Source organism: Marmota monax, unplaced genomic scaffold (assembly GCF_021218885.2).
Source record: "Marmota monax isolate L192 unplaced genomic scaffold, Marmota_monax_Labrador192_F-V1.1 WCK01_AAM20220418_F8-fsc00012, whole genome shotgun sequence".
Classification (NCBI taxonomy): domain Eukaryota; kingdom Metazoa; phylum Chordata; class Mammalia; order Rodentia; family Sciuridae; genus Marmota; species Marmota monax.
In genome coordinates this window covers 29235635-29360818 of record NW_026695227.1, presented here as the reverse complement: position 1 = coordinate 29360818, position 125184 = coordinate 29235635, and the positions used below count along the sequence as shown (strand labels likewise).

The following is a 125184-nucleotide window of genomic DNA, read 5'->3' as shown; positions in this document are numbered from 1 at the left end:
GCTGTAATATGGGACCTAAAGTCTAAGGAAGAATGGTAATGGTCAACAGAGATATAAGAGAAGGAAAATCTGGGAAAAACATTGATTTTTAACTCTGAGTCAAACGGCATTATTCCCCACTTCCATATGTGAGGGAAAGATACAAGATGAAGCAATTAGGTGAGATTTCTAAAGAGCTTGACAGTGATGGACATGTGAGAGGAAGGAGCCTGAATCTCCCGTCCAGGAGATTTTGAGAACCAAGAAAGAGTCTCATCTGAGTTTAGCTTGGGAAGAAACAGATTTATTTACCTCTGAGCCCAACTCTGTGGTTTTCAGTAATCCCACTGCCCACATTTTAACCACAAACCGAAAGCTGAATAAGTCTTGAAGCAATTGTATGTTTTTCAAGATAGGAAGATTACCACAGTCTCTAATTACCCAGACACTTCTCTAATCCATTTCCTCCTCCCCATTTCCACAAGCAATACTGTACCTTTTGCTGTCTGGTGCCTGGAGGACTCTTCCTCTTTCATAGTCCCTCACCCTTCCCACACTTCCCTTGCTGTCTTTCTCCTCTCTGTGCTTTCATCTCCTCCCAACAGTCAGAAGATTCTACCTGAAGTTCAGACTTGCGCTTCTCCACAGCTCAGCGTGCTGTGTTCTGAAGACTTCCATAGCCTTCAGCCTCACCTGTCTGACTGTTGCCACAGATCTTCCTGTATACACCCAACACACTCTTTTGTGACTATCCCTTCTTTCATGCTTGTCTCTAATTTTAAAATGCCTTTCTCACCTCTTCATTTGCCTTTTCTTTTGGACATTTATTAATTGTGAAATACAATACAAATACATAAAAGTCAATAAGCATACATGCACATTTTAATGAGCAAAGAAAAAACCTGATTATCACTACCCAGGTCAGCATTGCATTCCCTTCACCCTGAAGTCCCCACTCCTGCCCTAGAGTCAAATCTTTCCCTCCCATGGGTGACTACTATCATGATTTTCACAATAATAATTTCCTTGCTTTTCTTTATACTTGAGAACAGTTATTTCTAAGAAATTCCTAAAAAAAAAATAATGTGATTTTGCTTCGTTTTGAATAACACATGAGTAGAATCACAATGATTTTTTTACTTAAACTTTACATGAATGGAATCACACATTTTTATCTGGCTTCTTTTGTATAACATTATATTTGTAAAAGTCATCAATGTCTTTTGGGCACCTGTGTTTTGTTCATTTTTATTGTTCTTTATTCAGTTGTATGAATATATCTTGTTGTATTTATCTGCATTCTACTGTGGATGGGCACTTGCTATTTTCCAGATTAGGTTATCACTGATATCCAATTTAAACATTCAGCAATGCTATTCTAATACATCATGCACATAGTAGCAGTTTTTCTGAACTTTATATACAGGGATGGATTTGATAAATCATGGTCTATGCTTATCTTCAGTTCTGCTATAGAATACCAAATCATTTTCAATGTTGTTGTAATCATTTACAATCCACCAACAGAATAAAAGTTCTCAATATTTTATAATCTCTCTAATACTTGGTATTATCAGAATTAATTATTGATTTGCTTTCTTATATGATTCCAAATTCCCGGAATAGTGTTTGGCTCATAGTAGGTACATATTAAATGTTGAATAAATGAATATTTCTTCATTTCCAAACTGGAGAATTTTCTGGTTGTTATTTTGTTATTGATTAATAGCTTAATTTCATTGTAATTTAAAAACACTTCCTGTTCACTTTTAACCTTTTGAAATTTGTTGAGACATGCATAATAAACAAGTTTTGTTTATAATACATACATATGCATCATGAAAAAAATGTGTATTGCATTTTGTGGATACAAGACTTAGATATGTCTATTAGGAAAAATGTTTAAACAAATTTTGTTTTTAAATTTTTTCTATGTCCTAAGTGATTTTTCCTACTTATAAGAAAGGATTATGATTTTCCACTAAATTTGTAAGCTTATACTTATAGTTCTGATAATTTTTGCTTCATATATTCTGGATCTACATTTTTAGCAAATTGAAATCTTTTATCTGTCATATTTTTCTGATGGATTGAAACTTTTTCATTAAAGGTGTTTTGCCATTTACTAATGTTTTCTGCCTTAAAGTCAATTTTTGTCTGGTTTTAACACAGATGCACTAAGATTTATTTATTTATTATGTAGATGCACGATCTATCCTTTTCCATTCCTTTACTCTCAACCTCTGTTTCCTTAAGTTTTGAGTGTGTAGCCAACAGACAACTTATGATAGAATTTTGTTTAGTTTTGCTTTTTATCCATAGTGACCTTCTTTGTCTTTAACAAAAGTATTTAGTCCATTTATTTATTATAATATTAATATAATTGACATTTGAATTCAAAATATATTTGTGGGTTTTTCTATTTCTCATTTCTTTTAGGCTTTGCTTCCTATATTTTGAAACTCTTTTATTAGGTGCTCAGCAGTTTGGGATTATTTTATCCTTTTGCTGAATTGATCCTTTTATCATTATGAAATTACCCTGGTAATAGTCATAGCTGTGAAGTTTATTAGTTTGCTTTCAACAAAGCCATTTCATCACTTTTTATTAGTGTTTGCATGGAATATCTTTTCCATTTGTTGTATTGTGCCTTTATATTTTAAATAGGTTTCCTACGTGTAGTATATACTTGACTCTTTGTATCCAACCCAACCATTTCCATTCTTTAATAGAATGTTTATATCATTTACATTTATTTCAATTATTGGTAAGATTAAGCTTCACTGTATCATATTGCTATTTGTTTTCTATTTGTCCCACCTGTCCTTTGTTTCCTTTTTTTTATTTTCACCCACTGTTTGGATTAATTGTATTTTAAAATGATTCCTTTTTAACTCCTCTATTGGCTTACTAGCTGTTTTCTTTTCTTTGATTTTTTTGTTCTGTTGCTTTTACTCTATAGCAGTTCTTTCCAGAAAAATTTTTTTGTGATGATAGAATTGTTTTATACTTGTGTTGTCCTATATTTTTACCTATATTTTAGCCACTAGCCAGATGTGGTTATTGAATACTGAAATACGATTACTGTGACAAAGGAAATGAATGTTTAACTTTCTCCAATTTTAATTCATTTTACTTTAAATTTAAATAAAGTATGCACTGTATGTATAAAATAGGTACATGACTCAAATAATTGACAGTCAACCATCAGGAAAATATAAGGTGCAACTAATATTCATTAAAATGAACAAAGGAAGTAAATTATTCTGGCTTGTTTCCGTTTGCTTTAGTCATTAATAACTTTTGCTCTTTCATTTGAAATATTAAGTGTGTATGAGTTATCAGTGCATTTTTGATAAAAGCCATCCAATCCTTAACTAAATAAATAAGTAGCCCAAAGCAGCTAGTGGCTGGCATAGCGGACAGCACAGCTCCAAAGTTTATGGTAGTCACTTTTAATTTCTATAGTCTACTTTCAAATGCTGTAAGAATCTTATAACAATAAACTTTCCATTCCTTCCTTATATTCTTTGTTTTTTGTTCTCATACATACTTTTTTTACATGCATAAAAACCATAAGTACTTCAAAATATTAAAGAGTAAGAAAATATTTATTTATTTATTTAGGTATCAAGAATTAAAGCCAGGGACACTTAACCACAGAGATATATTCCCAGCTTTTTTTTATGTTGAGACAAGTTCTCACTAAGTTGCTTAAGGCCTTAAGTTACTGAGGCTGGCTTTGAACTTGTGATTCTCCTGCCTCAACCTCCGAAGTCACTGGGTTTAAAGATGCGCACCACAACATCCAACAAAAAAGAAATTTATATTTTACCTATATTTGTCACTTTCATTCCTTATGTTGATCCAAATTTTGTTATAATCTTTATTCTGCCTGAGGAATTTCCCTTAATATTTAACTTTTTGTTTGTCTAAAGAAATCTTTATTTCACCTTCATTTTGAAAGATGTTTCTGCTGGATAAAAAATTGGGCTGAGCTGACCTTGTTCTCTGCCTTGTATGGCTTTTATAAGAAATCTGCTACATTTTTGTTATTGTTGTTGAGGTTCTAAATCAGAGGGTGGCAAACTTTTCTGTAAAGAGTCATATAATAATCTTTTAGGCTCTGCAGGCATGTGGTCTTTGTTGGAGCTATTCAATTCTGCCATTGTAAAATAGAAACGGCCATAACAAATACATAAATAAGCATGTGTGGCTGTGTCCCAATAAAACTATTAACAGAAACAAGAGGTGATCCAGATTTGAACACTATGGGCCACAGTTTGTCAGCCCTGCTCTTTACTGTATAATGTGTCCATTTTATCTAACTGCTTTTAGATTTTTTGTTTACCTTTGGATTTTGTTAATTTGATTATGATGTACCTTAACATGATTTTCTTTAAATTTATTCTACCTGGATTTCATTGAGCTTTCAAATTTGGAAACTTTTTAGCCATTATTTCTTCAAATACTTTTTCAGCCCATGACTCTTCTGAAATTTCAGATGCACGCATATTAAACTGTTCAATATGTCACACAGATCACTTCTACTCTTATCCCTTCTTTCTTATCTATATCTAGAAGTTCTATGATCTTGTCATCCATAGTCCATAATTTATAATCAATTCTTCCTGTGAAAATTTTAAACTGTATTCATTTTTTAAATTTGGTAACCCTGACATTATTTAGTATTAAACTTTAAAATTTGTGCTACATTGTCAAAATATTACTTTGACTTGCAGTAATAGTATGTATATTTAAATTCAACACAATTATAAAATTGGTTACTTAAGATAATTCTATGTATATTTAAACTCAACACAATTATAAAATTGGTTACTTAAGATAATTCTTCCCTTATGATATTATGATAACAGCTTTATATAAAAAGTTTGGCTTCATTCTGTCAGTGATATTTTTCACTGAATGAAATTCTCTTTGGCATCCATTGTCCATAAATAGGCTTATTTTAGCTCTTTTTAAAATTAATAATCTGCAGTAAGTTCCCAAATTTTCCCATTCTTTTACACTTGTGAATTCCTTCCAAATGCATTAAATAATTGTCGTGACACACGACTAAACCAGTCAGGGTCACTCCAGGAGAACTGGGATGGCAGGAAATAATCACACAAAGAGAAATACCTTTTTCTGTGTGTTCTGTGACAACCTCTCTGACCCAGCTCCTACAAAGGAGGCAAGGCAGGCAAGAAAGAGACGTAGCCCACCTCAGATTTTATTGGGGGAGGCTGTTCAAAAGAACATTCCATCCATATAAGGCCAAGAGGTAATGTTACAAGGGGCAGTCCACTCCCACTGACTCCCAAAGCTGTGCTCCTCTGCTGAGCGGAAATGGGGATCCACCCACCTCCTGGTAAGAGAAGCCAGTCTCCACATTTCCATCACTCAAAGCTAGGAGGTGCTCAGCTCTTATGTGGCAACTCCCAACAAACAATTATACTATTTTTTGTCTGGTTGGATGTAATTCAGATATTCCTACTGTCTAACATACTTGCTATCAATTTTTCTGAAAACATGGTTTTCAGAGCAGTGTTCAAACCAAGTCTGAAGATTTACCCAGAGTCAACATTTAAACCAACCTACATAATACATCACTTTGAATCATTTCTATAATGCAGCCTAAAATCTGCCTTAATTTGCCTTTTGTTCTGTTCCAAGCCAAATAAAACAAACCAAAAGAATTTTACCAAAATTCTAAAGAAATTATTTGATTCCATAAATATTTGCAGAAGCAACTTATTTTCTGAATTTTTTAAATAAATATTTATTTATTTTTGCAGTAGATTTTTATTGGTTCTTTTTAGTTAAACATAACATTAGGATTCTTTTTTACATAATTATAAAGCATAGAACATAATTTGCTCCACTCAGTCCCCAGTACTTCCCCTTTCCCTTCCTCTATTCTAGAGATCTTTTTGATATTATAGTTTTTTTAATTAGTGTCTTGTGGATACACATGATGATGGAATTTATTGTGGTATAGTCATATAAATACTTAGGAAAGTTAGGTCAGATTTATTCCACAGCTTTTGCCTTATCCTGTCTCTCCTCCCTCACCCTCAATCCCTTGATTAGTCCACAGATCTTGCCTCTATTTTGATGGAATTCTGGGTAGTCACAGAATGATTGAATTTTAGATAAAAGTTCTCAATTCTATTAAGTAGTCAAAATTCCATCAAACCATTGACAAAATTCTGTAAAATGTATTTCCATTTCTTTCCTAGTCAGGCATCCTGTAAAAGTTATCTTGCATTCAAATGCACATTGATCCTTGAATATAATCCAGATGTAAGTCTGTAGAATGTTCTTATTATATGCAGAGACCTTTTGACCAACCATGAATAGTGTTCTTTCACATGCCCCTGTGACTTGAAAGTTTCCTTGGAATGATGATATTTTATACTTTTAAAGCATCTAGTGCCATATCACCAATATAATGCTCAGGATCAAGAAGCCATCTGCATATTTGGCTTCAGGTAGTCTATACCATCAGCTTCACTGAGAAATAATCACACTTGGTCCCCTGAAGAATAGTCTTCTGTGTTCTTCTCTCTTAGAGATTTATCCACAGCTCCAGGTTGCCCAATTCGTTCATCTCTTCTCTGAGATTGTTAGCATCTTCAGTTTACTTTAGTTGATGATTTGATTTAAACATTAAATTTGTATGTTTTCAGATTGGTGCCTAGACTTTCTATTGTGTTCCATTATTGTGTCTGTATGAAACAATTCCATACTAGCTTATTTATGAAGTCCTTATAGTAGTTTAAATGTTGGGTAAGAGAGTTCTCTCATTGCTCTTTTTTCAGGGCTTTCTTGTATGTTTATTTTTACCCTATTTTTGAATTGAAGAATCAATTTGTGTAACCAAAAATCAAAACAAAACCAAAAATACTTGTTGGCATTTTTATTGGAATTATGTTAAATTTACAAATTCACTTAGGGTATGTCTTTATTTGTGTCTGCTTTGGTGTCTTTGAGGAAATATTATAGTTTTTCTCATAGGTTTTACATATTTCTCTTCAACTTTATGCCTGGGAATTTTGTAATTTTTTATAGTTGTTATTATAAATTGGATCTTCATGTCCTTTTTTTATCTTTTAACTAGTTCCTCTTTATATACATGAAGCCCATTGACATCTGGTGATGACTTTTATATCCTGCTACCATACTGAACTATCTTTTTGTTGCAGTAATGTTTGCATTGTCTTGCTGTCCTTTTCAAGGCACACCATCATATCATCTGCAATTCTCATGTACCTAGTTGCTTGCTTTTATAAAAATACATTGTCAAATACCTCCAATACTATATTAAGTGTTATAATATTGATGAACATCCTTGCCTTGTTTCAGACATTAGCAGGAATGTTTCCAGTGTTTTCCCATAAAAATGGTTAGGAAGTTGTGGGTAGACAAGATCTATTATGATATTATGAAAATACTTATATTCCTCTTTTGAAAGTTATTTTTATTAAGAATACATCTTAAATTTTTCAAATGCTTTTCTAGCATCCATGGAGATAATCAAGTCTTTTCTTTTAGACATAATTAATGAATTTCTTAATGTTGAACCATATTTATTTATCTAGTTAGTTTGGTACTAGGGATTGAACCCCAGGGCACTTTATCACTGAGCCATATCCCCAGCCCTCTCTGACTTTTTTAAAAATTTGAGACAGAGTCTTGCTAACTTGCCTAGGGCCTGTCTAAATTGCTAAGGCTGGCTTTGAACTCAGAATCCTCCTGCCTTAGCCTCCAGAGTTGCTGGGATTATAGCTGTGCGCCACCACGACCAGCCATCTTTACATTCTTAAAACAATTCCTACTTAGTGATGACATATTGTGGTGTTTGATTCTATTTGTTAATATTTTATTTAGAATTTTTGCCTTAATATACACAAATTAGACTGGTCTATAGTGTTCTTTTTTGCATAAACTTCATCAGATTTTAGTTTCAGTGTTATATTTATTTCACTGAAATTTTTTGAAGTTGCCCTTTTTATACTTTGTAGTAAAGTTGAGGTAGGAGTCTTAAAAGTCCCATTTCAAACCATCTTGGACACTACAAGAAATATTTTTAAAAACATGCACTATCCAGCATTTTAATTGCTTTCACCAGGATGACAGAACTAAATAAACTATTCCTTAAATTTCCTGTGAATCAAAAAACAACTCCTTTCTTTACTTGATTTGTTCGTCTAAGCTTCCAAGACTTTGCTCAGTTATCAGTTATCATCTCTTCTAAAAATTATTCTCTGAACTCCCCAGGTTGTGCTAAGTGCCTTTTTTCAGGGCTTCTACTGGATGTTGTTCAATCTTGTGTAACTGCATCACGATGGGAATAACCCATTAATAGTATCATTATCTTCCATTAGCCAAAAGTTTCTTGAGGATAAGGATCCTGTATTGCCTTCACTTTTTCATTTCCAGTGTCTAGTGCCAACACAGTACCCACATATAGTGGGAGTCTCAATAAATATCTAATGAAATGATCTTGGATCAGACTCCCCAACACACACACACACACACACACACACACACACACCTATTTCTTCTTCAGTTCCTAACTTTGTAAGTGGCTCCTCATTTCATCCAGAATCTCACACTAAAAATGTGGGACTCATTTTTGTACTACTTTATACTTCATTTTCAGCTTGTAACAATCACCAAGTCTTACCAATTCTGACATTAAACTATTTCAAATTCACCCACATCTTCCCGTTTCTGTGGCCATCACCCTAGTCCAAGTCCCTATCATTTCTTGCCCAAATCACTTAGGCTGCTGTTTCCTCATTTAAATTTTCCCCTGTCCCTCTGTCATTCATTCTTCCTCAGAAAGTTAAAGTGATCCTTCAAAACAGATGTGATCATTCATTTTGCATCAACCCTGTCAGTAGGTTTCCATCCTTTTAGGATTCCATTCAGAATCACTAACACATCCATTCCTTGAGGCCCTGCCCAATCTGGAACCTCACTGCATCCCCAGCCTCAGTGTGTACTCCTTGTTTCCTTTCCATTCTGGCCTTTTTCTTCTCTTCCAACTTCCTGAGCTCTTTCCCTCTCAGGGTCTTTGCATACCTCGCTCCATTTGCTGGAAGACCCACTCCTTGAACCTTCAATCTTTTTCTTTTTTTCTTTTTTCTTTTTTTACCCATCTTCCAGGTCTGTGCTCAGGTAAGCTCTTTTTGATCTCCCATCCTGATGGAGTTTCTTTGTTGAAAAGTCATATTACCATACACACTTTCTCTCTTGGTCTGCAAGGGCTACTATAACAAAATAACATATACCGGGTGGTCTACAAACAAGTGAGATTTATTTCTTGCATTTCTGGAGATTATTAGTCCAAGTTCAAGGTGCCAATTCAGTGTCTCGTAAGGGCTCACTTTCTCACAGATCGTCATTTTCTTACTGTAGAGTCACATGTCAAGAGTGAGGGGATATCTTTTATAAGGACACTAATCTCTTTTATGAGTCTTCATGACCTAATGACTTCCTAGAGGCCTCACCTCCTAAAACCATCATCTTGGGGTTTAGGATTTCAAAATATGAATGGGAAGGGGCATAAACATTCAGTCCAATGCACTTTTCCTTTATAGAACTTATCAGCATTGTGATTATTTAGATATTTAGGTAATTATTTTTCTAATATTTGTTTCTTACACTAAACTGTAATTTCCCTGGAGGCAGGGATAATGTTTATCTTATTCTCAGCTGGACCTTCAGCATCTATCACAATGAACAGAACAGTAATAGGATTTAGTAAGTATTTGTTGAATGAATTGTTGGATGAATGAATCAATCAATCAAAACAGAAGAATCAAATAGTCTATGAATTGGTGAATGAACAAAAGAATTCATTATTGAACTTTAGGCAAGAAGCCTAAAGGAGCAATGTTTCATTTTCCCTCTAGGGGGAGACATACTCCTACTAGAAATAGCATGAGCAGCTGAGAAGAAAATTCTGAGATCAGAATTTTAAAATCTTTCCTGCTAGAGTTTGTTCACTTCATTCATGGTTTGCTATGTAATTAATCTACAAGTGCCTACATTCTTGGAAAGAGAATGAATGTGTCACTTCAATATTATCATTAATATTATTATTTGTTTTTTTTTTCAAAATTCCTCAACAATATTTCTCTATAAAGATTCAAAATGTTTTAAACTTCTTCCGATAGTTAAAAAAAAATAGTGGGATTCTGTAGGACCAAAAAATAATAAGTGTCAATAAAAAGAAAAATTTTTTTAATGTTTTTTCAAAATTCACAAATTTCTACCAACTGGGAAAAGTTAAAAGCAAAGACCAAAAAAGTAGAACTTGAACACTGAGAGCCTGTCTGCCTCTGAGCAGTTTCTGAAAGAAGCCCTTGTTTAATCCTGATGGCATGCTTTGGGAGGCTATCCCTGCTGCACATTAATACTGTTCTCTTCTTTGCTGAATTACTTTCTCTTGTATAGGCATAAGCATATGAAAAGTTTCATGAAGCTTGCATTATATTTCTTTTGAACTTTTGTTTTATTCATTCTAGTTCCAAGGCTTCCTTTTCAATTTTTTTTTCTATGCCCAGCTCAGGAACCAGGACATATAGGCAACTACTATTCTTGTCTTTGAAAGATCAGTTTAGTTCAGTTTGGTTGGCATTTAACCTAGACCTACTGCATGTTTGGGACTGTGCGTGCTATGGAGGAGAAGATGAATGCAGGAAATTTAAATTTCTGCTCCAATGGTGCTTGCCATATAAGTGAGAGGATTTTTAGCAATCTCTTTGAACAAATACAGACTAATGTAAAGATGATATAGATAATAACCAACAATTGTGTAGGTGAAAAAAACAAACCACTTTTCACAAATGCAGTCTAGGTTTTATAAATTAAATATTGGGATAGGTGTTGTTATTCTCATCTCATTGTACAGATCAGTAAACTTAGACTTAGGTAATGTAATTTATTTAGACAGGTTAAGAAAAAAACTAATGCTACTATCAGAACTGGACTCTTGGTCTCTATGGTGTTTGCATAACATCATTTCTAAATACAAAGAATGTACTGTTAAGTGATAATCCTAAAGAAATTCAAAAATAAAGGAATATACATTATTCTATTAACAAGGGAAAGCTATTTTTTTCCTCACTAGTCAACAAGTCTGACACTTAAATCTTATTTTTTCACCTTACTCTGTTAATTTTTGCAGATTCCCTCTCTCTCTTTCACTCTTGGAATCTCTCAAACTCCTTTTGGTCCCCTTCCTGCCCCCCTGCTCCTTCTCCTCCTCCTCCTCCTTCTTCTGTAATGGGAGAGTTTTATTTGGAGAGAGTGTTTCCTTCTTAAGTCACCTTTCTCTAAGAAAGGCATCGGAGAAACTTTTCCATCAAATTAGCCAAGTGGCCCTTGAAGAAGGTAGAGGTTTGAGATAGCAGAGAATTTGATGACTTCTGGCCAGAGGCCAGAAAACTGTTGTGAAAGGCTTCACATTACCACTTAAATGTTTACAAAGCAGAATTCCTCTCCTTCAGCACACTGTCACTCAAAATCAGGAAAGGGTTTGGAGCTAGTAGAAGAAGAAAGGAGTTTTTCACTCTAAGAAGGAATTCCCACAAAGCTCAAAGAGCAAGATCCACCAGATCTGTAAACTGGAATACCTCTATGGCATCCACCTATGGGGTCTGGATACTAAAACATGTTGAGGAGTGACAGCAGCAATCATTACAACCATAACATCATTACCAAATTACCAGATACAGGTTTATGCCAAGGTCATAAAATAGGAGCATTAGTAATACTGTCCATTAAAAACATCTATGTCTTGAGTTCAAAACTGGAATTAGTAGAAAAGAGATGAAAACAAAAGGATCTGAAAGTTTTCTGGGAGACACAGCATACAAAAAAAAAAAAAAAAACCTCATGTAATCACTAATAAACAAAATATGGAGAATAGAGGTAACCAACTAAGATAGTTGGTTTTATAGAAATATGAGAGAGAGAGAGAAAGAGAGAGAGAGAGAGAGAGAGAGAGAGAGAGAGAGATGCAAAATTGAATGTGACCAAAATACAACTTTTATTTTTTCAACTTGTACCATCTTTTAAAAACTTTCTATTAGGGAGAGCAGTAGTCTCTTGCCTCTGAATGGAAAATTGGGCAAATCCCTGACTTTTTTGTTCACCCTTTGATATTCTATAAGTAACAGTCACTTTAAATTTAAAAAGACAGTCTACATTTAGTAATTAGAATGTTTCCAGTCTAAAATGGTAACCAATACTTCAGTCTTTATTCTAAGGCACTTGGTCATTCTAAGGCTACTCTCCGCCTCCCTCTCATAGGGCTTGTGGAAGGTGGCTGCCTGCCTTCAGCTTTCTCCTCACCTTACTCCCCCATACTAGCTAACTGTTATTTGATCCACTGGTGTAAAAGTGGGAGGAGGCAGGACAGCTGAGGAAGAGCCCAATTCTCTGCTAAGTCTGTATCAAGCCCATGGTTAAAGCTGATTGACTATTCCTCCCTCCCTCCCTTCTTCCCTCCCTTCCTTCCTTCTTTCCTTCCTTTCCTTGCAGTACTAAGCATTGAACCCAAGGGCACTTTATCCCTGAGCTACATCCCTAGTCCTTTTTATTTTTTATGTTGCTTAGGGCCTCAATAATTTGCTGAGCTGGCCTTGAACCTATGATACTCCTGCCTCAGACTTTCAAGTCACTGGGATTATAAGGCATGTGCCACCATACCCAGCTGACTCTTCTTTCTTTTTTTTCCGGGGTGGGGGGTTCTGATAATTTAATCCAAGGATGCTTTACCATTGAGCTATATTCCCAGACCTTTCTTATTTTTTGAGACAGGATCTCACTGAATGTTGCTTAGGGCCTCGATAAATTGCTAAGGTTGGCCTTGAATTTGAGATCCTTCTGTTTCAGCCTCTCAATTTCTGAGATTACAGGCATGTACATGCCTTGATTCTTCTTTCTTGAAGGAGGCTTTTAAAGGTTCTTTGAAGATTCCCATCATCAAAGACCTTTTACTTGAATCCCTTTGGCCTAGACAGGTGCAAGCGGTGACCTGTGACAGACTGTGGATTCTAGGATTACCATGTTCACCTCTAGCTTCTGGCAACTGGACCCTTTCATACCTCTAGACAGCACTTTTGAATAGACCCAAGGCAATCCCATGTTGTCTGCCTTCTATGTGACCCACGTTTTGTCCAGAGAAATACTTACAAATTCATTGACCCTGCTGATCTGGGTATAAAAGCAAATCCCACCTCTACTCTGTGACTAAAGCCTTTTTTTTTTTTAGCTTATAGGCAAGAGTCACTGTAGATCTCTATTTTACAAATACAGAGAACAATTTCTAAGTTCTCTGATCCCACAAACGTCCCTCTTAGGCTGGAGGAGAAGGAGGTAGCTCTAGCAATTCCTCTCCCTTGGGCTGGGAGGTGGGGAGTGGGATGGGGAGCCAGAAGCACAAACAAGTTTCTACCCAAGAAAACCTCTTCACCATTTTCCCTCCCTACAGTCTCCTGATCTCATCATGAAGTACAATTCAACAATGACTTTGTGCATAAAAACCTTTTTTGAAGTAATCATCTTTAATTGTAATTGACAATGTTCTTATTTGTTTCCCAAAACTTGATAATGGAACTGTGGGCTGGTTGATGTGGCACATGTCTGTAATCCTAGTAACCTGGAAGGCAGAGGCAGGAGAATTTCAAGTTCAAGGCCAACCTGGCATTAACAAGACACTGTCTCAAAATAAAATAAAAATGGAAGGGTCTATCACAGTGGTAGAGAACTTGCCCAGCATGCATGAAGCCCTGGGTTCAATCCCTAGTACAAAAAAAAAAAATCCTGTCATCAAGTCTCTCCATCTCCGTCTTACCTACCCACTTGAGCAGAGAGCCTGGAACAAAGAAGATGCTCAGTAAATGTTTGGTGGATTGGATGAATGAAACTGCAACCAACTTTAATTGTGCAGTGGATTCTCAAAGACACTTTAAAATAACCTGTGTGGAGAGCCTATTTTATCACTTCCTGGAAGACAGACTATGGTCATTCTTACATCTATAAGATACTTTTATGGTTTCTCAGAATTTGTATGCTTTAGCATTTATCAACCAAGACAGGCTCTCATAATTAAACACAGTCCCCATTAATATAATATACAGCCCTATTAATATAGTATTGACCTACAGGTATTTGTATTTAGATTAGAGAGTAAATGTTTTGAAAGCAAGAAATTTTGCTTTGAAATTAGGTAAAAATAGAATTTATAGAAATTTATAGAAGAATATTTAGAGATAATTTCAGCCAACATTCTCATTTGACAAATGAGAAAATTAATATCCAGAAAAATGGAATAAAATAACTAACCAATCTTAGAGCTGATCTCTGGGGTCATATCCTTTCTACCACTCTGGTTGGCATATGCCATTGAACAAGAGTTGTCAAGACACACAACCTTAGAAGAGGGATGAATGCCAGCTTCAGGTGCAGTACTTCCATCTACTGAATATTTTGACTCTATCATCTCTTCTGTGTATAGGTTGAGACCTCCTTTTGTTTCACAGTGGATTCTCAGAGACAGAGCACTGGCCTCACTAAAGCTAGACTTAATATGATAACGACCATCAAACTTTCAATATATCAATTTTGTGCTGCTTGTGCTCCACTTTGGGAGACTGATGGGTGGTGCCAAGCAGAGCATTACCTTAGTAGACCTGAAGAAAAGGTATCATGGCAGGCTTGGACCTGTAGCATCATGGGGTAGAATTTATTATATTCTTTCCAGTCAAAAAGGATACAAGTGGGGGCGGTCAGGAGAAAACATATCATTGGGCTATTCATGTGAGTCACAGAGATCTAGACACACTTTGAAAGGTACTGACTGAAGTGAGGTTAGACCTGGATAAAACCTAAGTGGCTTCAATTTTCCTGTGACTTTCCCTGCTACTGGTCAGAAAGGACTTAGGTTCCCAGAATGCATTTTCTCATTTGGATCAGAACCCATTCAAGTATATCTAGTCCCCCTGTTTGGAGGTTTAATGTTCTTTTGGACTCTAATGTAGATTCATATCTTAGAAACAAAGTGCATAATCAAACTGTTCGCCATACATTGTATTCAAACAAATGACTTAGAATGACTTGTGGAAAGGGGTAGGGAGCTCTAACCTCTGTAATTTCATTAGGGTTTCTCCAAGATTACCCAAAAATCTACGAATTAAATTAAAAGAGTGCAGTTAATATGTAACTACAAGTCAACTCTCCAGACCCCTTTCATTCTGAGGGCTACACTACACCCTTTAAGTAACAAGAGTTGCCAATGAACAAAACAGTCTTTAATTCAGAGTCTGGAAGAAGTGACTTGAAAGCTGAATATTGCCTTCTTTAAAAAATAATTCTTTTTTTCCAATTTTTTAATTGGTGAATTATAATTATATATAATGGTGGGGCTTGTTGTTACATATTCATATGTGCACACACTATAACAATATAATTTGGTCAATATGGTTACCCGATATTTCCCCTTTCCCTCTCCCAAAAAAAAATTACTCTTAAAAAAAAAAGTCACCACCATTTGAAATTTGGGAGAATTCACTTTTCTTTATAAAAATCTGGATTTGGGCTGGTTTCAAAAATTGGACAATCTCAACATGGGATGGTGATAGGAAGTTAGGGACACATTATTGCGTGGCAAAAATCCCTTCGAGTTGGAACTCAAAGGAGTTGCACTCAAGACGGATCCTGAGTTTTCAGTTCACTATTCCCTCACTGATATACGTGAACCACTTGCGATCTGCTTTAATCTCTACTGGTTAGATTTTGTGCGTGGAGCAAGTTTGGAGAGTAGGTGCTGGGCACTCTGTTAAATGGGCTGTCTAGGGGTTGGGGATTCAGCTCTGTGGCAGAGCCAAGGCCCGGAGTTCAGACCTCAGCCCTGAAGAAAGAAAACAAAACAAAACAAGGAAACAGGCTGTCTGTGAGGTCTATTTCACTTTGTTCAGGCACCACCATATACTCCTGATTTCAAAATGTTGGTGCTTGTACTGTACAAAAGGTTACCTCTGAAAGGTTACCTCTGAAAGGGTTATTTATGGTCGGGTTTTGCTTTTACAGCTTTTTGGTTCTCAACATTAGGAATACTACACCTCTTGGGTAGTTGACTTTGTCTTCGGTATAGTTCAGTTTGAAAGACGGTGAACGAGATCCACCAGGGCTCTATGCAGCACTGAGTCATTCCAACATCTTGAATAATACTGCAAGATCTTCTGTTTCCTAAAGACACTCCTATCAGTTTAGTCTCCCAAGCAACTGAACCAGTACAGACTTAGTGGGCAAAAGCAGTTTTTAGTTTAGTGAGATAGAGAATAATGAGGAGACCAAGTGCCCAGGCCGGATCTCAGAGGCAGACAGTGGAAGGATCGGGTGGTGGGGCGGACCACTGTTGGCCTGGTCCACGCAAGCGCAATTAGACAGAATCGGCCTGAGCGCCAAGATTAGTAGCTTCTTTCCCACCGTAGGTCCAAGACCCAAGACCCCGGGCTGTGCCCGACACCGCGAGATTGAATTCATGCACTAAGCCTCTGGGCGAAGGTAGAAAGTAACTTCGCCTGGGTAGGACAGTAGCAGCTTCACGAGTCTGCGCAGGCGCATCCGGCTTCCTGACACGGCCAGCGCGCAGGCGCCCTCCCACTTGGTCTTCCTGTCCTGTAAACCCAGGGGCCGCTGCCGACAGCTTCTGCTTCCGGGTCACGCCTTGACAGCGGCTTTTCAGACCCAACTCAGACCCGCGGTTCGGTGAGTGCGGTTGTCGGTGCGGGAAGGTCTGCAGCCAGGTCCCCTAGTCCGGGATACCACTCCTAGTAACGCTTCCTCCATTCCCCGCTCGAGGTCCGTGAGCCTTCGCGGCTGAGCCATAGTTCCGGGCCTTGGGGGAAGATCGGGGCGGAGGTTGGTCAGTGTTTGGGGCGCCCGGCACACAGATTGCGCGACTGTGGTTTAGTGCCTTCACCAGGAAGCCTGCGAAGATTGCTGGGATCTGTTGGGAGCCCGTGCAGAAAGTGACACCACATGTCCTTGCATTTCGCGCCTTTGTTCTTAGCTCCCTAGCCTCTGCGAGACGAAGCTGCCGCGAGCCCTCCTGCAGCAGGTGCGGTGGGGTTGGGGGCGCCTCCCTCCCCTCCCAGAGTCTCCGCGAGGGACGGAGGCCCAGGCCTCCCTAGCACCAGAGCTGTTGAGGCTGTTGAGTGTCTTCTCTGTTCCACTTTGCTTTTAGCTTTGCAATTAAATAACTAAACACACAAATCCTTTGGTGTTTTTTCCAGATCCCATAGCAAAGAAGACAGGGAGGCGAGGGGTAGGAGTCCTTTTAGCCCCATCAGAGAATAAGGCCTAGAGCTCAAACCGTGCACCGGAGAGGGTGGGTTTAGACAGAGAATGTTATCAATCTGCCCTAAAGTTTCTCTCTTATACCTGGAGCTTCGAGGCGGCAAGGGAACCTTTAATTTGATTCAACCAATACACACACACACACACACTCTTTTAGTTGTAGGTGGCACAATACCTTTATTTTATTATTTATATTATTATGTGCCTCACACATGCTAGGCAAGTGCTCTATCACTGAACTACAACCCCAGCCCCTGGACCTATTCAGCTTAGAGGAGTTCATAGCATGGAGTCCAAGAGCACCCTGAAAATGAGTGCAGGGTTTTCTTTCATCAGCTCTCATGGCCCACAAATTTTAAAGAGAATAATTTCTGTCCAAACCCTCCTCTTTAGATGCTGTCTTTTGCCCTGTTCTTGAAATCTCCGACTCAAATGCACCTCTGTCCCTTTCTCCCCTCTTCTTTGCTTCAAAGAAGTATAAGATACAGACCCTTGTCTCTGAGGAGTTGTGTGTGTATGTACACATGCACACATGTATTCTGGGGATTGAACCCAGGGCCTTGCAAATGATAAACATGTGCTCTACCAACTGAGCTATACTCCCAGCTCTGTGTTTTTTAACAGCTACAAATGGCTACTGATTCACAGAAAGAAACTAGTAGAATTTGTAATGTATTGTATAAAGCGATGCTCCATCACCAAAAACAATAATTTAACTTATTATGAAATGACCAAAAAATTTCAGAATTTTCATTTAATAGTCATCATATACATTAATATGCTTAATTACTGAATTTATTAGGATCTGGAGTAATAACCTTTACCTTGATTCAACAAGTATTTATTGAGGCTTTTCCATGTGCCAGGCACTGTTGGGGGAAAAAAAAAAAACTATCCTAAGGAGCTTATATTTTAATAAAAATATGGATTCCTAAGCAGTTACACCAAGAGTTTATATTGCATATTACAGTTTATCTACAGTTTTTGATATGTACTTTTGCATAGAAATGCATCGCCTTATTGTATAATTTTAAATGTTCTCTAGCTGTCACCTCATATATAGTCAAAACTTTTATCATAGTTGAATTTGTGTATATTGCTTTGTTTTCATCTTTCATCTTGGAATTCTGTGCCATATTGTAGTTTCAACATATATTTGCCCAAGTCTATTTCTCAGTTCTCTATGATAGCAAATTTCTTAAATGTTTAATTTATTTTAAATCTCCTCGTTTTGCTAAAACTGAAAGTATATTTTATTGGTGTGAAATTTGTTTTTTTAATTTTATATCGATGACTCCAGAGTAGTTATATTTTTGCTTTCTTCGATGTTTTAGAATGTTACCTCAATTATTTACTTTTTTCTCTGCTAAAGACATTTGAAAATATTTCACAAATGCTTTATCATTGTTAACAGAAGTATTTGTTCCATAGCCTTCTCCTTCTCTTCTCATAGGTAGAAAGTACTTATACCCTTTAGTCAGTCAACCAATCAATATTTATAAAACACCTACATTTTGTGAGATTCTGTGAATCCCTTACACAGCCAAAAAAAAAAAAAAGAGAGAGAGAGAGAGAGAGGACAAGGTCCTTACCTTCCAGTTGTTTATAGTTTAAATTTAGATGGAGAAACAATATGTACATAACTACACCGCAAAGCAAATGTAATAAATAACATAAGATGTGCTGATAATAAATTTAAAATAACAATTAAAAATAACAATAATTCAGCCTTTAGAAAATCCCATTCCTTAACTAGTCTTGTTTGTAAACCACAGAGCTTCATGGGGGTCATAGTACAGAACCTCTTAAGGAAATCTTGTATTATAGTAGGTCAGAGACTAGAACGGAGGTCTTAAGGGTTACAGCATTTCATATAGGTTTACTCAGTATCCTAGCACTTGTTGTAAATCTAATTCACTCTCATTACCAAAAAAATGGTCTTAATCACTTATCTCCTTGACATCTGCTTTTAGCATTGGGAAGGCCTCAGAGAACACTTAACCCTAAGGACAGGTGTACTCAGTGATATTGTATATGCCTAAAACTTCTTTGTTTCAGGCAGTTTGGAGCATGTGAACACACTCTGAGTCTTGATGAGTTCCAGTATGTGGTATATTATGCAGAGCATTCAGAGCAAATACTCTCTCTCAGAGCGCTTAATCCGAACAATCGCTGCCATCCGTTCCTTCCCACACGATAATGTAGAGGACCTCATCAGAGGGGTGAGTGTGCTGTTGTTGACATGGCAGACCTTTGGGAGGTGAAGTGGAAGTTTTCTGACAAATCAAATTTGCAGCCTTGATTTAGCACAAGATCACAAGGATTTCTTACAGTCTTAAATGTATTAACTTAATCATTAAAATGCATTTTCCCTGTGTTTTGCTTTTCTTGCCTTCTCCCTTTCACTTTTTCTGGTATTTTTCTTCATGAAATGTGTTCTAGATAACCCTAGTCTCATGTTTTCTGTCAAATCTGTCTGGATATGGTACATACAGAAGCCTTCAAGCTTGAAGTCTTCTAACATGTTTTAATGAGAGTGGTAGGAGGTGAGCAAAATAGAGGTGGTTTTCAAATCTTTGTGACCTTTTCTCCATACTTGGGCTATTATAATTACATAGAGAGGTTTCACTTGTCTCCTATCTTAATCACAGCTACTAGTTCTAGTTCTGAAGAGGACACAAGCCCTTAAAATGCATGGTAATTACAGATTAAGAAAATACTTTATCTGATATCTAACTACTGCCATTCAGTAATTCTGCTAAATGACTGTTATCCTAGAAGGGCTTTAATACCCTTTTTGTATATTATTCCTGTTGCATTATATACATTATAATTTTGAGAATTTGAAGTAAAAAAATTATAGGTGATCTTTTCAGCAGGCTAGCTGTTGGAGTTTTGTTTTTCTTTTAACCCTGTTGAAGAGAAGTTACAGATTTTTTTTTTTTTTTTTTGTCACTGGAAAATGCATCCAATTACTTCAGAACAATTCTAACAATGTCAGGATCCTCCTTTATAGCCCAGGGCTCTGTAGCTGCTTCCGAGTTATATGGTACAGCTACAGAAGGAAGGCTTACATACAGTGTTAGCTTGTTCTCTGCAAAAGTGAGATCAGAAGACTCAGCAGCAGGACCTTTATCACATTCTAATTCTAGCTCAGCTGCTGAGTCATTCAGTGACTTTGGTCTGACTGGCATCTCCATCTCATCAGATTTGGAATAGAAGCACCAGATTTGGAATATGTAGCAGGGAATGTTGAGTTGAAGAGTCCACCTTGAAGATTATAAAACAAAAGTAACATTAAGATACAATTTGTGGAATGGCAAAGAGAGCATGGGAGTTTTGGTCTCATTCTGACAGATTCACTTTTCTTTTATCAGAGCATGGTAGCCATAGACTTTCTGCCTGACAATAAGATTCCCACAGCTTTTACACATAAGGTTATGTCTTCAGTGATGTCCAAATGACTTTCTTGGCTGGCTATCTTGTGGAGAGGCTAGCTAACTTGATCTAAAGAATTCATGGTTCCTTTCTTTTCTCTTTAGTAGATTTGTTTGGTTTGGATATTGGCATTATGATAGTATTTGTCTAATAAACAGACATGAAATCTAGAACCCATAGTACTTTTACCATTTACTGTAGAGTCAGGGATATGACTCTTTTCCCCCAGACTAAGTTTTGAGGCTTGGCCTACTGGGTGAGCCAGAGCTGAGCATACTGACTCAAGTTTCCTCCTTCCTACAGGGAGCAGATGTGAACTGTACCCATGGCACACTGAAGCCCCTGCATTGTGCCTGTATGGTGTCCGATGCTGACTGTGTGGAGTTACTCCTGGAAAAAGGAGCTGAGGTAATGTTTTCAACACTTTACATTAATGATTCACCAAAACTGGAGCTTCACATTTTCTTAGACTTTCTCTTTGCACTTGCAGTCTGATCTTCTTATAGTAGCATAGCCAATATTAAAGCAAAATATGACAGTGAATCTATAAAATGATCCCAAGGATTTCATTCCTTTGCTTTTTTTTCTCCTTAATTTAAGCTGTTCATGGCTCCAAGAAGGTATCTTATCTGCCTCTTCTCTCCTAACTTACCTCCTAAGGGTTGTTTATATTTCCATTGAATCCTCTCCTTGCCTGTTGACTGTCCAGGAGCTGTAAGTGCAGAGGCCTCTCAATTCTGGTTAAATCTAACCATTTGAGCTCTACCATCTATCAGATGTATGCAATTCTGAGATATAATTCTGAAAGGCAGTCCCTTCCTTAGGATTGAGCCACTTGTGTGGTTTTTGCTCGCTAATTATTTTTATTTAGTATAGCTTGTTCTTGTCTTCTAATATATCTGAAGATAAAAATGAAAAATTAATTTTTGAAAACAGACCCTTGGCATTAGCATGAAGCAGCATAGTATAATGAATAATTAAAATAGACTCTGGAGCCATATTTAATGGGTTCAGATTTCAACTCGATCAATTCCAGCTAGAATGAATTCCTTTAACTTTTGTCTCAGTTTCCCCATCTGTAAAAAGGGAATAATATCTTCTTTATAAGGTTGTAAAGTGTTTGTTACACCAGAAGTAATTACTAAGTGCATGTTAAATGAATAAGACAGGCAGTTTTGACTCTTTGTGAGCAGTCTTGAAAATGTATATGCTGAGGGTGCCGATCTGAATCAGTCAAAACATGGAGCCACTGTGCAGTCTGATACTAGACCCAAGAGGCAGGCCTACCATCCTCATCTCCACACAATCATGATCCACTTCTTGTTATGCTATAATTTTTGTGACCAAGCCTGTTTCTTTGTGAGTAACCCTAAAGTGTTTAATACAGAAGGAAGGCTTACATACAGTGTTAGCTTGTTCTCTGCAAAAGTGAGATCAGAAGACTCAGCAGCAGGAACTTTATCACATTCTAATTCTAGCTCAGCTGCTGAGTCATTCAGTGACTTTGGGGGGATTAGGTTTAACCAAATAAAAAGTTTTTCTTTATTGCATTTTATGATGGAAGATAATATGCATTATAATTTTGAGAATTTGAAGTAAAAAATTATAGGTAATCCTGACTTTCAGCAGGCTAGCTGTTGGGGTTTTCTTTTTCTTTTAACCCAAAGGTGCTTTAACACTGATTTCCATCCCCAGCCCTTTTTATTTTTGAGACAGGGTCTCACTAAATTGCTAAGGCTGGCTTTGAGCTTATGATCCTCCTACCTCAGCCTCCCAAGTCACTGGTGTTATAGGCAACACCACCACTTGGCTTAGGTTAGCTGCTTTTTCAGCATTAGAAGATTTGTGTTCTTCCTTCCACATGCATTTTTCTGGACTCTCTTGTTAGCCCACAGCATGTTTTTGCAAAGGGCTGACTTAATTTAATATTTTGAGCTTCTCTCTGTGGTTAAAGAACATGGCAAAGCTATCGGATTGCCATTAGCCACAGGAAGAGTCAGGATAAGTAAAATCCAGGACTCTAACTGTATATTCAAGCAACTTTCCAGTGAATTTCTTCCAGAGCAGTTTGAAGGTTTTAGATTTCTTTTCCTATTTAACTCCTTACTCTACAGTAGAGATTCTAGTAAATAGAGACATGAACATTGCAGCAGGGTCCTAAATAATGCAGACGAGCTAGTTAATACAAATAGTGTTGTCTTGGGACAGTTCCCTTCCTTTTTCTTCTTTAGCTTCTGTCATCTCTCCATCGTGATCACCAAGACTCCCTAGGAATTGCTCATTGACTCCTTCCTCAGAGCATTGTATAGCAAAGGCAGTGGGGCAGTGGGTATGCAGGATTCTATTGCTGCACTCCTTCCTCTCCCCAGTAGGCTAGCTACTGTAATACAGTTCCTCCCTTTTTACAGGTTAATGCCCTTGATGGTTACAACCGAACAGCCCTTCACTATGCAGCAGAGAAAGATGAGGCTTGTGTGGAGGTCCTATTGGAGTATGGTGCAAACCCCAACGCATTGGATGGCAACAGAGACACTCCACTTCATTGGGCAGCCTTTAAGAACAATGCTGAGTGTGTGCGGGCTCTCCTAGAGAGTGGGGCCTCAGTCAATGCCCTGGATTACAACAATGATACGCCACTCAGCTGGGCTGCCATGAAGGGAAATCTTGAGAGCATCAGCATCCTTCTTGATTATGGTGCAGAGGTCAGAGTCATCAACCTAAAAGGCCAGACACCCATCTCCCGCCTGGTGGCTCTATTAGTCAGGGGACTTGGAACAGAGAAAGAGGACTCCTGCTTTGAGCTCCTCCACAGAGCTGTTGGACACTTTGAATTAAGGAAAAATGGCATCATGCCACGAGAGGTGGCCAAAGACCAACAGCTATGTGAAAAACTGACTGTGCTGTGCTCAGCCCCAGGAACTCTAAAAACACTCTCTCGCTATGCTGTGCGCCGTAGCCTGGGACTCCAGTATCTGCCAGATGCAGTGAAGGGCCTCCCACTGCCGGCTTCTTTGAAGGAATACTTGCTACTTGTAGAATAACCTGGAGGAGATCTGTGCACCATCATGCAAGTGACTAACTCCGGGTGAGGTACTGCAGTACTCTTTGTCGTGGAAAACAGAAAAGCACTTGTCCCTGTTGTGTGGTTATTAGATTTTGAGGCAACATGTCACAACAGTAATCTCCATAGCCCCTCCTCCCCATACCAAGCAACCAGCCAAAAAAAAAAAAAATTCCTCACTTTTGTTTGCTGTTTATTGCTTACTTGGCTTTTTAAAGGAGAGGTTCTCCTTGCCACCCTCCCTTTTAGAAAATGAAATCAACTAAATTTCTCTAGGAAGATGGAAAGTATTTAAATGGTATACATGTGGTTTTCCTTTGGGGGCATGACATCTGTGAAGAAGGTTAAGAAAATCACAATTCTAGCTAACAATAGTTGTATCCTAAGGATGAAGATATTCCATATGGTGTGAGACATTCAGAAAGCCTGGCCCCCTTTCCTTTTACTAAAGAAAACAGCAGTTTTTGCTTCTTTTCCATGGATATGCCCCAGGGTTATAGTAATTCAGCAATGTTATTTCAGAAAGCTATCTTACTGCTTTCCACATAGAAGAGAGAGCATGTTCCAAGCAGTCCTAAGAACTCCTGAGAGTCTTGTACCATTTTTCTAATGCAGCACTTCTCTTCCTGAAAGTCAGTTTGTTCTAATGGGCTTAGCAGGCATTTTCTGCACCTCAAAGACATTTCCTCTAGCAAAAGGATGGGCTGGGCTGCCTTCCCCCTGAGACTTCTTCATTCCCTATGGAAAGCTTGTGCTGCTAAAAACCTTTTTGAGTTATTTTTCTTTCCATTGTCTTAGAACCTATATTTTTTTATTGATCTATAGAAGACATTGGTTGAAAGTAGAGTTGAGAAGGGAATGGGGAAAGAATATAGAAGAGCTGCTTTTGAGATGGGGGTACCAAAAAAAAACCACAAAAACCTGTTTTAGCGAACTATACTTAGTCAACAATACTCTTCATGTTCCTAAACTAGATCAAGTTGTTATTGATCTTTGATGATCTGTGTGTGAATCTGAAAACCTTTTTTTAAGCTATTTGGGAACTACAAACAAAATGAATGGGATATGCTGACACAGCTAATTTGGAGTATGCTTGCTTTTGTCCATTTGCTGTTGGTGATTATTGCCCATTAAAAAAAGAAATAAATAGTTATAAACGCAAGTTTGGTGATTCCCACCATTTTTCTCCTCTCCCTCCTCCTATTTATGGAAAATTCTTTACTGCCTGGCTATGAGACATAACCTTTCCATGTCAACCTCTTTCCCCTCAACAACAGTGTTTCTGGACATGGGTAGAGTGAATGGGGGGCTTGGGCAGAGTATTTAAAAAGCTTCCCCTTCCTTTATACCTCCCCCCAACCCCAAATTGAAAATCATTGCTTTTGTTCTCTACCGCAACAGCAGGGTGTGCCTCGGTGGTAGAGTGCTTTGCCTGTCTCACAAACAAAAAGACCTCAGCTGCACATTAACACATTAAATCGCTAAAGAAGCTTTTAAAAAACATTGATGCCAAGATTTCACTCCATACCAGTCGTTTAGAATTTCCTGGGGTAGGTCTGGATTAGGTTTTGTCAGATGCTTCTAGTATGTTGCCAGGAATGAGAACCACTGCTTTAGACAGTGGTTCTGCAGCCTACCTATTAATTAGAACCACCTAGGAAAACATTGTAAATACTAAGGCCCATGCTCCACCCCCAGAGACTAACTTAATTGGTCCAAAATGGGCCCCAAGTCTCAATTTTTAAAGGCAACACCAGGTGATTTTACTATTCAGTTTAGGTATGAACCACTGCTTTAGATGTTATTTATTTAGTTACTGTACCAGGAATTGAACCCAGGGGCACTTAACCATTAAGCCACATCCCCAGCCCTTTTTATATTTTATTTTGAGACAGGGTCTCCCTACATTGCTTAGGCCCTCACTAAGTTGCTGAGGCTAGCCTTGAACTTACAATCCTCCTGCCTCTGTCTCCCAAGTCTCTGGGGTTATAGGCATGCACCACTGTGCGGAGCTAGATGCTATTTATTTCACATCATAAACACTGTTGATATTCTGGAAAGGGAATATACTTTGTCCATGTGATAAAAGACGTCACCTGTTTTATTACTTTATAATCACTATGTAGTTGGTGGCTAATAACTTCTGTTTCAGCTCAAAGACAACTTCATACATCTTTTTAGCTTTTGGGGAAGTGGCATGTATTTAATAGGTTTTGGTTTTTGTTTTTAAGTGGTTTTTACTACCTTTTCGGTTTTTTCAGATCATATTATGATCCTATTTTTTCTCCTCTTTACAAAGTGACATTTTTCTTCTTTAATTACCTTTCTACCTAAACACCGCTACCCTCCGTAATTTTTCTCAAAAAAGCAATTCTAGGATTAAAGACGAGAAAAAGAAGCTATAAATTAATGGCAGTTAGCATTTAAAATGTTCTGATGAATGCTGGAACTTTTACTTCACTTTCATAGCGCTGATTGTTTCCTGAATTTGAGGTAGCACGGTAAGGAAGAAGAGGCATTGAGAATGGGGATGGGCTTTGAAAACAATTGAGTTTGAGTACCACTTTTGCTGAACTGTAAGACCTGGGAGACATTACTTAATCACCTTTAGGTAGTATCCTTGCCACCACTCCCTATAAAAAGCTATTTTTAGGATTCAGTGATAGCATGTAAAATACCTACCAGAGATTAATGTTTACTGTTAATTTCTCTTCCCCTTCAAGAACTGGAGAGAGTATTTGGCTGCTTTAATTTCTGACTCTGAAAACAAGACTTCTCAGTCACTATTTGGAACTGTTTTAAAGAGTATGGCAGTTTAGACAGCCAGCAAAAGTGATATATTAAAGAGAATTCCCTATAACACAGTGAGCATCTTCCCTGCTTCATCAGGCGAGTGAGTAAACCACATGGGTTGGAAGGAAGGTTCACACCTGTTCTGAGAGCTATAATCTGGTTATTGGAAGCTAATCTTAATCTGGCATTAAGACAGGGCACTCTCCTGTCAATGGCAGTACTGCCTCTAGTCCAATCTTCAGGACCAACTGCATTATGTGGACACTTGAGTAATGAGGAAGAAGCAGCTATTATAGAATAGAAAAACTGGGCTGGGGATGTGGCTCAAGCGGTAGCGTGCTCGCCTGGCATGCGTGCGGCCCGGGTTCGATCCTCAGCGCCACATACAAACAAAGATGTTGTGTCCGCCAATAACTAAAACAATGAATATTAAAAAAAATTCTCTCTCACTCTCTCTTTAAAAAAAAGAACAGAAAAACTGCAACTGAGTAAGAACTAACATCTTTCTAAAGAAGTATTCCAACCAACTCCCAAACAGGTCCAGGACTGGTGTCTCTGTTTTCCAGGATTTCAAAATGTACATGTCTTTTCCATGAAGATTCTGTCAAATGGAGCCTGGCTTTCATCCAGGAAGGAGTATAAAAGAAAAGTTGAGAAGGAAGAATGCTTGGTTAGAGGAGCAGAGATTGTGGGATGGCTGGAAAAATGCAGTCCTGGATCATGGGTATATGGTGAGAGGTGAAAAACAATTTTGTACATATGAGAGATGAAGGTGTCCTCTTGGCTACAGGAGATGCAGGAAAGACTAGTGCGGAATGAGAGTCAGTGTCCTGTGTTCTGGGACTTTGTGTACAGAACCAAGAAATGCTGCAGGAAAATAATCCAAAAGGAAGAAAAAAGTGTACATGATAATTCATATGGGTAGGTCTGGTGGATGAGGCTGATGACATTCCACTTGTGAAGATGATAACAGGAGAACCAAAAGCACAGTGACCAGTTGGCATTTATTAGTGTAGTTATAGTTGCCACTGTAGTAAAAGTAGTAAAGGAACTAAGGCTCTTTGTTATCACAAAGAAATAAATAGAGCTTATTTTTAGGAAAATTCTGAGTGGCTGAAAGCTAGCAGTAGCACTAGAGGAACCTGGCCTGTGTGACAGATGAAGCTGGGGTAGAAGTAATGATCAAGTCTACCTAGATTCTACTCACTGCCCCCTTCCCAACTCCTGGCCAGAGCTGATCATGGTTACAGGTACAGAATAAAAGGAAACCTAATGAAAAAAGAGCTGAAACAAGGAGAAAACATGGACTTAGATCTAGTAAGAGGAGAGCTGACCATGATCAGAAAAATCTGTTCCCCTTACTCCAAAGAAATCTAGACTGTAGCTTCTCCAGACCGCTTCCGAGAGATGTGCTCCAAGTGGGCGTGGTCTGAGGTGTCCAAGTCAATCTCGTACTTGGCTAGGATTTTGAGGATGGGCCTCAGCTTCAGCCACCACTGTTCCTTGGGTATTCGGTGCCTACAGAAGAATGAGGTAAATGATGATACAGTTCTTTAGCACCCCAATCAACTTCTACTAAGGGCTTATATAGGCATGTGCTTAAAGTGAGCAGAGACTGCATTTAGGACATGGACATCAGATCTAAAGTGGGTAAGGCTACAAGTATTATTTTTAAAAGAAAAGCAATGCAGACAGTGAACAGATTGGGGAGAGTAGAACTTGAAATTCCCAGGGAGAGAACCACTCTAGAAAGTAGATGTACTCACTCAAAATCTGTCTGGTCCTTCAGTTCAGTCACTGGTTGAAAGACCAGGGCCCTCTTGCGCATCCCTAGAACACAGCCAGAGTCTGGAGTGTTGGCAAAGATCCGCCCTGTAATAAGGGATGGTCAGTCAGCTTTTATACTGGGGAACCAACCTCTACAGAGGGGGCTTAACCTCTATCCCACCTACCATTACGGTAACTGTCTTTGATTTTCCCAGACATCCAGTTCATAGCCTTAGCTCCCATCTTAGTGGCAAAATTCCTGTCAAAGGGAGTTGGACTCCCACCCTGGAAAAAGAATTAAAAATTAGAGGGAAGGACTCTAATGGAGTGGCAGACATAACTAGATACACAGATAAAAAGGAAAGAATGGGCCCTGAGTTTATAGGAATTCATAAGTCTGTGAAAGGATACCTTGAAATAGTGTGGAGTTTCAAAGTGAATCACCTATTTATCAACAGTAATTAAAGAAGAGGATTAATCCCACAACTTTCTTTTTTAGTCCTATTTCCCCACCCATCTTTAGCAGCTTTTGTCAGTCACCATCACCGGTGGTCAGAAGTGTTCTTCGAGGCCCAATCTAGCTGCCCTTGGTAGAACTTCAGAATAATATAAAACACCATATAGATTTTCTTTGAACTAAGAGAAAGTATGTGGAAAAGTGAAAAGGGGAAGGAAGAACAGAAAATGGTTTCATATTTATCTAATAACACCCCATCCTTCAGGGGCTGGTAAGTTCATTCAAAGTGAGACACATAATTCATTTTTGGGTAGAAAAAGGTTCAAGGCTTAACAGGCATCAGCTGAGGGCATTTGGGATAGAAGAGAGTCTCAGAACACTGCACCACCTGTGAGTGTCACTAGTAGAAAGGAAGTTGTTTCCCTGAAGCCCCACTTAGTAGAAATGGAGCCCAATACCATCAAATGCCAATACTCATTCAACAGGTTGCTCATGAGAGGCAGGATGGTAATGTGGGAAAAACACTAACTAGGTTCATTCTAGCTCTATGAGTGGCCCTGAAAAAATTACTTCTCTTTGGATCTCATTTTCTTCATCTCAATGATTCACTCTCAACTAGAGATGATTTTGCCCCTTAGGGGACATTCAGCAGCATTTGGAGGCATTTTTGTTAAAATTGAGGGTAAGGGGAAAGTGCTACTGGCATCTCCTGGGTAGAGTCCAGGAATGCTGCCCAACCATCCTACAATGTATAAACAGCCACCCATGACAAAGAATTATTCCAAATGGCAATGATGCAAAGGTTAAGGAATGCTATCCTAAATGAAGATGATGGACCACATCATCTCTAAGGTCATTTCTTGATAAAGATGTTTTGATTCTGTGGCTGTAAGAGATTGGCAGGCCCATGCTCTGTGGTGGCACTGGGCCTCCAACAGATTAGAGGTCAGTAGAAGCCTCTGTAGGTGTTGGGGGTGATGGCTTTCTGGCAAAGGGCATGGCTGGGGTATCTTCCCTACCTGCTGCATGTGGCCAAGCACATTCTTCCTGCTATCGAAGATGCCCTTCCCCTCCTCAGAGTACAGGTTGAAGATGAAGTCAGTGGTATAGTTCTCATTGCACTTCTCATTCCTGCCAGGTGGACATCAAAAGCTTGTGACTCCTCTTATCTTTCCATCCCTGCTTTCTGACTTTATAGGCTCTGGTTCTTCCCTTTTCTACCCCCTCCCAGGGGATATACGGATCCCACCTTTTGTATCTATGAATTCCTCAGGGTATCCTAACCATGGATCCATTCTGTGGGTTAGGGCCTAAGCCTGACTAATTCTTCCTTCACTTAAGAACAGATTGTAAATGAGGTACCTGAGCACCAAGCCTCTTTTCACAGTTGTTTTCATCTTTTGCACCAGATGTTCAACATTTGCCTGAAAATAAAATAGTAAATCCTAAGCCTAGCTGAGAGTGGATAAGGTTGGGCAAGCCACATGAATCTCTTTTCTTCTACACCGGGCCTCTACCAAGAAGGGAGAGAGACATGGAAGAAAGTTATTTATAATCCTGGGCCTGAACTGTGCCTACGTCCTTAAGGAAGTTTTGTGTAGACTAAAATTTCCACAAAGACCTGAAATGAGACAGAACTTGGGAGTAGGCACATTAAAAACTGTCAGTTTTCAGCCCTCACCCTTACTGGTCTCCCTGTCCAGGGTTTTGGATTCCCTTTCCCTTAGAGGACAGATTCTGCTCATAGTATTGGTCTTTACATGGGTTGCTTGTAGTAAAGTGGTGACTCATCTGGACAGAATATGCTCCTTCACTTGAGCTTTGAGTTGGGCATGAAGGAGGCAGAGTCCTTTCCCTCATTCCTGGCTGGGATTGGCTGGGATCCTGGATTAGGGAGTTCCCTCAGCTTGCTGCTAAACCTCCACTCTGTGGCTCTCTTCTCCTCCAGTAAATTGGAATCTGGGAAAATAAGATCATATGGCCCTTCTGTGAAATACAAATCAGAGCCCTACCCTAGAGGTGAAATAATATCTCCCTCAAAAAATGGATTGGTGCCAGGTGTGGTGGCACACGCCTGTAATCCCAGAGGCATGGGAGGCTGAGACAGGAGGATCATGAATTTAAAGCCAGCTTCAGCAAAAGCGAGGCACTGTCTCTAAAGTGAAACCCTATCTCTAAATAAAATATAAAATAAGACTGGGAATGTGGCTTAGTAGTCGAGTGCCCCTGAGTTTGATTCCCAGTATCCCCCCACAAAAAAGTGAATTGGTAATGAGAGAAATCTGGAGGGTGGCATGATATAAGAGAAAGGTCACTGACTTTCTTAAGCAGTTAAACTACCTGCTCACATAGGAGTTTAGAAAAGGGTTTTAACCCTTCTAAACCTTTCTCATCTGTAATATAGAGAAAATACCTTCTTTACAAGTTTGTTACAATGATAAAATGCAAAAAGCACACATAAAGGGCTTATCTACATGCCACCTGTCTCAAAATGTGCACTCCAGAAACACAAGCTAAGGTCAAGTATATGAGGCTGCACTGGAGAATGGCTGTACAGAGATCCTTCTAGTCTTTTTCCTCCTTTTATTTTTTTGTACTGGGGACTGAACCCAGAGGTACTTTCCCACTAAACTACCTCCCCAGCCCTTTTTTATCTTATTTTGAGACAGGGTCTCAGTAAACTGCTTATGGCCTCACTAAGTGCCCAGGCTGGCCTCAATTTTGTGATCTTCCTGCCTCAGGCTCCCAACTCACTGGGACTATAGGTATGTGCCATGGCACCCCACTCCTTATATTCTTCATAGGGCTCCACAGACCAATCAACTCCATCCTCATCTTGAAATCCCATTGCTCCAATCACTGTGGGGACTGTTGGGGGACAGATTTGGGCAGGAGAGAGATACCTAGCAGGCTCTGGATGGCCATCTACCTGCAGGTCTCGAATGGTAAAGGGCTCCTCAAAGATGTAGGCAGCATCAGCCCCAGCTGCCAGTCCTGCCATGGTGGCCAGGTAGCCACAGTAGCCACCCATAGTCTCAATGATAAACACCCGACGTTTGGTGCCTGCTGCTGACTGCTTGATGCGATCACATGTCTGCAAAGATAGAAAGTCATAGAAAGACAGGGTCAGGAACCTGATTCTTGTCATTTCTTTGGCCCTTGCTATTATCTTAACTCCAGAACAATATCCGCCCAGGCTGGCAGGGCCTCTGGACCCCATCAGACTTGCATTCAGGGAGGGCACACATTAGTCAACTACACTGCACAACTTGTCTCCTGGGAAGGAAGCTCTATCATCCTTCACATTGCTGAGATTAGGGTAATTAAGCTGTGTGACCTGAGAAAATGAAAAAAAAAATTGGTAATATTTGATGCATTTCTCAGTGAGGAAAATGGATGCCATTAAAATCCATATGAATGCCTGGGTTTGAAGAAGCATTTTTCAAACATTGCCACTTGTTTAGTACCAAAAAATAGCTCCTTTTCCAGGACTACATTCATTCTGGAGATTATAACCCTAGCCAAAAGGGAAGTAGTGATGGACTCTCACCGTACAAATGGTATTTAGTGCTGTGTCAGCCCCAATGCTGAAGTCTGAGCCAGGGACATTGTTGGAGACAGTAGCAGGAATGACCACAAATGGGATGCAGAGTTCATCAAATTGCTTCCTGCCCTCCATCAGCTCCAGGCCCCCTGTGTATGCCTGAGAAGACAGCAGAAAGGGCAGGAATGAAAAGAGAGGGGAAGTGGGAAGGAGAGGGAAAGAATGGTGGGGAGCACTCACCTCAAAGCCCCCAATGATGACAAGACCCTGAATGTTAAACTTAGTTATGTTGGCACTGATCTGTTCAAAGTTCTTCTTGGGTAGAGTCCTAGTTTGATCAGTAACAGGCAAGATCAAAGGAGAGAAAGTCAGAGTTACAATGGTGCTTTATTTATAATCTCTTGATTTGTATCCCTTCTTTCCCCACCCTCTTATCCGGATCTAAGGACACACACTGGGCTCTAAATTGTCTGAGCTGCTACATGAGGTGGGGATGGCCCTGTCTGCCTTCACTGAAGCCACTATGAGCTTTAAGGGAAATGACCTGGATTAAAGGAAATGACCTGGACCACAGGTGGTGGAAGCAGGCCCTGACCTAATGAACTGATGCACATGTTCAAGGGATATCTTAAAGAGGTGACTGGGAAGAGGTGCTCTACAATGCCCCTTACCTTTTAGTCCCAAGTTTGGAACCACCTTGGCCAGTCCAGCCCCCAACATAGCTCCAGCCAGCTTCCTCAATCTGCAGGAAAAAGTAACATGTTTTTGCATTGCAGCTAGAATACCATGAGGAATGTGTAGGTCTGATGCCACTTATTGAGCTCTGATCCCTCTCATTGAGTCTTCCTTCATTGTAAGAGGAACACCAGACATTGGCTTTCCCTGCAATGCATGGAACTTCTTCCACCTTTTTGCTCATCTAGATAACAAGTACCTTCTTATGCCAGGTACCATGCTGAGCTTTGGGATAGAGAATTAAACAAGATGATATTTGCAAAGGCTCATCCCATTTGTTCCTGCCTGTTATCACTGCCCTAAAATTAAATATTTACTTCTGATTGAACCCAAGAAAAGGAGAGGGAAGTAGTATGGAACAGAGAGGCACACATGAACCTGTCACCCTTGCTACACTGATCTTCCCTGTGACTGTCCCTTGTCCCCCAAAATGTGCCCTCCTTCCGTTGAGTCCCCATACCTGACCCTTGGCCAGGCCCTCAAAGCCATCATGTACAACCAGCACACGGTTGCCCTGGATAAGGGCAATCCTCACAGTGGAGCGAACAGCAGCATTCATGCCAGCAGCTGGAGCCCCCACATTCATCACAGCCACTGTATGCGAACCGCTCTGTACAGGAGGAAGCAGGGGACAGAAAGCCCCACAGTGAGGAGGAGGTTATTAAGAGAAGCAGAGCCTTAATCCTTTATTGTCCTGAGATCAGGGTGTGTGCTTATGATAATACACATCCCTCTCCCAGGGAATGCTAGTATAGACTACTACTTCATACTACAGAAGCAAAATTCTTTACCATAAACAAATAAATAAAGATTGTTTTTCCTGATCCCAGATATCATCATTATGTAACAAATAAGGATTCTTCTGAGCAGTGTTTCCCAAAGTGTGATCCTTGGACTATCTGTATCACCATCCAACTGGAGCTTATTAACCCTGCACATTACTGCTCCTGCCTTAGATATGAACCCCATCCGGGGGAAGGGCCTAGGAATCTGCATTTTTAATGAGCAACCCAGATAATTCTGATACACAGTTAAGTATTGAGAACCACTATTCCAATGGAAAGGTGGCTTAGATTTATGTGATTATTTCCAGAGGATAAAATACATAAGCCCTCTTTCTTATTCTTTGCATACTACAAAATAGCCCTGAATTTGGTATAGTTCTTGGGTTAGAGACATCTAAGATATACTAAGATCACAGAGCCAGTAAGTAGTAATGGCTAACAGAAAATCATCATAGTAGGGTCAGGTACCCAGCGTGGAAGATTAGAGTGGGGCAAGGAAAATGGCAAGACTCAGGTTGCATGGATTAAGGGTAGCACCTCATAAAGAGAGACTGAAGGAGGGAGAGGGTCAAGGAAAAAGGCAAGTCATCAGTACCTTAGAGACCGGGGGTCTGACATGAGCTAGAAGCTTGTATACCTCCCAGTTGTTCATGAAGCTCCTATAAAAAGTACAAAGGGACAGGGCTGTCTTTAGGCCATTCCTTATGGCCAGAGCCATGGAAATTCAGCCCTGAAGTTTTGGTCCCAGAGTGAAGTTCCATAGGACAAACCTCTAGGGACACAACCAGGGCAGAGCAAGGACTGTGCAGGGGCTGCAAAGGGCCCACTCATTCACCAAACACTCCCTGCACACTCTTCTCCCAGGTGTTGTGCTCACCACCACAGGAGACTGTCCCTTGCCTAGGGAAACTTAAGGTCTAGCCAGGACCCACACAGAGTTAAAAGGTCAATCATGGGGAAAGCATCTAGGATGAAATGAGCCTCTTAGTCACCTCACAGCTAATTTTCTTGTGAAAGAAACTGTTGCAGAGACAATAAAAAGAAGAAGCAGAAGCTCAAATTTTGTTCTTAGGCCTATGTAGAGTTTTGGGTTCATTCTGGTATCTAATTTCTGTAGTTAGGAAACTTCTAGTCATTTCCTCACCGGCCTCTCAGCTTCATGGCTTCATCAAATCTCTTCTCATCCATGGCCTTGGTCACATCTTTGGTCTGAGGGAGGAATACAGCAATAATTACAACTCCAGCGCAGCAATCTGCACAGTTGGATTTCCATTTGTACTCATCCTGCCTATTTCTGGGCATGGGACTGAATCCTGCTTACCGTGCACCCCACATTTTCTATGGTCCTTCAAACTCTCACAGAAAAATAATCTTTATTTCTCCTTAATTTTCTGAATAATGAACAGCAAAAGAAAAGGGCCACACCAATGTTTTATTTATTAGAATTATGGAGACAGTGGAAGAGTATTCACAGACTAATAGCATCTTCCTCCACTCTACACCCACCTCCCCAGCCTCTAAACTACTGAGTAAATGAAGAATATCCCCAGAAATAAGAAAGAGTGAAACCTGCCATGTGTTTCTCCACCACTGCTTTCTGCTCTGAGTCAGAGCTTTAACTTTTGAGGTTTTGGAGATGCATATCCTGAAGTAAAGCTTTAAGTCATGGGGACTCCTGAGTCTGAGAGAAGCAAGCTAGCAAACAGGGAGCATTTAGACCAGCCCCGATAATCAGGTGTGACACCTTCATTCCCAGCCACAATGGTTACTCTGGTATCAAAGGATGATTTCCCTACAATAAAAGCTGCCATCTCCTGAGCATTCAACATTTTCCAGGTACTGCATCAGATCCTTTAGATTTCTTTTCTCCAGTCCTTAGAATAAACCTCAAGGTGAGTACCTGTACCCCAGGAGGATCTAAACCCATGTTGGTTTACAGAAACAAATTCAAGGTAGCTATCATGTAAAGACAAAGTTACCCAACAGAACTTAATAATGCTACTCTGTTTTTAATGACTCTAGGAGGGATATTGTATTTCTCTTCCAATAAAAACATAAGAGGGTTTAAGGTCAGATATTAGGAGATATTGGGGCTTATTACTAGGAAGGATGTAGAGTCTCCCATCTTCCTTAGGAATGTTTTACAGGTGGGAAAACTGAGACTTAGAGATATTACGGCTCCTACATCTAGAGGGGTTACAGCTCACTGTGTTCTTTCCCCCATGAATCTCTTACTATACCATCCTGCCTTTCCATTGACTCTTGTACCAGTGGCCTTAGAAGTTGGTCTCATACACTCTGAGCTCCCAGGCAGGGACTTGGGACTATTAAAAAGGGGTTGGGGGCTGGGGTTCTGGCTCAGTGGTACAGCTCTTGCTTAGCATGTGTGAGGCAGTGGGTTTGATTCTCAGCACCGCATATAAATAAACATAAAGTCCATTGACAACTAAAAGATATTAAAAAAAAAAGAAGAAGAAGAAGGGGTTGGGCCAGGCACAGTGGCAAATGCCTGTAATCCCAATGGCTCAGGAAGCTGAGATAAGAGGATCGCATGTTCAAAGCCAGCCTCAGTACAAAAAAAATGAAGGGTGAGAAGGGTGTTAGGATCAGTACTTACCACCTGGACACACTCCATTAGGGGCAGGCGCACAGCCTGGTTACCAGAGAGGCTCACCACACAGGCCGGGGTGTCTGGAGTCCCCTCCAAGAGTGCCATCACTGCTTCCACACCCATCCTGCTTCCCTGCAGGACCCCAAGCAGCAAAGACAGTCTGGTTCAGGCCTCTTCATATTGGATTAGTGTAGATAGTCAGAATATATGGGTACTTTCCAAATCACAGGGTTGAGTTCCACATTTAAGAACTGCAGCCAAGAACTTACTGGGCTTTTCTTCCCCACCCAGATTTCATCTAAAGTTTGATGACTTTTTCCTCTTGCCATCAGGACCCCAGGGATTCTATTTGGTTCCAGAGAAACAGTTCCACTACAGTAATTGACAGAATTACTGGGGCTTAAAATTGATTCCCTTCTTAATTGATATAACAAGGAAATTAACTGCATTTCTTCAAATTAAAATAGAGGGTTCAAACTGACTGTCTGAAGTTAGATCTCAATATTTCACGGATGCCTAGATCTCTAAGATATTGGTCCTCAACTTATAGGGGAGCTATAGGCTGTTATAATATTAACAGATGAGAAATCTCAGCATATGGGAATGTGTCAAGGGCCACTGTAAGCTAGAGGCTGGTAGAGGGCAACATGAGCAATGGTGTAAGCCCTATAGGAATAGGAGAGCAGGGCTCTAACCCATGAGGACCACAAGGCCCTGTGACTTACCAGGATCCGGTCAAAGGCTGATGGTGTTCCACCCCGCTGTACATGCCCCAAAACAGTCACACGAGTATCATATCCCAGACGCTTCACCACCAGCTGAAAGGACACACAAAGTCAAGGGGAGAAAGGGTGCAGGGACCAAGGTAAAAAAGTGCAAGACCTTTTCTTTTGTCTTGTAATGGTTCCTAGTGCGAGGAAAATAGGGACAGGGACCTGGAGAGAGATATACAGAAGAACCAAGGGGACATGCAGTGTCAGCAGACTCGGAAACCATTAAGGGAATGGGTTGGGGTGGCTATGGTGCTGAGCCCCTCTAGTTTCACTTGTACGAACATTCTTGATGTCTTCTGAGGTGATTGGTTTCCCATTCTTGTCAATTGCACCCTCAGCCACAATGATGATGTTGAGACGAGAACCACGGGTCCTTGTCTAGTCAAGAACAGAAGGAGAAGTGGTCAATGGAATGAAACTGATGGATGGCAAATGGACCATCCATGGAATAGGGTGAAGGATTTTTTTTAAGAGAAAAATAAAGTGCCAGTACCTCGGAAAGCCGGCGACAAAGGTGTTCCTCCCAGTCATCATCAGGTGGACATTCAGGAATAAAAACCCAGTCAGCCCCACAGGAGAGAGAGGTGACAAGGGCCAGATATCTGAGATGAGAGCCAGAAGCATGGCACTAGGAACTATACTCCACAAATAACCTCCCCTTACCCAACAAGGTCTCCTAATCCCCATAGCTGGTGAAAGGTCTGGGGATCCTGCATTCCATTCTTGGGATAAGGTAAGAGCACAGGGCCTATCAATGAGAAGCTGTCCCTGAAGAGCACCTTCTATTCATGCTTGATGCCCCAGTGGCTTCCTATTCAGAGATCGTCCATCCTTTCCCACTGAGTGTGTACCTGAGCCTGTGCACACATGCATATCTAGGTAAGTAATGGAGCCAGAGCAAAGGCAGGGCCAGGGTTCCCAAGGAGCTTGTAACCTCCAGATATGCTACTACTGAGAGACCTCACTGGACTCTCTAGGAAGAGGAAAGGTACATTTCTGGGTTCTTGGAATAAGCAGTTTAGGATGAGGATCTTACCCACAGTGGCGACCCATCACTTCTAACACAAATGTCCTCTGGTGGCTGAAAGACAGACACAGGATTTATAGAGCCCATGTTTCCCTATAGCCATGATCAAGTTGCCACCCACATCTAGGTTAATTAACCTCTGGGAAATGCATTTATGCTGCAGAGACCAGGAAGACCTAGGGAAAACATTTTAGCTACAAGGTATCCTCCCATGTCTTTCTATTCCAAAAAGAGATGGGTCAGAAAAGAGAGAGAGAAAGAGGGAGAAAGGAAGGAAGGAAGGAGGTACTAGACTAAACTGGAGTCCTGCAGGATTACCCTGAGGCAAACTGTATTCTTTAGTTCTAAACACATCCTTCTATCCTGCCTTACCCTCACTTCCATCAGCTTATCTCCGAGCAGTGGTGCTTATGGCATCTACAATCTTGAGGTTAGCTCAGGTTTTGGGGCCCCTGGATTTGTTTCAGCCTGGGCAGCAGACATTTAGGAGACAGCCACAGGTATGATCAAGACCTCAGAGCTATGTTTGGATAATAGATTGAAGAGTGGCAAAAGGCAAATCTTGGAGCATTTAGGAAGCAATGTAACTCCAGTGTTCTAAGGGGTAATTCTTTGTTAAAACAGTGTTCTAGCCCCCAGAAAACTGGCCATAACCCAAACACTTTCATTTTTACTAGCCTCTAACCCTTGTCTGTCCCAACCACCATACTCCTTTACCTCTGAGCAGTAGTAGTGATGGCATCTACAATCTCTACAATTCGGTGCAGGGCAGAATCAGTGCCAATGGTCATATCAGTACCACAGAAGTCATTGTCAATTGAGCCAACCAGGCCCACGATATTCAGGTAGCTGGACTTTGTAGCCTCTTCAGGTGTGATCTTACCTACAGTAGGAAGCAAACCAGGAACCCCTGGCTAAAATACTTGGCATGCCCACAGAGTAGAACACTGGAGAGAAAAAACTATGGCCACTGGGAATTATAAGCAATGGCAAAAGAGAAGAAAGCAAAGATTGCCTATTTGTGTCTGGTTAACTTTTACTCCAATGGGGGTTAAGGGTACTTCCCCTTACATGTACATGCATGCCGCGCGCGCGCACACACACACACACACACACACACACACACACTCACACAAACAGTAATGCTGATATAAATAATTCTCACCAGCTTTCTGGAGGTCACTCAATAAATCACTCCACTCGGAACGGAAAGTGTCAGCGCCAGTGAGGCTGCCATCACCCCCAATGACACACAGATTGGTGATCCCACGCTTCACCAGGTTGAGGGCAGCTCTGAGTCGTCCTTCTCGGTCCCGAAAATCCTTGCACCGGGCACTTCCAATCACTGTGCCTCCCTTGAGGAGAAAGGTAGAAGTCAGCTCCCCAGATGACAGCCAAGTTTAGACTCAAAATACTAAGATTTTCTGCACTCCAACGCTGTGTTGTGCTGACACAACTATGTGACTCCCTAGGAAGTTCCCTAATATCACTAAGTCATCTGTCCCTTCCAAAGAATAGGGAAATGATGCTGAGACATAAAGGGACTATTCCTATATTCTGCCACACACCTTAGAAGACTGCTAAGATTAACCCATTTTACTGAAGACTTTATCATCAAAGTATCTATCTTCATAGAGAATAAGGGAATGCATACATCTGGTGACTTCTAGACCACTGAGCTACATCCCAGCCCTTTTTAATATTTTATTTTGAGGCAGGGTCTTGATGAGTTGCTTTGGGCTGCTAAATTGCTGAGGCTGGCTTTGAATACACGATCCTCCTCTCTCAGTCTCCTGAGCCACTGGGATTACAAGTGTGTACTACCATGCTCAGCTGGCTTTGGAAATTTTCAACAATGACCTGACATTATTGGATCGTGTCCAAATTATTATTAGGAATCCATTCCAGTATTTTTTTTTTCCTCTCTATCACACTGATTTCTAACTGACATTAGAAATGTCATTCCTCTTAGCAAATTGGGATCTATGGTGCTAGTGCCAGGAGCTATAATACTCAGGTATTCACAAAAAAAAATAGGTCTGGGTACAGAAAGTCATAAGTTACCAGACACTTACAGATTCACCAAGATAGGTAAGTAGACTTAGCATTTTCATGAATCATATATATGCTCCCAGGCATCCATGACTTTGGTGTAATGGGTGGAGAATTCTGGCTCATTCTCAGGCCACCATATGACAGGCACTATTGCCTATACAGAGCCTTCACCAGGCACTGAACATTAAATTTCTTCCTGTGGGTTTTTATGGGATTTAGGTGAAGAATAGGAATACAAATGTAATTTGTCAATTTTTTAGTAAATGGTTATATTTCTACTGGGCTAGCCCACAGTGGATGACAGATTAAAAGAAGTCTAAAATGACTAGAAGTAAATAGCATAAAGGGCTATGGATATAAAAACATGGTATGTTTCTAGACTTTTTATTTTTATTTTTTTTTATTTATTTATTTTTAAGGCTCCAAGAGGCTCTTGCCCTCTTAAACCTGGTTTCAGGTTACCTCTTCATCTCATGAGGACTGGCAGATTTCAGCTCTGCTTCTGGCTCCAGTCCTCTAGTAAGGTTATTTTCAGGGCCAGACCTTCCCCGTGACCCCACAGTAGAACTTGTTTATGTGCCAGTTCCAAGTCTTGCTTGTGACCTTTCCTTAAAGAGCAAACTGTCCTGTGATCATTCTCCCACCCCTTTCTACCCCACGAAACCAGAGTGATGTTTTCAAATGCAAGGAGTAAAGGGCAAATGTAAGCCCTCTCTTGTCACTGAATCCCTTCACATCAAACCACATGTCAGGAAATTTGGGAGACTAGAAAAAGACAAATAAGGACAGGAGTTCTTTAGAACATACCAGCTGAAGCATCATGGAAACACTTTCCCAGGTGGCCTCCCTGATGTGATCTCCACCATCCACCAGGCCTTGGTAACCCTGTGGAGCACATTACAGCCATTCAGTCTCTATGTGACTTCCCCCTAAATTTTTAGGACCAAGACAAGACCCTTGGGAAGAGATCTATGGGAATCAAGTCATCTTACCCCATTAGTGATCCTTGATGTATAAGATGCTATCATATTTAACACAGACCAAGGAAGGAGTCGTACATTTTTTTCAATAATCTGTTCTAGTTTCTCCCATTTTAAAACATCAGAATGTCCTTCCTAATATTGAATCTTAGTTTATTTTATTTTGGGCTCAACCTATTTCTTCAAATCTGCTTCCCAAGGGGAATTAGATAATGGATTGTTTGAATAACAGTAGAGGAAAAGAAAAAGGGGATAGTGGCAGTAGGGAAGGAAGAAATATGACTTATTACAAGACCATACAGTTTGAGAGAAGAAGGGGAGATAGACTTTATAGGAAAGAAGGGTGGTTGAAGCACAAGAGGGAACTGAGAGAAGGGGATGAAGGAGGAGCGAGAACGTCAGAAAATCAAGCAAATTCAGAAACATAGTAAAACCTCCCCCCTTCTGGGGCTTTGCCCCTGGAGACACTAAATTTCCCATAAATACTACCCATTTCGGTTTTTCTTAGTGTTTGGGAAGACATCCTTCTTCCTTTAAATTGAATAGGCAACATGAGGACCCAGTTTGCAGAAGTCTGGGTCCCTGCATCATTATTTGAGCCAAGAGTGGGAAGGAGTGACTCATGAAGGTAGAGAGCCAAGGAAAAGAAAAATAGCAATGTAACTGGGAGGTAAAGAAAAATAAAGTGGGAAGGCAGTGGGAGGCAGATTAAGCAAGGAACAGAGAAATAAAAATAAGAGTACAAAGTAGGGAACGGAGAAAGAAAAACAGGATACAAAGTAGAAAACCAACCTCATGGACAAAGAAGACACGGGCACCAGTAAAGATACCAACTCGAACCACAGCCCTGACAGCAGCATTCATTCCTGCAAGGAGGGAAGACAAGTCAGAGAGAGGTTACTCCTAAGACAAGCAGCCCTGGAATCCAAAGACACTACAATTGGCTAAAGAATAGAGTAAGCCCTTTTCTCTAAAGCTAAGGTACATTACTTATCCAAGTCTTTTGGTCTCCTTGCCTTCAATTATTGCATTTAATGTGGATGAAGCTCCAGATATTCTATTGCCTTTCCCCCTAAAAATCCTGTCTTTCCCAAGACTTTTCTATGCCAGGGCAATCTGAGGGATAAAAACAGCAATAAGCAAGCACTTTCTTGAATGCATATTATAGGTTAGACACTACTAAGAAATGGTCAAATATTATCTCGTTTAATCCTATCCACAACCCTGGAGTTGTCCCCATTTTACAGATTTGGAAACTGAAGCTCTAACAGTTCAAGGTCATAGAACTAATACTATATAAAGTTCACATTTGAGTCCAAGTCCTAAATAGTATCTTCTTGACTACAATGCCATGCCCTACTAATTTCAATAGTTAGACTAGGCTTCTCCTTGCTCTCTGAACTGAATTGAGACATCCATCCAGCTGTAGTAGGCTTTTCAGGGAAAGACATGACTTTCTGTGGTTCACGACTTGATGCATCAAATCTGTTCAGGAGTATGTCTATTATTGGATGGTGGATTCTTTCAATCTAGATACACACACACACACACACACACACACAAACAGAGCTGTTTAGTGTCATCTGAGTTGGTCTACGTTTCAATATGTGCACACAGTTGTGATCCTCTGGCTCACACACTGCCGGAAGATGTTTGTGACCAAATGTACAGAATCCGTGGGGAACTCATTCTTTCATGGCCTTCTTCTGGTATTCACTCAATTAGTCAACAGAGACTTGCTGACCTTCTTCTGTGGCCCTGTACATTAAGATGTGTGTGGGGAACTTAAAAATATTCTGCAATTTACACTCTCTGTTTCCACTTATAATGGAGAGGAGAGTTTTTTCCCTTTTCACAGATGAGGAGCATCCCTTTCCTAGAGCTGCTCAATGATAAAAACTTTTTTCTAGAAGCACTGTAGAGTAGTAAACCCGTACCAATACACAACATGCAGTGGGTGTCCCATATGTGTGTTCCATATCTGGAACAATGCTATTGAATACTGGACCGTGCTGAACACAGTTTTATTGGTAAGAAATGGGAGACATCCCTGTCCTACCTTGCCATATGAGGAGGGGTTCCAGAAGATGCTAAAGTATCTTAGAGATATGATGGATCAACTTTGCATGAACCATTTTAGCTGCCCTCTCTCAGATATCCTAGTACATTTTTTTTTTTCAATCTAAAATCTATCCAAATGGTCCTCAAACCCTGTCTGAAGAAATATACTATTAAGCAACAGGGTGTACAACCAGAGATATGAAAAATTGTGCTTTATATGTAATATGAATTATAATGCATTCTGTTGTCATATATAACAAATTAATTTTTTTAAAAAAAAGCACCAGGGAAGCAGCAATTGGAAAAATCTGCAGCTCTAGACTGTATTACAAACTATTGAATAATCCAAAGTCATTATAAACTATTGAATAACCCAAGCTATCCAGGACAGAATAAAAAGGACAAGATTATTTTTTTCTTCTCTCTCTCTCTTTCTCTCTTCAGGCTGACATATTATTACATGGCTATTAGCTCCAAATCAAATTGAGGATGCATTTGCTCAATGAACAAATATTAACTGAATTGGCACCATGCTAGGCACTGGGGATACGGCAATGAGCAATACAGCCTCTGGGAAAACAAAAATAAAGGATCTGATGATGGTCCTCAACATGTGAAGAATTATAATATGGCATACTGATCCTGAAAAAAAGAGATATTTACAAAGTGCAGTGGGAACAAGAACAAAGAGCATCTACACCTGCCAGGAGGAAGTCAGAAAATATAACATTTGTCCAGAGATGTATGGGACAATTTCCCTTTAAATCTTTTTCTCAGGTAGACAGTTTGAGGAAAAGTGTTCTAGGCATAAACAAAGGTCAGAGTCAAGAAATAACCTGAGGTAATTCAGTAATTAAAGAGTAAAATGTAAGATATGAAGCAAGAATTAAAGCTACACAGGTGGATAGACCCCAAATAACACATGGAGAAGTATGGCTTTTTATTCTGTGGGCCAGGGCTTGAGGATCCCTGAATGAGGAGTTTCAGGGAATCTGTGAACCCCACAAAACTAGATGAAAAGTTTTGTAAGCATGGACATTTCTTTTAGGAGAAGGTTCATAGTTTTCATTTAATTCTTAAAGTGAAGTCTGTGGCCCCTCCTCTCCCACACACAAAAAAAGTTGCAGACAATGAATTTCTGAAGAATTTTGAGAGCAGAGGGACATGATGAGATCTACATTATCAGAAAGATAACTCTGGCAGCAGTGTGACAGGCAGCTTGAGAGAGGTGTCATTAGGATTAGAGGCTCTCTGGCATCCTACAGAAGACATGAGGAGGAACTGCACTAGAACAGAGTTTGGACAAAACAGATACTGGGACGGAAGCCAACTAGGAAACAGAAACAACAGGAAGGACTCTATCTAATCAGCAACGTGATTAAACTTCAAGGTGTTGGAGACCAAGGAGGAACTTCCCCACATTGACTTAGGCAAAGGGTCAAGCTGTGGTACCACTATCTGTGCTGAGCCAGGGTTTGTTTGGGGAAAGTAGGAGTGGGGATGATGCATTCATATTGGAATATGCAAGTTTGATGTTCTTATGGGACATCCCCGTGGACTTTGAAGAGATGGTCTCAAGAGAATATACAGAATCAGAAGGAAAAGGGCAAGGAATTGAACCCTGAGGAAAATCAACCATATGGGATTCCATAAAGAAAACAAAGACAAAAGGAGAACCCGGGCTTAGCAATGTCTTGAAAGTCAAGTGGGAGCAGTTTTAAGAAGTGAGAACAATGACAAATGCTTCTGATAATTGATCTCAGATATGGACTGGATGGTTGGGCTTATCAACAAGAGGCACTGGTGAGCCCGGATGTCACAGCATACTTATGACATCACTAAGGCAAAGCCCTATGAAATTTAGACATCTGAGTTCATATACTTAGTTTGAATGAAAAACAAAAAAGTCTGTGGAGGGAGGAGAGGGCTTCTGAAAAGCTTTAGAAAAACCCTGTGTGTGTGAAAGGAACAAAGAGTCAACACAAAGCCACTGATACTTTAGGAGAGATGAATAAAGTCAGTTCATTAAGATTAGAACACATATGAAACTACTGTTTGCTTTAGAACCCATCACAAGGCCTATGAGATTCTCCATTGGATACCTGGAGTTCTGGAATGTGAATCTGTAATTTTAGGAAATAGGGAATAAATGTTAATCTGAAATGTATAGGATGGAATATAGTTTTCTTCTCCCAAGATGAGTAGAAGGGTGGGGAGGGGAGTGGCTAAAGAGAAACAAATGACTTAAAGGTTTTCAGTGTAAAGCAAACAATACATAATGGGCAAAAATATCGAAATCTGTTGGGCATAAGAAAAATCCCACAATAAGGAGGATTCTTTCTCTTCTCTCCCTCCTCTACCTTCTTTTTACCTCAAACTTACAACCTCCAGATGTCATCCTTCCTGCCTCTATATTGAATGAGAGTTTTCTTAGAAATAGTTTTAAGACTCACTTTTCACTCCTGTATCTGCCTCAAACCTCTGTATCCTTAAAAATCAGACTGGGTTGTATAGATAGTTTATATCAAGGAACTCAGCAATTCTTTGGTCTCTTCTATCCAACCTTACTGGCCTAGTCTGGCCCCAAGTCATCCTAGCCAAACTCTCCTTGGCTGTTCCATGTTGCCCTAAATAACTCTCTATGAGCAGCTGCCTGACTTATTAGAAGTAAGACGAAGGATAAGATTACAGGCACCAAACAGAAGGCATCCTGGGTACAGCCAGGAAAGGCTCTGGAGAACATTATAAGCACGTAGTTTGGAGTCTCCAATTACAGCCTATTGGGAAGAAGTTTGGGGGAGAAGAGCTATGGGTGATGGGTCTTTATGCAACTAGATAAAGAAAAACCAATAAAGGATTTCATCATAACTTTTTTGAAAGTTGATGTTAAAGAAGTTTCTTTCTACCTGCACTCTGAATAAAATTTTCTAAATTACTAGGAATAAATGTTTGTTAGATGTGAATTGCACTTTCTAGTAAATATGTGACTAAAAATTATAACTCTAGAATAGCAATCCAGAGAGGTAATGGAATCCCTGTTCCTGTGAACCTTTAAAAGTAGGATAATCATGCATTTGGAATGACTGCCTATCTGGAGACAGAGGGCTACAGCAGATGACTGGGGTCCTTTCCAGGGGCAGGATATGCTGATGTGAGACTACGACTGGTACAAGGGATTGAATCCAAGGACACTGAGCTAGATCCTCAGCTCTACACCACCCCTGCCTCCACTTTTTTTTTTTTCTTTCTCTCTCTCTCTTTTTTCAAATAGAGTCTCACCAAATTGTCTGGGCTGACCTGGAACTTGTAATCCTCCTGCCTCAGGCTGGGATTACAGGCATGTGCCAATGTACCTGAGGATATGCTGATTTCATTAGGCTAAAAGTGGCCCGGTTTAGGGAGGCTGGAACCTTTCTCTTTCCTGAGTTGGAAAGAATTAGGATTTGGCATTTAATCAGCCCAGCATCCTAGAAATCTTGCTTTTTGAGCTTAGGATGTCTGATTATTTCTCTACTTCTAGTTTGCTGAGCTCAGAGTTGTGGCCTCTATGGATTTTATAGAATCAATCTCACTTTCCCAGGTGGCACAGAGTCTCTAGGGGAAAAAAACACATTTCTGTGCTTTTTCCCTGGGATAACTAGTGCCCATCAAATTTATCTCTGTACAGGCCACTTCTACAGTGGAGCTGTGCCTTCAGTGGGGACCTCTAGCTGTTTTCTACCTTGCCTCCTTGCCATCCTAGAATTTCATTTTCAACATCTCTCAGTCCCTGTGGACATGTTCCTGTGATGTTATGTGGATTCACAGATGAGATATTTCCTACACTGTATTATCTATTACAGAATCTTACAAACTTCAGCTCAGCTAAGCCCTCTGGAAATGAGCTTATTTACAGCCCCTGCTTCACTGAAAGATGACTCCTCCCTTATAGCAGGCAAGTCATAAGAGATTTTTCACTGCTTGGGATCAGAGGCTGAGTCTGTGCTTAGATTCAAGGTAAATTCTAGGCTTCTATTTTGTTTCTTCTTCCATTTTGTTTCTTCCATTTTTTCTCTCTTTCCCTCTCCAAAGAGCTCTTTTCCTTCATCATTTCATACTGTGTGTGTCACATAAATTTTTTAGCAGGCTCTCTTGTCCTGATCTGACTACCTAACAAACCTGGACCTAGCTACCATAGGTCCAGCATCAGCATTCAAGAGTTTATATTGAAGATCTCAGTACTGGCATGGGGTTCTGCCAGTGGAGAAGAGAGAAGTGACAGAAACCAGGCCAGCAGTCTCTTCAGCTCCACTGCATTTCTAATCTGGTCACTTTCTAAACTCAGGCCACTGCCCTCCCCGCTCAGTTTGTTTGTTTGATAATTCTCTGCTTCACAACATATAACTAAATAAACATTAGCTTAAAATATATTCAAAGTCTAGCTTTACTAATTTACTAATAAGAAATATCTTAAGAGCAAAGATTGTCTTTTTCATTGATGCATCCTTAGTGCCTATCATCCTGCTTGATGCATAGTAGATGCTCAAAAATTCATTTCTATTAACAGAACATTTTTGATGTGGCAGCCACTCTTCTAAACATTGTATTTGAATGAAGGAATCAGTTTCTTGAAACTATCTTTTCCATGAAGTTTCCCCTGATTAATCCAGCCAGGGTCCAATCATTTCCTCATATAAGTGGATTCCATTTGGCTAAGGCACACTCATTTGTTCTTTCTTATGTGCCTTTACATAAGAATTGCAATAATATATAACATCTTTTCTCATTAAACTATAGTTCTCAAAGGAAACCCACTTCTTCACAATAGACTGTATACAAAGTGGGCACTTAACACACCAGGAAAGCTTAGGTTCAGTGGCATCAAGGAGGATAGACTGGCTGAAATCTCTTTCTTTATTCCATCACTGTCTCCATGTCCTGTAACCCTTTCAAAGAGATTCTGCCCCTCTTCTATGTATCATAAACTAGAATATATAAGAAAATCAAACTGGAAAGGATTTTTTAAAAAATCACACCACCTCTGATAAATATCTGATTTTTATAATACCTAGGTTGCTTAGACTCAACCCAGAGAAAGATTCACTCTGGCTGTTTACTACCCCTCCATCCCCCCAGTGGATTGGTACTTATTAACTGCTGCTGTTCCTATTTGATTAAGGACTAAATGTATGCAAATGGAGGAAAAGCCAGGGAAAGCAGTGCTGACTGGCTCTGGTTAGTGCAGGAACTCTCCAGACACCAGAGTTAATACCTGAGGGTCTATCTGGGGCCCAGGAAATACCAACTCTGGGTCTCCTCCCTTTCCCACTCTTTCCCAAGTTCTTGAAATGAATCTACTTTTTGCCTTCCCAACAATTTTATTTCTTAAGTCTCTTTCCAATGTTGCTTGAGAAAACACCAATTTTAGGTACCAGAAGATCAAAATGTCCCTAAATCTTCAGAGAAACTTTGAAAGAAATTTTTTGAATATTTGAATAAATAAAAGTACAGCAAATAAAATCCAAATATACTTGGGGACTTAGATATGACAAATTTTTAGGAAAACCCAGAATTCCATGAACTCACAGTTCTATTCTACAAGTTAAGGGGATCAAGAAATTCCAAGGGGCCATATTTTGCCCCCTCTTCCTTACCTTGGGCATCTCCACCAGAGGTTAACACGGCAATGGCTTTGCCAATCCCCAGGGTTTTGGCAGCATGGTGCTCTTCGTGGGTCATGATCCACTCTAGAATTTAAGATAATGGTCAGTTAAAACACAGTTGAATCAAGGTGCTGGTCACTCAAGAAGTGTCTCTATTAGATTGCCTAGAGCTACCAAGTCAGGCTCTCCCACTACACTAACGCTGTGCCGTGCAGCCTGGGAGCTTTGGACTTCTTCCAGAGGAGAGCCACACCCTTACAGAGAGAGTGACAAGCTGAAATGTCACAGTAATCAAGCCCAAGACTGCAGAAGTCCTGGCTAATCCCTCCTTTTTCCCTCCCACCCCATTTGGAACCTATTTGGAGAATAAGATAAGGCCAGGGAAAAGGTCAGTAAACTGAACAGAAATGAGAAAGGAGGGGAAAAAGCTGAGTTGGCCTCGAGAAAAGGATTCCTAAATATGATTTCTCGCTTTATCAAAAGAAGAATTATAGCAAAGGGTAGGAATCAGATGAAGTTTGGGTTGCAGACTGAGAATCAGCAATGTAGAAACAGAAAAGCAAGGGTAAATTGACTTAAGGTTAGGGTTGAATGTTATGGAACTGACTGACTGGAGCAGGCCTGGATGATATGGAATTGACAGCAGACTTTGAGGTTATTCAAGTCACATTAGAATTTCTACAAATTAATGGTGTCAGTCTCAGGAATACTTAGGGACTTTGTATGGTTCTTCCCATCCTTCTCAGGCTCAGCCTCCTGAGCATCTCTTGATCTTTCACTTTCATCTTCAGGTTTTGACCCTCTACCTGCACACTATCAAATGGGAAAGCTAACACAAAAATCACTGCCACATACACACAGATATGTACATGTGTCATGGAGATGCCTTCATAGTTTTATTTTTAGGAATTGTGTCTTTCAAAGGAACACATAAGATATACTTTTCTATCTGTAAGATGACAATAGAATCATCACTTTTAGTTATGCAGGCTAAAAGCTGTTATTTTAAAAACATATCTTCTGCTGGATGCTGTGGCACATGCCTATAATCCCAGGAGCTCAGGAGGTTGAGGCAGAAGGACTGTAAGTTCAAAGCCAGCCTCAGCAACTTGGCAAGGCCCCAAGCCACTTAGCAAGACCTTGCTTCAAAATTAAAATTAAAAAGGACTAGGAATGTGGCTCAGTGGTTAAATGTCCCTGGGTTCAATCCCTGGAATCAAACAAACAAACAAACAAAAAACATCTCCTCTTTGCCTCTCAGAATCAAAACAGACACCAAATCTTATTCTCCCTTCTTATTATCTTCATACCCATTCCCTCTTTTCTATTCTCACTGCCTCTTTCTGCCTGAATTGCTTACTACAACAGCTGGTCTCCCTCTGCCTGTGTTTCCTTCTTCATTTTATCAGAGACACCTTTCATCAGAAGGTCACAGGCCCCTAAGGCTTCAGTAGAGAGGGGATTCAAGTATAGGAAGAAGAGCTAGCAATAAGGGCAACTCATGTTTCTGTCCTGTGCCTGGGGAAATCAGGGTAGTTGTTTTTAGAGACATAGGTCACAGACCACAGATGTCAATAAAATACATGCAGTGACCACATATGAAGATAGACATAAACACACATAGTATTATGAGACACAAATTAATAAACATGCTACATAATCAGCACTGACAAGTCAAGTCCAAACTTGAGTAATGTTGCATTACTTGTCCCCACTCTTGTCCTTGTCCAGTATACCCTGGTCCTTTCCACAGATCCATATTCCACTCCATCACTTAAGACCAGTCTTAGTTGCACTCTTACTAACCTGCTAAACCTTACTGATTACCAAAGATCCAGGAAGGCTTCTCTTTGTACTCCTCTAGATCACATACTGTATACTGTCCAGAACTGGATTACTGTTTTGCACTTAAATACACCACTTTAGTGGCATTTTAATTGCTTCTTCTGCACTAAAAAATGATTGGACTAGATCAAGGGACAGCAAACTGCAGCCTGCAGCTAAATATAGCCATTCTCTTGTTTTTGAATGGCAACAAGCTATGAATGGTTTTTTACGGTTTTAAATGGTTGCAAAAAGTATTTCACGACAAGTGAAAAATATAAGAAATTCAAATTTCAGTGTTGCTGTGTGCAGTGGTGCACACCTATAGGCCTAGCTGCTAGGGAGGCTGAGACAGGAGAATCCCTTGAACCCAAGAGGTCAAGGCCAACCTAGGTGACATATAGAGACCCTGTATGGAAAAAAGAAATAATAAATTCAGTGTCCATACTATCCTCATTCATTCACATATTATCTATAGCTGTTTCTTTGCTGTAACCACAGTGTAGATATTGCAGCAGAGACCCACTAGCCTATAAAACCTAAAATACTATATAGCTTTAACAGAAAAAGCTTGCTGACCACTGGACTAGATGACAGCTAAAGTCTCTTTCCCTAACTAGTCTGAAAATTGCTCCAGAACAGGGATCACATACATTTTTTAAAACCCTCCCACAACCTACCAAAGTCTAGTGAAATCTGTGCAAACGAAAGGAGCTCAAGAAATACATGTTGAAAGCATTAATGAGCTGATGCACTACAAGAAATACAACCATATGAAAAATTACAAGTAACCCTGGATACAGGTACACCTCCATATTCTCTCTACTCCTAAAAACACACTCACACACAACTATATGAAATCATATAGTACAAATGGTGAAAGGTACATAAACATACATGAATATAGGCACTATCTTATTTAGCTAGAATGTTAACATCAAAATTTCTGCTGATCTTAAAAAAGATTGAGTGGCTGCAGCAAATAGAAACCCCCAAATTTAGAAAGGAATAGAAGACATCTGAATGTGCTCATCTCTCTTACGGAATGTTTTCTTCTAATTCATTCTTAGAGCGCATCACAGGGACAGAAGGCTCATCACAGGTAAAAGAAACCCATACGAGGATCTTCCACACAAGGAGGTGACAGTAAGGGAGAGAATTCACCCTAACTAGAAGATGAGGAGCTCTGACCTGTAAATAGCTCACATTTTCTCCTGAATCTCTGAGACAATTAAGAGAGGCACAGGACACAAAAATACATGCATACTCATACATAAGCATCCTTTATAGATCCAAAGTGACACCCATGTAGAGACAGTCACAGATATTATGCATGTGTGTGTGTGTATATATACAAAATACACGCACACACACATGCATGTGTGTATATAAGCACTGTGAGGGGCAGGAATACAGAGAGGCAGCATCATAGGTACCCCGATTTGAGTTGGATGAATGCCAGGGAAGGGATCAGGCAGCCAAGGGCAACGCAGTCGGACACTCCTCGCCTGACCAGCCATCCCCATTCCCACGGAACCGAGCTGAGATTAACCAAGAGGCTGGAATTCTTCACCACTACCCGCTACCCATCCCCCTCTCGACTCCGGCATCTGATGCCTATCCCTTCTTCTTGCCCCTCTGCTCCCTTCAGTTCTCCCCACCGCCTCCTCCCAGCACGTTCACTCTCACCTCAACTCGGCTTTTTCCTTTGCTCTTCACCCAAGGCCTCCCTCTTGCCTTTTAGTCTTAGCTTTCCTCCGTCTCTGCTTTCTTGCAGATTGTCCTTGGGGAAAGGGGGAGGGGAACTTGGCGAACACGGGGAGGAGCCAGGTGGAGGCAGCAGGGCGGGGGAAAGAGGGGAGAGTTCCCAACCTCCACTAACAGATGCTGACAAGGAGGCTCCGCCTCCCCTTGCTCTCCTTTCTCCTCCTCTTCCTCCTCCCTTTAAGAACTGTGCTCAGAAATGGCAGCGGCTTAGTTTCTTCACTCCCGAAAGAAATCCTGGGGACCTCATATAAATCTTGGGAGCCATCGGCTCCTGTGCCTAACGAGAATCAGAAAGTATTTAATTGCTTCTCTTGTTTTCAGCAGAGTTAACTTTTTCCTACCCACACTGCCTGAGACTCTGCATTCAAACATCTTCAGCAACTTATAATAAAACCTCCCCTCTGGCCCTATCCTACCTCTATCACTCTTTCAGCAAACATTTATTTGGAGTCTGTGAGCCTTGAAGTTTTGTCTTGAGTGCTGAAAAATGAAAAGATAAATGGAATAGAGTCCCTACCTTTGAGAAACACTGACTACTGGTATTTTCTACAGACAAACCTTAAAACTTTCTCAATATTTGCATTATCTTTCTCATAGAAAATATGAAAATTTCAGCTAGCTAACTCAGAAGGAAGTGCCAAGACAAGAACGCTGCTGTGATAGCCCCTTTCAAAACCTGCAGTAGGAGGAGTGCAGGATTCTGGCAGTCTGTAAGTAAAGCATGTCTGTGGGACTCAGCAAACAGGATCCACACTGGGAACATGGGTCACATACATGCTCTAGGAGCAAGAAGTGCATTCCTCACACAGATCTCCTTCTCTCCATCCCTTGTTCTACTCAATGTTTGGTCCAGTGCCTCTCTATCTGTTCTTGCTTTTTCTACAATCCTTCCTTGTGCTTACTTTTGTTTCTGCCCCTATACATTCCAGCCTCAAGCAATAAGAATGAAAGTGAATAGGAGATAAAACCATTTTACTACAAAAAGTAAAAACTTTTGTGTTAAAAATAATACCATCAAGAAAATGAAAAGGCAGGGTGTGGTGGTACCTGTAATCCCAATGATTTGGGAAGCTCTCTCAGGAGGATTACAAATTCAAGGCCAGCTTCAGTGGCTTAGTAAGACCCTATCTCAATAATTAATTAATTAATAAATTAATAGAAAGGACTGGGGATGTAGCTTGGTACCTCTGGGTTCAATCCCCAGTGTGTATGTGTGTTAAGGGGTAAAAAGACTTCTCAAGAAAATAAGACTTTTTTTTTTCCCCAGAATGGAAGGGAATATTTGCAAAGCATGTATGTGATAAAGATCTGATATCCAGAATCTATAAAGAACTCTTGCAACTCAATAATGAAAAGATAATAACCCAAAAAGGACAAAAAGATCTGGATACCTCACCAAAGAAGATACACAGAGGGCTAGGGTTGTAGCTCAGTGGTGGAGTGTGCTTGCCTAGCACATATGAGGCACTGGGTTCAATCCTCAGCATCACATAAAAATAAATTAATAAAATAAAGTTATTGTGTCCATTTACAACTAAAAAATTAAAATAAAAAAAGGTGTACAGATGGCAAATAAGCATACAAAAAGATGTTCAACATAATTTGTCATTAGGGAATGGCCAATTAAAACAGTGAGATACTCTTACACACCTATTAGAATGGCTAAAATTTAAAATAATAAAGTCTAACGATATCAAATGCTGATGAGAATGCAAAGCTACAAGAACTCTCATTTATTGTCAGTGGAATGAACAATGATACAGTCACTTTAGAAGACAGCTTGACAAACTTTTGACAGTTTCTTACAAAACGAAACATAATATTACCACATGATCAAGTAATAGGTTTTTTTAATTTTTTTTTTTTTAGTTGTAGATGAACAGAATGCCTTTGTTTATTTTTATGTGGTGCTGATGATCAAACCTAGTGCCTCACGCATGTTAGGCAAGCGCTCTGCCACTGAGCTACATCCAGCTCCTGTTTTTATTTCTTGATACTAAGGATTGAACCCAGAAGTACTCTACCACTGAGCTAACATCCCCAGCCCTTTTTATTTTACTTTTTAATTTTGAGACAGGGTCTCACTAAGTTGCCAGGCTGGCCAAATTTATCATCTTCCCCATTTACTCTCCCAATCAACTTGAATTACAGGAGAGCCACTACACCCAGCTACAATAATATCCTTATTTTACCTAATAAGTTGAAAATTATGTCCACACAAAAACCTGCACACAAATGTTTATAGCAGCTTTATTCATAATTGCCAAAACTGGAAGAAATCAAGATGTCCCTCAAAGGGTGAATGAATAAAGAAACCATGGTACATCTATACAATGAACTATTATTCAACAATTTAAAAATGATCTATCAAGCCATGAAGACATGGAAGGACCTTAAGTGCATATTGCTTAGTGAAACATGCAGTTTAAAAAAGCTGCATACTGTTTGATTCCAATTATCTGACATTCTGAAAAAGGTAAAACTATGGAGACAATAAAAAGACCAGTGGTATCTAGGGCTTTCGATAGAAAAAGCAGGATGAATAGGTAGAACAAAGGATATTTTTAGGACAGTAAAACATTTATATAATGCTGTGATTGTAGCTACATGACATTATACATTTGAAAACTCAGAACCACACAATATAAAGGATGAAACCTAATATAAACTACTGACCTTAATGAATAATAATGTATCAATATTGGTTCATCAATTGTAACAAATGTACCAAACCAATGCAAAATATGAATAATAGAGGAAACTGAGCAGCATAGAGAGACGGCAAATGGGAATCCTCTCTTCTGTATGATACTTTTCTGTGAGCCTAAAATTGTTCTAAAAAATAAAGTTTATAAAGCTAAAAACAGATATATTCTGATCAGTAAAGTATCAAATTAAATTGTGATATTAAAAAAGACCCCCCCAAAATGGGCAAAGGTTTATATTGATATTTTTCTAAAGAAGATATACAGTGGCCAATAAGCACATGAAAAACCGTTCAATATAATTAGCCATTAGAGAAGTACAAATCAAACCCTCTTCATCTGAAGTGATGATACTACTATTTCACATCCATTAAGATGGCTGTTATTGGGGGCTGGGAATATAGTTCAGTTTGTACAGTGCCTGCCTTGCATACACAAGTCCCTGGGTTCAATCCCCAGCTCTGCCCACCCCCTAGAAAAAGAAAAGAAAAGGAAAGAAAGAAAGAAAGATGGCTATTATTAAAAAAAAAAAAAGGGGAAGACAAAAACCATTTTAATTGGGAGTAGGAATATTAGAAAAGGAGAATTTTCTTAGGAAAACTTAGGCCTTTTTTATGGTCATCTCAGTGTAGTTCCCAAACTTGAAGATGTTAGTTTATGAAAATTAAACTTATAAAAAAATAAATAAAAAATAGAGTAGCTGACAAAAGAAAACCTTCATACTAAGAAATGGCTGTAAATACTTTTCTGATAAGAATCTTACAAAATTCTTATTATTAATTCATTTATACATTCAACAAATATTTATTGAAAATTAACTAGATGTCAGCCACTGTGCAGGGTACTGAGCTTTCACAGAGTATATACTCTAGAGGGACTATCGTTTCATGGCAAGCTTATATTTAATTGGACCTGGAATATAATTGAAGAAATCAGTGAACCCACTAACATCTGTAATATATCAAATTCTTAAGACAGGAACACATTAGTTAGCATAAATGAAGTAAAAAGAAAAAGCAAAAAAGGATATGAATAGTAAGAATGTGTCTTTTCCTTAAATATCATATATTATTTAAGGAAAAGACACAAATGGATACAAATATTTCAGCTTTAGAGAAATGGATATGATGAAATAGGGATAGCTCATTACAAAATGGATTTTCCTTCCTTTTAATCCTAAACTCCTTTTTCCTAATTTTTTTGTTCATCAAACAACTTTTAAATTAATTTTTTCTACATTTTTATTGGTGCCTTAAAGTTGTATACATGATGGGATTTGTTGTTACATATTTGTACATGCACACAATATAACAATATAATTTAGCCAATATCAGTCCCCAGAACTGTCCCCCTCCCTCCCTGACAACTTTTAAATTTTAAATATAATTTCCCAGGAATCTTAAAAACTTGAAAGAAGCACTTTAGCTAGCTATGGTTGATTTATCAATCAAAATTTAGATTTATAATTTGATGGTAGATAGATGATGGAGAGAATGTTTGATATCTGGGCAGTTCTAAAAAATATGTTGTATGTCCAGTCCCCTTTAACCGAGAGGCTAAGAAGTATTCTTTAGGACAGGGTGTTTGAGCATGAAGCCAACCGGTAAACATAGAGTAATGACCAATGAAAAATGTGCTAAAGAAGATACCTAAACATTGTCATACAGCTAAGATGACTTTAAAAAGTGTCAGGAGAAAGTACACAGCTCAGCAGACTTAGAAGACCACAGATCACAAGAGCAAAGCAGTAAGTTAGATAGACAAACAGATGGTGTTAACAATTTCTCAAGGCAACCAACTGAGCCAATAGCTAGAATAAATGATCCCGAGATTATTTTCATTGCAGATATGGTTTAATAGGGCTAGAAAAAGATGCCCTGGACCCTTCCTCCAGATGAAAAAGCTGAAAGTTCCTGGATTTGTACTGAAGATGAGCCTAGGGCCTTCTGATAGGCTTTTCAAGAGGGCATGTGACTGAAGCACAGGAATTAGCCATAATATTGCTAGAGAGCTAGGACTTTGTCCAAAATATATTCATCTTTCTTCAGTTGTTAAGGCTGGTAGCCAGATTCAGGATTTAGGGGAGATGGACCTGGCAGGGAGTAAGAGGAAAAAACAAAAGGGTTGAATGAATAATTGAACATGTAAGATGGTGGTCAGTTGAAGCCAGAGGTCATGAGACCAAAGTGTCACAGTAGATTGGGTAGAGAGAGGTGATTGGAGGGGAAAGAAGGGGAGGGGGGGATAGGAAGGGCAGCAGAATACAAAAGACACTAGTATTGCTGTATGTATAAATGTGGCGTATAACCAATGTGATCCTGCAATCTGTACACGTGGAAAAATAAGAATTCATACCCTTTTGAATCAAATGTATGTCAAGATCATTGTATTGCCTTGAGCAACTAATTAAAAAAAAAGAAAGAAAGAAATGGTGTGCCAGGACATTTCAGAATAAGTATGATAGTCACCCAGATATGATTCTAATCCAAGAAAGAAAACACATAAGGTATTACAATTTATATGGTGGTTTTTTTGTTTGTTTGTTTATTTGTTTTTGGTGGTGGGGGTAGTACTGAGGATTGAACCCAGGGCTTTGTGTATTCAAGGTAAGCACTCTATCAACTGAGTCATATCCCCAGCCCTTATGTTTCTCTTTAATAAATACTGAATGCCTATTATATGTTAGGCACTATTCTAGGCTCAAGTGGATTCCAAATTGGAAAAAAAGAATAAATAAACAAAAAGAAACTTTGTATGTCTTCAGGAAACTTACATAGAAGTGAGCAAAGCACATAATAAACAAAGTAGTGGTGAGTGCTATGAAGAAAACCAAATTAGGGCAAAGAAGCAGAATGACAGGATACTATCTTAAGCAGAGTGGTCAGAAAAATTTTGCTGAAGAAATGACATTTAAGAAGAGTTCTAAGAGCTAGGCATGGTGGCACACACCTATAATCCCAGTAGCTCAGGAAGCTGAGGTGAGAGGATCATAAATTCAAAGCCAGCCTCAGCAATTTAGTGAGACGCTAAGCAACTCAGTGAGACCCTGTCTTTAAATAAAATACAAAATAGAGCTGAGGACATGGCTCAGTGGTTAAGTGCCTCTGAGTTCAATTCCTAGTGCCAAAAATAATAAATAAATAAAATTTTTTAAAAATAAAGAATTCTAATAATGAAGGGGGGAAAACCATGCCAGGAAGATCTAGGGGTACAGCTTTAAGGAAGAATAACAAATGCAAAGATCTGAGGCAGTGACCACCAAGATTCTCTGGCTTAGAATCACATTTGTAAATGGACTACAGTAATTTGGTGGGTTGTTGTGAAACAATTGTAGCAATTAGGCACAGGCCTCTTTCTGGATTGAAACAAATATCTATTTGGCTCTCTCTTTCCAAATACAGCCCCAGATCTCATGGGTGTGCAGTACCTCCTTCCCCAACTAGAATGTAAATTACATCGGGACAGACCCCAGGGATAGGCATAAAAGCACTGTCTATGTTGGAGAGTCACCTTCAGTTCTAGCTGAGATAGGGTAATCCCTGGAGACAGAGCAGCTTCCACTAATAGTTAGTCACTAATAGTAAAGTTTTTGACATAGTACCTTAATTGATTTAACACAATGGTTCTCAGCTCCAGTCTAGCAGAATCAGCATGGTCTGAAAACTGATTGGAAATTCAGGTTCTTGGGCCTTACCTGAGTCTTGCTGAACCAAAAATCCTGGAGTGGAATGCCACAATGTGTTTGAAAAATCTCCCTTAAGGTGATTCTGACACAAGATAAAGTTTCAAAGTCATTTTCTAGCCAGATGTGGTGGTTCATTGCCTCTAATTCCAGCTACTCAAGAGGCTGATGCACAAGTTTGAGGCCAATTTGGGCAATTAAATGAGAGCTTGTCTTAAAATAAAAATTTAAAAAGGGATTGGGGATATGTAGCTCAGTGGTAGAGCACTTGCCTAGCATGTGAGAGCCCAGTACCAAAAACAAAATCAAAAGTATTGTTCTAAGCTGTGGAAGTCCAAGAACACCATCACTGAAGAATGAATCTATAAGCCTTGAAAACTTGGCTGGTCTCTATAGGTTTATTTATACTAACTAGGATCAACTTGGGAAACAGAGTTCAGGAAAGCAGTTATGGGCAGCAAGATGACTTCATAGTATATTGAAGTCACCACTTTCCAATCTTACTTAAGACAGAGGAAAACAAACCAATCAGCAGAAATATGTAGTCTCAATTTAGGACCAGATAAACTTTTTCTTTCCTTAAAAAATAAGATTTTAGGGCTATCAGCTTGAGAAGATAATCACCATATAATAATCTTGGAACCCTTCCACTTCAGATCTGCTAACACCTCATCAAGTATAATATGGAAGCCTTAGCTGTTTAGTACCTGACCAAGGAATATTCCTCTAAGCTCTTAACCACATTTCTCTGGCTAACTGAGAGGTGATTTGATTTGTAACTACTCAGAGTAGGGTTAGCCAATATATCAATCATACATCCCTTAGTAATGAGGATATATTTTGGGAAATGTATTGTTAGGGGAGTTTGTCATTGTGCAAACATCATAAACTACACTTACTTTAACCTGGATGATATAACCTATAACCCACGTAGGTTATGTGGTACAGCCTATTACTCCTATGCCACAAACCTGTACAGCATGTTACTCTACTGTATATTGCAGACAACTGTAACCATGTTAAGTATTGGTGTATGTAAACATATCCAAACATAGAAAAGGCACAGTAAAAATAGGAAGTGATATAACTAGGTCTTAGGGGCTGCTTTTACTAAAAATACTGCTCTTCACTTGGACCTACAAATGTAAAAAAAAAATGTAGCATCTCCACATCCATTTTGCTCTGAGGCACCTTGGATTCCAGGAATAACAAAAGTGACTGATAAACATCTTCCAATGAGTTGATACTATCCTGTGGCTTGGGAGGCTGAGACAGGAGAATTGTGGATTTAAAGCCAGCCTCAACAACTTTGGGCACTAAGCAACTCAGTGAGACCCTGTCTCTAAATAAAATACAAATAGGGCTAGATATGTGGCTCAGTGGTTGAGAGGCCCTGAGTTCAATCCCTAGTACCAAAAAAAAAAAAAAAAAAAAAAAAAAGGAAAAGAAACTACCCCTGAAGGCAAAAGCATTTTTTTTAACCACTACCTGATCAATTCTGAGATAATTATCAACCAGACCACAGTTTGACCAAGACTGTTTGACTGTACATATTTCTGGGCCTCCTTGCCTATGCAATCTGGAAGCTTATGTCAGTAACCCTTGTTAGGTCGGTGGCAGCGACTTGGTGGCGACTTAGTGGCAACTTAGAACAAAGCAGCCCGCGCCGAAAAAGAACATCAATCAGATGCCGGCGGAAACACCTGTCAATCAGCCACATCTCCTGACTAACGCCTGTCAATCAACAGGACCCCCTGGCCAATCCTGGAGTTCAGCCAACTCCCCTGACCAACTTCAAGGGGGCAAGGGACCCTAGAAACACCTTTTCCTGTCCCAAGCCCTTCCCTTCCTGCTGTAAGCCCCATTAAAGTCCAGTCCGGTCGAGCTTCCACATGGTTTCTCCTCAGACCCTTCCCCTGTCCCCTCTGTGGGTCTGATCGAGTTCTGCCCGGGAGTGATATCTCAATAAAGCCTGTTCAGCGGTCCTTTTAAATCTGCCTCCTTTGGCCATTGCCTGCCCCAACTGATCTGACACCCCTAAAGACAGGGCTAGAAATACTGATCTTCTCAGCATAGCTATACTGATTAGAAGTTTCCTTTGCACCATTATTTTTTCCCATTTGTTTTTTTGGGAGCAAGTGGCCAAATCTGATTTGTTGGAATCACAGAGTCAGGCCTCTGGCCTAGGACTTGGTTAAGAGTGAGAGTAATTTTTTAGCTCCTTTATAATCTTATGTAACCATCATCATAATATGTGGTTTATCATTGACCAAAACATCAATGTGGTGCATAGTTTCATTTTTTAAAACACTTTATAATTCACTTTTTTTTTTTTTTGGTACTGGGAATTGAATCCAGGGCCTTTAACCACTGAGCTAAATCCCCAGCCCTTTTTTATTTTTTTATGTTCAGACAGGGTCTTGCTAAATTTCTTAGGACTTCATTAAGTTGCTGAGGCTGGCTTTGAACTTGTGATATTCCTGCCTCAGTCTCCCAAGCCACTGGGATTACAGGTGTGTATTACCATGCCTGCCTTGGTGTGTGATTTTATATATATAAAAGCTCATCTCTATGAATCAGTGAAAGAAGGCCTACTCATATCCTTGCATATTTGATCAGAAGAAGAGTACTTGTAATTGGGTATTTTCCCAATGACCTTCCAATTCAGTTGACATTATAACAGCTCTAACAGTTTTAGTTCCATGAAGATTTAAGTTCTGTGAAACAGATCCTGTAACTCTGATACTAAGATGTCAATATTAAATGGTGACTCGCTGAGATTAAGGCAATCTTCATAGAGGCAGAACTGCCTCTTGCTGATTTTTCTTCAGCAAGAGTCCAGGTTCTTGTCTCTACAACATAGAATATATATGGAAAGTCTTGTCTCTAAGGCAGAAAGCAAGTATACTTGCTTGGAAGGAACTTGGGCAATATGTAACAGTCATCAGTTGCATTGGCAATATTATGATAACTTTGCGTTCTGGGCTGCATAAACCACCCATGTGTGAGTATAATTGTCAAAGGATCAGAAGGGCAGCAGTTGGTATGGGTAATGCTGGTGACAGGTGATCTAGATGAAGTGAAGAACACAATATTAGGTTCTTATCTTCCAGGGAGAAGCAGTGGCACCTAGGGCTGATGGGTGAAGCACTAATCCTTTGGAATGCTTTCCCATTTGCAGCTCAATAAGGAAGAGTCTTGGAGTCACTGGTTACCAAGGTAGGTTGCCTATCAGTGAAGTCCTCATGCACAGGGAAGGCTTCAGTTTTAGTGGGTAGTTGGACCTGCTGGACCAGAGCCTGACCAAAAGCTGCCTGCCTCCTCTTGAGTTTTGGTCCTGGAGGTTATTGTCCTATGGTCTCAGCTATCTTGGCATTTTGTTTTGTTCTTAGTTTTTGCAGCTTAAATGAATACTGAAGTTTATTTTTTTTCAGTAATAGGAAATCTGGAAGTAACAAATCCAATACTAGTGCAGACACTCAAAGAAGCCATAAGGGAAGCCAAGATCATTGTGACTTTTCTGCAGTGTCCTCTGTAGACTGTCCTCATGGTCATAAAATGTGGTGTGTTTTTTTGTTTTTTTTAGTTGTAGATGGACATGATACCTTTATTTTATTTATTTATTTTTTTAATGTGGTGCTGGGGATCAAACCCAGGGCTTTACGCATGCTAGGCAAACACTCTAAAACTGAGTCACAACCCCAGCTCCACAAAATGGATCTTTTAACATGAGGTAACTGGATCTCCTTGCAAGGTGAGAAATAGGGGAAAGGGCAAAGAATAAAACATGTAGAGAAGAATTCAGGTAAGGAAGACCCTTTTCCAAGATGGTCAAGAGGGTTTTCTCAGAAACGAACACAGTAAAATCTGCTTATTTGTCAATGATCAGGGTTTTGGGACATAGACTATACCAGGCAAGAATATCTTTAAGAGATTGTTTAAAAAGTATACCTTACTAATCTGACAGATCTGGATTCTTTATATATTGGAGAAGATGCGAGTAGATGCTGGGAAAGCAACTAGAAGTATAAACCACTCTTTATTGATCACAAACATAACAAAAGATCCATGTAATGAAGACATTCTGCTCTGATCACAATGTATTTGAATTAGACACCAGTAACAAACAAGTACTAAGAAATATCATGCTTCCTGGGTACGTAAATTCTATTCTAAATATGCCATTGGTCAAACAAATTATCTAAAGGAAATTAAAACATTTCAAGAATGAAACTATAACTGGGGGCAGTGGCACACACCGGTAATCCCAGTGGCTTGGGGGGCTGAGACAGGAGAATCATGAGTTCAAAGTCAGCCTCAGCAACTGCAAGGTGCTAAGCAACTCAGTGAGACACTGTCTCTAAATAAAATACAAAACAGGGCTGGGGATGTGGTTCAGTAGTTGAGTACCCCTGAGTTCAATCCCTGATACCAAAAAAAAAAAAAGAATGAAGCCATAATAAAAATATTATATACAAACCTTTTATGATAAGGCATATGATTTATTTATAGAAGTATAACCTTAAAAATAAAGACTAAAAATTAATGAGCTGGGACCTGCTTTCAGGACAAATACAGTCTTTTATTTATTGGACAGTCCCATTGAAGTTTTATAAAAACTCATAGTATGAATTTTCATGGGCACAAGTGAGAGAACTGTGGCTGAAGTCATTTCATATTATAGGGATTACTTGCAGTATAACTTCTCATGTTTCCCAAAAGAACAGGTTGATTTTATGAGTTCTAAAAAGAAAATTCTCTCAGTGTGACTCCTCACAAGATTCATAAAAACTGAGGGATTACTGTAGAAAACAACTGAGGAATAACCAAGATTACTCTCATCCTCAGCAATATTGATATTTTGGGGGCACATAATTGTTTGATGTCAGGGACTCCTATGCATTGCAGAATATAAGGCAGCATTTCAGATATCCTGGAATGCCAGGCACTTTTCTTTACAAAGGCTTGGGGCCAGGACAAAAGAATAAAGGGTGAGGCCTTGGTGGCTCATTTCTTTGCTCTTCCCCACTGCAGGACGAGATAGCTTATGTTAGTAGTTTTGACTATACAGTCATAACCCAAACACACAGCTTGCCTCAATCACTGATGGGCAAGGAGTTGAAGAAAGCAGCAGCTGCAGATGCTTCCCTGACAGGCATGAAACAAGAAAGAACACATGTTCCATTTTTCTTGAGGACTAGAGCTCAGCATCTGCATATAGAGCAAGGAGCAGGACACCCTGGAGAGAGTCCCTATGAATTTTTCAAGAAGGCAGAAGCATCAGAGGGGCATCAGACCAGGATTTTTGCATGTTTTGGTATCAGTACCTCTATGCTCACCTCTTCTAACCATGTTATTTGACCACATCAGTTGCTCATGATGCCCTGTAGGTTTCATTGCCTAGAAGCAAGGTAGTGCCATCTACCTCATCAGAGTAGCTCACCACTCTTGTTCTCCTCTAATTCGTCCTCTACCCAGGAGCCAGAAAGATTATTTTAAAATAGAAACAGTATCCTGACACTCTTCAGTGATTTTTCTATAATGAAAAAGTGTTAACAAGACCTAAAAGACATACCACTATTTGGTTCTTATACTTACTTTCTTTATAGTTTACTCTTCAGCTATTTTTCCCAGCACTTAAGTCTTACCAGTACACTCTACTTTTCCAATGAGTCAAATTCTTTCCTGTTTCAGAGTCTATGGTCTCCTTTATCTGGAATTATCTTCTTTCCCCTTTATCTGGCCAGTGAATACTCATCCCCTCAGGTCTTCCTGAGAGTTTTTCTGATTTCTAATTATATAATGTGTGATTATGTGGTTACTATTTTACTTCCCCAAGAATATAAACTCCATGAGGGCAATGTATCTGTTTTGTTTACTATTTATTCCCAGTATTTTTTTAAGCTTTTTTTAAAAATTTTTTTTGTAGTTTTAGATGGACAGAATGCCTTTATTTTATTTATTTTTACATGGTGCTCAGGATGGAACCCAGTGCCTCAGGCATGCTAGGCAAGCACTCTGCCTCTGAGCTATAGCCCCAGCCCTATTCCCAGTATTAAATAGAGTAATCAACATATATTTGCTCAACAATTTTTTTGCAAGGACAGAAAAGAGGTATTCAGGACTAAAAAGGTTTTCCTCAAGAAGTTAACAATTTGCCAGATGTGGTAGTGCATGCTTATAGTTTCAGCAATTGAGGAGAGTGAGGCAGGAGGATAGCAAGTTCAAGGCCAGCCTGGGCAAATTAGCAAGACCCTGTCTTGCTAATTAAAAATAAAACAGGGGAGCTGGGGATGTAGCTCAGTGGTAGGGAACCTCTGAGTTCAATCCCCATAAAATACACACACACAACACACACACACACACACACGAAGAAATTAATTACTCTGAAATAAATAGCAGTATTTATTCATACTTTTTTGAGCACTTACTATTTGAAGTCATTGTACAAGACTCAGTAGGAGATGAGAAAATGAACTAGATACTTCCCATGTTCCCCAGGAGCTTATGATCAAGGAGAGGAGGGGAGATAACATAAGACAATGTAAGTAAGAACTTGATAACTTTGGTTCAAAATGTTGAATTTCAGCTCAGCACGGTGGCACATACCTATAATTCCAGCAACTTGGGAGGCTGAAGCAGGATGATAGCAAGTTCAAGGCCAGCCTGGGCAACTTAGAGAAACCCTCAGCAGCTTAGCAAGATCCTGCCTCAAAATGAAAAAAAGGGCTGGGGATTGAACCTGGTGATTCTCTACTACTGACCTATATTCCTAGATACCGGGTTTTATTTTTTATTTGGAGACAGGATCTTGCTGATCTTCCCGAGAAGTCCTGGAAATTGCTATCCTCCTGCCTCACCCTCCTGGGTTGATGGAATTACAAGCATGAACCACCAGTCTGGCAAACTTAACTTCTTGAGGAAAACCTTTTTGGTCTTTAATTCCTCCTGAAAGTATAAGGGAATTGGGATAAATAATCTCTAAAGCATTTTTGAACTGTAAGGTACTGGGTCAATGATAAGGATATAAATTAAACATAAGTTTTATAACATCTCTATTATTTCCAGTATATTACTGGGCACATGGTGGAATTCAAGGTGTGTTTTCAGGGCACTGATTCCAATATAGATGCATTTAAGTTGAGAAGAAATGTATAGATTTTTTTCTGAAAGTTTATATAAATTATGTGTGAATTGGGTAGGTATTGGGCTCAGTGGTACAGCACTTGCCTAGCATGTGTGAGAAACTGGGTTTGATTCTCAGCACCTCATATATTGAAAAAAATAAAGTCTAAAAAAATTTACTTGTGAATTGAACATTATTTAAAATACACAAGAGATACTTCTTTTTTTTAAAGAGAGAGAGAGTGAGAGAGAGAGAGAGAGAGAGAGAGAGAGAGAATTTTTAATATTTATTTTTCAGTTTTTGGCAGACACAACATCTTTGTTTGTATGTGGTGCTGAGGATCGAACCCGGGCCGAACGCATGCCAGGCAAGCGCGCTACCGCTGGAGCCACATCCCCAGCCCCAAGAGATACTTCTTATTAAATGGATTCCTAAGGTAATTTTTAACAGTATTTAGAATCATTTTATAATATCATAACTCACTAGTTGATCAATTTTTAAGTTAAGTTCCACATTTTTCAATACCAAGGTTGTTGATAATAGGGTAAGCCACATTAGAAGCTTACAGTAATAAGGGAGCCAACTGATTTAAATAGCTATGGTTTAGATATGGTTTGTGTGTGTCTCCCAAGGATTGGAAGTTTAGTTCTCAGTGTGGGAATTTTAAGAGGTGGTGAAATCTTTAAGAGGTAGAGCCCAGTGATTAGGTCACTAGAAGCACTGCCCTGGTTCAACTGTAGGTTCTTACAGGACCACAGTTAGTTCCCATGGCAGAATGTTGTTATAAAATAGCCAGAATGGCCCTTCCCCACTCTCTGGTTTCCTGTTTCACCTTGTGCTCTCTCCCTCTCACACACATGCTGCCATGATATCATCTCCATGATGTGATGCAGCAAAGGGAGCCCTCACTGTAGGTTGAACAAATGATGCTGCCCAATCTTCAGCATTCAGTCTCCAAAACTGTGAGGTAAATAAACTTCTTTATACATTATCCAGCTTTAGGTATTTTGTTAGGGCAATAGAAAAATTACAAATATTGAGTAAAGCAACCTATTCTTCATAGAAGTGTTCCTCTTTCTGAAGTTTCTGAAATTATTTTCTTCTCTCTCTCTCTCTCTCTCTCACACACACACACACACACACACACACACACTTTCTCATTTGTGTCTTAACTCATACTTCACTCTTACAGATCTACTCTAATTTATAACACTATGTGTAAACTTTTCATCTTCCAATATTCCTTTCCACACTCCTCCCCCTTATTGACCCACATGCCTCACCATATTTCATAATAGGTATGCTTCCCACGGTGTCTGGATTTTCCACAGTGTCTAGATTCTTCAAGCTATCTGTCTTTGCTGGTGGCTTTGGGAAGAGCATGCTGGAGGTTGAAGCTTCCCCAGCTGAGAAGCAAAAGCTCTAGGTTACCATCAAGGTGGGATTCAGAGAAGGGAGTGCTTCTTACTTCCTTTCATCTTCTCTATGACTCTCATCTGTCCATAGCCTTCTTTCCAATAAATATAGTGGAAAATAAGAGAAGTGAAGGCTATTCTCAACAACTATTTCACTTCAAAAAGATTCTATTCCTTTGACATAAGCAAGGGCAAATCTGAACACATTACTACTATCTTGGGGCCACGGTAGAAGAGAAGGTCATTTTGAGGAAGGATGAGTTTGATTTAGCCTACAGGTTTTGAAGTTTCATTTATAACGGCAATCATGACTTCCACAGATAAGCCCAGTCAAGTTGGAATATTTTACAAAGGACATAGAAATCAAAACCCACTTCATCAGCTATAATGTTTCCCTCAACTTCCAAGTCCTTCTTTTCTACCTGAGCCCTATCTCTCATACAGGTCAACTTCTTTCCTATCCTTTAATGAGTTGGTGACAAATATCATAATTGGAAGGGAATAAACAAGGGCATCTGACCCCTTAAATCTGTAAAGTTCATATCCTGTATCGAGGCTCCTTGTGAGAGAACCCAATTCCTGTCACTGAAGTATGATCAGGAAACAATGATACCTGTTTCCTCAGAAGTCCTGACTATTCGGCGAGATTGAATCACACACATGAAAAATTTCAGTTGAAATTCTTCTTTATGCATGATTATTTCCTAGAAATAAATACAGAGTTTAATCCAAATGAATAGATCTGTGGAAGGATTAAGGTGTCCATAACTAATATGGACTAGGTATGTTCAATATACTAGGTCTTAAGATTTGACATAGAAAAATATCAGCAGATAGCCAAGTGTGGTGGACCGTACTGAAACTCCAACTACTCAGAAGGCTGAGGTAGGAGGATCACAAATTTATGCCCAGGCTGGGCAACCTGGAGAGACCCTGCCTCAAAATAAAAATGTAAAAAGGGCTGGGGGGTGTAGCTTGGTGTGAGGTACTCCTGTCCCCATAACTGTCCCTCAAATTAGCCTATGAGGTGATACAGATAGTGTACTTTTATACATTTGATAGGGCAGGATCCTCTGAACTCAGCAAGTTTCCTATTTCCCAGCTGTTGAGAATGGAAAGGCTGGGAGTTTCCAAAGCCTTCCCTTCAAGATTGGGCTAAAATTGTTGGCTGTCTTCTGGGTCTAGAGTGCCTACCGAGAGTGTTTCTTCAAGACTTATTACACATGGCCTCCATTAGAGGCCAAACAAATTGAGGGGCTTGGTAAACAGACTAAATGAACATTTTTCTTCCATCATTTTCTCCAAAAATATGGCACAGACTACAGGTTAATCATTAGGGTCCCTGTAATAGTGAAAGGAACACTTCAGAAGTCAAGACTCTTGGGTCCTTTCTTATCTCTATCTAGAAAAGTATATCTTTCTGTTGGGTCCAGAAATCACTGTGGGTCTAGAGATCATGCCTGTGTTTCAAACTCCTCCAAAGTGCAGGAAGGGTTTACGTGTTGTCAAAGTCTAACCTAAATTGTCCCCAAGTTGTTTTTTTTTTCTCTCTCTCTGAATTGTCAGTCAAGCAAGATATGATGCAGGGTACAAGGCTGCAAGTTAAGAAACTTGTTTCCTAGTCCTAGATCTGCCACACAGTTTCTAGCTTTGAGAAATGACTTCATTCCACTAAACTGTTAGACTAAATTATCTCCAATAACCTCTACATACACTAACGTTCTGTGATTCTCAGTAAGCTATAATATAGCCTGAGATCAACTTAAATCTCATATAAAAATATGAGCAGATAGCTGATATCTCTCAGGAAGCCACAGGTTCTCAAACATCTAGGGCCACAACAAAAAGCTACCACAGAAACTTAAGCTTAAGCAAAAATCGACATGCGGAACCAGAAGGCAGCGGGTACGTGGGCCGAGGGAACAGGGAAAAGCAAAGGACGAAGGACGCACTAACGGTATTCCGAGTACGAGAAAGAGAAAAAGCTCAGACTGAAAGGGGAACAGGGAAATTATGACTACAGCCTTAAACGCTCCCTCGGTGTCTCCAGCCTGCCCACACCGCGCAGGCGTTCCACGGGTCCTCAGCTCTGCTCTTTGACCTCTGCCCCACCCCCTCCTCGGCAGCCACCCAGCGCTCTTCCGGTGTTGTGAAGGCGGTTCCGGTTCGCGGCGGTTCCCGGGTTTTGCGTTCCGCGGCTGGCCGGAAACCCCTTTGCAAAGCAGCCGGTTCCGGTTCGGTGAGTGGCGGCGGGAAGCTGGGGGAGGGGAGAGGATGGAGGGAGCCTGGGCCCGGAGGCTGTGTCGGACCGGGCACGCTAGTCTAGGCTGGGCTGGGCGGAAGCGAGGACCGCTGTGGGGACGGCGCTTTTTCCTCTGCCCCGCCCCCTGGGACCACCTCCCCTCCCCCCGGCTGTCCGGCGGCCGCGGTCTGGCGGGTCTCCGTTAGTTAGGCTTCCTGAGGCCGTTCTTTCAGGCCTGTTTCTCCTGAGCTGCGGAGAGGCAGTCTATCTGCCGTTAGAGCAGGCCGCATCTTAACGCTCAGCTCTACTCGTGGGGAAAAGGCCGGCTGGGATTCCGGGACTTTCCCGCCAGAGCAGGGTCTTCTCTCAAGGGAGAGCTGTTTCCACCGGGAAGCTCAGCTTTCTATCACACCTGCTTCACCTCTCGCCTTCCTTGAGACCTGAATGGTATTTCTCGGCTACTTCTGCATCTCACGTAAACAATTCTCCAACTCTTTTTTACTCTGTGGTATCTCCCTGAGATGTGATATCGCTAGTGCCACCACCAGAAAGAACGTCTGGACCCTCCTGCCCAGGTTATGAAAATCCCCTTAATTGCCACAGTTTGCTTACCTGGCTCATCGCCTCCCGGTAATTCCCTTGAACCGTCTCTTTTTTGGTATACCCTAACGTGATCTCTCTGGATATATGCACAGTTTCTCTTGTCTTGAGCTTGGTGATTTCTGTTTATCAGTGCCTCTGCAGTATTTCCACTATCTTGTTGGCAATAACTTGCTCCTTTATCACTTTCAAGTCAGACTTGTTAAAGTTATTTCAGTTCACCTTTGGTACACTTATTGTATTTGGAGTGGTGGTGATTCTTGTAAAATTTATATGAAGCCTTCTATAGACTACCAACTGCCTGACTGACTTAAGGTCTTTGTTGTAATTGGATATTCAGAATGAAATACGTTACATCTCTCCTAAAACTTTATTCTTCATAAAAATTTGTGCTAGGGACTTGGGCTGAAATATAGATCATACTGACTTTGAAATTACAGTGAAACCTCAAGCATCTCACTAAGCACAATCCCTTAACCTTTCAGTTTCAGGGTTTCTCCCCCATCCCCACCCAGTCCTTTTTAGGAAACTTCATTCATTTTTACGCGATTTCAGTTAAATAGTACAACTGCAAAGATGGTCTTATCACCCATCTGATGAATTAAGTTGGAGTGGATGGATACAAAAACAGGTTCTGCTACTTGTGGCTAAAGTGTTGTAACTCGACTGCTGCTTTGGCAGTCCTTTTTGTCCCACTGACTTCCACATCTTTTACCAGTTGTACCAGTTTTACGGTCTTATTGAATATGTTTATGGGTTTGGCTTCCCTTACTAGACAGTGAGCTTCTCAGTGGTAGGGACCAGTTATTATTCATCTTTGTGTCTCCAGTACCCTGCACTTAAGTGCATAATAAATGTATGTGTGTGAAAGAAGTTAAATATTTGCTGTTTAAGATAGATTATTAAGATGCTTAATATTTTAGAGTCTAATTGGGAAAGATTACATATATAAATACTAAGGGGAAAAACCTGAAATGCATAATATATAATACAAAATGTATCATTAATTATTTTCCAGAGCTCAGGTTGGTTCACATGGTTACTTCTATAGGCTCCTCATATCACAAACTGTTCTAACTCCATTGTACAATGCCTCTCTCAATATAAATTTTCTGGTAACTTCATCATAGCCCTAAACATTTTATTTTATAATCACCTCTTTGCAGGTAAGCTTATAAATGTTTTGCCACACATTAATTTTTTGTTTTAAAGTCAGGACTTTTTCATCTATTTTTCCTTTCAGATTTCCCATTACCTTGAGTTCAGCCACTAACTCTATTCACCTTAATAACTATAATTGCTTATGTTCTTTCAGTAAACTGAATGAGCAGTGTATACTAGGAAATGAGTTATTAAATTAATTTATTAAAAGAAAAAATTATTATCCTTGCAAGAATTTGGTGGCATCAAAGGTTCCTGATCCAGCATTTCATGCAGAATCTTAGGATAAAATATCTTTTCTTCTAATGTAATTGCTAAAGAAAATATTGTAAGCACATTGAAGAAGCTGGTTATATTTGTATTAAAATGTAAATGTGATGCTTTAACTATTAAATTATGTCATTGTAGAGTCCCCAGAACTAGCTAGAGATTCTTTGAATGAAGATATGTTAATATATATAAAGTCATGTTATTTTTGAAGTGTGCATTTGCTGGGGAGTCAAGGATTTTGGATTCTTGTTTTCCCTTTACCCCCTCTGTGTCTTCAGGCAAGTCATTTAACCTTTCTGGACATAATCTCAACAATTCTTTGAATGTTTTAGCTTGTTTCCCTCTTTCTCAGAAAAATGCAAAGGAAATTAACATGGAGTTGTTCTACTGGGCATTAGACTTTTCAATTGTCATTCTTCTTTTAAAAAAAGCTAGTGATGGCAATTAGGAAGTGACCTGAAAGAGTGAAATGTGAAAAAAGCATGCTGATTTATTGGTTGATATAGTTTTTTCTCCCTTAATCTAGAACCTAGGAAATTCTCTCTTAGAGAATCTGGAGAAAATCCAGATAGAAAACCTTTGTTGAGCATTTGGAAATCAATTTGAATATTTGAAAGCTAAATCTAAGGCCTAAACTATTCCTCCCTGGCAAGCCTAGGTAATCAGTTGATTACTCTGCCTAGTCTGAAAGCTCTGCCAAGAAAAACCGAAGCAGCCTTACTCTGCATATGCACTTCTTCTTGTGACCACAAAGAATCCCTACTATCAGCCAGTCTTCAAAATACATTGAAGCTCTAGTATTGTTGTGTACTTGATGAAGTGATCAATCTTTTTTAAAATAAGGTGATAAAGATTATGAATATATATAGGTATGAGTATTACTATCCCTAGTTTCCTCCTCTGGAGAGTCTGCCAAAAAATCATATGTGCCAAGGATGTTTATTAACCTAGTTCCAAGTACTTAGACTCTTAAATTCCCCCCCCCCCTTTTTTTTTTCCTGGAAAAAGTAGATATATAAGAGAAGACAGTGAGAAAAGTCTCCTCTTATCTGTGGTTTCACTTTCTATAGTCACCCATAGTCAACTGTGTTTCAAAATAATTAAATGAACAGTTCATATTTTGAGAGAAACACTGCATTCATGTAACTTTTATTATAGCTTGTTGTTATTAACTATTTTATTGTTGTTGCTAATCTATTACTATTCCCAATAACACAATTTATAAATTTCAGTATATATGTGATTAATTATGAATTTTATATATATATATATATATATATATACACACACAGTTTTTTTGCATACATATATAGATGTATATATACAGGGTTCAATACTGTCTACAACTTCAGGCATCTACTGGGGGCCTTGGAACATACTCTCTGCTGATAAGGGGGACTATGATATGGGTATAGGGGCTTTGGTTTGTAGCAGTTTTTTTTTTTCTTAGCTGCTCTGGGGATTGAACCTAGGATTTCACACATGCTAGGCGAGCACTCTGCTCTGAGCTATATCCCCAATCCTAGTTTTTAGCAGTTTGATGGATAATTCTGTGAAAGGAGTACTTTATAGGATCCTAAAGTATTCCTTCATTGTCCTCAACAAATCGGCAGCTTTATATTTGGTCACTGAATGAGATGTATGGAAAGAGAAACCTTAATAGGATCATTTTAAGGCCTGTCTTTTGTAAAATGGTTTAGTTTGAGGTAATAGAAAAAGCAATGGATTGGGGAGAATTTCTAGATTAGAATTTCAATGTAGTCACAGACTTTATGCAAATTACTGAATCTCCTGAGGGCTGGCTGCCCAACTTACTTTTGCTTTAATATTCTATGATTCTTTGGGTTCTAATTGCTGTTGATTGTAGCAGTTTCCACAAATGTTTGGAAGCACCTAGGGCCAATTTTATTTTCCACTCTCTTCCCATCAAGTCAACTCTCTCAACCACTTTAGATTTTTCTCCACTAAAAAACACAAATTGTCACTTCTAATGACTTCCTGTTTTATAAATATATGTTTCACTATGTAATGTTTCTGTTTTGTCTTTTTTTTTTTTTTCAAATAGGACTTTGTATCTTTGCTAAAGTCAGTGATGTGAAAAGACCTGACATGGGTAAGAGTAACCATAAAGTACTCATTCAGTTGTTTTAGTTATTCTGATGAGTTAAGCTGGACTGAAACAATGAGTTTTCCTGATATTTTCAATAGTTGTATCTTTGTGTGTAATAATAATTTTAAGGGAAAACTTAATATATTAATTATGAAATGCTATATACCACTCATAATTTTTTCTTGGATAGGATATTGTTTAGAGTCCTTTAAGAGCATTCATATTCATTGTATTGAAAAAAACAATCATACACTAGTAAATATTTGCTGTGCTTACTATGTGCCTGTCCAATTATTTAAAATGTTAATCTAATTATTTTGGCCACCTTACAAGGATACTTAATAATACCTACAACAGAAATACTGCCATTTTCCCTGTAAATAAGGAAAATAAGACACATAGATTAAGAAACTTGCTTAGGGTCATGTACCATATAGGGTAGAGCCAGGATTTAAATAATTCTGGTTCTTGAGACCCTATTCTTTAATACTATGTTAAAATGCTTCTATGTGATAAATAATTTGATTAAGATAAATGTTTCATTTAACTAGTGGTATTGAGAATTCATTGTGACTAGGACATTTTCCACTATTTCATTTATAGTACTTCATGTCTGTAAAAGAAATCCATATAAGTTCAGAAGTAATAACCCATATAGGAATAAACTGAAAAAGCTATACAGTAAGATCTTATAACATTACATATATTTCTTTTAAATTCACATTGGCCTTTTATCTCCTCCTTTCTTTTTTTTTTTTGTTATCTGCATTTTTTATTAATTTATTTATATAAATTAGGTATATATGACAGTAGAATGCATTTTGATTCATCATACATAATTGCAGCACACCTTTTCATTTCTCTGGTTGTCATGATATAGCGTCTCACCATATGTGTAGTCATACATATACCTAGAGTAATGATGTCCATCTCATTTCACCATCTTTCCTGACCCCAAGCCTCCTCCCTATCCCTCTCTCCCCTTTGCCCAAAGTTCCTCCATTTTTTCTTTTCTTTTTTTTTGTTGCCAGAGCACGATAATATAATTTTTTAAAAATTTTTATTATTAGTTGTTCAAAACATTACATAGCTCTTGACATATCATATTTCATACATTTGATTCAAGTGGGTTATGAACTCCCATTTTTACCCCGTATACAGATTGCAGAATCACATCGGTTACACATCCACGTTTTTACATACTGCCATACTAGTGTCTGTTGTATTCTGTTGCCTTTCCTATCCTCTACTATCTCCTCCTTTCTTTTCTGTTGATTAGTCAACCTTCTTTTGCTGGTCATTTATTTACATTCTTTCTCATTGCTGTTATCCGTGTAAGTCATTAAGTTCCCTTAACTATTATTTGTTCCTGTTTTAGCTCTTTTATAATAAAAAAGGTCTCAAAAATGTTTTTAAAGTAAGATTCTGCCATGATATTACAGTAATTGAACTGATATCTATAAGAGCCAAGTAAGCACTTTTCTGAGTTAAAACATGAAATAAACCAGTGTGGGCAGTTTTTGTTTCTAAGTGGTGAAACACTCCTCTCCAATTAATTAATTAATTTATGTATGTATGTGGTGCGGGTGATCAAACCCAGATCCCATGCATGTATGCAAGTGTACTACCAACTAAGTTACATTCCCAGCCCTCCAATCTGTTTTTGAAGAAACAGGGTCTTGCTGTGTTGCCCAGGTTGGTCATAAACTCCTGTGCTCAAAAGATAATCTTTCTGGGGCTGGAGTTGTGGCTCAGTGGTAGAGTGCTCGCCTAGCATGCATGAGGAACTGGGTTCAAACCTTACCACCACATAAAAATGAAATAAAGATACTGTGTCAACCTACAACTAAAAAATAAATATTAAAAAAAAAAAAAGATACTCTTTTCTCCATCCCATTAGCTGGGACTTCCAGTATACACTTCTGTGCCTGGTTTCCAAATTTTTTAAATATTCAATTTTCTTGTAGTTAAAACATTAAAAGTTTTATTTTGAGGACATTTTAATATTTTAAAACTTGAAATCAAACTGTTTTTATTCTTATATAAGTTTTGAACCATTTGGTAGGTGATCTCAATTCTGCATGAGCCAATTTCTGCCATATGGTCCGCCTTTGACAGTGACATTTTGAAGTTTCATGCCAATGGTTAGCTATGAAGGAGGGGTATTGTTTGACTGGAGTTGTTCTTTGGGAATCATTAGGTGAAAAGATTTGTTCATAGAAAAAAAGTTATTGAAGAATCATATGACTTGATCTAATATAGATTCTTTCCCCAGATGATATTGCTGATAGGGTGAGGATGGATGCTGGAGAAGTAACATTAGTGAACCACAACTCCATCTTCAAAACCCACCTCCTGCCACAATCAGGTTTTCCAGAGGACCAGATTTCACTTTCTGACCAGCAGGTTAGGAATGATTTTCTTCCTTTAATTAATTTGCTCATTATAAATTTTTATCTGATATAGTATAAATGCCTCACTCCAAAAATATAAACATGCAATTTTTTTTTTGTACCAGAGATTGAACTCAGGGACACTTAACCACTGAGCCACATCCCCAGCCCTATTTTGTATTTTATTTAGAAACATGGTCTCACTGAGTTGCTTAGTGCCTCGCCTGGCTGTTGCTGAGGCTAGCTTTGAACTCAGGATTCTCCTGCCTCAGCCTCCCGAGCCCACTAGGATTACAGGCATGTGCCATCACGCCTGGCTAAACATGCAAACTTTTTACAATGAATAATTTTAGTGTTTGGAATTCTGGTTGGTATATTAAAGACAAGACAAAGTTTAAAAAGACAGTATATGTATGAATTACTTGAGAAAAATATCTTTTGGAAAACTTTTCATGGTTCCTTTGAATATTATAACTGTCATTATGTAGATCAATCTTTTTAAATTAGTGTTTTAAAATAACTGAGCATTATTTCTGTGTGTGTACAAAATACAGCCACTCTGAGATTTGCCTGTGCTATAAATCTTAGTTTCTTAAGGTCTGACCCAGAACCAACAGTATCAGCATTATTTGGGAGCTTGGTAGAAATGAAGAATCTGAGGTATCACCCTCTACCACTGAATCAGAATCTGCATTTTAAAAATATCTCCTACGAATGTCAGTAGAGGGAGCAGAGAGAGAAGAGGGGAGGGGAGGGGAGGGGAGGGGAGGGGAGGGGAGGGGAGGGGAGGGGGGATAGTAGAGGATAGGAAAGGCAGCAGAATACAACAGACACTAGTATGGCAATATGTAAATCAATGGATGTGTAACTGATGTGATTCTGCAATCTGTATATGGGGTAAAAATGGGAGCTCATAACCCACTTGAATCAAATTGTGAAATATGATATATCAAGAACTATGTAATGTTTTGAACAGCCAACAATAAAAAATTAAAAAAAAAAAAAAATAAAAAAAAAAAATAAAAATATCTCCAACTGATTTATATACACATTAAAGTGTGAGGAACACTATTAATAAGCTGTCTTTTTCAGTAGGAAAGCCATTAGTAACTTGATGAGATAGTTCTTTGCTGTTCTAAGCATAATAGGAAAGCCACTGAATATTGGTAGCATCCACCCTGCCACCATAATTGTTTAGATAATGAGTATGTATTTATACATTTCAGATTTGTACTAGAGATACAGCACCCTCCCTGATTAATAAGTATCTCTTCAGAATTTTCAAAAGATTTTCTCAGCCTCTGTTATACATGTTGCAAGTGGCTTTTAGATAGAAGGTACCAAGTACATATTCACTTTCTATTTTTTTTTTCTTTCTTTTTTTTATGGGGAGGAAGAGTGGGTTCTAGGGATTAAACCCAGGGATGCTTTGCCACCGAGATACATCCCCACCCCTTTTTATTTTTTATTTTTTTATTTTGATACAAGATCTTGTTAAGTTGCTGAGACTGGCCTCGAAATTGCAGTCATCTTGTCTTAGCCTCCAGAGTCATTGGGATTACGTGTTCCTTCTTTCTATGCATTTATTTTCTAAGGAATGTTCTTTAAATTAGGTTTTATAGCAGATATTTTATCCATTTTTCCCCCTTGAACCTGAATTATTTCACCAGATTGTTTGTATTTTCTTTATTAGTATATAGTTTATAATATATAATTTTGGGGGGGCGGTGCTGGGGATTGAACCCAGAGCCTTGTGCATGTGAGACAAGCACTCTATCAACTGAGCTATATCCCCAGCCCCCTATAATATATAATGTAAAAACACAATATAATACAATTAAATTGCAAAAAATGCCATATTCCTGTTTAATGTTATGTTTTTCTTAATATAAAATTTTATTCCTTTTTATTGTGGAAAATATGATTTAAGAAAATTTTTCTGCTTTGTTTAGATTTTACCTTCCAGGCAAGGAAATTCGGGCCGATCTTTTACAACATGTTCCACAAGAAGTGCAGCTTATAGTCCAAATTATTACGCAGGTATGACACATTACTTGTAGTCAAGGTACTTATACCTTTCAGATTTCTTCCTAGCAAATCTTTTGTGTTTATCACACAAAAGCATTGGCAAAAGCAAAATGGCATTTTCTTCACTAAAACTTCATTTTATGTGTATGTATTTGATTATTATAATACTTTATGGACCTAGTCTCAACCAGATACTAACTTTTTAGTGGAAGGGGTTTTTTTTTTGGAATCAGTTCTACTTGTCTCTTTTGCATTGTAGAAAGCAAAATGGCTTTATTTGTTTTTGACTTTTTGGATATGTGTATGTGACATAAAAGGTATCTGTTTTGCATTGATTTAAACCAAAGAGATGATTTATTTCTGTTCTGCTCTAAACGTACCTGAAAATTTATTTCCACCCAAGCTTGTCCTCCATCAGGGCAGGAAATATTAACTACATGTTTCTGTCTAGCACCTGCCACAGCCATATGCTTGCATATTCAAGGGCTTACCTAATCAACTTGTGATCCATGACAGAAGTCAGCATTTTCTAGGTTATTCCTATCCCTGACCTGCCTGACTTATCATCTTCCTTCCTAGGGGTTAGACTTCCCATGATTTTATGCCTCTGCCTTGAGAAATGAAGAAATTTTTTGTTGGTTAGTCCATTGGCATTATAACTCAAGGTCTTTTCACTCTATATTTCAGTCTCCTCATTTTACTCCAAAAATGGGAATACTAAGAATATCATTGAATCTGCATAAATGAGATTATTATAAGGATAAACAGATGATAAATATGAATTGCAAATAATAATTATTCTTGTTATTTGGCTTCCTCAGGATTCTTTGTCACCAAGATGAGATCTCCTCCCCTAAAAAGACGTTAGTATGATGCTCTTTTAGATTTATATTATATTTAAATGTGATGTAGTACTTTATCTACCCTGGGCACTGATTTCCTCTCTTTGGGTGGGCAGTGACCTCCACGTAATATGTGCATAGAAAAATCAGTTTTTTAAAGAACCATCAGTTAATTAACTCAGAAACTAACTCAATTGTTGTTATTATTCATTGTTACCGTAATATCTCTTTATTATTATTTTTTTATTTATTTATTTTTGTTTGTGGTGCTGAGGATCGAACCCGGGCCGCACGCAAACCAGGCGAGCGCGCTACCGCTTGAGCCACATCCCCAGCCCTCTCTTTATTATTGAAAAGGCCTTTATGAACAGAGAGCCTGAAATCCAATTTGATAGCTCATTAAATAATCCTAGAGAAAGGCTAGTTGTGGTTAATGAAATTAGATTATTAATATTTCTATTTGAATTCAGCCTGTTTGCTTACAATTTCATATTCCATTTTACCATTGGATAGAATCCCTTTGTGTTAGGTTTAAAATAATTGCTTAATAATAACCGGTTGAATAGACAGTTGTACTCAAAAGTCCCCAGACTGTACCTTAATTCTTATTTAACTCCACTCTCTTAGGCCTCTTATGATTTTTATCTGCATATATTCATGGTACACATTGTATGATTCAACACATAAAATCTTTCTTTATATCAATGTTTATATTTTTAGTCTGCCATATTCTTCCATATTTTAAGTTTCACATATTCTTCCTCATATTTATTATTTTCCATTGATTTCTAATCCATAGAATTGATAAGCACATCCATAATCCCTTATGTGCAGTTCCAAACTCCAAAAAACCCTGAAAATCAAAAATATTTTTATAACTCATTTGACATCAAAACCTGACCTGACTTAAACTGAATTAATTCCTTGGCAAAGCATATATTAATTGACATAAGCTGTTTCTATCTTTATTTATCTCTTTAAGTATTTACATATTTTGAGTATTTACATATTTTGGTGAAGACACATCAATAAATTTATTTATAGAGTGCTACTTCAGATTATACTTGGAAGTGTTATATTGTATATCAGATTATTTTTCTAAAATCCAAAACTTTTACATTCAAAAATACAATAGACCCCAAGAGTTTATGATTTGGGATAATGGGCCTATGTCTTCATTTGCTTCATTATTTTTGCCGTGATTAGGTCTGCTTCACTCTTGCCATTTTCAGCTGTTATTAGTAACTTCACTTAAAAACATTTGTATAAATACCTTTTTTTCTCTTAAATTTTAGTAGACCTTTAATATTTATAAAAGATATATCTGAGATCACTGCAGATCCTCATGTTCTCGACTGTGGCAATATTGGACTAGATTCCCAGTTTTCTATTCAGTTATGTGATGTGATTGTTCAGCTATTCTGTGTTCATCTTCATACCACAAGTTGATTCCCATATCAGAACTCTTATACTAAAGTGTACTTCTCACTTGAACTTAGAAAATTTTTAGGAAAAAAATTCATAATTGTATGCACGTGATGCATGACAATGAATATAGAAAACAACAGTGAATAATAAAGACATACCGAAATGGGAATACCAAGCTCTCTGTTAGACTCATTTTCTCAATTATTTACAGCTTGAAACAGGATTCAAATTTGTTCCTTTACCAAATTTCATCTAGTACCTACCTGATCAAATAAGTTTTATCATGTCACAGACCTCCAAGGTTGCTGCCTAACAATCAGAAGAACGCCAAGAGTATAGATACTTTTCATATATTGAAGTCTTTAATTTTAATTAAAAGCTGCTTTTGGGTCCAGGGGTATAAGTTACTGAAGGACTAACTACCTAGTATGTACAAGGCTCTGGGTCCCCTTCCTAGCATTCCAAAAATGAAAATAAAAGCTATTTTTTACCATTTAGTTTTAGAGAACTCTTCCTTTGCCACACCAATTCCAATTCAATGGACAGGGTCCTTTGGATATAATCGTTTCTAATAATCTTCACATTAATTTATGTGGTCAGTCACCTTGAGTCTAACCTTTTGACTGGGCTAGATGTGGACTCCCAGTTTACCTGTTTTAGTCTTCGATCTCCTGTCCCACTCTACTGTCTCTCTTCCACCAAGATGAAAATGAGCAGGAAAGCTCAAACATTTAAATCAAGGGTCTGGAGTTTCTTTTTTATTAACTTTATTGTATATGCATCTCTAGATCAAGCCTTTTAGAAAACTGATTCTCAGTTCATTCAAGGTTAGACTATTAAAAAATAGATTTTGGGGGCTGGGGTTGTGGCTCAGCAGTAAAGTGCTCACCTACCATGTGCGAAGCCCTGGGTTCAATCCTCAGTACCACATGAAAATAAATAAATAAAATAAAGGTACTGTATCAACAACAACTAAAAAATATTTATAAAAATAAATAAATAAATAGAATTTAAAAAGAATTTTTAGAATGCAAAATTCTAGCATTGTTTCACTTTAAAAACTAGTGGTGGTCAAGCTTCAAAACCTTTACTTTTACCAAGAGCACAATGAAAAGTCTTATTTTTAGCCCTGAACAACAAAACAAACGAATATATTAAGATGAAAAGAAATGATTTTGCTAATGCTTAGAATCTCCAGCATTAGTAGGTAAAATTTAATTTCAACTGTCCTGTTACTTATAGTAGTTAAATAAATCCTAAAGTTAACACGAGCTATCGATGATTACTTTTATAGTAAATGATTATCTGACACTCTTATTTTTAATACAAAGTTTATTATGACTATGGAAGTATAACCTGTCGCTACAGAAAATTGGTAGAGAAAACTACAAAAGCCCATCTTTTATCATTATAATACATCCACAATTAAATTTTCAGTGTATTTTATTTAATTTTTTTTTTGTGTATATATGTACAAATTAAAAGTGATCTTATTTGTGGCATTTGCAACTCTATTTCTTGGTGCTGACAGAATATCAGGTTAAATCTTCATTTAAAAAAGAATATCTGCAGCCTCCTGTTGGTCCCTCTCTCTCTAGCTTGATGCCATCAGCAGTAGAAAACTATTTAGTGATAATCATTAAGTGGATGGAACCACCTTATTCTGGTTAAGAGTGCCTGATCCTATGCATTTCACTTGCATTTTAAAGCTGAAGACAGTCACATGCTATTGAAAAGACTATTTTAACTCATCTTTGGTTTCAAGTTTCACAGTGTCAGGGTAATTTGCTTTTTGTGCAGATTTTTTTCTCAAGTAGACATCTTTTTTTTAATATTTATTTTTTAGTTTTAGGTGGATACAATATCTTTATTTTTATGTGGTTCTGAGGATTGAACCCAGTGCCTCACATGTGCTAGGTGAGCGTTCTACCACTTGAGCCACAACCCCAGCCCCTCAAATAGACATCTTTAAGTAGACCATTCTCTAGTCAAAATTTAGCCAAATTTTGTGAGAAACAAAAGATTTCTCCTATTATTACTTTTCATTTAAAGATCATAATTTTCTGTTTTTTTTACTGAGACTCATTTGCAGTATCTTATGTCTCTATCTTTAAAGTAATAATAGTAGATGTTAAGCATGGATAGTGATTACAAAGGAAAAAAGTTATTCGTTTTGAAAGTAAATTTAACCTATGTTAATTTTGAGACTAAGTTCATGTATTGGTTGATCAGTGAGTACCAACACCACTCCTGCTTACCTTTTTTCCTCCCTATTTACTCTGAATCCTGATTTCTTGTTTAACTTAAGAAAACACAAAATTTTATTTTTGAAGGGCTAGCTTGCTTTTTAGGTAGAGTATAAAAAGACATGTTAAATATTTTAAATGCCATAAATACACAGTATTGTGCAAAGTTCTATAGTAATATGCTTTGAAAGGGGATCTTCAAAATGATATGAGCATTAGAGAAAAATTCTGGAAAAAGAGAATTGTCATTCCTGTTTTTTCACTGAAGCTCCTCCGAGTTCCATAGCCTAATGTTTGAAATTATTTTAAAGGAGCTATTTTATATTTTACAATCTTGCTGATAGAGGAGGGTATAAAATTATTCTACCTGAAACTAGCCGGCCAGTATAAGCAGCAATTAGGTTATCTGTGTTTTTTGAGAGTCCCTGAGTCTTAAAAATGGTAACTAGAAAGAGGAAAGTGACACCAGCTGCTATTGAGCAATAACTGTTGTTCATTTGAATTACAATTCTCCTTGGCCCTCCACCTGCTTTCTTACTGGTCTGGCCTACCTTCTTTCAGGCCCAGGCCTGGGAGTGCTTGCAAGATATAGTTGGGGTAAAATGTTGACTTTTGGTGGACACCACGGAGTCACATTGATGCAGATAAGGCACATGGCTGTGGCAGGATTCAGCTCCTTCATCAATTTTCAGGTTAGTATGGCTGAATCAATTATAGTTTGTAGAAGTTTCCTTACTGCAGACTGTACTGGCAGTTGAGACTGGGATCTTTCGTCCATGAGAGACATGGTGATAAGCCACATTACTTTGGAATACAATGATGGACATGGTTGCAGTCATAAAGAGAACCAGCTGTAGTTATTGGTTTAATTTATTCAAACTTTTATTTATTTTTTTTTTAGACAACCCTTCCTCAGACAGTTTTCTTGGCTCAGGCGACTTAAGAACCTTTGGCCAGAGTGCAAATGGCCAGTGGAGAAATTCCACTCCAGCATCAAGCTCAACTTTACAGAAATCCAGAAACAGCCGAAGTCTTTACCTCGAAACCCGAAAGGCCTCATGGTTGGTATTTTGTTTATCTCATTTTTAATCCTTTCCTTAGATATAAGGGAAAATGGCTATAAGATAGTCGTTATTATTGGCATTTTAAATGAGTAGTGCCATTTTTGGATTTATATGTTCAAATCCATTTTAAACTTTCAACTTTTAGTTTATTTGGTGCTGAATTTTGGTGATAGCCAAATCTTTTCATTAGATGAGATTTTTAAGGTAAATCTTAATGGATATGAGCATTTTAGTATCCTTTGAGATAAATATGGCTAATAGGAATTTTAAAGTGAAAATCAGTTTCTGCAACTTGAATAGCAAAGAAACCAGCACATTTTACAGTTCAATGAAATGAGCAGAGGCATGACAAACTAAAGCAGATCTACACCTTATGCATTAGTCAACTACACCTAAACTAACTTCTGTTAGAGAATCACAGAGAACTTTATCCTAGTGTATAAGCCCACCTATTCCCTTACCAAACTTATACTAGTTATTAAAGGCAGATGAAGTTTAGTTTAGAAATTTTACCGCAGGTACTTTATTATATTTGTAAAGTATGTCTTTAAAAACTTTTTTTGTTTTTTTAGTTGTAGTTGGACACAATACCTTTATTTTATTTATTTTTATGTGGTGCTGAGGATCGAGCCCAGTGCCTCACACATGATAGGGAAGTGTTCTACCGCGGAGCCACAACCCCAGCCCACGTATGTCTTTTTTAACAGTATTTAGGACTTCTTAAACTTTCGGGTAACAAATTTCAGGAATGTGAGATCATTTAATTTTCTGTTTAATCAAGGCTTTCTGATGTTGATTGAAACCAAAAAGATAATATTTTTATTTTTATTTTTTTACACTAGGGATTGAACTCAGGGGCACTTGAACACTGAGCCACATCCCCTTTCCTATTTTGTATTTTATTTAGAGACATTGTCTCACTGAGTTGTTTAGTGTCTCGATTTTGCTGAGGCTGGCTTTGAACTCTCGATCCTTCTGTCTGAGCCTCCTGAGCTGCTGGGATTACAGGTGTGTGCCACTGTGCCTGGCATGATTTTTTTTTTTTTTTTTAACTTTATGATTATCAGCACATGGACTTTGGGAACAGGTCTCAAGTGCTTTACTACTTTTTAATTTTTTTTAATATAAAAATTAATTACCACGCTGGGGTTGTGGCTCAGTGGTAGAGCACTTGCTTCACATGTGTGAGGCACTGGGTTCAATTCTCAGCACCACAAATAAATAAATGAATAAAGTCCATCAACAACTAAAAAAATATTTTAAAAAATTAATTACATTATAGTGTAAAAAATCAAAACATTACCAATAAAAATTAGTGACCACCACCCACAATCTCATTTTTCCAAATTAGTGTTTCCTTCCAGACCTTTTCCTGTGCTTATTTCTCTCTCACTGTTTCTCACTCATATATAGCATGATGTATGTGATATGTATACTATGGAAATGTTTGATTGTTATCTTCATTAAAGATTCCTATATATATTATTCAGTAAGTTGGTTTTCTAATGGAATAATGCCATACTGATAACTTTAAAAAATTAATTGTTACAGAAACAATACATATGCTTAGTAAAAAATTAGAAAATATAGCTAAGCAAAAATAAAAAACAAAATATGACATCTCCACCAGCTTGAAAGCAACTCTGTAATATTTTTGTTCAGATATTTTCTCTGCCTTTACATAGATAATCTTAAATTAGTTCATATTGTACATATCCTTCTGTATTCTGTTCTCTCTCTCTCTTTTTTTTTTTTTTTTTGGAACTGAGAATTTAATCCAGGGGTGCTTTACCACTGAACTATATCACCCCCCCAACCTTTTTTACTTTGGTACAGGGTCTCAGTAAGTTGCTTAGGGCCTCACTAAGTTGTTGAGGCTGTTCTCAAACTTGCAATCCTCCTGCCTTATCCTCCCAAGTTGCTGGGAATATAATCTGCTTTTTTGGTCAATCTTCTCTTCCTTTCCAATTTGGTCTTATACACTAAATTTTATTTTAATTTTCTCAGTTAACCCCAAAGTATCTTTTATATCAAGTTAGTCCAAATCAATATCTAATCTAAGATTGCATGTGGTAGTTATTTCCTGTAAGTCTCTGGTTGTCTGTGACAGCCGCTTTTTTTTTTTTTTTTTTAAATGTCATGACATTTTTCTGTTCCACCTTTTGGATTTGACATGTTGCTTCCTTATGGTATCCTTATTTTGTTCTTTGTCCCTGCTATATTTACAAAAAATATAGCTTGTAAACTCGATTTTGGCTTGAAGAAAAGATGATGCTATATTATGACACATTAGAAAACAATAGTATCTTATGTTGGTTTTCATATCATTAGTGATACTAGATTGACTTTGGAGTTAGGGATATGGCAGTGTGGTCCCTAATTGTATAGTTAAGGTTTTCCCTTTGTAATTAGAAATGTAATCCAAATGATGTTATTTTATCATTGTAGGAAGAATCATTTTCACATTAGCCATTTAGCTAATAGTTATTATTATCAATTGATAATCTGTATCTGACAGTTATTTTATTGTAGTTAATGAAGTAATATTTTCTCTAATTTTATTATTTCTTTTTTTTTATATCATTGGCAGTTTGAATTTTCAGTTATTTGATTACCATGAAATGTATTACCTATGGAAAAGACAAGATAAATTATAATAGTCACTTCACATTGTGTAAATTTTTTTCTGTTCTATTTTGAGTATCATAGGTACAGTGTGTTTTAAGTCACTACAATTTTTATGCTTTTAATGCTCCCATTCTCACAACTTGGGAGTGGGATTCCCTTCAAGCTTGCTTCTGTCTGTCTCTATTTGTCCCAACTTCATTAGTTTTTCATAGCACCCTTGTTTTCTGGCATTCTGGCATTGCATGACACCCTCATATTGGTTTTTTAGAAAAAAGAATCTTTTATATTAAAAACATGCACATTCTAGTAGGCACAAATAACAAAAGACTTGTGAAGAATCCGTTATATCCTTTTTGGGGGGGGGTACCAGGGATTGAACTCAGGGGCACTCAATCACTGAGCCACATCCTCAGCCTAATTTTTTATTGTATTAGAGATAGGGTTTCACTGAGTTGCTTAGCGCCTCACCATTGCTGAGGCTGGCTTTTTTTTTTAAACATCAAATTGTATACTTTATTTATTTTTATGTGGTGCTGAGAATCTGAAGCCAGTGCCTTGCAGATGCCAGACAAGCACTCTACCTCTGAGCCACAACCCCATCCCCCCTGAGGCAGGCTTTGAACTTAGAATCCTCCTGCCTCAACCTCCCAAGCTGCCGGGATTATAAGCGTGCACCACCATACCAGACCATTATATCCTTTGTAAACAATTATATTGCCTTTGTCATCTTTTTATAGTGGTACCTCCCAAGCCTAAGAAAATAAGCCTGTTCCTGAAATTGAGTCTTTGCTCCCACTTCCCTTCTCTTGTGTTATAGAGGATTGAACCCAGGGCCTCACACATGCTAGGCAAGTGCTTGCTCTATCACTGAGCTACATTCCCATCCCAAGTTCTTGCTCATTTCCCCATTCTAGCACTCTTAAAAAAAAAAAAAAAAAAGCTTGAAAAGTTAAGAGAGTATTATTATGTGTTTTTTGATTTTCATTAGACCTATTCATTCCACTTGGATTCAGACCACATGTAATGATGTAAAGAGTTGATTGCATTGAATTCAGTGGTGTAACACTATTCTGAGTCGTCAGCAGGAAAAAAAGAAAAAGAAAAATTAATTATGGTAATAGTACCACAAACTTGCTGGGTAATGATAGATAAAAAATATCACATAGAAAAAACTTAAATTTATTAAGCCTTAGAGATTTGACTGGGCTTTTGAGTTCACAGAAATTTTTCTTGCCACTTTTTCCCATAAAGGGCACAAGTAATAAAAAGAAACAAAACCAAAATTTTCAGAGACTGGTGAAACCAAAAGAATTCACAGTATTGTAGCCTAATAAAAAGTGTTCTATTTTTAATGAAGGATGGGAGCCCCCTGTTGGTCTTTCAGGAAATTTAAAAAGTCAGTTTAAAAGTTAATTGTGAGGTTTTAGCTCTCCATTTTTAAATATTTAAAGTAAATCCATCAAAAGGGCTTGGGACACAGGGTTGTAGAGTAATAGAACATGTATGTATAGGGCTGGAGGTATAGCTCAGTGGTAGAACATTTGCCTAGCATGCACATTGCCCTTGGTTCATGTATGTTTATGTATGTTTAGCATATCTGAAATTCAGATTTTCCAAAGAAATCTAGTCTGATTTGCTGTCTGTCATACCACACCACTATGTGGTTCTTAATTGAAGGAAGTTCTATATTATGGATCTAAGAAACATGATTATGTTTGATGATTATGTATGTTTTGGTAGTTTAAGACCTTTTTTAAGGGCAGACCTTTTAAGTGGCTACGACCCCTTGTTGTCAATTTATCATTCTGTTTTAGTTGTTTCTAGAAAGTGAATAATGACTAGTTTAGATTTATTTTAACTGTTTTTATCTTTCTTACAAACTTTTTATTTTTTAGTGGAATATCAAACACTTTTACAGGAAAGTCAAACCATCACTGCCACATGTCTGCGTATGAAAAATCTTTTCCTATTAAGCCTGTTCCAAGTCCATCTTGGAGTGGTTCATGTCGTCGAAGCCTTTTAAGCCCTAAGAAAACTCAGAGGCGACATGTTAGTACAGCAGAAGAGGTAAGGAAAACCTGAATCAAAAGCTGCTAAAAGTTAGGATCTTTTGTTACCTCTGATAAGGTGTTTATACTTACTCTATTTACTTAATCCTTTCTGTGTTTTTTCTTCTTATTTACTCTTCTTGAATTCTGACATCTCGACTAAAGGAATTAAAGACCTATTTTATCAGAATTTCATTATTTTTCTTCCCATCTTCTGTTTCTGTTGTGTGACTGGCTTTAATTTCCTTATTACCCGAATGGCTTCTCATATATCAATCTGTCACTCTTTCTTGCTCGTTCTTTCTCTTTTTTCCCTGGAGACTCCTTAAATTTTTATTTCCAGTGGCAAAACTATTAACTTGCTAAACAGTTTTTGTTTTGATAAAATTTGATAGAACACCTGTCCTTCCCACTAGGATGAATTTTTCCTAAATATGAAAGAAAAAAAAAAGACTATGAAATGATTTATAGCTTTTTATTTTGGGTAAGATCTTTGAGGTGCTAGATTTCCCCCATCCCCTGCAAAAAGAAAAAGAAAAAAAAAAGATGTTTTGGTGACACTTAAGTTGTTATATTCATCCAGTAAACCTAAAGAAAAAAATAAAATTTTGTAAATACAGTACCGCATGTAATTTGTACAATAGGAATCAGGGTTTTTCCTGTTCAGTTGCATATTTACTATATATCTGTTTAGCATCTAATTTATTACACATCTAATTAACTGGTTATTGTGAAAATAGAAATGAATAATAATAACTTTACATTTATACTGGATTAATGTTTATAGTGTGCTTCCTACATGTATTATTATGCTGAGTTCATTAACCCAGTGAAATAGGTGAAAGTGAGTTAGTATCCATATTTTCCAGATTTGGAAAGTAAAAGTCAGAGATCACACATCTAGTAATGGCAGGCCTAGAACCCAGCTCTTGTGAGTAAGTCTCCTCTGGTATGCCTTCTTTTATACAACATAGTGATATGATTCTTGCCTAGTGGAGATTACTGAGCATGGACACAAGATTATAGTATTATTTGCTAAATAATTGCAAAATTTGGTAATTGAAGATTTCTTAGGTGTCAAAACTTTAATAAGGACTTAGACTTTTTACTTGGATTTACAAATGTCCAATGGGTAATTAAAAGCAGGATAAAAGACTTTGCATCTCTGCTTCCATTTTTCGTCTGTCTTCTTTGCTCTGGCATAAGCACAAATCACTTGGATTCCAGGAATAATAGATATGATCCATAAAGGTATAGAAACTACCCCCTCATAATAGCAACTTATCTCTGATAAGGTTCTTTCCCATTCTGAGATAATGATCAATCAGTTTGACCAATAGTGTTTGCTTATGCATATTTCTGTGTTTACTTGTCTGTATGGAAGCTCAGGTCAGTATCCCTGAAGACACGATAAAAGATGCCAGTCCCCTTGTCTTATGGTGTAACCTATACTGATTAAAGTCTCTTTTCTGCCTTTCCCATTACTTTTTCCATTTGGTTTTTGGGGGCAAGTGGGCCTCTCAAGTAACAAAACCTGATTATTGTGAAGTAGTTTAGCAAATGTTTAGTAAAAATGTGCATTTTAAAAGTTTTAGTTCATCTAAAATATTCAAGGGAAGAATGGCAGAACTAGTAACTCATTTCATAGGGCAAAAGCTAAACAAGAAACTGGCAACATTTACCTTTGATGATAAGAGCTGGGCAACAATGATGAAAGGGTGATTTATTTTTTATTATATTTTTGTACTATTGAATTTTGTATCATATGTATTAGTTATTACAAACTAAATAATGTTTTCTTAGTTACTGAACTTACGGGGCTTGTGCTTATGCCAGAGCTTAAAGAGTACAGAAAGATTCGGGAAGGAAACTGCAGCAGCATAGCAGCTGAGTAATCTCCATATGATCAACATAAGATTGACATTCACCCATCAGCTACTCCTTTGGACCACCCATGCTCCCCTTGGACTGACTATTTATCCCTCCAGCCAACCCTTCAAGGCACAGGCTAAATCAGGACTTGAGGCTGTAGTTTCTCCTTCCTACTACAGTGCAAAGAAGATGCTAAGGATTGAACCTAAGTAATGAAATGAAGTGCAGGAAATCTTTCCTCAGTTGATTTTTGATCTGTATCTACTATGAAAAGCAAGCCACTTGTACTATAGAATAATCCATAGGAGTAGACAAATATTGAAACAACTTTAGTATCTAACTTAGAGCAAATTATTTAAATATTGAATCTCTGGCATTACCAGTAATACAGAAATAATACATTTTCTCCTTATGAATAGAGAATTAATTGATGGAAACTTATGAACTGGAGAAAATGTTATTTCCATGGGAATGTTGGGATCTCCAAGAGAGATATATTTGCTTCTGTTTAAAGAATGAAAATTGGCAGCATACTACAGTGACATAGCCACATTAATGTATATAGCAGCTCAATTCACAATAGCTAAGTTATGGAACCAACCTAGGTGTCCTTCAACAGATGAATGGATAAAGAAAATGTGGTATATATACACAAGGGAATATTACTCAGCCATAAAGAAGAATGAAATTATGGCATTTGCCAGTAAATGGATGGAACTAGAGACTATTGTGCTAAGTAAAATAAGCCAATCCCCCAAAATCAAAAGCTGAATATTCTTTTTGATATGTGGATGCTAACACACAATAAAGGTGGAGGGGGAGAATAGAAGTTCATTGGGTTAGACAAAGGGGAATGAAGGGAAGGGGCGGTGGGAATAGGAAAGACAGTAAAAGGAATTGGACATAACTCCTATGTTCATATATGAATACATGACCAGTGTAACTCCACATCATGTATAACCACAAGAATTAGAAGTTATACTCCATGTATGTATAATATGTCAAAATACATTCTATTTTCATGTATAATTAAAAAAATAGAAAATATGAAGATTGGGTATCAATGCTGGATTTGTCTGTCAAATTTAGAAATATGAAGATATTTACAAAAAATGCTGCCTCTGAACTGTTTGTTCAGACTTACCACAGGGATTTGAAAGAATTTGGAAATCTCCAAGTTGTGGCTATACAGAATAACTGATTGAGAGTGTAGCATTGAGGAGCTGTGCTGTTCAGTTGGGATAACCAGTAGCCACAAGTGTTATTTAAATTAATTCAAATTAAATGAAATTAAAAATTTAGTTTCTTAGTCACAAGCCACATTTCAAGCATTCATTAGTCACATGTGGGTAGTGGCTACTATATTGCACAGCACAGTTATAGAACATTTCCAGTTTTTGTTATAGAGGATGTAAATTTCTGTTAGAAAAAGAGAAAATACTAGCAACAATACAAAATTTAAAGGGTAAGAACAATTACATATTACTTCCAGACATGCTTCTCTGTAACTTATTGAGCATTTTAAGATGTTAGATTTTATATAAATGGCAAGGATAGTTTTATTCCTTTCTCTTCAATGCTTTACAGTTTTGTCATAAACAAAGCATTTGAATTTAATAGAAAATTATTGAGTGATATACATTTTGTACTTGAAATTTATTTGTATGTTTTAAAAGTTATTTAAGCAAAATAAAAGTTAGGGAGATTACAAAGTTATTTGGATAATTTGTAAAAATAATTGGCTTGTTTGTTAAGGTTCATTTTGTGCACTCTAAAAATTGTTATACTCTTACAGTTCAATTTTTTGATGGAGCCTCTTGCAGAAATATCACCTAATTGCAGGAATATGTCACATATTTTTCTTAGTAGAATTCAGCACCTTAATTAATCTTACACTGTTTAAAATTTGGTCCTAAACTAAGTTTTTTAAATGTAATGTTAGACAGCCTCCTGAATTTCAACATATTATCTAATTATTGCTTCTTTTCCTCTTCATTTCCTAATTTCTTATTTAAGTATAAAAACACTTTAATAATATAGAGAGAAAGATGTGGTTTTTAAAAAATTTTTTAGTACTAGATGCTTTAAAACAGGAGTGTATTTGATGTTTCAAGTGACTTACCGTTTTTGTGCATTATTTGGTAAAACCAAGTGTTATGTATGTTCTTTTGAATGTTTCCTAAACTATCTTTTCTTTGACAGAAATGGTTCCAAATAGAACGTAACGTTCATTTTTTTTGTTTTAATGAAAGAAAAAGTACCTACCATCATTTAAAAAAAAAAAGTCCTTGTGACCTCCAAAATAATATGTAAAACAATGAAAACTTTAAACTTTTAAAACCATAAATTAGTTTAAACTGGAAACATGAGGCTTTAAGGGTTTGGAATAAGGATAATCTATTCTTTTTTATTTTATGTCCACTAGTAAGTATGAGATTATTCAGGGTCAAAATCTTTTCTTTGAAGTTACATTTATTGAGAAAATGATTTATAGGGGACTAGTGTGTGTTAAATTACTTTTTAATTAGATCTTTACATTGAATTAATCTAGATTTCTCTTAATTTGTGTTAGTAAAGTTACTTTATGATCCCTTGGTTCTTTGTATCTTATAAATATAAAAGTTTATTCTGAGAAAATAGTTGGCTCTGTGATGTGAGAAAGAAGTGTTTTTAACTTTGGTGGTTGATACCTTTGGAACAAATATCTTTTCTGTTTCATTTTACTCCATGTTCTTTTGAGATCTTCATGTGATGGAAATGATTTTTTTTTTTAAAACATTCCCTTGGTATCAAGAGATGCTCTGCAAAGTAACGTCTCATACTGGGGTATATACATTGTTTCCCTCTATGATGTAATAAACAAAGGTTTTTAAAATCCAGTTTGGTGGGACAGTGGATATGTACTAAAAGTGTTGGTTAATTAAGATTTAATTTTATGACCCAGGTGGCCTGATTTCCCTTCCCTCCTTTCATCTTAACTACTCTTGGAAACAGTCTATTGATAACTTTAATGTATGTTGATTAGGTTATTCGGTATACTAGAAGAGTTAACACTTAAATTTAGGATATACAGAAACTCCTGGTCCATAAAATGCCAGCTAACACAGATTTCCTGCATATAGAAGATCACTGTTGAGTTGATCAACAGACTGTTCTTACCATCTAATAATCTATAATAATGTGTTTTCATTCTGCTCTTAAAGAATCTTCATAATGGTAATTTAAGATTATACAGACAAAAGTTTTTCAAGTGTTTTCTTTTCAGTAGAATAGCCAAAAATAACAGATTTGGTTATTGATATTACTTTATACCTGGTAATGTCTGTTTCTAGCCTTATTTTTGTGCCATCATGGAGGTGCCAGCCCAGTACTGTAAATAGTATTTTCACAAACTGTGGAACAGGAGGTCACCATCATCTTGAATACAGTATTAATATCTAAGGGATAAAATAATGGAGGTTTTTTTTTTTCCTCCCACATAGAGCATTGCAAGATTTTGTTGTTGTGGGTTTTTTGTTTCTTTCTTTGTTTTTGTTGTTGTTTTTCCTCTTGGGTCTGTTCTTTCTTTTCTAACTTAGCTATACACCTTTAAGGATAGTTTTTTTTTTTCCTCAAAGGGAGTTGTCATGCCTCACAGTTTAAGTATATTCTAGTAGATGAGTAACATTATATTGGCAATGTAATTATAATTTACTCTGTAGCAACAACTAAAGATTCAAGAAGAAAAAATAAGTATTTATTTGCCTTTGTAATTAATCATTTAATTCATTTGGCTTTTAACAAATATTTGTAATTGAATAAAATACTTATGCACGTATTGTATGTCACTGCAAGGTGCTGCTAACCCTACCACCGTGTTTGAAATTATTGTGTAGTTATATTACACAGTTTGTAAGATTTAAAAAAAAAATAACTGAAACTTCTTGAACACAGTCCATTGCTTCAGGGGATCTGTATAGAGTAGATGTTTTATATGGTTACAGTAAATAATGATGTAATGAACTGACATAGTAATATCACTAATATTATTTTATTCTTATGCAGTGTAGTTCTTGGCTAGGTGACTGTATTTCTTTCTACCCTTCCCATCATTCACACTGACCTTACTACTTCTTGAATACGTCAGGCACATTCCTATTTCAGGGTTTTGCATTTGCTGTTCCTCTATCTGGAATATTCTTTTACATATAGATTTGGGGAAGGAGTTGAACCCAGGGGTACTTTACCACTATCCCCAGCCCTTTTTTATTATTATTTTTTTAAAATTTTGAGACAGGGTTTTGTTCAGTTATTGAGGGTCTTGCAAAGTTGCTGAGGCTGGCCTCAGACTTGCCATCCTTGTGCTTCAGTCTCCCAAGTCATTGGAATTACAGGTGTATTACCTCTCAGCCTAATGTACAACAGTTCTTAATTACCTTTAGGAGTCTGCTTGAAATTTGACTGAACTGGGGCTGGGGATGTGGCTCAAGTGGTAATGCGCTCGCCTAGCATGCGTGCGGCCCGGGTTCGATCCTCAGCACCACATACAAACAAAGATGTTGTGTCCGCCGAGAACTAAAAAATAAATATTAAAAAATTCTCTCTCTCTCTCTCTCTTTAAACAAAAAAAAAAAAAGAAATTTGAACTTCTGGGATCTCATCTAGATGCTACTTTGAGAAATACTTGTCTCATTGAATGTATTTAAGATCTTTATTTTTTTGTCTTATAGACAGTTCAAGAAGAAGAAAAAGAGATCTACAGACAACTGCTACAGATGGTCACAGGGAAACAGTTCTCTGTAGCCAAACCCACCACACATTTTCCTTTACACCTGTGAGTTACAGAAGCATCTTTTTAGATTAATTTAATTCTACAATTTGCTATTTGATATTCAAACTATATCGTTCTCTTGCTAGGTCTCGATGTCTTAGCTCCAGTAAGAATACTTTGAAAGACTCACTGTTTAAAAATGGAAATTCTTGTGCATCTCATGTCATTGGTTCTGATACTTCATCATCTGGATCTGCCAGCATTTTAACTACCCAGGAACAGCGGTCTCACAGTGCATATTCCTTACCGTCATATACCCCAGATGTTCCATTTGGATCCACAGATTCTGATCCTTGCCATCAACCCCATCATCACCACTCTCTTCCACATCAACCAGATAATTTACCAGCATCAAACACACAATCTGAAGGTAAAAATGATATTGTATAACTGTATTTTTAATTCTAACAGCCAGTTAACTTTATCTGGATTGATTATTGGCAACATTGTAATGCACACATAACATACATATACACTATATATACATATATGAGACTTTAAAAACATAATTCAACTAATCATGCCATGAGCAAGCTAAACATACAAGTAAAATAATGAAATACTACTTTTTCCTTTTTTTGGGGGAGGTGGTACTCTTTTCTTACATCAAATTGTAAATGATTTGATATAATATCTAAATGACTAATTGCCTGAGGCAGAACCTAGAATCAGAGTATATCCAGCCCAGTTGCTTCAGCACTTTCCCTGTTTCTTAATTACTTTGCAATGAAAATCAAGTAAACTGAAGTTCTAGGAGTTTTGAGATATATCAAAAATGTATTGAAATATAAGTATTTAACATATAATACTAAGCCATTATAGGTTTATGCATTTTAGAATGATTGTCAGCAAGTTTTGGAGAGAGTTTTTTTTCCTAACTTTTGGCATTGGTCCTTTAAGGTTTTGCTATAATAGTTCTCTCCATTTTTTGGTATGTATTATGGTACACTTGTACATATTTAGGTATGTAACTTAAAACAAATTGTGGGTTAAATGGTCAGACGTTAGGAATCTTTTTTTTTTTTTTTTTTTGACATTAGGAATCTTGATAGATTGAGCACAAGACTTTTCCTCCTTCCTCAATTCATTTGATTTTTTTTTTAATCTTTTTTTTTTTTTTTTTTGGTTTTAATTCTCACTTGAGGATTAAAATTTTTGGTGACATCATGGGGGCTGGGATTGTGGCTCAGTGGTAGACGTTTGCCTTGCACATGTGAGGTACTGGGTTTGATTCTCAGCACCACATAAAAAATAAATAAAGTATTATGTTCATCTACAGCCAAAAAAATATGAAAAAAAAAATTCTGGTGACATCACCATGGTGGCATCATTATATAGTTACACATACCCATGAAAACTTGTATTACATTTTTGAAGTTATTTATTTAATAGAAGGTGGGGCAGAGCTAGGGAAGTGGCTCAGTGGTGGTGTGCTTGTGTAGTGTGGGTGAGACCTGGGGTTTCATCCCTAGGACTGCACAAAAAAGTCAAAACAAAATAAAATTTAACCTCAGAATCATACATTGTGTGGCAGATACTTAGATACAATTAGATTGGAACAAATATACTACATTGCCCTGTTTAATTCTCTCCTTGTACCACTTAATAAATACTCTAAATGAGGTTCTAATCATAGCACTTTATAAGGATATGGTTGCTGCCCTAGAGGAGTATTTATTCCAGAAACAAATGATATAATGATAAAATTTGTATGTTATAGAGTCCTCCTACAGTACTATATCTTTCCCTCCCCTTTCCCTTCCCTTCCTTTCACCTAATTCATTTTCATGGGTCCATCACGAGCTCAAGACTGCATGTTCTTATTTTCCAAGTATAATTGTATTTTTAATTTTAACAGCCAGTTAACTTTATCTGGATTGATTATTAAAAGAAAGCACAGGGAGTAAACACATCCCAAGGGTGGATGCAAAAGGGCAAATATGCTTGTATTTCAGAGTGACTTCTTATTTGTAAGACAAGCTCTTCACTAAGACCTATTAATGGTCTCAGTGAAAGAGACCCGTCTCTCTTTCTCTTTCTTAATATCTTTGTCCTAATGCTGTTATTTTTGGGGAAATAGAATATAATAAAGTTTAGGAATTTGAACTAAGACAAATAGAAAATATAACGGTGGAATTTTATTAATCAGGAAATGCTCTTGTGTTTCTTTGTTTAGGCTCAGACTCTGTGATTTTACTCAAAGTGAAAGAGTCTCAGACTCCAACTCCCAGGTAAACTTAGGAAAAAGGTCGTTCTCTCTCTCTTTCTCTCTCTCTATTCTAATTAGTTATACATGACAGCAGAGTGCGTTCGATTCATTGTATACAAATGGAGCACAACTTTTCATTTCTCTTATACACAATGAAGAGTGAAAAGGTCATTCTTAACATATAATTTTCCCTTTGTTTAACCAAAATTTCTTTACTAAGAGTTGTGTAACACAAAATTGCCTCAATTCAAACCTTTCTCATGTATTATTTGAATTTCAGTGACTTCCTAATTGATCATCTTTCCTCCAGCCTTCCTTTTGTTCTTCATTTCATCTTCCACCATACTATGTTAATTCATTTTCAACCTTATTCTTTCATCCATTTTCATGCTGCAACCAAAGTGATCTTTCTAAAATTCTTCTACTTTATTCTTCAGTTCATTTTCCATCCTATAGCCAGAGTGATCTTTCTAAAATATCTGATCATTCATTAAAGGAATTTATGACCATTTATTAAACTCTTTCAAGGGTGGTTTATTAGACATAGAATTAAACCCAAACTCCTTAGTATTGTATAGTGAGCACTTCCTCCATAAGCCTTACCTTCCATTGCACATTTCTTTAACAAGTATTTAAATATTAAGAGTCTACTATGTGCCAGGTACCGGAATAGACAATGGGGATAACAGCAGAGAAAAAAAGTCTCTGCCCTCAAGGAGTTGTATTTTAGATGAGGGAAGTGATAGGAGACAAGTAGGGAGCACATAAACATATATGTCTAGTAGTTATAAATGTTGTAAAGAAAAAGGGACTAATATGTAGGCTAGGGTTGGAGAAAAATTACATGTATAGGGTAGTTGAGGCAAGTCTTCAGTCAAGTGCCAGCTGAGTAGAGACATAATGAAAGTGAGAGGAAGCCATGTGGAAATATGAGACTCTTTTCATGTATTTTCAAATGCTGAATTTGTTTTAGTTTTTAAATATGATATGCTTTTTTTTGCCAATTTTTTTTCTGCCTTGAATATTCTGTCAACTGATCTAACAGTAGTCTCTTTTATCTTTAAATTTCATTTCAAGAGTGACTTACATATGAAACTTTACTTCTGGGAGGTGTCAATACTTCTCTGGGAGGTGTCAAGTACATCTCCCTCTGTAATTCACTAGGTTATTACTTAGATTTCTTTGCCGTATTATGGTCTTGGCATTTCAGTTGCTAGAATGGCAGTTTTAGTTTTCCATTGAGGAGATTAGAGATAATAAAATGTTCTTTCTCATTTAATTTCCACTACTTCTTTGCAGCTCCCCCATTCATTCTAAGCTTTGAGTATTCATTAAAATTTTCTGTTGAGTGACTCAGGGAGACTTTGTAGTTTGGGTTCTTTATTTCTTAGTTTTTCAGAGTCGGACCTGACTTCTGATCTTGGCTCTTTCAGGCTTCCTGTAACTTTGAAGTTATTCTTCTGAACCTCATATTACTTATAAATAAAATGCCAGTATTAGTACTCTACCATTGAATTATGTGAAGAAGAACTTACAGATAAAGCATTTTAAAAGTGTTTCACAGCCAGGCATGGTGGCACATGCCTGTAATCCCAGCCACTCAGGAGGCTGAGACAGGAAGATCTCAAATTCAAAGCCAGCTTCAGCAAAAGCAACGCATTAAGCAACTCAGTGAGACTGTCTCTAAAGAAAATGCAAAATAGTGCTGGGGATGTGGCTCAGTGGTCAGGTGCCCTTGAGTTCAATCCCTGGTACCCCAAAAGAAGTAGGTTTTCTCTCTCAGGAAGAAATTACTCAAAGATAGAGTGCTCTCACTAGGCTGAAGGTGTGGTTTAGTGGTAGCACGCTTCCTTAGCATGTGTAAAGTCTTGGGGTCGATCCCTAGCACTGCTAGAAATGTAAAAAGACTTCCTCAATGATTCTTTACTAAGTCTTTTCCTTTATGGAGGACATCTAGTGACAACTAAAGGATGAGATGAAGGAGAAATGGTCTGTTGGGTAAGATTGATTACGTGATACTATTTGTTGAAAATGGAACCTAGTCATCACCCAGTACTGATCATAGTGCCTGACATGTGATGGGTGCTTAGAAAATAAATCTTTGCTAAATAAATGAATATCCTAGAGAACCTGAAATACTCTAAGTAGCCCTAGTACTCATTTTTTTCCCTTTTTGCTTAATGAATCAGTCTACTGAAAGGCATTTAACTACAAGTATAAAGAACACAGTCTTCGGAATTAGATAAGATTTCTAATCCTGGCTATTCCAAGTCAAATTATCCTTCTGAACCTGAGTTTCCTTTTCTGTGTGTGTGTGTGTGTGTGTGTGTGTGTGTGTGTGTATATATATATATTACATATATATTAAGGATTAAATAATATGGGGCTTATCATGAAGCTTCACTAGTATGTAAAACACCTAGAGCAAAGTTTTACATATGGAGCACCAAGTCAGTGTTCAAAATATAGTTGTAGTTAGCCAGGCACAGTGGCGCATGCGTGTAATCCCAGCAGCTCAGAAGGAGAGGCAGGAGAATGGTGGGTTCAAAGTCAGTCTCAGCAACTTAGTGAGACCCTGTCTCAAAATATATATATGTGTGTGTGTGTGTGTGTGTGTGTGTGTATGTATAAACACACATGTACACACATACACATATAGTTGTAGTTATTACTATTACTGTATGCTTCATTTCTATGAGAAGTAATATATAATCTCTTTGGAAAAGGAAATTTCCCCTATTTGGCTTTCCTGAGACAGTAGATACCTTAATCCATTGAAGAGAAGTACTTGCCCCTGCATTATTCTTTCATTCAAATATTAAGTCTCTACTGTGTGCAAGGAACTATTCTAGTTGCAGAAGATGTGGTAGTTTACAAAATAAAAAGTACTTTTCTGTCTTTATCAAGTTTTTGTTTTAATAAGGAAAGCCAGATTTTAATAGCATGATCCATGACTGTGAAATTTCTTTATATTGTGTAATAAGCACCTTCTCATGTTCATTTATTTTTAGTACCATACACTAAACAGCCCTCACAGTGCTACCACTGTTCTCTGTGGCTTTCTATCTTGGTCTTTATCAGGTGTTCATTGTGCCAAGGGGATAGGCTGTTATTAATGACAATGACAATGCAGAGGCAGTGGAATAGCAACCTAAGGATTACTGGGGATACAAACTCTCCAAAGTTAGACTAAGGGGCAAGGGTTATCCTCTGAGCCCTTGTTAGTACCCTTACTAGGAGAGATTATAGAGATTTAAGGACTGAAAGAGACTCTATATCACACTGAATTTTATAAATCTTGAAAACAATGCCCATGTCTCTTACTCAAAATTATAAAACTAAATGGGGACTGCTCCAGGAGATATAGGTCTCTTAACTCCTTATTTAAAGCTCTTTTTACTTTTTCTGTTTCTTCAGAAAAGTGTTCACTTTTCTTTCAGTTGTTTCTGTGATAGATTCCTTAGTTAGGGGTTTTCAAGGAGTTGAAGTCAAGAAAAACAAGAAGCAGTTGGGACAGTTAACATGCCTGTGACACCATTAAGCATTATTCACTTAGAATGGCAGTAGGAACTACAGTGGAATTGATCTTTTAGCTCTGGAATGGATTTGCATTGTTCTTCTCTGCTTTGGCGCTCATTGACTTATTAGCCATTTGATAGGGAATATTTGGTGGATGGGAATGTTCAGCAACTATTATGATTTGGATGGATACTTTTTGACTTTGACTGACAAGAAATCCAAGAATCCCTAAGATTTGAGTAAATCATTAATAAATCTGTCAGCATAAACCATTTAATAAGAGTAAAGTTCTAGCTTAATATATTATCTTGACTAGTAATGTGCTTTTTCACATACTGTCCTCTCATGCAATTGGGGAACTATGCTAAACTTAATTGGGTGATCTTTTTAAGAAATGTGTAAGCAGATGACTCATTTGTGTTCTTTTATTCTCAGATAATATTTTACAACTTTATTCTCAGATAATATTATAGTTATATTAATTAGGTACCTTATACTTATTCTATAAAGTATTATTATAAACTATATAAATGATTGCTTTTGTTGATAAAAATATTTAAGTTTTCTCATAAATCTCTCTGGCTCATTTTTTCCTTCCACCTATAGTCCTGCTTTCTTCCAGGCAGAGCTGTGGATCAAAGAATTGTAAGTTATTTGTTTTTAGTATGATTTTTCTTTCTCAGTCACTTCATTTTCAGTTAGAAGAAGAGAAACAATTAGCTAATCATCCTGATTATCTTTTTTTTTTTTTTTGGTCATTAAGAATTACCTATTTGAACTCCAAAGTTTACTGAGTTTTAGAAATTCTCTTATAATTGGGATATTTCTATTTTTATGTTTACTAAATTATAGCAATTGTTGAAACTAAATTGAATTGGAAAAATATTTCAAAGTTAGACATTATATATAAAGGAAAATATATGTTTTAATTTTGACACTGGTAAAACTGACTTATTTACTGAAGGCATTTAGTTTCCAGTTCCAAGAACTAACTTTTAGTTTTTTAAACCCTCTGCTCTTTGTGACTTTTTACAATACTTTAAATACAATGTGTATGTATTTTAATACAACAATGTGTTTTAACTAAAAATTAATGTCTTATTTGGGATTCAGAATGAAGTTTCACTTTCACATAATTTTAGAAGCATGTTAGAAAGGGGCTCATGGACTTGGGTTGTGTCTCAGTGATAGAGCACTCGTCTAGCATGTGCAAGGCCCTAGGTTTGATCCTTAGCACCATATAAAAATAAATAAACAAAATAAAGGTATTGTGTCTAATTACAACTAAAAAAATAAATATTAAAAAAAGGTGGCTACACAATTATAAATATTTACAAAAGTCACCTGTTCACATTGAGCAGTACACTAGGAGACAATCATTTCAGTCAAAGTGGTGAGATAATTTCATTAACTAACTCTGTCGTTTTACTCTGTGTCTTAAAATATAAATGTGATGAGGCATAAGTTAGTGTAAGGTCTTTCTGTGTGAGGGTTTTGTATTTGATATTCACTGCATGTCAACAGTGTTTTGATCCCAAGAGGGTGATCTCCATTTGTGTCATTTTTGTTTTCACTTTATAGAACTAGTGTTTATGATTCTCGTGCTCGGGAAAGATTGCGCCAGATTGAAGAGCAGAAAGCACTGGCATTACAGCTTCAAAATCAGGTAAAAATTATAGGGGCTAGGGTTGTAAGTCAGTGGTGTAGTGCTTGCCTTGAATGGGTGATGCACTGGGTTCAATTCTCAGCACCACATAACAATAAATAAATAAAGGTATTGTGTCCATCTACAACTAAAAAAAAATCTTTAAAAAAGATTATAAATAAATAGCATGTCCAAATTGAAACTAGTTTAGAAGGTTATCTGGATTTGGGTAACTGCTGTTGTGATTGCAAGATTGTATGTGGTGGCATAGCATTTTATGATGAGTGGTATATGTTCTTGGTCTTTCCAACTAGAACTACTCAGTATACATAAGTCAAATAGTAGATTTCCTTATTGCACTATTCTGCTGTTCTGGTTTTCAGAGATTGCAGGAACAGGAACATTCATTACATGATTCAGTAGAACTGCATCTTCGTGTACCTCTTGAAAAGGAGATCCCTGTCACAATCTCCCAAGAAACAGAAAAAAAAAGTCATAAATTAACTGATAGTGAAGATGAATTCCCTGAAATTACAGAGGTAAAGTACATGCTGTAAATTCCTGCACTAATAAGTATTATATTTAGAAAGAATGCTCTGGACACTTTTAAACATAAAGTAATAGAATATGTGGTATTAAATTTTATTGCATACTTCACTGATTTTATTATACATCAATCTTTATTTTTAAAGGATTATTGAAATTTGATGAAAAAATTGGGGGGTTGAGGGTATAGCTCATTGGTAGAATGCTAGCATATACAAGGCCTTGGGTTCAATCCTTAGCATTATAAGCAAAACAAAACCAGAAAAAATTATGTACCTGGTGAGCATAACACAGTTACTGTAGTTGCCCTGGAGTACATATTTTATATTTTAAAAAGTAAAACACAGGGCTGGGTTGTAGTTCAGTGGTGGAGTGCTTGCTTCACGTGTGAGGCCCTGAGTTCTATCCTCCAAAGCACATAAAAATAAATAAATAAAATAAAGGTATTATGTCCATCTACAACTAAAAATTAAAAAAAAAAAAATTAAAACACAAATTTTTCTAGGAAAATAGTGTCTAAAGTACACTGCTTTTACTCCATTGCTACCTTTTGTGAAAGCTTTTTCTTAGGAAATCATTTGGACCAGAAATATAAAATATAGGGGGAGGGCTTTTCTTTTCTTTTCTTTTTTTTAAATATTTTTTAGCTACACAGACACAATATCTTTATTTATTTTTATGTGATGCTGAGGATCAAATCCAGTGCCTCACATGTGCAAAGCAAGCGCTCTACCACTGAGCCACAACCCCAGCCACGGGGGAGAACTTTTTCATAGTCTTAGGAAATTTGATAACAAAAGATTGTTTCAGATTTTAGGAATTAATATAAAAAACAAGTATCTGGATATTGTAAGAATGGAGAACTAAATAGGATGGAAGGAAGTAATCAATGTTGGAATGGAATAGAAACTAAAATGTTAGATAGAAGCAAAATGATTAACAGTAAATTGGTAAAACGGTTGACTAATATATAGCATGGGGAATTGGTGAGCAGTCTGATTTTGTCTGAAGCCATGTGTGTTTGATCTCTAACACCCTTTGTTTTCCTAGGAAATGGAGAAAGAAATAAAGAATGTATTTCGTAATGGGAACCAAGATGAAGTTCTCAGTGAAGCATTCCGCTTGACCATTACACGCAAAGATATTCAAACTCTAAATCATCTAAATTGGCTCAATGATGAGGTAATCTTAAATTTTTTATATAGAAATATTTTATATAGAATTTATTTTATATAAAAATAGTAGATGAACATTAAGACATTATGTCACATTATCTCCCTTTCTGCATCTACTTGTTTTAAGTCACTTACATTATAAATGATAAGCTTTCTAGAATAGTCTTCATTGGTACATAATATTTTAAAAACTGATGCTGAAGAAGTTTGATATATTAGGGGAAAAAGTTATTGCCCTCACCTCCCAATTCCAGCTAAGTATATTAGTTGCACTGTGAACTTTAAACTGATCTATCCTGTTCCTAAACCTATAGATATCTGTTTCATTTCAAAAGAATGTTTCCACAGCCAAAGACGAGAATTGGGATTGAACATTATATATTTTAGGTACCAATATCTGTTCTTGTATGCTGAAGACTTTCCAAATAATAATATTGGAACATCTGTTGAGCATTTAGCTCATGTTAGGCACTGTTCTAAGTGTTTTATATGTTCTACTCACGTAAGATTTACTATACCCTTGGAAGTAGATGCTATAGTTTTATCATCCCCATTCTATACATAAAAAAATAAGGCATAAGAAGGTTAAGAAACTTCTAGCTATTATAACTGTTAAATAGCACAGCCAAGGTTCAGACCCAAGCATTGAGTCTTATCTACTGTATCATACCACCTCAGAATCTTAAATTGGGTCCTGTCTTAGGATTAGGTATATAAAGTTAGGAGTTAGGTATCATGCCCAGATTTTTCTCTGGAGGCAGCTGGACTAGCCCCACTGCCTCTTCAGTTTATAAAATAAAATTTCAGAAGTTCTTTAGTCCCTGTAATATTCTTTGACCTAGAATAGTAAGGAATATGTGATTTGACACTGTATTTAGGGAATACAGAATCCCTTTACTACTTTTAGCTCCTCAGAATTAGAACATTGAATCAAATAATGGGGGAGAGGATAAAAGACCTCAAAATCAAAGGGTGAAATGAAAATCAAGAATAAGCAAAAATATCCACTGATATATTGGTTTTGATCTTTGGTCTTTTGCCATTTTTGCCTGCCACTGCTAGAGGAGAAAATGGTTTCTCCAAAGGGACTGTGCCTGTTGTAAATTATACACAGCCTTGTAGGGGGCAGCAGTGAGTAGGATATGAACTAAGAGTTTTGCTGTTGACTGTGGCGGTTACCTCAGTGAGATCCCTTACAGAAGCAGCATTCATCAGGACATATTTTCCATTCCCTGGGCCCATCAGAAGCTGAATTTTTAGCAAGCAAAGTTAATAGAAATTATTATTTAGAGATGAGAAGGAAATATTCTTTGTCTCTTTTATCTTACCACACTTACCTATATCTTTTTTTTTAAATATTTTTTTTAGTTATAGATGGTCACAATACCATTATTTTATTTTTATGTGGTGCTGAGGATCGAACCCAATGTCTCACATGTGCTAGGCAGGTGCTCTACCACTGAGCTACAGACCCAGCCCTACCTATAACTTTATAGGAAGTGCTTTTCTTTTGAGTTCAAAATAATGTTAACCTCAAAAATGGGTGCCAGTTCATATGTCTATGATGATGATGAAAACTATTTTAAATAAAAAGCATCATTTTCAAAGCAGCATACTTCTCAGGCTTTTAAAGTTATTGTCCTTGTGAAGTCAGTATTCTGAAGTGTTAGTACACAGCCTAAAATGTCTATATTCCTTTTGAAAAATTCTGTTTCTCAATTTTTGAGCAGTCTTTTGCAAGTAATTTGTCCTTTCCAATTGTGTTCTTTACTTCAAATAGATATTTTTATTCATAATCGTTTCTCTTCTTTTTATATGTCCTATCAGTTTTATAGGATATATTAAAACTTTTTTCAAAATAAGATGATGATTAATTATTTTTATAATTGACAAGGAATGTAACAGCCAGGAAATGAAAGGAATCGATTTAGTTTGTATTAAAAAAAAAAAAAAATCTGGAAATGCTCTATTTTGGATATGTATAGAAAAACATTTGGCTACCCTTCCCCTGGTGCTTTCCTGAAAGGAAAATAGACTTCAATGTCTGTTCATATAATAGCCTTTCAAAAAATATTTTCATGAATAGATTTATTTATAGGTGAATTTTGTTAAATTATATATAGTTTCAAAAGATTAATAATTGAAAGAATGGATGCTTTACCTTCACATAAGAAAATTAAACTTCTCAAAAATGGAATGTTGGAACTGGCTACCTTATAAACAATACATAAAGAAGTAGAAGACTGATAAAATTAGGGACATTGTAGGAATTAGGTCAGGAGATTAGTTATTGATAAAAATACCCAGTTAAAGGAAGGGGAAGACAAGAGTTAAAGGAAGAATTAGTTGTAAAAATAGATTGAAAGTCACAATCAAGAAACAAATATTTTAGCCAAGAGTGGTAATGCACACCTGTAATTTCAGCTATTCAAGAGGCTAAGGCAGGAGGATCACAAGTTTGAGGCTAATTTGGGCAACTTAGCAAAAATAAAACAAAACAGGCCGGAGATATTACTCGTGGTAGAGCATTTGCCTAAGGACACAGGGTCCCAGATTTTATCCCCAGGACTAGAACCAAAAAAACAAAAAACAAACTTCAAATACATGGAAATGATTTAGATAAATAGAACTAAATCTTGCTTCTGGTCATAATAGAATAAAATGGCAAGATTTACCCTTTCATCTTAACTGGAAGACTAAATAAAACATATGGAACAACAGTTTTCAGACACTGCCTAACAGGCAGTACAGGACAGTTGTGCCTGAGAGAAGGGGACTAAAGAGGATATCCCCTATAGTTGCCTTAGCTTACTGAAATTCAGGGCAGGGGCTGGTAGATTTTAAATACAGGAGCTTCTCTCAAGTCTTAGGTTGAATACTGACCTGGGTGTTTGTGAAAAGACACTACTAAAGGCTAGGAGAAGAATTGCCAGAAAGACGGAACCAGAACAATCTCAGGGCCCACACACACACCAAGAGTAGTCATGTTCCAGCCAGTTAAAGTGGAAAAAATCTCCGAAGTGAGAGGGTGTATGAATAGAATCCTTATAAGAGTTCACAGTGTCCAATATCACATCAAAAATTGCCTGAAACTGTCCAATAATACATGTTAATAAAAAATTGTTTTAATTTCCAGCTATACAAAGAGAAAAGAAAATACAGCTAATGACAAAGGAGAAAAGCAGTCACTACAAACACCCAGAAATGAACAAAATGATAAAATTAGCAAACAAATATGTTAAAACAGGTATTAATTATATTCAGAAAAGTAGAGAAAAATGGACATTCTGTGGAGAGAAATGGAGATATTTTTTAAAAGGTCCAAATTGAACTTATAGAAATGAGAATGTATCTGAAATAAAACATACACAGGCTGGTGCTATAGTAGATTAGACACGTCAGAAGAAAAGCATTTGTGAACTTAAAGATATAGCAATAGAAGCTGGCATGGTGGTGCACACCTGTAATCCAGGCGGCTTGGGAGGCTGAGGCAGGAGGATCACTAGTTCAGACAGAGCCGGCCTCAGCAAAAGGGAAGCACTAAGCAAGTCAGTGACACACTCTGTCTCTAAAGAAAATACAAAACAGGGCTGGGGATGTTGCTCAGTGGTTGAGTGCCCCTGAGTTCAATCCCCAGTACCCCCCCCAAAAAAAATATAGCAATAGAAACCATCCAGAAGTAAACAGAAAAAATGCTGAAGATAGCCAGGCACAGTGGCACACACCTGTAATCCCAGCATCTCAGGAGGCCGAGTCATGAAGATTGGAAGTTTGAGGTCAGTATTAGCAACTTAGGTTCTAAGCAACGTAGTTAGACCCTGTCTCAAAAAATAAAAAGAGGGACTTGGGTTGTGACTCAGTGGTAGAGTGCTTGCCTAGCACATGTGAGGGACTGAGTTCAAGCCTCAGCACCACATAAGAATGAAATAAAGATATTGTGTCTACCACCTACAACTAAAAAATAAATAGGGCTGGGGATGTGTCTCAGTGGTAAAGTGCCCCTGGGTTAAAGCCTCAGTATCAATAAAATAAAATTTAAAAGGCTGAAGAAGGATGACAGACCATCAGTGAACCATGGGACAGTTATCAGTCAGCATATAATTATAGTCTCAAAAAGAAAGGTGGGAACATAGGTAATGTCAACAAAGTATTTGAAAAATTAATGGTAGAGCCAGCACGGTGGCTCACGCCTGTAATCCCAGTGGCTCTGCAGGCTGAGACTGGAGGATTGTGAGTTCAAAGCCAGCCTCAGCAAAGGCAAGGCACTAAGCAACTCATTGAGACCCCATCTCTAAATAAAATACAAAATAGGGCTGGGGACGTGACTCAGTATGTGAATGCCCCCAAGTTCAATCCCCAGTACACACCCCCCCCCCCGCCAAAAAATAAAATTAATGGTGGAAGAGTTCTCAAATTTGAAAACTGTTAACTGAATAAATTGAAGAAATTTAGCACACCCCAGGAAGTGCTAATCAAATCAGGCAGAAGAAGCACCATACTAAAATAATAATAAATTACCAAAAATTAGTGATAAAGAGAAAAATAATAAGTACAGCCAAAGGGGGAAAATACATCAGGTATGGAGGATTAAAGATAAGAATAATTCTGTTTGTCTAAAATCATGTAGGCCAGAAGACAGTGTATCTACATTTTAAAGTACTGAAGAAGAAAAAAATTTTGTCAATATAAGATTGTATACCCAGTAAATACATCTTTCAAAAATAAGCTATACTTTTTCAGACAAATGCTGATAGAATTTATCACCAACAGACCTGTACTGTAACAAATATTGTGACATGTTCTGGGCTGAGGGTATAGCTTAGCTCATGCAAAGTCCTGGGTTCAATCCCCAGTACAGAAAAAAAAAAAAAAAAATGACAACATTCTTTAGGCAAAAGAAAAACATGGAAATGTCATTCTATACAAAGAAATAAACAGCAGTGTAAATGCTTTTTTTTAAATATCTCAGACAGTTGTCTAAAACAATGTAGTGTGGGGCTTAACAACATATAGAAGTAAAAGTAAAATATTTGACAGTCACAGCACAAAGGAGAGAACAAAATGGAAGTATATAGGACTGTTGTAAGATTATTCCTTTCTACCTGAAGTGGTATAATGTCATATGAAAGTAGACTCTGATAAGTTAGACATAATATAAAGTTAGTGCAGCCACTAAAAAATAAAAACCAAAGATATAGTTAATAAGGCAGTAATGGAGATAAAATAAAATAAAAAATAGAGTCAAAAAGAAGGCAAGAAGAAAAAAAATGCAAAGAATAAATGAGACAGGAAAAAAGAGAAAGATGGTAGATTATTTAAATTCAACTACACCAATATTAAATGTAAATGATGTACACCAGTACTGTCCAGTAAAAATATGTGACCAACATACCTAATTTTAAATTGTCTAGTAGTAGTTAACATTTAAAAAAAAAAGAAATAAGTGAATTTTAATAACATCTTATGTGTTATTATTTTGGCATGTAGTCAGTATTAAAATATTAATGAAATGTTTTGCCTTCTCTTTGAAATGTGATATACATTTTATACTTATAGCTGATCTCAGCTTGGATTGGCCACAGTTTTAAGTGCTTGATAGTCCAATTGGCTAGTGTTTACTATATTGAATAGTATGAGTTAAATGACCAGTTAAAAGATAGAGATTATCAGATTGGGTAAAAAAGGTATCTGCAAAAAAAAAAATATGGGGGGTTGAGGGGGATGTTGCTGGAGATTAAACTCAGGGCCTTGGGCATGCTGGGCAAGTACGCTGAACAATATTGCTAACCATACAGTAAAGCATTTTGAAGATAGACACAACTTTTCAGAAGTAAAAGGATGGAAAAAGCATACCATGTAAGCACTAATCAAAAGAAAAATAAAGTGGCCATATTAACTTACACTAAGTATATTTTCAGAGCAAAAAATATTCTTAGTGATCAAGACACTTTATAATGATGAAGAGGTTAGTTCATTCAGAATGCCTCACAGCCTAAATATATACACATTTTTAAGCACAGCTTCAGAGTACATGAAGCAAAGGAGAAATAGACAAATCTATAATTACTGTTGGAACTTTCAACCCCTCTCTCTCAATACCTGATAAGTAAAAAATCATTAGGATACAGTTTGGAATAGGTGGGCAGATTCCATGTACCCACATGTTAATAAACATGACTAAAAGCACTTTCTCCTTTATAACCCTATATACCCTATCCCATATGGAGAAGCAGAATGACTGCAGCATTTCCAGTCTTTGTTTTCCTTTCAGGACCTAATCTCTCTATCATTCCTTACTACTAATTTACACAGGTAAACTGAAAAAATAACAAGCGGACATATCTTCTTTTGGTTCTTCTTTGCAAACCCATATTAATCATTACTAGTTGTTTCCAAAATGGAAAAGTATTGGACTGTTGGAATACTGTGTTTCTAACTTAAAACTGTGGAGGAAAATCATGAGGGAAAAGTCTCATAGCAAACGAGAGAGAGGGGAGAGGTAAAGGAGGGATTAAGGATAGAATCGAGGGGCTGGGTTTGTGGCTCAGTGGTAGAGCACTCATCTGGCATGCATGAGGCACTGGGTTTGATCCTCAGCACCACATAAAAATAAAATAAAGGTATTGTGTCCACCTACAACTAAAAAATATATATTGGAAAAAAAAAAAGAGAATCAACATAGCACTCTAACTTCACTGAAGTGATGATTTACCAAACAGATTAAATATTTTGTAAGCCTAATCTCTCAAAGAAAAAAGGTGTTTTTAGTTATCTGCATCACAATAGCCAGGCAAGGTGGTGCACACCTGTAATCCTGGCAACTCCACAGTAGCCTATGTAGATAGTTTTTCAACTTGATTGGTAGTGGGAAAGTAAGAATTATAAAGCAATAATCATGGTCATCTGATTTTTATCACAGAATCAATATTTGGAGTCAAAGCACATACTTTTTTTGTCAAGCATTCTAGCTCTCAGAACACAAATGTCTACTGGAAATGGGGAATGGGTAGTGGTCATAACTTGATAATTATTTCCAAGGAGTAAATTTGAGTGATGCTCAGTTGAGAGAGGAAATAGCCTGCAAAACATTTAGTCTAACTAGAAAAACCTAATACTGGGAATAGGTTTTCCTTAACCTGATTACATAAAAAGGGAAAAATATAAGCAAAATGAGATAAATGAATATGATGGATTTATATACAATGTGCTTGAATGAAATAAAAGAGTGAAATTTTAGACACCTTTCTGTGTTATTTTATTTAGAGACAACCCTGCTGAGTTACTTAGAGAATGGCTAAATTACTGAGACTGGCTTTGAACCCGTTATCTTCCTGCCTGCCTCAGCCTCCCGAGCCATTGGGTTTACAGGCATGCACCTCTGTGTCCAGCTTTGTAAGAGTTTCGTTATAGAACTAATCCCAATAACCCAGAAATTTATGTAAAGTCATATGGAGAATAGTAATAATTATTAATAAATAGCCTCCTTAAAAAGGCAGGTCTTGCCTGCCTTTCTCAAAAGCTTTAGCAGTAATCCTAACAGTTTGTTACTTTAATTTACATATGAGAAAAACCCAGTGTGCATATTCATAGGGAAGCCTGCCTTTTGGTTTCTGTAATACTATTGGGTCAGATCTTACGATTGAGTAACCTTTTGAACCATCAAAATAGTCAAGTGCTTCAGTCTGGTTAGTCTTTGGACTTTGTGGTTAACAAGCCACAAATTTGATAAGCTTTAAATATAATTTAAAAATCTGAATGGAAGGTCAAGAAATAAGATGCAAAAATGGCTTTTGTCCCCCTACCAATTTTCTTGGTCTCTTCCTGGGAGTACTGTCATGCTTAAAACTTTTGGAACCTTTTTTCCTGAGCGAAATAGAAGGGTTTAGGGTGTAAATGTGGGAAAGGTTCAAAGTCAAGACTTTAAGCCAGGCATGGTAGCACATGCCTGTAATTCCAGTGGCTATGGAGGCTGAGGCAGGAGGATTGCAAGTTCAAGGCCAACCTCAGCAACTTACCAAGACTGTCTCAAAATTTAAAAAGGGATGGAGATATAGTTCAGTGATAGAGCCCTTGTTTAGCATGTACAAGGCCCTACATCCTGTCCTCCATACTGAGGGCCTGGAGTGAGGGAATGGAATCAACACCTTACTGTTAGGGAATGTTGTACTTTAGATGCATGAGAAAATAAGTTTGTGTGGTTCACTAGACAAGAAGGAAGATACAGATAGCACTGGTCATTTCTGTCATTGTAGCAAACGTATTTAAAAAAAAATAAAAACATAAAAAAAATAGATTTAATCCTGAGTGTGAAAATATTGTGGGCTTTTCCTTTAAAGAGATGTTTTTTTTTAGCTTCAGCCTGGCAGCTCTTCAAATAAAAAAGGAACAAAGACACTATAAACAACCCTCCCATCCCTAAGCAGGACTGCATAGATAAGCAGACGCTCATGGCCAAGACAGTGAAGGCAGCAGGAGTCACAGTGAGCATACAGAAGCTCAATGTGGGTCTCAGAAAGGGTAACAAGAAAGGCTAACATTGGCAGTAGTCTTCAGATGGTGATATTAGTAGTGGTAAGTCAAAACAGTAGGCACAAACTGACCTACTTTTAGCCCCCTGTTTCAAAGGGGGAAATTAGGGTCTTCTGGAACTAGGAGAATCTTATGTGAAGAAAGGACTATTGCCAGTGGGAAAGAGGGGACCCTTATCTTCACAAAATACAAGCAAATGCTGTGGCCATCACTGCTTCCCTTTCATCTTGAACACTGTGATCCCTTTTCTCTTTTCCTTTTCCTTCATCTTCAGCTGTCCTGTGTGATAGCATGTAGTATTCTTTTTGTTCTCTAATTCTTAGCTTATTTGGGGTATGATTATGTCTTGGCTGAACTATGGCTGTTTTTCTCATGGCAGTTTTTGGATGGAGTAATAGCTGAAAAACTGAAGAGAAAGAATTGGATCTAAACTCTGTCTCACATGTCAGATTACACATCCTTAGCTAATGGAAAGGAACATTGAAGTCACCAAACTCCCTCCTACTAGGATATAGGGGAAATTAAAAAGAACCCAGAGCTCTCTTAGACCTAATTAATTCTTCAACTCTGGAGGAAGCCATTTGCCTCTTAATGAAAAAACTTTGGTTGAAGGAGGTCAGAAGCAGTGGAGGAGGAATTCTCAAAGGAAAGATACTGTGATAGCCAATTGCTAGTTCTCTGTTCTTGTTTACCTGTGCTAGTCTTTATAGTTCATCCTTGGGTGAGAGCATGTGAATCTCAGACTGTGTAAGTCCAGCTAAATTTCTTTAGTTTCTGGAACTTTTTCCTCCTGAAAAACAGGATCTATAACATGATACTCATTTAAGTCATCCTTTGTTTTATTTTTTTACTTCAAGCTTATTCTAGAGTTAGTATCTCTCTGATAGTTACTTGAAGAAGATATATCTCCATGACATTCATGTTCTTGACTGTCCTTACCTCTTTTTCTTTAGTTTTTATTCCATTTAAAAATATGTAATCTGTCCCGTGGAAGGATTGCTTATAGTGACTGGTGGGTCATCTGCCTGTTCACTTTACCTCTTGGATTGAAGGGTTTAGCCTTATAACATGGCTAATATTTTGGGATAGGTAGAATGCCAGAGGAATCATCAATCTCTTCTGGACAATTTTCTCTCACTACAGAACATAGCTTAGAGTTTAGAACTCTGTTCTTGCTGGGCAGTTCCTCCTGCATTAGTAGCTGTTTTTACAACTAAGGGCACCTTTAGCATTATCCTTGGGCAGAGTTAGATCAAATCTAGGAAAACCTAGATTTGAGTAATATGTTATTCTAATATCACTATATATTAGAATGTAATGTAAGGATTCATTAACATTTAAATCAACTGAGCTCTAAGTAGCTAAGGGCTTCATATTCTAGGCAGAGAATTAGCTACAACTTGAGTCCTCTGGGCTTATTGCTCAGTTGTCAGAGCTGTAGGCAGAACAGTGTCTTTCTTCAGACCTAGTTCCCGACCTCAGAGTCTGCCTTATGGTGTATGTGGTTTCCCTGCAGCTGCCTAGGCATCCTCATCTATAGGCCCTTTCTCTAGTCTAGACCATGCTCTGGTATGTTCCTGGCAGTGTTCCCTGCTGCCTACCCAGCATGTAGTTGCCTACTGTCGGGCAGTAGCTCATTTCTTTGGCATCCTGGAGTGTAAATATTTGTCAAAGGATGGGGGCATTTTCCCATTCCTCAAAAAGCATTCTGAAAAATGTGCCTGTTTTCTTAGTCATATTTTAAACTGTGGCTCAGTTAGCCCATTCATTCCTTGCCGTTGAGAAACATTGGCCTGGCCTCAGCTGGCCACATAAAGTTAAGTAGCAATAACTTTTGGCATAGTAACTTTCAAACTTTAATACCAGGTAGTCCTGGACCTAAAGAAACCATAGACAGTGTAGTCACACTTAAGTCTCTTCTTAAGAGAAGACATTGTTTTATTAACAGAAAGAATTATACCTCTTCTATCACGCATTTTAATTTCTTTCACTCACACTTTATATTGAAGGAGTAAATGGAACCAGAAAAACTGAGGAAGCTAAGCATATAGATTCTGAAGGAGACCTTTATCCTTCATGTTTATAACTTACTTATAGATTTCATGTAATCTAGGTATTTATTCTACATCCATGTCTACCTCCATAAAGTGACATTGCAGAGCAATTGTAAGTTTGTAGGTGCTTTTCTAATACCATTAATGCTTTGCCCTATTACTTAGTTCTACTTGAGACCAAAACAGTTTGGTCTCTTCAGTATGGCTAATGAAGCTGAAAAGGCCATCATTAGCCATAGAACACAGTGTTCTATTTTGTACAAAATCAGGTAACCCTTAGGTAAGGTTTGGACTCTTGATCTTAGCTTGATTAACATTGAACTCTGAGCCCAGGATCTATTTAAATTGCTCACATAGTCTCAATGATTGAGGTAACTGCTAATGTGCCTTATTAAACTGCTTGCACTCCTTCCTTTCCTTTTCTCTAAGCCTTGCCTACTAACTTCACTTTCTCCTTATTTTCCAGTCGCTTGACCTAACCCTTAGTTTTCTACAAGTCTGGCCATCATCTGCCCATTTGTATCCTTAAAGCCATATCTACGTGGCACACACATATGTGTACCCACATATATACATACACCAGCTTTTTCTCTTTTTAGTGGTTTTAACCACTTTAACCCTCTCCTTTCTAGTCACAAGTTGATATAGGTAAATGAGGCTGTTGGGTGTTGAAGTATTAAATTGATTAAGAAACACTAATATCTGCTATTCAGCAGACAACTGCTTTTCCTTATATAACAGCTGTTTTAACAAGTATGATTTCTTCCCACAGATCATCAATTTCTACATGAATATGTTAATGGAGCGAAGTAAAGAGAAGGGATTGCCAAGTGTGCATGCATTTAATACCTTTTTCTTCACTAAGTTAAAAACAGCTGGTTATCAGGCAGTGAAGCGTTGGACAAAGAAAGTGGATGTATTTTCTGTTGACATTCTTCTCGTGCCCATTCACCTGGGAGTGCACTGGTGTCTAGCTGTGAGTACCTTCTTTTTTTTTTTTTTTCCTCCCCTTTTTTAAATGTGTTGTTTTATTTTCATATGTAAAAGTAACCTTTTTTATCAATAGAAATTGTTGGCAGATATAGTAAATTAGCCTTATAGTACTTTATTTTTGATAAAATTCAGAAGAAATATACATAATTATAGAACATAGAGAAGGTCATGAGTAGTATTTTTACATCTTCACTTGATTATTGAGAGAAAGTATTATTTAGTAGTAGATTAGCTAAAAATCAGATAGTCAATGGAATTCCTGTCTAGAGTAGGAGATACTTAAACTTTGGGGAAAGCTGAAGAATTTACTCTTTTTGGAAATATAAAAGGGAATTATAGGGTATCTAAACAGCCTTATGGCAGGGCATGGAGAAAAAAAAGTGACTTCTTAATGGTGCTGCCAACTCAGGTTCTGTGACAATTATTTTCTGCCTAAGAATGGCTTGCCTTGCATATGTGTTAATGTAATTTTTTTTTATGATTCTGAGAGCATGATGCATTAGTTCAATGTGTTAATAAAAGTTATTTCACAGTCTATTTTGAATTATACTTAATAAGTGTAAATCCAAAAGGAAATTCTCAGTGAAACACAATCCAGGGGCTGGTGTTGTGGCTCAGTGTTAGAGTACTTGCCTAGCACATGTGAGGCGCTGGGTTCAATCCTCAGCACCACATAAAAATAAATAAATAAAGGTATTGTGTCTATCTACAACTAAAAAAAAAAAAAAAAACCAGAATCCTTTCACCATTTTTCTGAAACTGTGAAAATGATCTTGACATACTCACCTTATATTTTCTCAAGTGCATGCTGTTTCTTTACTGTTGCCCATCCTGCAGAAAGAAAATAAACAACAGAAAAAGGTTTTAGGACAATAATGAGTATAGCAATGGATGGGTATACCCTCATAATTCTATGTAAATCTCTCCTTCTTTCCTGTGCAGATTAAGCATAATATAATATAAAGTATCAATCAAATTTCTCACTATTGCACAGAAAGCCTGGGGAAAAGCTCCAATGTTAAGGGAAGGAAAAGCTGAGAAATGAATTTTCTTCACTTTATAAACAGATTTTTTTCTTATCTCCAGGTTGTGGATTTTAGAAAGAAGAATATCACTTATTATGATTCTATGGGTGGAATAAACAATGAAGCCTGCAGAATCCTTTTGTAAGTAGGAAGTTGAGGATGGAAGAGTTTGATGTTGGGTATATGCTATGTTTTTTCACTAGTTAATCTCAGTTGTTTGATACCTTCAGAAGAGCAAGCAGTGAATTTTTCATATTAAGTAACCTTAACCCCTATAACCACCTTAACCACCTTTATTTAAATCCAAATAAAATATGATGATAATGCAATAATACCAAAAATATTCCTTAATGGGACAATTACTGTCCTAGTACACTAAAATAGAGTGGACATAAAGATAGAGACGCAGTCACTAATCATTTAATGCAGCCTTCTAATTTTTCTTCATCTAACCCACAGAGGTGATTTTCATTTGCCCAGGTCCTACTAGTTTGAGGCTCAGCTGAGAACCAGAATTCAAATCTCTTTATGCTCTGCTTCTTTGTCTTTCCAAAACACCTATTCTTTACTATTCTGATGGCTGGGAGAAGATAGGTTCCAAAATGTCAAGCAGTTTATACTTTAAAAGAGTGCTCTATGTGAGGTATGCATTCAATAAATTGTTGACATGGTTTGAATATTCACACAGAAGAACCTAACAATAGTAAATAAAAATCTCCTTACTGCTAGAGAAACATTTTATCCATTAGATTAAGTTTTTTAAGACCATATAAACCAACCATCAAAAATTGTTTCTCAGCAGAAATAGTAGGTCAAAGGAGTCTGGTTTATCAGAGGCAGAAGTCATGTCTCTGTTGGGTTGACAGAGTAAGTTAATGGAGGGAGTTGTGAGAAACTGGCTCAGCTCCAGAAGCTCAACAGTCCAAGGATTCCCTACCCCCCCATATCCTATTCTTCTCAGAAGATGAAACACTTGAGGATTATCAGCCCCATTCTTATGATTACAATGTCATCAGCATTCCTGACAGCTTATCTCATTGTCTTCTAATACCTTTAGGCAATACCTAAAGCAAGAAAGTATTGACAAGAAAAGGAAAGAGTTTGACACTAATGGCTGGCAGCTCTTCAGCAAGAAAAGCCAGGTACATTTCATCTTGATGCGGTACATGTCCTAAAAGTAGGCTCTCTGTGGAGGAAAGAATTTTAGGAAAGATTCCCACTTCAGTCTTAGTGTCTAGCATGACTTTAGTTTGGTTGTTTGGTTCTTCGGGGAAGATAGATTAACTTCTTTTGTGGGAAAACTTGTAATGTGTTTCTTGGTAGAAAAAAGTTTTCTAAATGCCTAGCTATTTTTCTAAGTTTGTTGCTCCTGTGGGAAACTTTTGCTGTTTATTTGGCACTTGGGGAAGGGGCCAGTTTTTATACCTTTAGATGCCATGGAAGTCTAAGATATTTTCCTGTGTGGTTAATATGAAAGACATAGACCTGATGAAATGCTGTTTTGTTTTAGCTTCTATTGTTCTTAATGGGGGCCCAGAGCCACCTGTTGAAATTCAGGAAAACCTGTAATATTTGTATCCTTTGGTTTTTATTTTTAATCAAAGTAGAAGAAAAGCTATTGCTTTGTTGTTGTTATTGGTCTTTCAGGAAATTCCACAGCAGATGAATGGTAGTGACTGTGGGATGTTTGCCTGCAAATATGCTGACTGTATTACCAAAGACAGACCAATCAACTTCACACAGGTGAGCTGGGCCTTCAGGAGGGAGCAATATGCACACCTTGTCTTTAAGCTGCACATAGGTGTTTTTCTCTCCACTTCTCTCCCCTGTGGACTGTGTCCTGACCTTTAGCATGCTTCAGGTTATGACTCATACCATTGGTAGTTACTGCCTGTGACACATCACATACACACAAAAAAGCCACCTCCTGAGTTATCATAGGACACATATGATAGCGAAGGAATCCTGGGTAAAAAAAGCAAAGCCTTATTCTCTACCCATCTCCCCCACTTACTTCAAATCCTATAGGAAACAGAAAACTGGGACATGAGCAAATTTTCTTCCATTTCCCTGAATTTTAGTCCGCTTCCAGGTTTTGGAGTAGGTTATATCTTGATCTCTTAGTGTAATTTGTTACCTCCCCTGTCCGCTTACTTAATGCAGCTGGTCAATCTTCTCTGTATGATTGGTCATTTCTGTTCATATGCCCTTCAGAGACCAAAGTAGATTGAGACTAGAGAATGTGGCTTATCAGTGTTTCCACTTGACTCTTCTGTTTGAATCAATGCCTTTTCCATCATAACCCTTTATTCAAACCAGACTGAAGCGGGGCATTGTGGCACATACCTGTAATCCTACCAGTTTGGGAGGCTGAGATAGGAGGATCAAAAATTTGAGGCCAGCTTCAGCAACTTAATGAGAATCTACCTCAAAAATGAAAAGGATTGGGGCTGGGGTTTGTGGCTCAGAGATACAGCGCTCGCCTAGTACATGCAGGGCACTGGGTTCGATCCTCAGCACCACATAAAAATAAAATAAAGGTATTGTTCCAAATACAACTAAAAAACAAAATATTTTAAAAATAAATAAATAAAAAGGATTGATCTGGGCATAAGTGATGCATACCTGTAATCCCAGTGGCTCAGGAGGCTGAGGCAGGAGGATTTTGAGTTCAAAGTGAGGTGCTGAGCAACTCAGTGAAACCCTGTCTCTAAATTAAAAATACAAAATAGGGCTGGGGATGTGGCTAAGTGGTGGAGTGCTCCTGAGTTCAGTCTCTGGTACCTCCCCCACCCCTCCCCCGCCAAAAAAAGGATTGAGGATTTATCTGTTATGTGAGTTCCCTTGGGTTCAGTGCCCAGTACCAAATATTAAAAATAAACCAGACTGAGCTAACTCTTGAAGGTCCCCTCAACTTTTCCCCATAAAGGTTGAGTTTTTTACTTTCAGTCCTCAGTCTGATATTACAAGTTCAACATAGAATGCTTTCTAGCCCCATTCTCAAAATTCTTGGGGACTTTTGGGGATTCCTAATGATGCCCCGTATAACTTCTGAGGTTACAGAATGGGAAATAGCAATAGAAATAGCAGTCCAAAAAAAAAAAAAAGAACGAACAGATTGAAAGACTAGATACACCATGGAAACTATGTTAGTTGAGAACCTTGAGAAGAAAAGGAGTTTAAGGAAAAGAATGTTGGGTCTAGATAATTTAAAATTAAGGTGTCTCTATGTTTCTACAGCAACACATGCCATACTTCCGGAAGCGAATGGTCTGGGAGATCCTCCACCGAAAGCTATTGTGAAGATTTGTCTCAGTGAACAAACACCTAACTCTGGGGGACCAGCCCTTTGTTGTCTACAGCCAGAGACCTTGGAAACAGCTGCTCCCAGCCCTCTGTTCTTGTAACGCCCTTGATCCTGGACCAGGCCCTGGCAAGATGCATTCACAAGCACATCTGCCTTTCCTTTTGTATCTCAGATACTATTTTTGCAAAGAAACTTTGGTGCTGTGAAAGGGGTGAGGGGCATCCCTAAGCTGAAGAGAGAGACTGCTTTTCAGTTCTTCAGTTCTGCCATCTTGTTTTCAAAGGGCTCTAGCCTCATTCAGTCCCTGATTAGGTAGGGGACTGAGAAAAGCTTGGGAAGAATCTTGGTTTCATGTAAACTCTTGTTGCTGGGCCTTCCTAAGAAGTAGGATAGGGCATGGACAAAAGGTAGGGATGAAAACCACCAGCATACACATGCACATATACATACACACTTGATTTTCAAGATGTGTGGTCAGGAATATGACTGTAAACTGGACTTTGGGGTACATGCATAAGTCCCTTCCTCCAGGACCCTTCCTATTTTTTATGTCCTGTGCAAAATGTAACTGCTTCTCTACAAGGCTCTTTTATCATCAGTAGCTTTGTCCCATCCTGAGGCACAGCACACAAGCCCTAGGCAGGCCCCAAAGTCCTGAGCAGTCCTTAAGAGCAGGGGTTTACATGTGCTAATAACACATGCTGTGGGGAAGATCAACCCAGGGAGGGGTCAGTGGAGCCACAAAGCCCCACTTCTACAGTTGCCTACTTCTGACCAAGAAGAAGGACCTCAGTCTTTAGTATAAAACTCCAGTGTTGGATGAGTGCAGGTCTAGTTGGTCTGTGGCTAGTTAGTTTAAATATGTTTCTAACCACAGAGGATTTAATATATATATATATACATATATATATTTCACAGGGAGATTTTTTTTAAAAAAGAAAAAGACTGAATGTGTTCACCATTTAGCCTGTAGATTTATTTTCATTTTTCCAAATTCCAGCACACAGAGATCCCAGCCTCCTCTGTGTAGGGGGCTTGTAGACTTCCTAACAGAATATTTTGAGGCCTGGATGAACTTTGGTTAGGGGTAGAGGTTATCGATGAAAGTGAGGTTTTTCAGCTGAAAAACGGGTGGAATTTGGGCTGATCAACTTGGGATTTAAAAACTGCAATTCCTTTTGTTCTTTCTAGCATCTCTCCCACCCTCTGAGAGCTCCTATGGCTTAGATAGTGAAATGATCCAATGCCAGTGTCATTTTGTACTTAAGTTCCAAAATAGGAACATTTTATACTTTTTTCTGTATTGTAATAGGTAGTTTTGTATAAAATCTTTTCTCCTCTTCCCTTGTACCCCATCCTTTCCAGCATTGTGCTTTCTCCGTGGGCTTATTTGAAAATTTTACTCTGTTTTATACCAGGCTTGTTTAGTACATTTTCTATGTTTTACCACAAGTTACAATTTGAAAAGAAAACTATTTTTTTTAAATATTCCATTGTTAATTGAATGTTACTGTTTCCACTCCAGCAACCAGTTGTCCTAACTTTTTCATAACTGCCTGCCTTTTGGGGGAAGACCACCTTTTGTGTGTTTGTTCTCTTTTCTATCTCTTGCTCTCCCTCTCTCTCTCTCCCTCCCTCTCTCTTTCTCTGTCTCTCTCTGTTTTCTATAGGAAATAAATAGCTTTCTATATATGAGTTGCTGGGACCTTTCACATTCTCTTTTAGAAAGCTATGGCACGCAGACTCAATGTAGGACTCCTGGAATATTGTCTGATTCTTGGTACTTACTGTATTTAAGTGACAACTTGAAAGGTGGCAATATGTGTATATTTGAACTATAAATCAAAAGACTTAAGTTTTTCAGGCTCTCTCACCATTGTCCGGGAGCTTATACAAGATAGTTCTCTGTATTTATTGTTTGTTTATTTAGATAACATCTGTCTTGTCTTTCTCAGAGACTTTTTGTACAGACCAAAGCAACAAATATTTATTGCCATGTATAGCAGAAAATGAAACATGCAACAAAAGCACTTTGCAAAATATATAAGGAATTACAGAGCCTGTCTGAACTTGCCCCCACTTTCTCCAGTGCAGTTTTGTACAAGGTAGAAGTTAGTGATTCTGAGGCCACCCTACCTCCCAGAACTGGTAGGAGTGGGCCAAGGTATGGCTCAGGGTGGCTCAGTAGGAGCCATATACAGACTTCTAGAATGGACCATTCATCCAAGAGAGCTAACCTGCAAGAGCAGGACTAGTGTATGGAAACCTTCTTATAGGGCTGAGCTTTGATAACCAGAACTAAAAAAATATGTTTCTACATTCATGGCTTAGGGCCTGTTACCAAGATCTTGTTTTACTTACTTTAAACATACTGTTTTTATTTTCTCCTGTCTTTCCCTTTCCCCTATGCTGAGTGCTCACAGTCACCTACTCCCCTTTAATAAGGGATGTTTGAAGGATAAACATGAGATGCCATATATAGATCCTTCACAGATGCCACATTTCCAACAATCATTCCTGAACCTTAGACAAAGAAAATTAGACTGTTCTTGCCCATCTGAGAACACATGGTATGAGGCAGGAAGGCTAGTTTTTATCCTGTTTGGGACACTGTTATTCCAAGACGTCCTGTGTAGATTGACTGTAGGAGTACTTTTTCTTCATCTAGCCTGGAGACTGGTGTCAGTTTACTCCTCTGTGTTTGAGGTACTTCACACTTCTATGTGGCATCAGCTTCTTAAGCCACTGTAAAATCATACTAGTATCTTCTATCTACTACCTCCAGTACTGTTAGCCCTAAGTTTTGGTGGTCCTGGAATAGAAACAGAAAACCTGAAAAAGTACTTACCAACCCCATCCCACAGCCTGCCCATTATTTTACATGGTCCATGAAAGGCTGTGTTAGGTACAGAGAGGGAGGACTCATTAAAGAGCATCAGTGTTTGTTATATCTTAACTTCTGGTCCAATGCCATCCCTCTAGCTCTGAAAATGCCAGAGTAAGAGAAATGACGGACCCTTGGGGTTTATCTTTTCCCTTGTTCCACGTGGATGGGCTAAAGTAAGATGGAGTGAGATGTGTTCTCTCTGGGAGATCATATATTGAAATGAGTCAGAAAAGTGTTAGGCTCTCGGGCCCTGTTAAAGAAGCTACATGCTAAGCTCCTGGGAAAGATGCCATATCTCCCTGCCCAGGAGCAATGTAGTCACAGCTTCAAATTCATCCCAAAATTTGGAATGGGATAACTAAGCTCAGCTCAATATCCTTCCTTAGAGTCTAGGTTCTTATTACACCTATGCTGAACTCTAACAACTGTTGTGAAGGACATATAACTACCATTCTTTGGAAATAGAGAGGGAAATGTCACTCATTAAAAGGAGGGAGAAGTGATGCACACACACATCCCTGTGAGAAAGTTAAGAGAAACCAGGGAACTTTGAGCTTAAAGGTGAACCTTGAGGAAATATTAGTGCAGGCTTCCTCTCTGGTCTGCCGGGAAGATGATGGGAATAATTGCAGTTGTGTGGGTGGTTGGACCAGATGTCCAGGGCCTTGTTAAACTCCAGGATTTTGAAATGGAATTAAGGGATGTAATGGTCACCAGGAATAGAAACCTGTCCAAGTAGAGGTTTATGTCAAAATTTAAGGCCAGATGTACAACTGGCTTGGTTTTAGAATTAAGATATACATCAGAGTAGCCTTCCTAGTCATGTTATCTTAAAATCTCTTATCTGGAGGTCTGTCAGGGAATAATATGATTCCCTGTGGTGTTTGTGCTAGCATCCACCTTTTACATCAGGAATGGACTAGACGTGAAGCTACTCAGAACAGGTGAATGATTTGTTGCTTCTTTCAAACTAGGAGTACAAGCCGCTGCTTTCTGTCCTGCCAGTGCTGAGGTGGGGGTCAAATCAATTGAACACTGATTTGAATGACAAGATTGTGGAAGTAGAAGGAAGAAGGACTACTCATGGCAGGCTGCAACCTCCTTTGTTTTCCCAAACATTTCTTCTCTGATCTTAAACCCCCAGTGCCCTATTCTGCCTTTGACAGAAACAATTTCCATGCCTTATGGAACATTCCAGCTCCATCCCCAGGGGCTTATCAGTACTTATTCTAACCACACATCTTCTGTTTAATCATTTGGTGGGGTTTTTTCTCCATTCTTTTTATTGCCAAAGAGATTTTACAGTCAGTCCTTTCTAGAATGAGACTCCGGGGCTGTTTGGTCCTATAATGGCACTTACCTGGAACTTACAGGGCATCCGGTAGGCTGGGTGTTTTCCTAAGCATGTATTTAAGCACTGAGCTTGGGGATCCGTGAAATATGGAATTAAGAGATATTTGACCAAGGAAATAAAAACATCTATACTCAGGGTCTCACAGTCTGTACAGCATAGTTTGGCTTATTTGGGAGGACAATAATTGGACATCCAAGTGATGCACCTTATGGAAAGGTCAGTCTCAAGACAGTGCAACATGAATCTGGGAGTGGATGGTGGGGCAGAGGTGGAGATAAGTCAGGGATGATGTTGCCTTTATCTGCCCATCTATGTGTGACTCTCCCTAGTTTTTTAAAAGCTGTTTTATTTAAAAATAAATTCTGTGGATTTTGCCTCCTTGCTTTTGACTGGAAACTCCCTGGTAAGGACTTGATGTTTGTCTCTCTAAGACTCTGTCTCTGTGACTGTTTTTTCTGTCTCTGTCAATGTCTGTCTCCTGATCTGAGCTGGACTAGTGATTGGATCCTCAGTGTGGTCTGGATTTCTGAGTCCACCCCTTAACCAGGAGTCTGAATACTGTTCATTCATTCATTTCATTCCACATACCT

The 125184-nt window shown here is 37.9% G+C and overlaps 3 protein-coding genes across 9 annotated transcripts; 2 read left to right on the top strand and 1 right to left on the bottom strand.

The window, feature by feature from the left end:
- The first annotated feature begins 16664 nt into the window (after positions 1–16664).
- Positions 16665–25022, top strand: Asb8 (ankyrin repeat and SOCS box containing 8). Of its 5 annotated transcripts, none has more exons than XM_046436250.2 (4): positions 16665–16770; positions 19424–19583; positions 21103–21207; positions 23208–25022. In XM_046436250.2, the coding sequence occupies exons 2-4, from the start codon at positions 19455–19457 to the stop codon at positions 23838–23840; spliced, it is 867 nt and encodes a 288-aa protein (XP_046292206.1). In that variant the 5' UTR covers positions 16665–16770; positions 19424–19454; the 3' UTR covers positions 23841–25022. The 5 variants fall into 5 exon arrangements, with proteins under 5 accessions (XP_046292206.1, XP_046292205.1, XP_046292208.1 ...); XM_046436249.1 differs by having other exon boundaries at positions 16667–16770; positions 19420–19583; XM_046436252.1 differs by lacking the exon at positions 16665–16770 and adding an exon at positions 16845–16863 and having other exon boundaries at positions 19420–19583.
- Positions 25023–27638: 2616 nt separating this feature from the next.
- On the bottom strand, positions 27639–52760 carry Pfkm (phosphofructokinase, muscle). Its single transcript, XM_046436244.2, has 23 exons — positions 52604–52760; positions 49082–49174; positions 42180–42253; positions 41215–41292; positions 39518–39707; positions 39070–39235; positions 38362–38406; positions 37819–37927; positions 37608–37703; positions 37278–37370; positions 36559–36684; positions 35086–35150; positions 34537–34600; positions 33617–33766; positions 33093–33163; positions 32662–32749; positions 32428–32580; positions 31807–31971; positions 30240–30301; positions 29897–30008; positions 28606–28705; positions 28420–28525; positions 27639–28171 (listed from the first exon to the last, which is right to left on the bottom strand). Exons 2-23 carry the CDS (start codon positions 49164–49166, stop codon positions 28027–28029), a joined length of 2343 nt encoding a protein of 780 aa, XP_046292200.1. The 5' UTR covers positions 49167–49174; positions 52604–52760; the 3' UTR covers positions 27639–28026.
- A 17106-nt stretch (positions 52761–69866) lies between these two features.
- On the top strand, positions 69867–124975 carry Senp1 (SUMO specific peptidase 1). Of its 3 annotated transcripts, none has more exons than XM_046436247.2 (19): positions 69867–70426; positions 73948–73995; positions 76268–76398; positions 78338–78425; positions 79235–79276; positions 83831–83990; positions 88517–88688; positions 95251–95354; positions 95438–95721; positions 97528–97582; positions 101686–101724; positions 102661–102745; positions 103108–103263; positions 104321–104452; positions 115801–116004; positions 117108–117187; positions 118104–118188; positions 118694–118789; positions 120287–124975. In XM_046436247.2, exons 2-19 carry the CDS (start codon positions 73992–73994, stop codon positions 120347–120349), a joined length of 1980 nt encoding a protein of 659 aa, XP_046292203.1. In that variant the 5' UTR covers positions 69867–70426; positions 73948–73991; the 3' UTR covers positions 120350–124975. The 3 variants fall into 3 exon arrangements, with proteins under 3 accessions (XP_046292203.1, XP_046292201.1, XP_046292202.1); XM_046436245.2 differs by having other exon boundaries at positions 69867–70481; XM_046436246.2 differs by lacking the exon at positions 79235–79276 and having other exon boundaries at positions 69868–70481.
- The last annotated feature ends 209 nt before the right edge of the window (positions 124976–125184 follow it).

Bases quoted from the DNA above. Each gene is read 5' to 3' on its own strand.
- Asb8 (XM_046436250.2), top strand. From the start codon at position 19,455: ATGAGTTCCAGTATGTGGTATATTATGCAGAGCATTCAGAGCAAATAC. The intron at 19,584-21,102 runs GTGAGTGTGCTG...TCCTTCCTACAG, and splicing joins TAGAGGACCTCATCAGAGGG to GGAGCAGATGTGAACTGTAC. The intron at 21,208-23,207 runs GTAATGTTTTCA...CCCTTTTTACAG, and splicing joins TCCTGGAAAAAGGAGCTGAG to GTTAATGCCCTTGATGGTTA.
- Pfkm (XM_046436244.2), bottom strand. From the start codon at position 49,166: ATGACCCACGAAGAGCACCATGCTGCCAAAACCCTGGGGATTGGCAAA. The intron at 39,236-39,517 runs GTGAGAATTATT...TTCCTACTGTAG, and splicing joins GAGTGACCTCCAGAAAGCTG to GTAAGATCACACCTGAAGAG. The intron at 33,767-34,536 runs GTACTGATGACT...CCTCCTGTACAG, and splicing joins TCAGACCCCCGGTCTCTAAG to AGCGGTTCGCATACAGTGGC.
- Senp1 (XM_046436245.2), top strand. From the start codon at position 70,430: ATGAAAATCCCCTTAATTGCCACAGTTTGCTTACCTGGCTCATCGCCT. The intron at 76,399-78,337 runs GTTAGGAATGAT...TGCTTTGTTTAG, and splicing joins TTTCACTTTCTGACCAGCAG to ATTTTACCTTCCAGGCAAGG. The intron at 102,746-103,107 runs GTAAAAATTATA...TCTGGTTTTCAG, and splicing joins CATTACAGCTTCAAAATCAG to AGATTGCAGGAACAGGAACA.